At 42.9% G+C, this 144179-nt stretch overlaps 3 protein-coding genes across 9 annotated transcripts; 1 reads left to right on the top strand and 2 right to left on the bottom strand.

Moving 5' to 3' along the window:
- Window positions 1–2481: 2481 nt before the first annotated feature.
- On the bottom strand, window positions 2482–3328 carry LOC109696163 (small ribosomal subunit protein eS1-like). Its single transcript, XM_074061296.1, has one exon. The coding sequence runs from the start codon at window positions 3301–3303 to the stop codon at window positions 2524–2526; it is 780 nt and encodes a 259-aa protein (XP_073917397.1). The 5' UTR covers window positions 3304–3328; the 3' UTR covers window positions 2482–2523.
- Window positions 3329–35271: 31943 nt separating this feature from the next.
- Bicdl1 (BICD family like cargo adaptor 1) lies at window positions 35272–126822 on the top strand. Of its 6 annotated transcripts, none has more exons than XR_012443582.1 (11): window positions 35273–35761; window positions 42136–42351; window positions 99950–100066; window positions 102790–102936; window positions 108343–108522; window positions 109383–109601; window positions 110924–111067; window positions 115960–116090; window positions 120928–121048; window positions 121688–121796; window positions 123625–123760. XR_012443582.1 is itself a non-coding variant. In XM_074061363.1 (10 exons), the coding sequence occupies exons 1-10, from the start codon at window positions 35315–35317 to the stop codon at window positions 123627–123629; spliced, it is 1776 nt and encodes a 591-aa protein (XP_073917464.1). In that variant the 5' UTR covers window positions 35273–35314; the 3' UTR covers window positions 123630–123708. The 6 variants fall into 6 exon arrangements, 4 of the variants coding, with proteins under 4 accessions (XP_020034641.1, XP_073917465.1, XP_073917464.1 ...); XR_012443583.1 differs by lacking the exon at window positions 123625–123760 and adding an exon at window positions 123576–123601; XM_074061363.1 differs by lacking the exon at window positions 121688–121796 and having other exon boundaries at window positions 123576–123708.
- Rab35 (RAB35, member RAS oncogene family) lies at window positions 126316–143172 on the bottom strand. 2 transcript variants are annotated; one of them, XM_020179040.2, is made up of 6 exons: window positions 142968–143160; window positions 137664–137714; window positions 133795–133918; window positions 129463–129587; window positions 129255–129379; window positions 126316–127863 (listed from the first exon to the last, which is right to left on the bottom strand). In XM_020179040.2, the coding sequence occupies exons 1-6, from the start codon at window positions 143017–143019 to the stop codon at window positions 127735–127737; spliced, it is 606 nt and encodes a 201-aa protein (XP_020034629.1). In that variant the 5' UTR covers window positions 143020–143160; the 3' UTR covers window positions 126316–127734. The 2 variants fall into 2 exon arrangements, with proteins under 2 accessions (XP_020034629.1, XP_020034630.1); XM_020179041.2 differs by lacking the exon at window positions 129255–129379 and having other exon boundaries at window positions 142968–143172.
- Window positions 143173–144179: the final 1007 nt, after the last annotated feature.

Raw genomic sequence — 144179 nt, 5'->3', positions numbered from 1 at the left:
GAGAGCTGATATTCCCCACCTGCAACCACCTGGCCTACCAGTCATTTGAATTCCTTCCAGATATGACAATTGATTCAGGGTTGGATTGAGAAACACACAGCCTTATCCATAACTGAAACCAATGGTTTCCCATGGTGGCAAATCTTGAGAATATGAACCCAGGACACAGAACAAGCCAAGTCTTACCTCAGTTTCTCATAAGGCCATCTGCCCCCCTGCCTTCCCTTGAGTTGATCATGTTGACAGTGGCAAATTATCCTCTTGTGTGTTCTCTCAACCTGGTGCTTCCCTCTCCAGACCAGATGACATTGTTTTACCTCATCAACCCAGACATAAACTTTCCTCTTCACCATTTCCCCAAGAATTTTATGGGTTTGACCAAGCTGTGTTGATGACTTAGAGGATATTGGTAAGAGTCACAAGAAGGCTCCTGCCATCTCACCCATCTCCCTCTCTTCTTCTCCCTTTCTTCTCTTCTTACTGCCTTCTTCCCAGCTTCAGTTAACCCAGAATAAAGTACCACTTCATGCCTGCTAGAATAGCTCTAATTTAAATACACATGTGCACACACATACAAATGTTAACAAGGATACGGAGAAATTGGAATATTGCTGTTGTGAATGTAAAATGGTACCACCATTTTGGAACAGAGGCAGTTTCTGAAAGAGTTAAACATAGACTTACCACATGAGTTACTCAGCAATTCCACTCCTAGTTATAGACTCAAAGGAACTGAAAGCTAGGACTTGGAGGGATATGTGGATACCAATGTCTATTGCAGCATTTTCCATAGAAGCAAAAATGTAGAAACAATCCGAATGTCCATCATCCAATGACTGGGGCGTATCCATACATGGAATATTCTTTGACCATAAAAAAGGAAGTACTGATCCATGCTATAAATGGATGAAAGTTGAAAACATATGCTAAGTGAAAGAAGCCAGACACAAAAGGTCACAAATAGTATGGTTCCGTTTATTTTAAAAATGTCCAGAATAGACCAACTCATAGTGACAAAAAGTAGATTAATGGCTGCTAGGAGATGGGAGGGGAAGAATGGGAATGAGAGCTAATGGGTGCAGGAGTTTGTAGGTGAGGATGATGGAAACATTTTGGAATTAACATGGTGAATATACCAGAAACCACTGGATTGTACACCTTAAAAAACTAATTTTATAGTATGCAAACCATATCTCAATCAAAAACACATAACAGAAGTTCCAAACCATTCCTCTCTTCCTCCTGTACTAAGATCTACATGAACAAGAAGCTTCTTGAAAACACATTTATGAGTAATGCCTATCTGTTGAATTCCAAGAATTTGTCTTTCACAGGCTATAATGACTTTTAGTTTCTAGTTAGTGTTTTTATTAAGTAAAACTACTGTGTTTGCCACTTAAAGGAAAAATATTATAGACAAAGCCCCAGATACCTACATGCCTGAGACCTACCACTTAAACAATTTCTTTCTGATTCATGGGATGTAAAGCAGTCACTCAATTTCTAGCATCTGAGATTCCCTGGGAGCCCAGTTTCCAACATTGCTGGTAATTCCTGTCTCAATAGGGGTGTTATTAAGAACAGTTTCAAAGACACCTACAAGCGAAGATTAGGCTCAGAAACAGACTGCATTTGAATTGCCATTGGGTGTTCTCAGTTGCACATAGCCTGCTGGGTACACATTTTAAAACACTATCTCTAGAACTATCTTTAGTCCCTACCTCCCAGCTTGTGCTCATGAAAATAAATACATCCACATGATCAGAAAATCAAGGGCAACCTTGACCTTGAAACATATACGATCCATATATGTTGGTGGATTTCTAACTTGGGGGATCTATGGCAGTCTTCTTTGGATGGAGGTCCTGTAAGTCTCGTTGATTCATTTAATATGTATTTACCAAGTAGCTACTGTGCAGCAGGCACTCTTCTAGACACTGGGTTCAAGGAGGAAGGGGACAGAAAGGACTGTATCTCTTTATGTACCTCTGGTCATAGAGTCACTTATAAATGGTTGTTCTGGGTAACTTTGTGCTATGTGTCATTCTGTAGAGCAATAATAAAATGTCTTTGCTTGTGTTCAACACAATGTTAAGCACAGGTGAATAAGGCTGTGTTCCCAAAAGATCGTAGACTGGGGGAAAAGAGTTCAAACTAAAAGAAAAGTGTCAGACCTCATTAGTATTTATTTATAGCTTCTGTGTTCCAGAAAAGATTTAAGGCTGTAATGCAGCCTGGCCTCAAACTCATAATCCTCCACGTTAGCCACCTGAGTGCTGGGATTACAGGCATGTGCCCCATGCCTGCAGAATGAGTTTTTGTTTGTTCGTTTCTGTGGTGCTGGGGATGGAACTCAGGACCTTGCACATATTAGGCAAGCACTCTACTACTGAGCTACATTTCCAGCTGAGCCCACCATTTTATTAAAGGTTTTCACACCACACAAAAGGTCTTTGGATACAATCTTTTTTTTTTCCTTCACAAATAGGATGTTTTATCTGCCACTACTAAAAATCTGAACTTTTAGACAGATTCTTGGACTGGTGGTTCATAGCCATCAGCTCGTTCGACTTTAGCACCTGTCTCGTCACCTGTAGCTTTTCCAGAACTACTATCTTCACCATGAAGCTCCACGAGTTTTCCCAATTCAAACTTGGGCTTCTTGAGCATTTTTACTTTTCTGATGAAGACATCATGAAATGGATAAATAGACTGGCAAGCCTTTTCTATGTCTTTCCCAATGCTGTCTGGAATCAACTTATTAACCACTTCCTTCAGGTCATTTTTCTGCACCTCTCGGGTCATGATTTCCATCATCTTCTTCCGAATTTGGCGGACCTGCTGGTGCTGAGCGTAAGAGGTCTTGTGTTTTTTAGTAAAACCAACACAGAACAGACGAAGCAAATACCCATCGGTAGTCTTAACATCAACATGAGCTTCAATCATGGTCTGCCATTTTTTGACCACGGAACACATTTTGTCAGAGGTAAGATCCATGCCATGGAAGTTAGTCAGGCAGTTTTTGCCCTGAACATCCTCAGCAATTAGCTTGAATTTTCTAAATGCAACTTCATCGTTCTGCAGATCAGCAAGACTCACTTCAAACACACAACCCTTGAGGCCATCAGATGCAATTTTGGTTCCTTGAGTCCTCATGACGAGCGTCTTTCCAATGTTCCTTATATTGAACATGGCCGATGCTTTCACATCATACCAATCTTTCTTAGAAAATGGGTCAACCACTTTCTTCTTGGCCCCCTTTTTGCTTCCTTTTGTAAGGCGCTTGTTCTTGCCGACCGCCATGGTGCCACTCAGAGAGCCAAAAGGGTGGAAGAACCTGGATACAATCTAAAGCCTTGAACTGTCAATCTCTTGGTCCAAGCACCGTGTCTCACTTCCAAGGCTAGCGATTTAACTTCTTTAAAGAAATTTTTTCAATAATTTTTCCAATGGATGCATCATTGCTCTGACAGAAAGTGATGAAATTTAATTCCTCCTGGTCTGTTTACTAAGCATTTCTGCATGAAAAGAACTACAGTGAGGGCACTGGGAATCTTTAAAATAGCTGATGACCTTCCATTTTCATAGTATAACAGAAGTATCTATTCTCTGTGGCTGATTCACATTCAGAACATATATTTCATAATCAAATGTACAACCTAGGTATTAGTTCACATTTTAATATATGTAGTTAGAACCAGGTGCCAGTGGCTCATGCCTGTAATCTTAGCTCCTGAAATCAGGAGGATTGTGGCTCCAGGCCAGCTCTGGCAAAAAAAAAAAAAAGTGCATGAGATTCCCATCTCAATGGGGTGGACTGGGGAGTGGGGAAAAGCGACAGGAGGGGGAGGGAAAGCTGGGCCTGGTGACAAGCACCTGTCATCCCAGCTATTGGCAGGAAGCCTAAAACATACGGGGATCACAGAACTTGCTGGCCTGGGCAAAAAAATGAGACCCTATGTCCAAAATAACCAGAGTAAAAGGAGCTGGATACTTGGCTTAAGTGGTAGAGCACATGCCTCGCAAGCATGAGCACCACCAAAAAAAAGGAAAAGTGGTGAACAGAGTATTTCTAACCAATTTTTCCACATCGTAGCAAAAATAATTGTATAAAAGTTCACAGTAGTCATTAAAGAAGGTGTTTTTTTAAAATTAGGATCCACTTTGAATTAGATATTTTGACTAGAACAGCTGTGCCCAACAGAAATATGAGCCGCATCCATAATTAAATTAATTTAAATTTTCTAGTAGCCACAATGAAAAAAAGGCAAACAGGTGAAATTAACTTTAATAATATATTTGATTAAACAATATAACCAAAATATTCTCATTTCAACAAGTGGCCAATATAAAAAATGTTCAATGAGATATTTTGCATTTCTTTTTTGTACTAAGTCTTTGAAATGTAAGTGAGGACTTATAGCAGGACTGGGGTGTGGTTCAGTGGTACAGCACTTGCCTAATATGAGGGAGGCCCTAGGTTTAATCTTCAGCACCCCCAAAAGATAAAATAAAATAAAATTACTCATATAGCATATCTCAATTGGGATGTTAAATTTGAATAGAAAAAAATTCTGTTTAGATCTCATGAAACTTATGATGAAAAAGTAGGTTTGTTCATGCATGCATTCCAGACATGTTTGTTTCTTAATAACTTAGGCCTGGGCTAGCCTCAAATGGTGATCCTCCCACTCTCTGCCTCCTGATTACAGTTTATTTTTTAACCCTTTCTACTAAGGCTGATATTATTCAATGATAGCAGCTTCCAGAATATTAGGACACTTGGCCTAGAAATATCTCTTTTGTATTTTTGTATTTTCTCTCTCTTTTTTGGAGAGGGGAAAACTGGAGTTTGAACTCAGGACTTTGTACCTACCAAGCAGGCACTCACAAAGCAGCACTCTACCTCTTGAGTCACACACACCTCCAGCCCAATTAATTAACATGGAAATTAATTACATAATGCTGAGTAAGAGAAGTCAGACACCAAATGTCCATAATGTGTGAGTTCATTTTAATGAGGTACCCAGAACAGGTAAATCCCTACAGACAGAACATAGATTGGTGGTTGCCAGGAGCTGGGAGGAGAGGAGAATGGGTAGGAGCTATTTTAGGGAAATAAAAATATTTTAGAAATGAGGCAAGGTGGCTTACCACAGCATTGTGAATGTACTAAGTGTTATAGAATTGATCATTTAAAATTGTTAAATTTATACGTGAATATCACCATTCAGATCAATACATTTTAAATAAAATTTCAACTTCAAGTGGGGCGCAGGTGGCTCACGCCTGTCATCCTAGCTACTCAGGAGGCAGAGTTCAGGAGGATCATGGTTCAAAGCCAGCACCAAGCAAATAGCTCGTGAGACCTTATCTCGAAAAAACCCATCACAAAAGCAGGCTGGAGAAGTGGTTCAAACAGTAAAAGCGTCTTCCCAGCAAGCATAAGGTTCTGAGTTCAAACCCCAGTGCTGCCAAAATAATAATAATAATAAAATACAACTTCAGTACCTCGCTCACACTCTAGCCACGTGGAATCCAAGTGGTCAAGGGTACTCAGCTATGACATCATAAGACATGAGCATAGACCAGCAGCATATAGTGATTGGCTTTGGAATCATTTAACTCACTTTTGACTTCCGTGTCCTTCCCAAAAGCTCTCAAGTTCAAGTGTCCCACTTTATTTCAACACCACCTGGCAGCCACTCGTGTTGTGTTTCTATTTCACACGAGGTAGTCTTGAATTTGATCCCTACTGCTTTTGTCATGTTTTTGGGGGGACGGGCTGCTACGTGTGCTACCCTTTTGAGCATGCTGTCAACCAGTTTGTTGAAGGGTGGGTAGCATCCAGAAGCTTTTGGTCTTCCAAAGCTGACTTATAATGGCTTCCAGCCATCCTGGCCTCCAGGGATCACAAGGAAGCTGAGGAGGAAGTAGCTCCCAGAGTGCAGGCAATGTGCTGGTTGTAACACATATTATAGGAGTAGTTAAGAGGATCAGGTGTAAAACCATGGGAAACCCCAAGAATGATTCATAGGACTGGGGAGGATCTGATGAGCTCACCTGCTCCATCCCAGACAAAGAGCAATTTGCCTTTTTCTTTCAATGGGAGTTAAAACAATAGTGATTCATAACTTTTGTTTAATGAGTACACTGAATCATAGCTCTCAGGTGTCAAGTAACATGTCTCTAGGTCTTGTCAGAACCTCTCTTATTGGTTTCTTTTATTTATTTCTTGGCAGTACTGGGGTTTGAATTCAAAGCCCATTTGAGCCACATCCCTTTTTTGCTTTTTAATTATTTTTCAAATGGGATCTTGAATTTTTCTAGAGGCTGGCCTGAACTACAGTTCTATTTATACCTGCTGCATAGCTGAGATTACAAATGGGTACCACCATGCCTACTTTTATTGGTAGAAATGGGGTCTTGTTAACTTTTTACCCAGGTTAGCCTCTAATGGTAATCATCCCAATCTCTGCCTCCTGATTATAGTTTATTTTTTAAACCTCTCAACCAAGGCTGATATTATTCAATGATGGCTGCTTCCAGAATATCTACTTGGCCTAGAAATATCTCTTTTGAATTTTCTCTCTCTCTCTTTTTTGCGGAGGGGAAAACTGGAGTTTGAACTCAGGGCTTTGCAGACACTCACAAAGCAGCACTCTACCACTTTCGTCACACACATCTCCAATCTGTTTTGGTTTGACTTTTGAAGATGGGGGTCTAGTGAACTATTTCCCCTGGCTGGCCTTGAATTGCAATCCTCCTGCTCTCAGCCTTCCAAGTAGCTAGGATTACAGATGTGAGCTACTGGCATTCAGGTATGTAGTTTCTCATTTGTGATGGTTCTCAATATGAGTATTCCATTTATAGAATATCTGGTCTGTTTCTTCTTGCTGTTTTCCTTGTTGCCCGTCACTTTTACTTTTTCTTCTCTCCTTTATCGTATTTGAGAGAAGAAAACCATTCCATTGGTCAGTTTCTTTCTTGGCCAGTCAAGTACTGGATTCTCCCTTTCTAATACTGAGGTGATAGCTATCAGCATAAATCTATACCTCTCTTACTTTTTTATTTTGGTGAGACTGGGGTTTGAATTCAGGGCTTTATGGTTGCAAAACAGAAACTTTACTACTTGAGCTACAACTCCTGACCATTTTGCTCTGTTCATTTTGGAGATAGGGGTCTCAAGAACTATTTGCCTGGGCTGGCCTCAAATCTCCATCCTTCCAATCTTAGCCTTCCAAGTGCCAAGGATTTACAGGTGTGAGCTACTGGTGCCTGGCAATACATCTCTTATTTATAACACAGGCTTTGAGTAGTTTCTTTAAAAACAGCAACCACAGTAAAATACAAACCATGGTAGCACATTCAGTCCTGGTAATTACAAATGTAATGGTTTTTATACATGCTTCAGAAGACAGGACAACTGTTCCCCAAAGAGATGCTGTCATTCGAGCCTCTTTCAAGGTTAAACTTGTTTTGTTTGCAAACTTTTGACTGCAAGTAACAGAAATGTCCCATAGCTAAAAAAAGCACAAAAAAGGAGGGGAAGGAAAGGGTGAAGAGGAAGTTAACAGAAGGATGCAAGAGGTATTTTATGGAAGCAAAAAAAGCCGGGCATCTAAAATTTAGAGAGGGGGTAAAAACTGAGAATTCAGTAGCAGCTCTAAACCTTTTCCCCAGACCACCACCATTAATGCCACTTGTTCCAGGATTCTCAGTTAACTACGCATTTTGGATGAGGAATAATTTTTCAGATAGACAATGATTATGTCCAAATGGGCTATATTTATACTAAAGAGTTGTTCCTTATTGACCTGAAATTCAAAGTTAACTGGATGTCCTCTATTTTTGTTTTCTAAGTTTGGCAACTATACCCAGTATCTACTCTCCTTTTCAGTACTAGCAATTCCTGCTCCAAGAACGTTGGTCCAGGTAGGAACCACACATCCCTCCATTCTTTGTGCTAAGAGATGTCACGTGACTAGGTTCTCACCAATAGAATTCCAGCGGAAGTGAAGAAAGCCCCGCCCCCACCTTCCCAGCTTCCCACAGGTTGGAAAGCTGTTCCAGAGCTCATGAGCAGGCTGATACTCTGCAGAAGAGAAGCAACCGCCCAGGGAGTGAGTGGCAGAGCAACAACACAGAAGGAACCTGGGTCCCCGTGCAGCTTCATGAAGCAGAGCTGACCAGTCTTCCTAAACCAATGTTTATTTATGGACTAGAACACAAAACAGAAATTTCCAATTTGTTTAAGCCCCTTTATTTTGGGGACAGACTGTCACAGTAGCTTATTCATGAAATAAGAGTTGGCATTGCCGTTCTGACTCTGAAGAGCCTATGATTCCTGCCTACAATGTATTCATTTGGAAACGCAGCAGGAGCCATGTTTGTTCTGTTTGTTTTGTTTTGGTGGTACTAGGGTTTGAACGCAGTGCTTCACACTTGCTAGGCAGGTGCTTTTCCACTTGAGTCACTCCCCTAACCCTCCTTTTGTGATTTTTCTTAAGATAGTATCTCTCAAACTATTTGCTCAGAATGGCTTTGAACCACGATCCTCTTGATCCCTGCCTCCTAAGAAGCTAGGACTACAGATATAAGGCACCAGTGCTGAGCTAGGATCCAGTTTTGATAAACCAAAGAACAGTGAGTTATACTTTTTTTTTTTTTTTTTGGTGGTACTGGGGATTAACTCAGGGCCTACACCTTGAGCCACTCCACCAGCCCTTTTTTGTCTTGGGTGTTTTCCAGATAGGGTCTCGAGAACTATTTGCCTGTGCTGGCTTCAAACTGAGATCCTCCTGATCTCTGCCTCCTGAGTCACTAAGATGATAGGTGTGAGCCACCGGCACCCAGTCCCAAGTTGAACATTTTTATGTGAATTCCCAGGCGGCCTGGAAGCCTTTTGGGATTCCTCCCTTCCTTATTTCCATTAATACGCTTATGGTAATAGGAGACTTTCTGTTTCTTGGCATTAAAAACTCCCGAAACAAATTCTTCACTTCTGTCCTGCTCTTCTCACTTAGATGTGCCCTTTCTGACTTGCCCACCAAGCAGTGAGGTCAATTGGAGATCATTATCTGTCCATTGTGTGTTTTACCCCATAGACAGCATGGCATCCTCAGATAGAAGGTCCTCAAAAAATAGAGGATGGACGGAGGGAGTGAAGAATGGTTGGATAGATGGGTGCATGGTTGGGAGAAAACTGGATTGTAGTTTACAGGAGGAAAGGTTTCATGGAATCTGCTCCCCACACAAGATTTAAACTTCTACAGTCCTGACTCTGTTACTGTTGTTTTGTGTTGCTTTGTTTGTTTTTTGAGGTACCAGGGTTTGAACTCAGGACCTTGTGCTTGATAGACAAGTGCTCTACCACGTAGCCATGCCCCAGTGCTTTTGCTTTTAGGTTTTTGGTTGTTGTTGTTGTTTTCCAGATAAGGAAAACACTTACGCCTGGGCTGGCCTCATACCTTGATCTCTGCCTCCTGAGTAGCTGGGATTACAGCCAGAGCTACCATGCCAGGCATCCTACTTTGGTTTCATTTCCCAGTCTAGAGATGTGCCTCAGCAGAAGTGTTAAATCAGTGGGCTATGTCTGTAGGACCTTCTTTTTAAGTTTTCTCTACAATCTTGCAACCCTATTCCCAAGAATCTATAGGTTTGTTTCTATAGACATTTCCTGTACCATAATTTTTAAGAAATTCTTTTCCTGGGCCCTGTTGGTTAAAAAACAAAGCCTGAGCAAGGATTAAAGTGCTAACACTTTATTCAGGAGGTAAAAACCTGCAGAGGTGAGGAAAAAACAGAGAAAAAGAAGATAAAATGCAAAGCAGTATGGTTCATTTCCACACTGATCATTGATTTCAGTCATTCAACAGGAGATTGTTCAGCAGAATTTCTTGCTTGGCACACAGTCTTTTGCAGAAAGGTCACAAGGAGAAGCCACATCTAGGAATCGCCCATGAAGGAGAGAAAGGAAGGGGACTATATCTTTCTCTCTCACATCTCCTACTTCTCAGACATCAAGGATTCATCCTTTGGGAAAGTAACTCGCCCCACTTTCCAGTTGTGTAACTAACTTATCACCTCCCAGGCTGGAAAATTCCCACGTCAGGGCACACCATCAAGTCCAGAAAGTGGAGAGGCAACTCAGTGTGAATAGACTGCTGACCAACAGAGAAGAAGAATGTAGCTAATGGAATGTGGAAGGGTTTGTAAGATTGATGTCCAGTGCAATTTCTTTGCACTACTCATGCCCAATCATCCCCTTCCTTATTGGGCCACCATTGTGTCTGTAAGAACAAAGTTGCCCTCACTCTTTCTCAAAGATGGGAGGAACAAGTATGTTCCATTACAGAATCTATCTCTCAAGGAAATTATAGGTCACTGACTCCAGGAAGATTAAGACAAGTGGGTTAGTAAAAAGTAAGTTACAGTTTGTAGTATGCAGAATAAAGGGACCCTGAAAGATTTCCACGTTCTACTCCCTGGAACCTGTGAATACAGGAAGGTTTGCCTTCCATGGCAAAAGCAGTTTTGTGTATGTGATGAAGGTCTCAGAGTTTGAGAAAAAGAGATCCTGTATTATCCAGGTGGACCCAATGTAATCACACAAGTCTCTGAAATCAAAGAACTTTTCTGGCTGTGGTCAGGGAGAGATGGGATGACAGAAGGGTCAGAGTGATGCTTCATTGCTGGATTTGCAGATGGAGAAGGGGTCACCAGTCAAGGAATGTGGATAGCTTCTGGAAGTTCAGAAAGACAAGGAAACAAATACTCCACTGGACTCCATGAAAAGAAATATAGGTCTAGCCAGTTGCACAGTGGTGTTTGCCTATAGTTCCAGCTATTCAGGAGTACGAGGCAAGAGGATCTTTTGAGCCCAGGAACTCAGGACCAGCCTGGGTAACATAGTAAAATCCTGTCTCAAAAAAAAAAAAATCTTGTTAAGGTTGTTCTCTTAGTCAATTGTATGTTGCTATGACAAAATATCAGATTTGGTGATTATCATGGTGAGCATACCTACCTTCCAAAATACCTAATGCTTGACACTTTATAAGGAGGTTTATTTATAATTATTTATTTATTTTTATTCTTTTTTTTTCTTTTATTCATATGTGCATACAATGTTTGGGTCATTTCTCCTCCCTTCCCCCCACCCCTCTTAGCTCACAGTTCTGATGGCTGGAAGGTCCAAATAATATGACAGTGGTTTCTTGGCAAGGGCTTCTGGCTGTATCACAAGATGGCAGAGAAGTAGAAAGGAAACAGCCACTTGCAGAAGGGATCATAACATAAGACAAGAAGGAAGAGACCCAGGAGGGGTCAGGCTTGTTCTCTTTCTAATAACTCACCAGAAATCCAGTGAAAGAGACAATGCATTCCTGCTAGAAAAGCATTGAGCTTTCTGAAAGACCTAATCAGCTCCCACATCTAGGAATGGTTGAAAGGTTCCATCACCTTTCAACATCACCACACTGGGGACCAGGCCTTCAACACGTGAACCTAAGAGGGACAAAACATATCCAAATCATTATACCCTGCTTTCAATTCTTTCTAGATATATACTCAGATCTAGAATGTTCTTATTCAGGATGGAGCTATGTCTCATTGGCTTAAATACTTCTAGATCCAGATAGAAGTAAAAATGGGCTATTTATTGTCTCCTTAAGGAAGCTAATATGTTCACTCAGAACACCTTGGCTGGTCAGGTTGATGGACATTAAGCCTGGTTCATGATTAATTTTGAGCCAATGTGTGCAATCCAGTAGTTTATGGGGTTTTTCCACAAAAGGGAAGAAAACATCTGTAAAGGAAACTTCTCACATGCTGTGTGAACCTGCCTCACCTTTCGTTATCCTAGTCCCCAAGGTTAGTTAATCACAAACAGGACATTGAGAAAAGTCTCTACAATGAACAAATATAAGGCTAAGAAACAGGTGGGGTGGGGGAAGTTTGTTACTTCTAGCTGAGGGTATTGGTGGTGGCAAGGGGAACACAGGCTGGCAAGGGAGAGGGAAACACATGGCTGGGTGGGCAGTTTGGGCAGCTGAAAGCCAGGAATCATGGGATGCCATTTTGCTGGCCTAGTTGTGGAGTTAGGCTGAGCAGTAACCTGCAGTTTCAAACAGTAAAAATGAAAAGCGAGTTCTTTATGAATTTTTAAAAAGAGCTCAGTCTTCTTGTCTAAGACTTATAAATTAGGGCGAGCACAGATTCTTCAGGGCTTACTTCTTCTGTTTTTGTTAAGGCTAAACCTGATCAGCATGACTCAAACCAGAAGTTAAAATTGGCATCAGCTCTTTTGAGCTTCAGTTCACTGCAGGTAGTGAGCTACAGTGGGAAAGTGATCAAAGTCAAAACTCAGAAATCATTTTCCTATGGGAATTCTCAACTCAGAAATTCACCCACACAGAGCTGTGTACAAGTGGATAATTAATACGGAATACGCTAATAGCGAGATCATATGCGTGCTTCCTAAAATAAGCAGACCTCTACCTTGAGTGGTTGGGAAGAAAGCTAAAAAATAAACAACAAGGCTTCACACCTCAAACACTCTTTTATTATTTTTCCCTTTTTCAGTGCTGGGAATCGAACCCAAGGCCCGTGCACCCTACTACTGAGCCACATCACATTCAAAAGATTACTTTTTTGAAAAAATTAGCATATATTATTTGTATAAAATAATGGGCTTCATTGTAGCATTTCCATACATGCATATAATGTGCTTTGATATTCACCCCCATTGCCCTCTTGTCTCTCCTTCCACCTTCCCTAGGTTCCCTTTCTGTTCTCAGATAGTCTCCTCTGATTCCTTTGAGTGCATACCCAGAAGTAGTATAGCTGAATTACATGGAAGTACTATGTTTAGTTTTTTTGAGGAATCTCCATTCTTATTTCCATAGTGGATGGACTAATTTCCATTCCAACCAACAGTGTATATGGATTCTTTTCCCTCCTGAATCAGGATGATGATTGTCATTGAGATTGGGATGAAGTGAAATTTCAGTGTCATTTTGATTTGTATTTCCCTACTGATTAAAGTTTTTGGCCATGATTTCATGTATGTATTAGCCATTTGTACTTCTTTTAAGATGTGTCTATTCAGTTCATTTGTCTATTTGTTGATTGAATTATTCTTTTCATGTTCAATTTTTTTGAGCTCTTTATATATTCTGTATATTAATCTCCTATCAGATGAGTAGCTGGCAAAGATCTTCTCCCATTCTGTGGGCTGTCTCTTCACTCTGGTAATTGTTTCCTTTGCTGTGCAGAACCCTTTTACTTTGATGAAATCCTGTGTGTTGATTCCTGTTACCATTTCCTGAGCAGCTGGAGTCCTATTCAGAAAGTCCTCACCTGTGCCTATATCTTCAAGGGTTTTCCTTGAGTAGCTTCTGAGTTTCAGGTCTTCCATTAAGGTCTTGGTCCTTTTTTAGTTGACTTTTGTATAGGGTGAGAGACTAGCTCTAGTTTTTCAGTCTTCTGCATGTGGTCATACATGTTTAACAGTTTGTTAGAGTCTGTTTGTTTTCCGATGCATATTTTTGGCACCTTTGTTGAGAATCAGATGTTATAACCACATGGGTTTATTTCTGGTCCTTTATTCTACTCCATTGTTCTAAATGTCTGTTTTTGCACCAGTACCATGCTGTTTTGGGGGTACTAGGGTTCTAACTTAGGGTTCCTTACTTATTAGACAGGTGCATCCATAACATCCATGCCGTTTTTGTTCCTATGGTGCCAGTATAGTTTGGAATCAGATATTGTTGTAGCTCCAGTGTTGCTCTTTTTGTTCATTGTTTTGGCTATTCGGGGTCTTTTGTGCTTCCATATGAATTTTAGGATTGATTTTTCTATTCCTGTGAAGAATGTCAGTGAAATCTTGATGGCAATTGCGTTGAATCTGCAGATTGCTTTCAGTTAATATGGTCATTTTTTACAATATTAATTCTTCCAATCCATAAACATGAAAGGACTTTCCATTTCCTACCATCTTCAATTTATTTCTTCAGTTTTTATAGTTTTCTTTATACGGGTCTTTCACCTCTTTGGTTAGGTTTATTCCTAGATGTTTTATTTGTTTGTTTGGTTTGAGGTATGGGATTGCTTTCCTGATTTCTTTCTCAGCCTGTTTGTTAACTGTTACATAGTAGAGATACCATACTGATTTTGTATCCTGCTACTTTGTGAAAGTCTTAATCAGACTCCAGTGGAGTCTTTAGGGTCTCTTAAGAATAGGATCATATGTCTGCAAATAGGGATAATTTGACTTCTTCCTTTTCTGTTTATATCCCTTTTATTTCTTTCTCTTGCCTTATTGTTCTGGCTAAGAATTCAAGCACTAAATTGAATAAGGGTGGAGAAAGTAGACATCCTTGTTTCATCCCTGACTTCAGAGGAAATGCTATCAGTTTCGCTAACCCTCCACCACATTTAGTACAACGTTTGCTGTTTGTTATACATAACCTCTACTATATTGAGGTATGTTCTTTTTTTTTTTTTTTTTTTTGCAGTACTGGGGCTTGAACTCAGGACCTACACCTTGAACCACTCCACCAGCTTTTTTTTGTGATGGGTTTTTTCAAGATAGGATCTCTCAAACTATTTGCCCAGGCTGGCTTAGAACCACGATCCTCCTGATCTCTGCCTCCTGAGTAGCTAGGATTACAAGCGTGAGCCACTGGCTCTGGCTTGAGGTATGTTCTTTCAATTCCTAGTTTCTACAGGGCTTTTATCATAAAGAGATACAGACTTTTTCTGTATCTATTGAGATAATCATATGATTTGTCCTTGATTCTACTTAGGATGTTTATTGACTTACATATGTTGAACCATTCTTGCATCCCTGGAATGAAACCAACTTGATCTTGGTATATGATAATTTTAATGTGTTGTTGAATTCGGTTTGCAAGTATTTTATCACAAAGACTCATTTTTTAAAATAACAATTTGAAATCATCTAGATGACTATGCTGGAAACTCGTAAAGTTGGGTTCTGAAAGAACTGATGAACCTACAGTTCAATTTTTAGTTAGCCATAGTATGTCAAGGTTGCTAAAAGTGTCCTCTTGGGATAGCTATTTTTGTGAAGGTAGTTGTAATGTTTTCAGTTTCCTACCACAATTCTATACCTTAAATGATTTGCCTGTTGTTCGTTTCAACAAGATAAAGAAATTGGAAAAAAAAGAAAAAACACACTTTCTCAGAAACGTCTCTCCTTTAAACACAGGTATAGACACAAATTTAAAACCCACTCTCCTTGTTCCCTCTAGCAAAGATGGTAATTTTCAAAAGGAAATACCAGAAGCAAAGAGAAAAGTTGAAAAATACAGGTTTCTGAGTTTCTGATTCTGTAAGAATTTGCTAGCTTATTGAGGTAGCTGGTCCTAATCTACTATCCCACTCAAATAATTTACTCATTTAATTTTTCCACCCTTTTTTCTTTGGCTCCTATATTTGCACCTATCCAGAACAGTGTCCCAGTCCCCCACAACCTTCAAGGAAAATGAATGGAAGGCAATGAGGATGGTGTCCCAAACCTGTGTGAACAATGCATTCGTCACTCTTTTCCAGGTAGATACTACAAACTCAAAGGTTTGTTTCTTAGAGTCACAGTTTGTGGTCCAACCAAGTCTGGAATTTCTATTACCCAAAAACCTAATGAGTATCCACAACCCTGCCTGAGTGCTGCAGAGTCAACCTTAGTCTTAAAGTCAAAGTCCATTTGGATGAAAAGAAAAGCAATTTTTGCCTTTGATATAAAATTGTACCCTTCACTTTTCACTTTCAAAATTTCCCATAGCTGAAACAAGCGTGGATTTGTTTTTAGACATCTCAAATAAGCCCAGCTACCATAATAACCTAAGTGTTAAATTAAGTGCAAGAACCTAAATTAAGGCTATTGCTACCACAGATTAACATAAATGACCAATACAGCAGATGAGCTTATGCTGACACAGAATAAATTCTATTCTTATGGCTAATTATAGATGATAAGCTAATTTTTTTATCATTCATTCCCATTTGGATGTTCACCAGGACCACGCCCAGACAGTTCAATTTAAACCACACTCTAGCCTTCTTGCCAGTTGTTAAGAGTAATCCAGAGCCAGTAAAGTCAATAATTTAATCAAGTCCTTCAGTACAACTGGAACATAGCTGATCGCCACCTTCTGTAAAATAACAGGTGTGCTATTTCTTCTCTCAGGTGCAGTGGTCCTATTCACTCACATTGGCTTTGTTAAGTTCTAACTTACCGATTTGCTTAATCACATTTTTGAACTCTCTAAACCATCAACTAGTTTGGACATTGCATATTAACACATAATTAGAAAGTAGCAAAATGGAAGGTGACTGCTCTGGCTCTTTGGGGCCAGGGTTGGTTTTGCTGCAGAAGAAAATGATCTGTCCTAGGCTCTGATGAGTTTCATTTCATGTTTTGCTTTATTCCCCCCTCATCCCAGAATTACTTTGTCCTTAATATTCAGTGGCTCACCCACCTCTGAATCCCAAATTAGTCCCAGAATTTCCCCAGTCTCACCCAAACTCTTGTAGATTTTATAAAACCCCTTGAGATCAGGAAAAAGCAGAAGCTCAGCTGGATGTGGAGGTGGCACCTGCTACTTGAGCCCAGGAATTTGAGGCCACCCAGGGTAACCTAGTGAGACTGTCCAGAGATGAGAGAGAGAGAGTACCAGAGAGAAAGAGAGCACACCAGAGAGAGAGAGCCAGAGAGAGGGAGCAATAGAGCAGAAACTCTCCTTTTGTCATGGGTCCAGTGGAAAAAATATACCAAATAACACCAAACAGGGCTCATATGACCCAACAATTTTGCCCCTACTGGCCTCTCCAGATCAATTAAACATTACAGTTTGAGAGCATTCCTTTGGATGTGGGCAATCAATTTCCAGGAAGGGTAAAAAACATGCATGTGAAATCCATACTCATCACCAGTCATGACTGCATCAGCGTCAATAAACCTCTTGAACTGGTTATGGAATATCTGCTGGGTATGGGGATGCCAGAGCTTGGGGTGCTGGCTTTGTCTCACCTTTGTAGGAAATCCTGAGGGTACTTGGGAGCAGGAAGGGACACCAAAAGAAGAAGATAACTGATTCCTTCTGTGTCTGCTTGCACTCTTGAGAATAAATGTTATGCAGATTTCAACTGAGAAGAAGCCTATTGCTCTATGAGATCAAACTGTCTACCAAAAGACCTCAATTAGATAAGATTGCCTTGGAGATTTTCCCATAAATAACAAGATTCAATACTTATAGAGTGCTTATTATGTATCTGGCCCTGGTCTATGGTCTGAAGGCTTAAAAATCTGATTTTCCTAGCACATCAAGAATGAGTCCATGCTTTAGAATTGGATCCACATTAATTAGGGCTTACTAAGTCCAACGTTTAAAAACATGATCTAAATCATTAATTTATGATAAGAAATTTAAGCACTTGAAGACCAAAATGCTGATGTTGACAGGACCAAAAAACCTTCTCCCTTTGTGGGCAGAAAAGCCAAACTACAATCAGAACATAGCTTAAGGAGCATATAATTAGAACAAGGAGAGTTAGATGAATGATCTAAAAAAGTGTCTTTCAGCTTGGCTTTTTAGAATACACTCTATCCCTCTTGGGATGGCCTCACCCATGAGTCCATATACTGCAAGTCCATTGTTGAGCAGGGTTTTAATAGGACTCCCAGTATTTTCCTCTATCTGCTTCTTTTCCTATGCTTCCAAGTAAACCATCTCCCCATCTGATAGACATGTACTTTATGCATGAAGCCCTGAGTTCAATCCCCAGTTTCACCAATTTTTTTAAATTGTGTTAAACCCCATGGATTCAAACTGTGCTCTGGTTTAGGAGTGACTATATCTCTCTCTATTCTTATATGTTGTATATTTATTTTATAGCTCTCTTTCTTTTGTACCACCAAATTTATTTATAAGCTTCACAGAGCCTAGTATAGTCATTATACAAGGCCAGTCAGTCCTCAGTTGTCTTCTTACTTCTTCTGGTGTCCCTTCCTGTCTAAATAGGGAGAGTGAAGGAGCAAATGAACTCATCCTATTATCAGACGATTTAAAAATAGTTCTTCTGCCACTACAGAAAACAACATGGCACTTTTAAAGGATAGCTGTGCATAAAACACTCAAAATAGAATTACCATATGAGCCGGCAATTCCCCTTCTGGTTATATACTCAAAAAGACTGAAAGCAGGAATAGCTGTATACCCATGTTCATAGCTGCATTATTCATAATTGCCAAAAGGTGGAAGCAACCCAAATGAAGGATGAATGAATAAACAGAATTTGGTATAGATACAATGAAATATTATTTGGCCTTAAAAAAAAACACAAGGAAATTCTGACATATGCTATAAGATGGGTGAAACTCGAGGACATGATACTAAGTGGAATAAGCCAGTCACAAAAGGACAGATATTATATGATTCCACTTAAGTGAGGTCCCTCAGATTCCTAGGGACAGAAAGTAGAATGGTGCTTGCCAGGGACTGGGGAGAGAAGAAGGGAAAAGTTTTTTAATGAGCATAGAGTTTCAGTTTTGTGAGATGAAGAGTTGTGTGGGTGGACGGTGGTAGTGATGGTGATGGTTGTACAACAATGTGAATGCCTCTGAAAGGGGCATTTAAAATGGGTTAAGAGGGCAAACTATGTTATGTGCATTTTGCCACAACTGAAAAATGTAGCATGCTAACTTACATCTTGTGTTTTTAAACTTGAGCTGGTTGCACAAAGCCAATATATCAGCTCTTACATTTGTCCTCATTTTGTGCTTCAGTGGGTTTGGGAAGGGACAGAAGAAAATTATCAAGCAGAACAGTTTGGTTTTCAGCCACTCTGCCAGCCCTTTTTGTGTGTATTGGATATTTTTGAGATAAGGTCTCACGAACTATTTGCCCCAACTGACTTTGAAACCATGATCCTCCTGATATCTGCCTCCCAAGTAGCTAGGATTACAGGCGTGAGCCAATGGCACCCAACTGCTACAGTGGGTTTGTCCAGAGACTATTATATGGTATCACTGTATTGGATAAATCCTAGAATCGGGCAACACAGAACACAGCATTTCAAACAAATCCACAAACAATACTGTCACTATTTGCCACTTAAAAGGAAGAACTTTCAATCAAGAAAATAAATATAGCTATTCATGGTTGATAAAGCAATGTGACTTTGACAATTTTAACATACTGGGTTTTTTTTTTTTAGATCTGCAAGAAATAAATCTACTAGCTGAATACAGTTGAACAAAATCATTACAGGATTAGCAGTTTTCTGACCTACTTACTTAAAAAAGCTGCATCACTCAATTGAGACCCCAAGGAAATGCAGATTTATATCTTTGATGTATTTCTTGGTGTTTCTTCAATTAAATCAAATTATATAACCAGTTTTTTGAATCTTTGCCATTTCTTCTTTTAATTGAGTGATTTCATAAGTCTTCTTGAATGTAAACCTTTGCAAATTCTTGATTTCTTTAAATGCAAATGTATAAAAGCATGCACACAGCTTTCTCTGTTTTCTAAATCCATCAGGAAGGCCTGCTTCTCTCTCTAATCCCTTTCTTTATTAGACTGGGAGTGGGTGGGTGGAGTGGGACTTCAGGGAGGGAACTCCGGTGCAATTCGTTACAGCAGGGAGTCTGAGAAGATGGAGAAATGGTCCCTTCCCCTGTGTTGACACTGGAGAACTGTTTCTATCCCCACAGGCACAAAGCCAAGTTTGGCTCCCTCTGTTCTATGATGTGAGCTGTGGACAATCCAAGGTGAAACCAGTGAATATCCAGGTAGACCACACTCTCTTACACAAACATGGCCAAATGCAGCCACTGACGTACAAAGGTGAAGGGGCAAGTGCAAAGGAGGAGGTATTGTTTAGAACAGCCAGCATGTGAGGATAATAAAAAGCACATGTGCTTTTAATTTTATGCCACTGTACCTAGCAGCATCTCTCATCTCTGAATTCTAAAACACGTGTTGCATAATTTATGAGGTGTTTAATATACTGTTTAATATAATTTCAGTTCTGCCTATTTCTGTTCATGTTACCTAAACTTTATTAAATTATAAACTTTTTGAGGGCAAGGATCATGTATATCTTTATTCGTTCCACATAATATCCAGCACAATGGTTTCTGGATGATAAGTGTTCTGAATAAACGAAAAGGTTAATACAAAGCCATACATACCATTTTTATACAAAACAGAGCTGTTTTTGCTTTTGTCTGTTTGTTTTACTTTTTGTTTTTAACATCTTATTGAGTGAGCTGCTTTGCATGTGTTTTTCATGCCTTGTAAAATCTGTCAGGGTCCTACTGTATGGTAGGTACCGTGTAAGGCCACAGAATCCATCAGAGAATAAAATCATTTACATAGAAATGCCCATCACTAACTTGGCAGGGTTAGTCAGCTAGTAACAGGGGGAGCCTTCACTTGAAACCAGGGCTTACACTAAATGATCATACTTCAACGCTTCATTATATTTCCTATGGTGAGAGCTGTGTACAAGCCCTGACAAGACTCAGGAATGTCCAGTTTTGCCTCATTCTTCTATAAACACTCTTGGTACCCTCCCTGATTTTAGTGTCTTCTAAAATTTTCCAAAATCCTAATGTTCTCATATAATACTATGGGAGGTAAACCAATATCAACTTCTAATGGTTCCTTAATAAACACTGATTGGCCAAATGCTTTGATAAGAATATAAACCAATGGATTCCTTTAACTGGGGAACTTTATAAAATTAAATTGCCCTTAAATTTTTCTTTCTCTTACTCATTGTCAGGTATAAATTAAATTACCATTATTTGCGGTTGCATTATACAAACTATGTTCCCAAAATACTTAATATGCATATATAAGGGCCAGGCATAGTGGCTCATACCTATAATCCCAGCTACTTGGGAGATGGAGATCCAGAGGATCAAATTTTGAGGCCAGCACAGGCAAAAAGTAGGTGAGACCCTTATTTTGACAAACAAACTGTGCATGGTGGCATGAGCTTGTGGTCCCAGCTTGTGGGAGGCATAGGTGGGAGGTTTGCAGTCCAAGACTGGCCCAGGCAAGATGGAACCCTATCTGGAAAATAACAGAGCAAAAAGTGCTGAAGTTGTGGCTTAAGTGGTAGGATGCTTGCATGGGTACCTGAATTCAAACCCCAGTACTGTCAAAAAAAATATGCATACATATTCCACACCTACATATGTACCCCAGACACAAACACAGCTGTTCTCCACATAATGTAATTTAACCTTGACGCTTCAGAAAATAATGATTCTTTTGATCACAGGAAAACACCAAGAAACTTATGAAAGTCTTTTTAGTAAGAACAAGAAATATGGAAAAACAAACAACAAAATATGAAAAACAGATTAAAGACATTTTACCGATTTAATAGCAAGAGGTCTAGTTATTCAGGCAACTAAATGACTTACTACTTCTATAATCCACTTACTCTGAAATTGACAAAGAAAAATAAGGGGAAAAATGGGAGGAAATTCACTTAAAAAGCAGCGTTAGGATGAGCAGTATCAATAGATATAAATAATTCGTCTGCCAAGAGATTAAACCAGAATGTGATGCAGAAAGAACAAGATATAACAAATGTTTGGCAAACTCTTAAAATGAAATAAAACTAGGAAATGTTTTAAAATAGCTTCAGATGAATGATATATGTAGCAAAACACATCAACAATGTATTTCAGGCCAAGATCATTGAAAAGAAGCAGGAAAATGTGGACCCATAGAAAATTAAACCACAAATCTAACTGTGGGCCTTGGAAGAAACAAAAATAGCCAACTTGAGTGTAAAGCAGTCACTTTCTGATGAGTTTGGGCAATGCAGACAGCCAAGTCATTAGAAGAGGAAGGAAGAGGGCAGGGAGCAATTTAGTCGGTATTAGTTGAAATTCAGTCCAAAGGATTTTTTTATCCACTGTTGCCCCAGTTGGCCTTGAACCCCTGGATTCAAGGGATCCCTTCCTCAGCCTCCCATGTAAGTGGAACTACAGACAAGAGTCACTGCACTCAATCAGAAAGTCTTTTTTGTTTGCCTAAGTGCCATAAGCTCTATTAAGGTCTGGTTTTTCCTGAAGGAAGTTCCATTTAAAAGTAGCCAAGGAGCCAAGCGCTGCTCTATAATCCTAGCTACTCAAGAGGCAGAGATCAGGAGGATTGAGATTCGAAGCCAATCTCAGGCAAATAGTTTGCAAAAAAAGGGTTGGTGGAGTGGCTCAAGTGGTAAGAGCACCTGCCTAGCAAATGTGAGGACCTGAGTTCAAACCCCAGTACCACCAAAAAAAAAAAAAAGTAGGCAAAAGTAGTAACCCTGGGCTCACATTGTGGCCTCTCTTGAGAGCTTGTTTGGAGGTTCTAGCAGGGGAGCACAGCTACTCGTATACCCTTGACCGAAGAACGGTCCTCCTCTATTTGGATGGTCGTCCTCTTCTACCTGGCGCGTAGCTTCAGGAGGGACGCACATGGAGTGGTGAGGGAGGAAGGGGACACCCGCCTAGCCAGCCAGATCAGCCGAATCAACCCTGGTGGTCAATGGGGTGACAGATGTCGCAGCCAGATCGCCCTCACATCCTGTGGCCTCTCTTGAATAGAGTCCTGTATTAGTCAGCTTTTCACCACTATAACAAAACACCTGAGGTAAGTTTGTTTTGGTTCACAGTTTTGGAGGTTCTAGTTCATGGTCAAGTATTCCCCTTTGCTTTAGGCCTGTGGTGAGAGTGCAGGGTGTAGCAAAATTGATCACTTCCTAGACAGGAAACAAAAAGAGAGAGGGGGGTAACAGGGTTCCACAATTCCATTCAAGGGCTTGCCTCCAATCACCTAAAGATCTATCAGTAGGCTCCACCTCTTAAAGGGTCCATACCTCCCAATAACACCTCTTTAGAAACAGAAACTTTAGCATATGGGGCCTTTGGGGGACAGTCAAGATTGAAACTATAGCAAATCCATTTTTATCTTGTTCAGGCAAAAAACAAAAAACAAAAAAAACAAAACAACCCTCTATGATCAAGTTGTAGAAACCTGTCATTTTAAACCAGGGTTTCTCCACCTTGGCACTACTGACATTTGGGGCCAGAAAATGCTTTTGTGGGAGGCTGTCCTGTGCATTGTAAGATTTTTAGTAGCATCCCTGGCCTCTATCTAGCAAATGCCACACTTCCAGTTGTGACAACCAAAAAATATATCCAGATATTGTTTAATATTCCCAGGGACTGTGTAGAAGTGTGTGTGCACAATTACCCCCAGTTAAAAACCACTGGTTTAGAGGATAAAGGGATGATTGTTCAGTACAACCTCTTACCATACAGATGAGGTAACCAAAGCTCAGACCTGTAAAATGCCATGCTCAAACCTACACAGCCACATAATAGTAGATCTAACCCGGGAACTCCAGATTGTTATTCTCTCTCTCTCTCTTTTTCTTTTTTCCCATGGCACTGGGGTTTGAACTCAGGGCCTCGCACTTGCTAGGCAGGTGCTCTTACTGCTTGAGCCAGGTTGTTACTCTCAATAACTCCAACTTTAGTTATTTGCATACCACCATCATGATTTTTTCACGCCCAGCACCACCTGTATTTTTTTTTAATCTGAGTTGATACATTTAATTAACAGATTGCTGTATATTTTTTCCCTTTATTGGTATGATGGGTGGGGGTACACTGTGGCATTTACTTGGGTTCTTACAATGTATCAAATATATCATACATGAATTCACCCCCTCTACAGTTCTCTTTTATCCTCCTCCCTCCCGATTCCTGGAATAGTTTCAACAGGTATCATTTTTGCATTTACACACATATGCACACGTTTTTTGCACCATATTCACCCTCCTACCCCCTTTTGCCATCACCTCCCCCTCTCAAGACTGCCAGCCCTCCCCCCTGAGCAGGACTTATTCCACCTTCCTGTTCTCAATTTTGTAGAAGAAAAAAGAGAAAAGAGAAAACGAAAAACATGACATTTTAGCTTGATTGAGATAAAGGTAGCTACACAGGGAGTTTCCTTGTGACATATTCATGTATATATGTATTATAACCCCAACTGATTCATCTCCTCTAATTTTCTTCATTCTACTTTGGTCCCCCTCTTATAGTAGTTTTATTGGTTTAAGATTTCGGTATTCATCTATCAGACCTTTAAAGAAGAACTGATACCAACCCTCCTTAAACTGTTCCACGAAATAGAAAGGGAAGGAAAACTGCCAAACACATTTTATGAAGCCAGTATTACACTTATCCCAAAACCAGGCAAAGACACCTCCAAAAAGGAGAACTATAGGCCAATCTCCTTAATGAACATTGATGCAAAAATCCTCAACAAAATAATGGCAAACCGAATTTAGCAACACAACAAAAAGATTATTAACCACAACCAAGTAGGCTTCATCCCAGGGATGCAGGGGTGGTTCAACATATGAAAATCAATAAATGTAATAAACCACATTAACAGAAGCAAAGACAAAAACCACTTGATCATCTCAATAGATGCAGAAAAAGCCTTTGATAAGATCCAACATCATTTCATGATAAAAGCTCTAAGAAAGCTAGGAATAGAAGGAAAGTTCCTCAACATTATAAAAGCTATGTATGACAACCCTACAGCCAGCATTATACTTAACGGAGAAAAACTAAAACCATTCCCTCTAAAATCAGGAACCAGACAAGGATGCCCACTATCTCCACTCCTATTCAACAAAGTACTGGAATTCCTAGCCAGAGCAATTAGGCAAGAAGAAGGAATAAAAGGAATACAAATAGGTAAAGAAACTGTCAAAATATCCCTATTTGCAGACGACATGATCCTATACCTTAAAGACCCAAAAAACTCTATTCAGAAGCTTCTAGACATCATCAATAGCTATAGCAAGGTAGCAGGATATAAAATCAACATAGAAAAATCATAAGCATTTCTATACACTAACAATGAACAAACTGAAAAAGAATGTATGAAAACAATTCCATTTACAATAGCCTCAAACAAAATCAAATACCTAGGTGTAAACCTAACAAAAGATGTGAAAGACCTCTACAAGGAAAACTATACACTTCTGAAGAAAGAGATTGAGGAAGACTATAGAAAGTGGAGAGATCTCCCATGCTCATGGATTGGTAGAATCAACATAGTAAAAATGTCGATACTCCCAAAAGTAATCTACATGTTTAATGCAATTCCCATCAAAATTCCAATGACATTCATTAAAGAGATTGAAAAATCTACTGTGAAATTTATATGGAAACACAAGAGGCCACGAATAGCCAAGGCAATACTCAGTCAAAAGAACAATGCAGGAGGTATCACAATACCTGACTTCAAACTATATTACAAAGCAATAACAATAAAAACAGCATGGTACTGGCACAAAAACAGACATGAAGACCAATGGAACAGAATAGAGGATCCAGATATGAAGCCACACAACTATAACCAACTTGTCTTTGACAAAGGAGCTAAAAATATATGATGGAGAAAAAGCAGCCTCTTCAACAAAAACTACTGGGAAAACTGGTTAGCAGTCTGCAAAAAACTGAAACTAGATCCATGTATATCACCCTATACCAATATTAACTCAAAATGGATCAAGGATCTTAATATCAGACCCCAAACTCTAAAGTTGATACAGGAAAGAGTAGGAAATACTCTGGAGTTAGTAGGTATAGGTAAGAACTTTCTCAACGAAACCCCAGCAGCACAGCAACTAAGAGATAGCATAGATAAATGGGACCTCATAAAGCTAAAAAGCTTCTGTTCATCAAAAGAAATGGTCTCTAAACTGAAGAGAACACCCACAGAGTGGGAGAAAATATTTGCCAACTATACATCAGACAAAGGACTGATAACCAGAATATATAGGGAACTTAAAAAACTAAATTCTCCCAAAACTAATGAACCAATAAAGAAATGGGCAAGTGAACTAAACAGAACTTTCTCAAAAGAAGAAATTCAAATGGCCAGAAAACACATGAAAAAATGCTTACCATCTCTAGCAATAAAGGAAATGCAAATTAAAACCACACTAAGATTCCACCTCCCCCCTGTTAGAATAGCCATCATTAGCAACACCACCAACAACAGGTGTTGGCGAGGATGTGGGGGAAAAAGGAACCCTCTTACACTGTTGGTGGGGATGTAGACTAGTACAACCACTCTGGAAAAAAATTTGGAGGCTACTTAAAAAGCTAGACATCGATCTACCATTTGATCCAGCAATACCACTCTTGGGGATATACCCAAAAGACTGTGACACAGGTTACTCCAGAGGCACCTGCACACCCATGTTTATTGCGGCACTATTCACAATAGCCAAGTTATGGAAACAGCCAAGATGCCCCACCACTGACGAATGGATTAAGAAAATGTGGTATCTATACACATGGAATTCTATGCAGCCATGAAGAAGAACGAAATGTTATCATTCGCTGGTAAATGGGTGGAATTGGAGAACATCATTCTGAGTGAGGTTAGCCTGGCCCAAAAGACCAAAAATCGTATGTTCTCCCTCATATGTGGACATTAGATCAAGGGCAAACACAACAATGGGATTAGACTATGAGCACATGATAAAAGCGAGAGCACACAAGGGAGGGGTGAGGATAGGTAAGACACCTAAAAAATTAGCTAGCATTTATTGCCCTTAACGCAGAGAAACTAAAGCAGATACCTTAAAAGCAACTGAGGCCAATAGGAAAAGGGGAACAGGTACTAGAGAAAAGGTTAGATCAAAAAGAATTAACCTAGAAGGTGACACCCACGCACAGGAAATCAATGTGTGTCAATGCCCTGTATAGCTATCCTTATCTCAACCAGCAAAAACCCTTGTTCCCTCCTATTATTGCTTATACTCTCTCTACAACAAAATTAGAAATAAGGGCAAAATAATTTCTGCTGGGTATTGAGGGCGGGGGAAGGGGCGGAGTGGGTGGTAAGGGAGGGGGTGGGGGCAGGGGGGAGAAATGAACCAAGCCTTGTATGCACATATGAATAATAAAAGAAAAAAAAGATTTCTGTATTCATTCTTGTACAGAGAGTATATCAACCCTATTCAAGTTCTTAGTTTCCCTCCCCTCCCATATGTGACCTCCCCTTAGTGTGACCAGTGTTTTATCATATTGCTGCATTTGTATTAGGTCTATATTCCAGATTTGAGAGAGAACATGCAGCTTTTGGCCTTCTGAGTCTGGCCAACTTCAGTTAAGATGATGTTCTCCAGTTCCATCCATTTACCTGTGAATGAAATTTAATAAATTTATTTTTGAAAGGAAAGAGGTAGATAAGGAGGAAAAAAGGAAGAGTATACATTATCAAAGATCATAGCACTAGAGGGAAAGATTTGAGCTGCTAGTTTATGTAATTATTTATTTACCAAATACCAGCATTATAACTACCACGTGCCAGGCTCCATTCTAAGTGCTGTACATACATGAAATCTTTTTGTCATAAGAATAAACTTATTAGGTAAATACTCTTATTATTCACATTTTATAAATGAAGAAACTGACACATAGAGAATTCAAAGTCAACCAACTCATAAGTGGCAGAGTTGAGATTCTAGTCCAAGAAATCTGGCTCCCAGTAGCTGTGAAAATGATAAAATAAAAAATAATAAATAAATAAAAATAAATCTGGTTCCTGAATCATACCCTTAATCATTATGGGGAAGTCTGGAAATGTCCAACTAGAAAAGAGGAAAATGGATTTGGGGCTGAAAACAACAGTGGTCAGGAAATAATGGGCAGAGAAACAAGGCAGCTGGACCGGGGGCAGTGGGCAAATCCTTAAGGCAAAAGAGGTTGTATTGGCTTTCTGCCACTGTGACAAAATACCCGAGATAACCAAGTTGAAGGGAGGAAAGGTTTATTTTGGCTTACAGTTTTGGAGGTTTTCATCCCATAGTCAACTGGCCCTGTTGCTTTTGGGCCTGTGGAGAGGCAGCATTTTATGGTAGGAGTAAGTGGAGGAGAAGGCTGTCCACCTCATGGTGGCTAGGTAGAGAAAGAACACAAGGAGTTGCATTCCCAATACCTCCAAAGGCATGCCCCAGTCACTTAACTTCCTTCCAAAATACCATACCTCTTTTTGTGTTTGCTTTTGAGCGGGGGCTGTTTCTACCTCTTAAAGGTTTCACCACCTTTCAATAGTGCCATGGGCTAGGGATGAAACCTTTAGGTGGTACTTATCTAAACCATAGCAGAGTTCTCACCTGGAAGAGAAATTTGAGCAAGGATGTTGGTGGGAAGAAGCAGAAGCTGGGGGAGAAGGATTCAGGGACTCGCTATGTATCAGGCCAAGGACAAGGTGAGACTTTGACTCAACTTCCAGGTGGGAGAGGTCTCTTCCAACATCAGACACTGCAGGGTATCTGCTAAGCACTGATGCTGGTAAGCACCAGCTACTGAAGTCAATGTTTTCTCTCTAAAACTCAACTTGAGAACTGCCAGGAATGTATATATGTGTGTATATATATACATATATAACACATTTTGAAAAAAATGTTTGAGGCAAGTTATTTCTGCAAATACATAAGAACATTGGATAACATTTTAGGATTTTGGGAGACTTTTATGCTTCCACAACTAGTTCATAAATAAAATATCCAACTGGAAACACACACACACACACACACACACACACACACACACACACACACACACACATATACCAGTGCTCAATGAAAATGCCAAGCACAGAACTTCTTTACCATATATCTTGCCAACTTCTCATATTTCTTTAACACTTGGCTTTTTAAAAACAAATTTTCTGGGAAATGTTTTGTCTTTTACACTTTCCAGTTTTTACAGATCAAGATGCTAATAAAGATAAACAACTTAGAAATTTAGATGAGTGCTGTCACATTTGGAAATATCAGGATTTCTAAGGAGGAAAATTTCACATTTGACATTAGTGATGTAATGGTACTTCTGCAGAAATCCACCTATGGTATGTTAAGATGAGTCAAACTCAAGTTTATCAGACTATCTGGTACCAAATGAACAGTAATACAAATGTATTTTAACAGAATTTGTGAAGGATAAAAAGTGTAAGCCAGGTGTGGTGGTTCATGCCTATAATCCTAGCTACTCCAGAGGTGCAGGCAGGAGGATCATGGGTTTAAGGCCAACCTGGGCAAAGCTAGTGAGATCTTAAAAACAAATGAATTTTTGGTCTTTTGGGCCAGGCTAACCTCACTCAGAATGATGTTCTCCATTTCCATCCATTTACCAGAGAATGATAACATTTCGTTCTTTTTCATGGCTGCATAAAACTCCATTGTGTATAGATACCACATTTTCTTGATCCATTTGTCAGTGGTGGGGCATCTTGGCTGTTTCCATAACTTGGCTATTGTGAATAGTGCCGCAATAAACATGGGTGTGCAGGTGCCTCTGGAGTAACCTGTGTCACAGTCTTTTGGGTATATCCCCAAGAGTGGTATTGCTGGATCAAATGGTAGATTAATGTTTACCTTTTTAAGTAGCCTCCAAATTTTTTTCCAGAGTGGTTGTACTAGTTTACATTCCCACCAACAGTGTAAGAGGGTTCCGTTTTCCCCCACATCCTCACCAACACCTGTTGTTGGTGGTGTTGCTAGTGATGGCTATTTTAACAGGGGTGAGGTGGAATCTTAGTGTGGTTTTAATTTGCATTTCCTTTATGGCTAGAGATGGTGAGCATTTTTTCATGTGTTTTTTGGCCATTTGAATTTCTTCTTTTGAGAAAGTTCTGTTTAGTTTGCTTGCCCATTTCTTTATTGGTTCATTAGTTTTGGAAGAATTTAGTTTTTTAAGTTCCCTATATATTCTGGTTATCAGTCCTCATATGTGGACATTAGATTGAGGGCAAACACAACAAGGGGATTGGACTTTGAGCACATGATAAAAGCGAGAGCACACAAGGGAGGGGTGAGGATAGGTAAGACACCTAAAAAACTAGCTAGCATTTGTTGCCCTTAACGCAGAGAAACTAAAGCAGATACCTTAAAAGCAACTGAGGCCAATAGGAAAAGGGGACCAGGAACTAGAGAAAAGGTGAGATCAAAAAGAATTAACCTAGAAGGTAACACACACGCACAGGAAATTAATGTGAGTCAACTCCCTGTATTGCTATCCTTATCTCAGCCAGCAAAAACCCTTGTTCCTTCCTATTATTGCTTATACTCTCTCTTCAACAAAATTAGAGATAAGGGCAAAATAGTTTCTGCCGGGTATTGAGGGGGTGGGGGGGAGCGGGAGGGGGTGGAGTGGGTGGTAAGGGAGGGGGTGGGGGCAGGGGGGAGAAATGACCCAAGCATTGTATGCACATATGAATAATAAAACAATTTTAAAAAATGAAAACAAAAGGGCAGAGGGTATAGCTCAAGAGGTAGGACACTTGCCTAGCAAGCAGGGAGCCTTGTGTTCAATTCTCAGTAACCACCAAAAAGAAAAAAAGGGATAAAAATGTTAAGTGAGGCAATAGTATCTAAGAACAAGTGTCTTAGGATCAGACAAGCTGAAGACCCTCCTATAGTAACATAGGCATCACGGACTAGTATATTGCTGTTACATATTAGCATCGTAAGATTATCGTAAGGATTAAATGACACCATATCATATAAAGGGCTTGGAACATGGTGCCAAATATCTTTAAGCTGCTTTGTTTTAGCATAAATCAGAATAAACTAAACAATATATATCTTACAAGTCTGAGAGTTGTCCTTTGTTTGATGAGTTTTAAATCCTGGCACTAATTTCTATGGAGGCAGGTAACCTGTTCACTCCCATACCTCAAGTCTGACCAAATGGTCTTGAATGGTTCTAAATCAGAAGTTCTTAAAATGTGATACATCAATTCCTGCAAGTTCCAAAGAGTCTTTGGGGGACTACTCAAAACGATTTTTGTAATAATTGTAATGACACTAATTCTTATTTTATTGAGTAAGACTAATTTTATAATAAATGCCTAATACCACTTTGTTTTGATCTTTTTTTTTTTCCCTTTGGGTTTGAACTCAGGGCCTCACACTTGCTAGGCAGGCGCTCTACCACTTGAGCCACTCTGCCAGCCCTACTACTTTGTTTTCAACTGTGTTGTCATTTGCACGGATGGTACAAAAGCGGATGTGGATGACACTACTGATACCTCGGCATGACTAAAGACAGTAGTACTATGCTAATCAGGTTTCTGTTGCTATAACAAATACCTGAGATGATAACTCAATGGAGAGAGAGAAGAGATCAGGGTCTCACAATTCTTTTCAACAGCATACCCTAAATGACCTAAAGACTTCCCCCGAGGTCTCAGTACTGGGGCTTGAACTCAGGGCCTCATGCTGGCTAGGCAGGTGCTCTACCACTTGAGCCATGCCACCAGACCTGCTTTGTGTTGGGTTTTTTTGAGATAGTGTCTCATGAGCTCTTTGCCCAGGCTGGCTTCAAGTTATAATACTCCTGGTCTCTGCCTCCCAAGTAGTTAGGATTATAGGATTATATGAGCCACCAGGGCCCAGTGAGGCCTCATCTCTTAATGTTTCTACCACCTCCCAACACCATCATGCTGGGGATCAAACCTCTAACACACAGGTCTTTAGGAGACACTTAGGGTCCTAACCATAACAGGTGCCAAGTGTACGGGCAGCCATGTTCTTTATTCTTCACTTGCATGTGTTCATGGAAAGAAAAAGAAAAGCTAGCATCACTTAAGAATAACCCTGATGAAGCAGTACTTTTTATTAAATCTAGGTCCTTGAGCACACATCTTTTTTTTTTTTATATTCTATGTGATGAAATGGGAATTATCCATAAAGCACTTCTGCTGTATGATGATGGTCTTAGGTAAGGCACTTATACTATGCTTTGAGTTGTGAGCTAACCCAGCCATGTTTTTCATGGAATACCATTTTTACTTAAATGAATGAATGGCAACCTAGGGTACACAGATTTGGGTTATTTGACAGACATTTTCTCAAGAATTAATAAGTTAAGACATCACATCAAGGAAAACAATTGACAATGTCTGTTAGCTATGATAATATTCCACTTTTCTAGTGAAAATAAGAATGTTTACCTCATGAGCTTAACAGCTTTCTGATATTTAAAGACTTTTATGATGAGACAGTGATATTAATAAGTGTCATTGTTTTGATATTGTATAAAATGACATGTGGCAATATTTGGGAGCTTTGCATAACTCATTGTACTGGTATTTCCCAAATGACCAATGCATGCCATTAGAAAATCTATCATACGTAAGTAAAAGATTCATTTGAAGGGTAGATAGACCAATGGAGTTCCTAGAGATGGTTTTAAATTCCACACTGCAACTAGTTTTAAGAAACTGTCACTTGTCAGATGTTGGTTTAATATCAAAGAAAAATATCCACAATGATCTGAAAAGATTATCAAAATATTCTTTTTTTCTCAAGTACATATCTTTATGAGACAGATTTTATTCAAATATTTAAACCAAAATAAAATATCACTAAGTGAAGCAGACATAGTTTTCTGTTAAAGTAGACATTACAAAAATTTGAAAATGAAAAATAATGCTGTCCTTCTCATTAACTTTTTTAAAATTTGGGAATATACTATCATTATTACAAGGATATATTCTGATAACATACAATAGGTTTATTATGAGAATTTTAAATAAATTAAATATTTAAAATTGCTTTACCTTTTAATTTTTGATATGGCAAATATCAATATCTACATCTATACAAACTAAAGATTTTTGATGTTTTCAATAATTTTTAAGTGATTCTGAGACCAAAAAATTTAAGAACCATTATTCTAGTTAGTTTTCCACTCTTAATCTGGTCTCCTTTGGCCATTTACAGGATGATAGGGCTTAAGACCAAACCTACAGTAAGAAATGATCATTTACCAGTTAGGTAGGCAGTGGAACATTGGTTGGAAATTCAAGAGTTAACACCCAAATAGTTCATTGTCACAGTAACAGCTAAGTCTAACATATCAGGACCACAGAGCTCAAGGGTAGCAAGCCAGTCTTTTTTAGAAAGATAGGATGCCTGTTTGCATGGACTAAAAACAAGTAGCTGACACATCTTTTGATTAGGAATCCTGTTAGTTCTCCATATGCGTGCCTCTGTATAGATTAGGGAGTAATTTGTCCTTTTGTGATTCAAACAAGACAAAAGGGAGCTGCAACTGGATCTCACCAGGGCCCACAATTTCTGGTCAAGGGAGATCACAATCAAAAGTGTTAGAACAATGTACTGCTTAAATGATACCATGACCAAGAGTAGACATTTAGCTCTAAGACTGATGTGGCAACTCCTTAATTGTCTGTTTCCTTTCCAAAGCCAGCGCTGGAGCTCAGGACCCTTTGGGTTCTTGCCTTTAGTCTGAGGGTAGATTGTGATATCTGAATATGGTTTAGACTCTGTATTTAATATGGGATAAGAACCAGAGGAAACATTTCAGCTTCTTAATGTCCTAAAACTTCCATCTCACTAGGATGAAAAGAGTCAAAGTATGCTCTAACTAAAAAATGGGTTGTCATCCAACAGGAAAAGAAAAGAAGGAATTGTTTCTGAAAATAGGAGACGCAAAGCATCACCAAAGAGGTCAAAGTTAGAACCGAATGAAAGCCACCCATTAGACCCTTCAGTCCTTCTTTTGATCACTTCAAGAAGCTTTCCATCTATATTGATCATCTTCTATATTGATCCATCTTGGTCATAAATTACCACTTAACTTTCCTCAAGACTGGTCCATTACTGTGAATCCTGCAGTCAGCCTGTCTGGACCTGAATCTTAGGCCTGAGTTTCCTTCTCTGTAAAATGGGAAGAGTGACAGCACTTACTTTATAACGTCTTGGTGAAGATTAACATAACGTATAAAAGCCGTCCAGGACACGACACACACTAAGTGCCAAATAAGCGGTAGTTGTTATCGGTAAGATTCTTTGCTTCGTATTCCCATCTGTGACCTGTTTGGTTTTTTTCTTTCTGGTTTTTGCACATTAAACCCTTTCTGGCTGTTGATGGAAGCATCTGGTCCTTCATATCCCTGAGTCATCATCATTAAGATGCCGGGCTCCCCAAGTCATCCCTCCTCCTTCTGCTCTCTAGGGCTCCCTCTCCTGACTGCTTAGCCCTCGTGAGGGCCCAGACCTAAATTCCGTGACAACGAATCTCTCGGGGTTTGGCTACCTGTCTTACAGGAATGTCCCCGTCTCTTTGGCCCACAGACCAGCTAAGAAACGGAGACAAAACAGCCCTGAAGGACTCAGCCTCACCCCGGCCCCAAGTAGGATCAAGGCTGGGGGCGGGGCCACGCCCGGAGTGCAGAACGAGGCTGGGGGCGGGGCTACACGCCGAGGTGAGCGTGCTGGGGGCGGAGCCACACTAAAGGTGGAAGCGAGGCTGTGGGCGGAGCCTCGCTGGGAAAGGGGCTCCAGGCCAGAGTGGGGTGGGGGGGACGGGATCCACTCGGGACGCGCCAGGCACTCCGCGGGCGGCGCGCGCAGCCCGACCCCCGGCTGAGAGGCATCGCAGGGGTTAAGGCGACCGGCGCCACCTGGGAGTCGCTGAGGAGACTCGCGCTCTGGCGAATCCCGCACGGACGCAGCGAACAGGTGCCCGCGCGCGTCAAGCGCCGGCAAGGGGCGGGGAGAGGGGCGCGGCCGGAAGCTCCGGGCGGGGTGCGGCCGGCCGGGTGAGCAAGAGCAGAGCCGGCAAGGCAGGAAGGAGCTCCTGGGCTGCGCGGCGCGCAATGTGGAGCCGTCGCTTCGGCCCCTGCAGCAGCCGCCGCCGTCGCTGCTGCTGCTGCCGGGGCTGCCGCCGAGCCGAGGGACATGGAGCGCGGCTGCAGAGAGCGGCCGCCGCCAGCAGTAGCAGCAGCGAGCATCGCAGCGACAGCGGAGCGCAGTCCGCCCCGTAAGGCGCTGCCCGGCCGACGGCGGCAGCAGCAGCAGCAGCAACAGGGCGGCTGAAAACCCGGCGGCGGCGCAGCAGCAGCGCTCTTCTTCGCAACCTCTCCTCCCGCTTCGCGCCCTCTTAGCCTTCCCTTCCGCACCCCCTCTTCTCTTCCTCCTCCTCCTCCCCCAAGCGCGCGCGAGCAGCTGAGCCCGGGGGCGGGGGCGCGTGCCGCCGGCGCGGGGGAGGAGCGGGCCGGCGCGCGCCGCGCCCGGGGCTCGCGGGGACCCGGGGGGCGCGTGCCGCGGCGCGAGGCAGAAGCGCGGGGCGGCGCGGCGGGGCCCCTCCCCCCTGCAGCCTGGCGCGCGCCGGCCGGGCCGCACCGCGCCGCTGCGGGCTCCGCGCCTGCGGGCCATGTCCACCTTCTGCCTGGGCTTGGCCGGCCTCGCTTCAGCACCTGCGGAGCCGGACAGCGCCTGCTGCATGGAGCTGCCCGCCGCGGCCGAGGACGCAGTCCGGAGTCCCGTCGCCACCACCGCAGCTGCCGCCGCCGCCCTCATCTCCTTCCCCGGGGGTCCCGGGGACCTGGAACTGGCGCTAGAGGAGGAGCTGGCGCTGTTGGCGGCCGGGGAGCGGCCGTCCGACCCCGGGGAGCATTCTCAGGCCGAGCCCGGGCCTCTAGCCGAGGGGGCTGGACCGCAGTCGCCGCCGATCCAAGACCCCGAGCTGCTGTCGGTGATCCGGCAGAAGGAGAAGGATTTGGTGTTGGCGGCCCGGCTGGGCAAGGCGCTGCTGGAGAGGAACCAGGACATGAGCCGGCAGTACGAGCAGATGCACAAGGAGCTGACCGACAAGCTGGAGGTGAGGACCTCCTTCCCAGGATGGGTGGGCAGCAGGGGGCAGCCCAGGCATATCCCCTTATCCCTGGGTAGTTGGGGAATCACTGCCTCCCCTTCCTCTTCCGTGCTCACCCTGCCTCGAAGAAGATCATCTGGAATGAGAGGGAGGATGGAGAGTTGCTGATCCAGGCATAATTGAACCCACCCTGCTCACAGCTATGGGTCCGTGCACGGCTCCCGCTCCTGTGGCCGTTCTATATATGTACTGTACATAGCATCTAAAATAGAGCTTACAGTATGACTAATTTATACAGCGCTGAGGCGACGTCTGCACACACACAAATGAGAAACTCGGGAAGCATTCAAAATATGCCCCAGGTTTTCAGGGAAGTAGTTAATCTCTAATCAGGGTGTTAGCCTTACAGCTTTCCAGTTTTGGCATTAGGGCCTCTGGATGCCCTTGTCTTAACTCCCTGGCAGCTCAGAGTTGTGGGAAACAAGTGCTCCTAAAGGAGCTTTATATAGCTTTCAAATACTCAGGGATTAGGAAATGTGGTTCCATTGCAGAAATCAGGCGAGGCAGGGCTCAACATGTGATCGCTGGTAGTGATTTAATTTGGGCCTGGGTAGTGAGGTGTGTTTAAGCAGCACTTTTCTGTGTTTGGGGTTTCAGGCTTGCAGTTGGATGCCAGATGCAACCTGAGAGAACCTTATTGCTTAAACAATAGTTATAAATTCCTTTTAAAGTATCCGTAATATTTCTACCAATTTCCTGGACTTTCAGAGTTATGTCTGTTTTTTATCTTAACTACAAAGTGCCTTGAATGCAGTACAGAATGCTAACATTCGTAAAAAGTTGCAAGAAGAAAACGGTGGGGGGAGAAAGTATTTATGGCAGTGGAGACAAACTTACCCTTTTCTGCCTCTGCATCTATTATTGTTCCCTGGTTTGGCTGCGACCAGGTCTTTTCATTCTTAGTTATGAGAAAATAGTACAGACCTGAATAAGGTCTGAAATTAACCCTGGTTGGTTTCCATATCCCTGCTATTGATTGGACAGTCAGAATGTGAATTCAGAAACATTTCTGTAATAAGATTTAAGTGCGTCTGTAGTCCAGCAACATATCAAAAGTAAAATCAAGGGACAAAAGGAAACCAGTAAGTGCACCGTAGTTCAGTTGGCCTGCTAACTAGGTCTGCCAGTAGATGAACCCCTGAGATACGTCTCTCAAAAGTCGTCTGTGAAACCTATGCACAGACTGCCAAAAAGTAACCCAATGAATTGAATTGTTTAATTTTCACTTGAAGTGAAAAGTTCTAGACCTCTACTCCAAGTAGAGGGCCAGAAATAAAGGGTGGCTTTTTTTTCCCTAAAGAGATTTGATTACATGACTCTGTAAAGAAGTACTACTGTAGAGATTTATACTTGTGATTTGAAATTCCTTCAGTGAGGGACTTGATTGAAGAGACAGGTAACTTGAAAGAAACGTATCAGTTTGATTAGTGGTAGATTTCACAGTAACCCTGAGTGTGCAGTTACACATCCTGGTTTCCATGTGGAGCCTTTATACATTTCTTCGACAAAGGAAAAAGATTTCAGAATTCCACTGTAACAAAAAGGGTTGTATTGTAAAGAATTACCTTTGACATTTCATAATTGACTTAATGGGCAATAATAAAATAACTGAAGGCTCTTTATTATTTAAGGTCTTCGCTCCTCTGCAAGTCAGCATGTGAACTCTGGTGTTAAATTAATTTTTAAATTTTGGAGGTTGGTTGATAGTACTGAGAATGTACTTAACCTTACTGACTTATACACTTAAAAATGGATAATTAATGAAAATTATATTTTATCTATACTCTATCACAATTTAAAAACTAACTTTAAATTTTTAAAAGCTAATGCTGGTTCTAGAAATTTTTCTAAGTTTTTTTTTTTGGTTTTTTGTTTTTTTTTTTTTGAGATGGGGTCTGACTGTGTTGCCTATGTTGATCTTGAGCTCCTTGGACTCCTAGCTTAAAAAATGTTGCCATTAGTTGCTTTTATTTGTGGGACTGGGGTTTGAACCTCAGGGCTTACACCTTGAGCCAGTCCGCCAGCCCTCTTTTGTGTTGGGTATTTTCAACATAGGGTCTCTTGAACTGTTGGCCCAGGCTGGCTTTGAACCATGATCCTCCTGAGTAGGTAGAATTACAGGCATGAGCCACCAGCACCTGGCTGCTTGTTAATTTTTTTGTGTGTGGTTCTCGGGATCCAACCCAGGACGTCATGCAAGTACTCCACTACTGACCTACACCCTCAAGTCCTTAATTCTTTTAGTGTTAATATGAGAGCAGCAAACCTGATTTACACTGGGACTATTTCATTTGATACCTGAAAGTGAGTTTTTTCCACAACATATTTTTTTGTGCAACCTAGATTTTAGAATGTTTATTAGGACAAAGTACTTTCTAAAGTTTAACACAATGACTGTATTTTTTCAATTAAATATTTGGGAGTAGAATGTCTTTGCTTTAAGGAGGATTTATTATTTTTCAAAAGTGTCAGACATTGGAATCGAACACATTTTCTCACAATTTGGTTGGAAAGATAAGTTTGGGTTCTGGGCGTGGTGGCTTCATAAGCCTAGCTACTCAGGAGGCTGAGGCAGTAGGATACTAAGTTGAGGCTAACCTGAGTAACCTAAGTGAGACCTGTCTCAAAAAAAAAAAGTCTTAGAATGGGTAGCCCCACTATTAAATTAGATTGGTTTTATTTTAGACCCATCTATTTGTTCCTGTATTACTTCAGAATTGGCATCTTTCCAACTTTAGGACAAACAAGCCATTTTCAAGTTCTTTTCTACCTACTTATGAGTTGGTATTGAGTCTCCCAGTCTGTGTGTCAAACTCAGGATTTTCTTTTGTGATTTGGAAGATAAAAGTTCTTGATCTTACACTGTTCTCTCACTAAAGGCATACTAATGGTTTAAAGGTTAGCATAGAAGTTTTATATCTGTACATCTCTCAGGGTTAAAGTGAAAATTCAACTTTATTAGGAAAAATTTAATGTTTTGGCCATTTTTCCTCACCTTGAATTAACTACATTACATTTTATTGTTCATTCACTGAATCAGATTTTCATATACTTAAAGTTCTAAAGGCTTTTTTGTTTCTTTTGCATATATAATTAGCCCTTTTGATCTAGTCAAGTTCTTTAATTTTTTCCCAGAATATGAAATAAGATACTAACTTGCATTTTGTTTTATTGTTGTCTAGGATTACCTTTTTCCCATTATGGCAGAAAGTAGATTATTTCTAACTGCAGAGGTAGTCTCTTCCCTGAATTACATTTTTTTTCCCTTTCCCTAAGCCAATTCTGAGAATCACTACCAAATTTAGAGGTGCAGATGCAGGGGTCCTGATTTGCATTCAGTGGTTGGTCCTCTGAGAGAACAGTGCTTTTCCATTGCATTTTCCAAGAACCATGTCCTGGACTTAGGAGAACAATGTCACTTTCTTTTCCATTCTGTTTTTTTTTTCCAGTTATCCATTTGGGTAAAGATCTGTTTTATCAGGCTAATGATACTAATTTTTGTGTTTTTGGAGTTTTAAGTAGACTCTTTCAGAATGGTTGGTTTTAGATTTACAGGAAAGTTGGGAAAATGGTACGATTTTCATAAACCTTGCATTCAGTTTTCTCTTATTATTAGCATTTTAGTCTGATACATTTGCCATGATTAATGAACCATCACCAACTGAAGTCTCTTTACCGAATGTCTTTTTCTGTTCCAAGATCCCATCCAGGATCCCACATTACATTTATTTTTTATGCTTCTTAAGATTCCTCTTAACTGTGACAGTTTCTGAGACTTTCCTTGTTTTGATGACCTTGACAATTTTGATACTAAGTTTTAAAAATACCATGCAACTCTGGAAAACAAGGGAGACATAGGCAAAACCTGACCTGCCTAGAGTTTTCTTGGTTAATTTAACACTTAAATGCAAAGAATTCTAGGAGGATTCTTTCTTGGAATAGACCAAAGACTAAATTGTGTCTCTTCATTAATAGGTAAGTCTAATTTTGTCAAAGAGTAGGGAAACCTGAAATAGGGAGTTTGTCCCCTTGTTAAAGAAATGCAAGTCCAGATTAGACTGATCAGTACCACCTGTCCTCAGCCCAGCTCCCCATGTGGATTGGATTGTTTTAGTTGCTTGGTTGGGCTGTTCACTAGCAGCTGTTTGCTGAGTATTTTTAAGTCTCTCTGTTCTTTTAGAACACAAGCCTAATTTATCTGGCCTCTCAGTAACACTGTGATTACTGAGTTCTTGCTGTTGCCTTCTGCTCAGTCTTTTTCATTTTGGAAAAATTCAATAAAACCAAGTATTACAGTTTTAGGATTGCAATTAGCATTTGTTTATGTATTCTATCCTTATGAAGTTTCTCTTAAAGCATTCTCATTTTGGAAGTTTAGCAATACCAGTGGAGCATGGAGCAAAACATTTTCCTTGTCATTCTTTTTCCCTCTTGCACCAAACTGTGACAGTATAATGTTTAAATGTCAAGTTATGTGACTTTCTCAGCAGATACACTAGAATGCCTATAACTAAATGAGTGGTCCCTGTAAAGTGGTCAACTTGGAGGTTTTCAATGAAAACTGCTTTTGCTAATGTGGTCACAGTTTTAATTTTGGATTGCTGGTGTTATCTTTTGGCATATTCTTTGTTTTAAAATTTATTTTATTAGTGTATATTAATTGTACAAAAGAATGGTTTTCATTATGACATTTTTGTAAAGTACTTTGATCATATTCATCCTCTCATTACTTTTTCTTGGCAGTTTTTTTTTGGCAGTATTAAGGTTTTGAACTCGGCCTCATGCTTGCTAGGCAGACACTTAAGCCATGCCTTCAGGCTCTTTTTTTGAGAGGGCTTTAGTTACTTTACAGAAGGGCTTGCCTTTTTGCCTGGGGCCTAGCCTTGGACTGGATCCTTATATCTGTGCCTCCCCAGTATTATATGATGCACCGCCATTCTTGGTTTATTGGTTGAGATGGAGTCTTGCTGACTTTTTGCCTGGGCTGACCTCAAACCATGATCCTCTGGATGTCTGCGTCCTGAGTAGCTGGAATTATTATATACCACCACACTCAGCCCTGGCATGATCTTTTGACTGCTCTCAGTCATGATAAATTTTCATCTTTTGGAGGTAAATTTGACTTTCAGAAACATTTGCAAGTCAGAGCAAAGGAAGGGGAATATGGAAGGACAAAATGAGATTCTAATTTTTAAACATGCCTCAGATGTGAAGTAATGGAAGTGATTTTCTTGCATGATGAGAAGCTGGCTCTAAAAAAAAAAACACATTCCAAAAAATATTTTGAAAAGAGAGAACGTCAATCAAACAAGAATGTTGCTTCCCAAGAAGAGATGACTGCTGAGTGCTGGGAAGAGCCACATAATTTCTGATAGAAACATTTAATGTGTTCTCCCTGGGCAGGAGATACTAGACGTGGGAATCCACTTGAAATTTAGCAAATTGTCTAATCCACTGGTGAACCATATATTTAAATCACTAAAAATGAGTTCCATAACCAAAATACACTCTTTTAAGAAGGTTTCTTTTGGAACCATTTACTATGCATGGCTTAATATCAGACTCTTGAATTAAATCACAAGGTTTTCAGAAATGGAAAGAACCCCAGAGATCCTTTAGGTTAACCATCTCTTCTTACAAATGAGGCAGCAAATGCAGTTAAATGACTAGTTCAGTGTCAGAACTAGTAAATGTCAGAACCAGGATTTATGTCAAGTCACTTGACTATTTAGAGTTCTGAATCACAGTTTAATAAATATTTATTGCTAGATACAGCACTGAATTTCAAAAATCACTGAAGTTTGGCTCCAAGCCTACTTTTAATTATGGTCTATTAACATTGCATACTTATTTCTGGCCCATTCATCCACTCTTGAGTGCTTACTAGGGGACAGGCACTTTCTTGGGGACATGGTGATAAGCAGTGCAGACATAGTCCTTGTCTTTATAGGGTTTCCATTCTAGTGGGAGATAATGATAGAAGTAATAAAGTGTGTGTGACAAATTTAATAAAAGTATATAGATGGTTTGAAGTAGCAGCTCAATAAAGGATTGCTTTGAATTGAAGGAAATAAAAATACCCTTTTGCTTTTGTAAGATAAACACTAATGGCCTCTTTTCAGAGGCAAGTATGTTTTCTTTGTGAAATCAACTGCTTCCTTGCTCTGGAAGAAACAAGTATTTTTGTAGCTGTGAGTTGAGCAACTTGCTCTATGTGGCATGTGACTGGGAAAAAGAAAAGTTAGTAGAGTGTGAAAAGAGAAAAAAACAAAAGACTCTGGGATATTTCAGCTCTTCAACCTTGTTCACATTTCACCCAGCACTTAGAACAAGAGAAACACGAACTGAGAAGACGATTTGAGAACCGAGAAGGGGAATGGGAAGGGCGAGTGTCAGAGCTGGAGAGCGATGTGAAACAGCTACAGGATGAGTTGGAGAGGCAGCAAGTCCATCTGCGGGAAGCAGATCGAGAAAAAACACGGGTTGTCCAGGAATTGTCAGAACAGAACCAAAGGTTATTGGATCAACTCAGCAGGGTGAGTCGTAAGTTAAGAATGTATGGTGTAAAAATTAAAAGTTGAAATGGAGCTTCTATGTGATGCCAGTCATGTATATGATAAGAGCCATTCTGATTTTTGATGCCTTTGTTTTTCATATCAACAAGTATCATCCATCTATAAGAACTTCTAGGAGTTGTGAGCCAAGACCCATGTTTGTGATTAACCAGCTGTAAGACTTTGACACGCTCTTAACTTGGGAGTGTTCTCATTTTTAAAATGAAGGACCTGTGTTAATGATTTCTGATGTTTCTTATACCTCTCAAAGTCTGTGATTCCTTTACCTGGAGAAAGTCTATTATCACTGGTAAAATTATGTTAATTCAAATAGTTAAAATATAAAAAGGGGCTGGCTGTCTTTTTTTTTTTTTTAGCTCAAGGCCTCACTTTACCTCTTGAGCCACTCAACCAGCTGTTTTGTGTTGGGTATTTTTGAGTTAGGGTCTCTTGAAGTCTTTGCCGAGGCTGGTTTAGAACTGTGATCCTCCCAGTTTCTGCCTCCTGAGTAGCTAGGATTACAGGTGTGAGCCTGGCTAAAAGGTGTTGTCTTTTATACTGAAAAATAGGAAAAATTTGTAGGGCAAATAATTTTCATTGATGTTGTATTTGTCAAAGTACATTATGAAAGGAGATATTGCATCTATATTTTTATTTTTTAAGGTTTTTTATATCAAGTAAAAATTCTTTACTTGTACCTTTATAGCATAGTGTCATGAAAGTTAATTAACTAAACAAAGTCAAGACTTTGCAATGGCAAAAAAGGAGGAAGAGGGCTTATTGGATAGAAACCTAATTTAAATATAGAATATACCTTTTTAAGAAATTCAGGAGTGTAATTAATGCCTTGAGTCTGTAAATCCACCTTTTGAAAATTAAGACTTGGATTTGTGCCAGGCATTGTAGTGCACATCTATATCCTGGCACTTGGGAGGCTATCCTGGCACTTGGGAGGCTGACGTAGAAGAGGATTGTGAGTTTGAAGCCAGCTTTGGTTAATTAGTGAGATCCTACACCAAAACACCAAAAGAAGAAAGAAAGAAATACCCTGAATTTACTGGATTTACTACTTGTACCTCAATCCTTGTGTGTTAAAAATAAAACCAGACAAAAAAGAGCTGCTGATTCCTAAGCACTGCCTGCTCCTTGTGGTTAGTGTTCATGCATTGTTCCTATAGAATGGCTTGGCCAGGACAGCATATGGTGAATTCCTCAGTCTTCCACCAATTTGATGGGTGACACTGTATGAAGTTATTTCACTCATTTGTGTCACAGGTGCTTCCCTTTGGTTGTGCCCCACCAAGGAACTGTGAAATAAATGCTGTCAGTGGGGAAGGGAAAAGAAAGGGTGAAAGAGAAAGAAAATGATGCCTAATAACTTGGAAAATAGCAAGTTGCAGGACAATATCAAAATGTTTGTGAAGGTGAGGATCCTGGTGGTAGGTAGAGCTGAAAGTCCTACCTGCAGATTCCTTGTCTAGAGAATGCCATCATCATCATTTGAGTAGCTGGAGCAAGAGCCGGACAATTCCAGAAGTCAGTTCACAGGGCTGGCTCAGTAGCTGAATCAGTTTTAAAACCTTTTCCAGCAACTGGGAAGGGAATCTCTATCCGTGTAAAAATTTTATGGGTTGTTTGAGTCTCTTCATTCATTATTCATGAAAGATTAACCAGAGAGATCTGGCCAGGTTGATTTATTTGTTCAAAAAATACTAATTTTAATGCAACTCTAAGCCAAGTGTTTCCTATGGAGATACAGAATGAATGCAGCAAATCAGAACAATCAAAAGGGAAATTATGATTTCTTGGGGGCCAAACTCATGTTGCAAAGACAGACTCAACTCTGCTACTTTGTAATCTGGAGAAAGGTAAGTGACCAAGATGAATGAAGGAAGAAAACAAATGGTAACATGACGCATGAAACCACAGAGCTTGGAATTGATTCTCCTTCTCATTAACTGGGTGACCTTTTTTATGCCTCAGTTTCCTGTGTTTGAAATGGGGGTGTAAAAATTTGTGTCAGGGGCTGGGATGTAGCTCAGTGGTACAGCACTTGCCTGGCATGTGCGAGGCTCTGGGTTCAATCCCAGCACCAAAAAAGAAAAGACAAAAAAAAAAAAATTTGTGCCATGTACAAGTACTGTTGAAATGCAAATGGGGTAAAGCATTAAGCAGCATATGGAAGAAAGAATTCATGTTGGTGTTGATGGTTATTTACTAAGGCAATATCTTTATAGTTGTCTCCTTGCCTAATTTCACTATAGAAAATTCTGATAAACTGCTCCCAAAAGAATGTAGGAAGATGACATTTCCTGTAGCTCTAGATTCTCATTACCCTCTCTGGCCTTGAATATAGGCCCTTGGTGGTTTTGTGGCTTTTTTTCACTTTCTCTTCTGAAGCAGGACAAGTCCCTGGAGTTTCCATCAGCAGCAAGTTTAGATTGCATTTTATTATCATTTTATTAACTGGGTATTCAGGAACTAGAGGAGTTAAGTACTTTGAAGTGAATTAAGATTCTCTTAGTACAAGAAAACAGCCAGCAGAAGTAGTAGAAGGCATGCTTTTTTTGTAATATAATAGTGTGCTTTTACAAGCATGTAATGTATAATATCTAAAATGGATTGGAATATTCCTGTGGTATTTTTGTCCTAAATATTTTTACATTTATTTTCTTTGGCTGCCATGATTCCAAGGTTCTTAATAAAAAACAAAAAACAAAAACCTTAGTTGAGGTGTAATTCACACACCATAAAATTTCCATTTTAAATGTATAAAATTCAGTGATTCTTACCATATTTACAGAATTGTGCAGTCATCACCACTGTCTAACTAGAGGACATTTCATCTCCACCAAAAGGAACTCTGAACTCATTAGCAGTCACTCTTCATTCCTTATAACCTCAAATTCCCATGCCCTAACCACAACCACTGGCAACCACTAATCCACTATCTGTCTCTGTGGATTTGCCTGTTTTAGACATTTCATGTAAATGAGATCATACCATACGGCCTTTGTGCATGACTTCTTTCTCTTCGCATCATGTTTGCAAGGTTCATTCATGTTGTAGCTTGTATCGATACTTCATCTCATGTTATGGTTGAAGAATATTCCATTGTATGTGTATAATGTATTTTGTTTATTTGCTCACTAGCTATGGACATTTGAATAGTTTTCTATTTTTTGGTTAATGTGAATGACGCTGCCATGAACATTCATGTATACATTTTTGTGTGACCATGGTTCTTTTTAGCTCTAAAATAGGATGCTATGAGCAAATATATCCCATGAATTTCTGGATACTCATTACGATAAAGAAAAGGATTGATATCCTCATTTTATATCTGGGAAAACTTCAGGGACAGAAAGATAGTCTTTCAATTCAAGACTGATTAGATTTTCTATGCCTCCATTTCAGACTTCTAAGGCAGTAATTAAGATTATACTTTGAAACCACATAGCTCTGGGACCGATCATCAGCCCTGTCGTTTATTAACGGGGCAAATATAGGAAAGTTACTTTACTTTTAGTTTCTTCCTATGTACAATGGAAATGACCGTTTTATTATTATCAAGTAGTGTTATGAGAACTGAATGAGATAATGTGTGTAAGGCTTAAGTCTGGCATAGTAAGTGCTTAATAAGTGGTAACCATCATTATGCTTATTACGTCCTCATTACATAGATGAGATTTCTGCATCCAGTCAAACCTTGCTTCTCTTAACAGCAGAAGAATCTGAGGTGTAAAAGCAAAAAGTTATTGTATTTAAAAATTCATGTATTTTGCATTTTAACACATAACTGATCTGTGGGGTGTTGTGGTGGTGGTGGTCGTGGTGACAGGGTCTTACTATGTAGCCTAAACTAGCGTCAAACTCATTATGTAGTCCAGAGGCCAGCCTCAAGCTCCTAATCCTCCTGTCTCAGCCTCCCAAGTGCTGGAATTACCCATGTGAACCACCATGCCCAGCTCCATCTGCTTGTCTTAATGTGTCAGTGTATACAATGTTTAGTTTAGTAGTTAGAAATATTTGTGTAAAATTGAACCTCCTAGGAATTGAATCTGTTTATTGTATGATAACTAGTATCCCTAGGACATTGCTGTGTATATCCTGGGATTTCCTTTCTTCCCAGTTTATTTGCTCATTTGGACAAAATTCCACTTAAGTTCTTTTCCAGTTCTTAAGAATCTGTGTCACTTTTTGAAACTCAGGCTGACATATTTGAGGAAAATGCAATTCACTTTTTAAATTAAAGTAGCAGTGGCATTGACAATAGAGTTTGATAGGACCTGGATTCTCACTGTATCAAAAGCAGAAAGTCCAGTGGGAATTGCTATCAAGAAGAGAAGAAAGACATGGGCCATGCTTGTTGCTTAAGGTGAGTATCTCAGAGGTTGAAGTGGAGGATTTGTGGAAATCCTCCTGATACGTTAATGTGTCAGCTTCCAGAGATTTTCTCCCAAATAACAATAGTGAAGGTATGATTTCTAGTCAGTGTTGATGAGTCCTAAAGTGGTTGCTCATTGATTTAATCTGCCACACCTAAATAATACTGTTTAGGCATCATGGTAAATTTATAGAGCCTACTTGTACAGCTGAAAACCAAAGTGGTGTTTTGAATGTTCTAGAAAGAGTCTTGGACTGGTGGAGTGGCTCAGAGGTAAGAGCACCTGCCTAGAAAGTCTTGTTCCTAATAGTATGAGATCAGTAATGGCAGGCTTCTTGTTTTGTCTTTTTAGTCTTCAAAAACAGTTGGAGTAAGATATTACTTTCAAAATGAATCTCAGTAGTGTTAGAAACTTCAGTAAGAGGTAAAGGAAGGCATTCTCACAGTTTTTGCTAATAAAATACTATTCATACAGTCTTGCTAACATTAGGGGCAGACTTGAACACCTGTTGATAAAAGAATGGAAAAACCAATTGATTTCTTCTGGAGAATGAAATTTAAAATTGCTTAAGGACTTCAGAGATTTTCCTCTCCTAAAATGCATAGTTTTAGCCAGGCACTGGTGGCTCCCACCTATAATCCTGCCAGGAGGCAGAGATCAGGAGGATTGTGGTTCAAAGCCAGCTGGGCAAATAGTTCTCTCAAGAGCCTATCTCGAAAAAACCCTTCACAAAAAAGGGCTGGTGGAGTGGCTCAATGTGAAGGCCCTGAGTTCAAGCCCCAGTACTACAAACAAACAAACATAGTTTTAGAGTTTGTAGAAACTGACTAAGACATTTTCTTACACTTTTTCCTGTAGCTCTCTACATAATGTATCAGTTACATCATTGTTTTTCCTTCCTCCTATGTCTTACCAACTGTGAAACCATGTTCTAGTCCTGTTTTCTTTACTAGAGTTAGGGTGTTCATTCCTTACCAAACTGGATATATACAGTTTCAGTGACTCTACATTATGATGTAGATTTCCTTTGTTTAAAAAATCATTAAAAAAAAATTAAAAAATAAAAAATCATGACGTATTTCTAACATATAGAAAACTGCAGAGAATAATATCCAGCTTTCAAAAAAATCTTAATATTTTGGTTCTGTTTAGTTCAGATCATCTAGTTATTTTATTTTGCAGTGCTGGGGATGGAACCTAGGACCTGGTGCATGTGCTGTGCCTGGCTCAGGTTCAGGTTCAGATACTTCTTAATAAACTTGTTATTAGGATCTATTCATTCTACAGGGGGATTCACAATGACAATTCCAATTAGACTTCTATTGTACATTATTTACATTGTCTCTCTCCCTCAACTCCCTCCCCTCCCCACCCCACTTAAAGTAATTGCAGGGGGTTATATATGAAGTTCATCTGCCATATACTGTCACCTTAATCTCTTTCCTCCACCCTCCCCTCTCCCACTAGTCCCCTCCCCAGCATCAGATATTTTTGAAGGGTTAAAATATTATTTGTACATTTGAAACTGTCTCATTTCTGTCCACCTATCCTGAGTTGGCTTCCTTCTATTCATGTTTTTATTCTTATGGTACATGCATGTATCTCTATGTGTACGTGTATCTTGTTATAGCTACATACACATCATTACACTGTGATTTTTCCATGTTTCAGATATTAAATAAGTGGTAGCACATTGTACAAATGATTCTACAAGTCATTCTTTTTACTCAGTATGTTTTTGGACTTTACTCATGTTGATAAATGTAGTTCCAGTTAATTTATGTTAACTGTTACTTAGTATTTCATTTTGCAAATGTAGTAAAATATATTTGTTTTCTTTGGAGTGTAAACATTTAACTTGCTTCTAGGTTTCCTATTATTATAAGCTCTCCTGTGATGAATGATCCTTGTATCTTTTCTTCTTGTGCACATATATTTGAATTACTCTGGGGATAAACTTAGAAGAGGAATTGGTGAGTCCAGGAGTAAACACATCTTCAACTTGATGAGATACTGCTGAATTCTTCTAAGTGGTGGTGGTGTAGATTTACATTCTTAACCAGCAGTTTGTGCGAGAGCCAGTGTGTTCGGTTCTTCACATCTTCACCTACACTTCATTATCATCAGATTTAAAAAATTGTCACCAATCTCATGTGTGTGAGATGAAATTTTTGTTTTAATTTCTATTTCATGAATTACTAATGAGATTGAGCATCTTTTTATTTATGCTTATTGTGAATTGGCTGGTTATATTCTTTACCTATTTTATTGGTATGTAATACCATACTTGATGCTATTATAGTTTCTTTTTTTACGGAGTCATTTATTAAAAACAAAAGCATATACTTTTAATGAAGTCAAGTTTATCAGTTGTTTCTTCTCTGATTTTGTGTTTTGCTTAATCCTTTCCTCTTGGTTATAAAACTATCTTTCCATGTTCATTATAAAAACTTAGATTTTTATGTTTAAATATTTATCTGAAATTAATTTTTTAGTACAATATAAGATAGGAACTCAGCATGTTTTCTACATGGAATATTATCTCAACACTATTTCCTCAGTGATTCCTAGTGTTGTACGGATTTTTCTTTTAATGAAAAAAATCCTCACGTATACTTTCTGGTTTTTTTAAAGACAGTTTTGCTGTGAAGCCCCAGACTGGCCTGGAGCTGACTATATAGTCCTGGCTGGCCTCAGATTCTCCATCCTCCTGCCTCAGCCTTATGAGTACTGGGATATCAGGCCTTTGCAACCACACCCAGCTCTAACATTTATTCTTGCTTGACAAACCAGGATAACGTTAAAAAATTAAGACAATTTTTAACAATTAAAAAAGAAAAGGGATTTTTTTTTTCAATTTAGAAGATTACAGAATATTGTATTAGTTTGCTAAGACTGCCGTAACAAAGTACCACAGACTGGGTTAAATAACAGAAACTTTTTTCTCCCAGTTCTGGAGGCTGGAAGTCCAAAATCAAGGTATATTAGGGTTAGTTCCTTCTGAGGGCTGGGAGAGAGAGATGAATCTGTTTTAGGCTTGTCTCCTTGGCTTGCATATGGCTATATTCTCTGTGTCTCTTTGCATTGTTTTCCTTCTGTCTCTGTTTCAAATTTCCTCTCCTTATAAGAGTACCGGTTATACTGGATTGGGGCCCACCTTAAAGATCTTATTTTAATTTGCTTACTTTTTAAAGATCCTATCTCCAAATCAGGTCACATCCTGAGATAGTGGGATTTGGACTTCAAATATAAATCAGGGGAGAAGGACATAATCCAACCCTTACCAAGAACCATTTGGGGGTATTTTTTCCCGACAGGTACAACTCTTAGATCCTAGTCAGTGCTGTCTGTGGGAGGTGTTCATGGTAATACCACTTTCCCTGAGGGTTCCATACACTCAGTATCATTTGTATACCAAATACACATGCCTACAACCATATGACCAAAGAGTGCAGTGGACAGTGGAGAGACATTTAGAACCCTTACTGGTATTTTTAAAAAGTCCAGATCTACCTCTGATTACTCTCGTATACTAACTAACCTACATTTTGTACCTTGAGTAAAACTGAAAATTTTTTTATCATTAATCCTATATTCAGCAAATATTTATTGAGCAAGCACAAGTAGTACAGTGGAGAACATAAAACTTCTGTCTTATAAAGCCAGTCGGAAGAAATATAAATACTAAACAAATCCATAGATTGTGGTAGGTGCTATGAAGGGTGATTTATGGAAGTGACTAAAGGAAGGGAAAATGGGTAGGGAAGATGTCTCTGAGATCACATCTGAGATGAGACCTGAGGGTGAGGAGACAGCCATGAAAGAGCCAAGGGAACAGTGTTCTTGGATAAATGCTGTTAGATTGTAAACTCTTTGAGAGCTGTCTTATTTATTGTTGTAAAAAGGTATCTACCAAAGTGGGCAGTTAATAAAAGACTTTTTTTTATTTTTATTTTTTGTAGTGGTGGTGGTTAGGCCTGAGTCCCATAATCCTAGCTACTCAGAAGGCAGAGATTATAAGTATCACAGTTCGAGGCCAGCTCTGGCAAATAGTTCTTGAGACCCTATCTCAAAAATACACAACACAAAAATGGGCTGGTTGAGTGGCTCAAGTAGTGTGCCTGCTTAGAAAGTGTGAGACTGAATAAACCCCAGTGCTGCCAAAAAATAAAATAATTAAATGTTTAGAACTACACTTTTCTGAAAAATATACTACCCTTCCATACAGACTGTAGAAGACCACTGTTGACTATTTCATACTATCACAGAGAGTATATATGCTGCTTGAAAACAAGTGGCCAACTGTGTCATGAATGTCAGTTCTTTGGCAGGCAAGCTATAGATAATGGTGACTCACTTGCCTAGAGAGCTAGTGTTGTCTTGATAGACACTCCTGGGTTTGCATAAAAACCCAGTTTGTCATGAATTGAGAAGAGTGACCACAGATAAGAATGGACAGAGCCTTTGTGAATTTGACTTAAAGCCTACAAGTGCCTTTGTGTTTTATAGCCCTGTGTTTCAGTGGTCTGTAGGTTGGCCAGTTTCTGAGCTGCTGGCTTGTAGCTGCTTCACCTTGCTGATGGATCTGGAAATGAGCATTTAAGCTTTTACAAAAAAACCCAAACAAACAAAAAAACTGTCTCATGAGAGGGTTGACCATTATTTGGGTTGGCTATCATGGCTTATCCTTCTACCTGGGAACATACACTCTGGACAAAAGAACTCCCTGTCTCTAACTGTATGTTATCTTCTCTGTTCTTACAGTGGTCTATAATTTGGAGAAGGCAGCCAGAGGTTCTTTGAAGAGGTGAATAGTGATTGCTTCTGAGCAGAGCCTCATTAAAGATGTATAGTTGCTCCCTGTCAACCCTTACGGCTTCTTCCCAGAGTACAACTCTTAAGAATTTAACTTAAAATGATTATTTTTTCCTCTTGTTTAGGTATTATGTTATGTTCTTTTTGCTCTTGTTCTCCCCCTCCCCCATCCCTCTTTGTGCCTCTTCAGTTTCTCACACCTACATCTCATCATGCACCTGATCACTTTGGTAATCAGGCTTTGGGTGTTTTCATCTTAATTGTGCCAAAGCTGTATTTGGGGCAATTAAAAAAAAAAAAGTGCTGTTTCAAAGGCTGAGTGAAGCCAAAAAGGGCTATCGCTATGGAATTGAGATAGGGAAGGGGTAAAAAACCTTCAGCAGGAAGTTAGGCCTAGGTCTAAGGCCAGAAGAAACCAAAGCCTGCATTTTAAACTAGAGGACTTAGGTGAAGAAGAGATAGGTGAGGAATTGTCTGAGATCAGTGATGGAGAGATTGAAATAAAGAAAGATCCATTGTAGTTCAAGTAAAGCCAGACAGTTTGAAATTCATGTCTTTGAGAGCTTGGCATTCAGGGGTGTTCTTTTTGTAAACTTTGTCTGACTAGGCTTCTTAAGGAGCTAAGCTTTACTGAATAACCCTTCGTGGATACTCAGAAATTCTAATTTTACTTCTGTTTCAAGTCTCAGGTTTTTGTTTTTTGTTTGTGTTTTTTTTGCAGTGTTAGGAATCAAACTCAGAGTAGGTTTTTTTATGGTACTGGGATTTGAACTCAGGGCCTAGTGCTTGCTATAAGCCACACTCCCAGCCCTTTTTGCTTTATTTTTTGACTAGGGTATTGCATTTATGACAGGGTGAACCTGGACTATGATCCTCCTACTTATGCTTCCTGTGTACATAGAATAATAGGCTGGTACCACTGCATCCTGCTAGTAATTGAGACAGGGTCTCATAGAGTTTTTTTACCCAGGTTGGCCTCAAATGGCAATCCTCCAGCCTCGCAAGTAGCCATGATTGTAGGGGTGAGCCACTGGCACATGGCTTTAGGGTAGGTTTTTAAGTTTAAAAAAAAAAAAAAAAAGGACTAGGGACGTAGCTCAGTGGCATAGCACTTGTCTTATACTGACAATGCCCTGAGTTTGATCCACAATATCCCCCAAAAAGAAAAAAAAGTCTTCATATTTTTTTCAGATGGCTAAAAGATCTTATGTTCACTGTAAAAATTCAAATGTTTGATACCTACCATGACCATTTCCTAAAGAACATGACAATTTGGTGTTATTTTTCCATATATGATACACATGTACACATTCATACATGATTTTTCTTTTTCTTCTTTGATTTTTTTTTTTTTTGCAGTACTTAGTGATCAAACTCAGGGTCTTGTACATGCTACACAACTGTTCTGCCTCCAAGCTACATTCCCAACCTACATGCTTGCTTTTCTATTTATTTTTACCTTTTTAAACAAAATGATTTTGTTTCATTTACTAGACTAGAGCTTTTTGGTGTTTGTATGTAGTATTCCATATAATATATATGGGTGTAGTCAGTGTAGCCGTTTGCTATGAGGAACATGTGTATTGGTTACAGTGATTTCGTGTTACTAACGTCCTTGCACATTTTGCACTCTTATGCAAACGTTTCTCTGGGATAGATTCCTGAAGATGAATAGCTAGGTCAAAGGGTATGTACACCGAAATGTTTTAATAGCTATTATATTGTCCTCCAAGAATGTCAATAAATAGTCTGTACTCTCCTATGCTTATTAAGACTGCAAAATATACCATTCTACATGTATAAGTACTGTAACTCTAATGAAAATTGAGGTAATTATCACAAAATTCAGGAAGATTGCTACCTGGGGAATGTGTACATGATGCAAGGATTCAGAAATTCTAGTTTCGCTTCTTGGGGAGGAGGATTTTGGAAAGCTGGCAATGTTCTACTTCTTGACCTTTGTCGCAGTTACAAGAGTGTGTGCTTTGTAATTTTTTTTGTTAAAAGAAAATACATGCTTTATATATTTATCTTTATATGTGTTATATTTCACAAAGGAAAAAAGAATCAAGATGGGTTTGGTGGCACATGCCTGTTATACCAACACTTGGGAGGCTAAAATAGGATCCCAACTTCCAGACTAGCCTGAACTACATAGCAAAAGAAAAATCAGTCATCTGTTCAACAAATGTTTATAATACACACCTACTGTGTATGTACTGTTCTGGGTAACAGGGCTATTGCAGAGAACAGGGTAAATTCCCTGTCCTAAAATAATGCAGGAAGTTCACAGTTAAGAAGGAAATACACAAATAATGCAAATCAGGTAGTGATAAATGCTTATGAACAAACTAAACCAAGAAAGAGGGAGAAAGTGGTAGCTGTAGAACTTAGTTTTTGATAGATTGTCAGGAAGGAGCTTTTGGGCAGGTGTAGTTTGAGCAGGATGAAAGGGGAGAGTGTGCCATGCAAAGAGAACCCCACGTAAAAGAGTGACTAGAAGGAGCGCCAGTGTGACTGATGTGAACCTGACAGGAGATGAGGCTAGTGGTCGGCGCTCGGGTCTTGCCAGCCGCGTTAGGAAGTTGGGATTTTATTTGGAGTGCTGGAAAGCCAAGTGATGTGTTTTGGGCAGTGGAGCGTTATGAGCTGGTTTGTGGTGCTATTGAAGGATTACTCTAGCTTCTGTGGGGAGTGCATCATAGAGACGGAGGGTGGAAGTGTGCAGATCTTCAGAAAAACAGCTCTGCAACTGGGTAGTGGATGGAAGCTTTATCATGGTTGTGAGACGGGTTATATTGGATAGGGCTTGACAGTAAGCCAACAAGACTTGCTAATGGAATAAATAGGTGTGGGAAGAGGGATGAAAGAAAGAATAATCACAGATGACTTAGTAGCCAGGCACAGTGGCACACGTCTGTAATCCCAGCACTAGGGAGGCTGAAGCAAGAGAATTGAGAGTTTAAGGCAAGCCGGGGCTGCTGACCCCATCTGAAAAAAAAAAAGATTCCTAGGTTTTTGTCTCAGTCTGTTTTTGTCTATTAATCTGTTTAATAGTGACATCATTAATTTGAGAGACCAAAGGCTGGAGGAGGAGGAGCGGGGTAGGCTGGAGTATAAAACCAAATCGTTCTTGTTGGACTGTTTTGTGCTGCCCTTTAAAGGAATAATGAAAATTTTGTTGTATTTAGGCCATCTCAGGATGCATCTGTGCTTTCTCAGGACGTGAAACTTCTAATTCCTTCCATTGGTTTGTCACCCAACAGTTTACTCAGAGTAACTGAAGCTATATTCAGACCAGAGTCCCCCTCTTCCACCTCCAGTGCCCTCTGTTCTTTCTCTGTTGTCCCCAAACCTTCCCTATCCCCACACTCAGCTCCTAGAAGGACCATTCTTCTGGGTTCCTGTTTATAAGGTAAGATGTGTAGGAGGAAGTTGATAAAAACATGCTTTGTCTGTTTCCTGCCTGCTTGGGGTGGCACTCCTTGATCTGCCACTGCTGTCTCACCTCCACACTCCCACACAAAGAATACCAATTGCACCCTGGCTAAAGCTAATCTTCCCTGAAAAGACTAATTTTCCTCTTAAGAATAAACAACTCATTTTTGGTTACCAGCTTTGCAATTTCCTTTAAGGAAAATTTTCCCAGGTTCCCTTTAAGCCCCAGGGCTAAAGGCTTTAACAGTAACTGTGTCATGGTGACTCTGCCTCTATTAGATGATTCACAGCTGTCCTTGCTCCTGGAACATTTTATAGTGAATAGACAGCAGGTCATCAGAAGTAGTGTCCGTGACTTGAATGGGTTCCTTTTGAGATGGGGGATTATATTGTTTATTTTTAAAAGTTTGCTTAACAGGTGACATGGTGTTATAGAAAATAGACATGGCAATTTTTGGTCAACTTTCAGTCAGCCTATCCTTGAAAGTCTAGCTTAGTGATACAACACTTGCCTACTATGCTTGAGGCTCTGGGTACAAAACAAACAAACCCCAAGAAGAAGATCATCTCAAGTGAAGTTAGCCAGGTTCAGAAAACCAAAGGCCACATGTATTTTCTTTTATGTGGGATATAGATTGAATACAAATATAAGCAAATATTATCAAAAACAGGTCACAGTATGGGAAGGTCACATATGGGGGAGGGAAGATAAAAGAAGAAAGTTAAGGTGAATAGAGTTGATGTACTTCCTATAAAAGGATGAATATAGAATTTTTAAACCTGTTGAAATCACCAAAATCATCCTTTTTCACTAAGGAGAAAAATAGAAGGAATGAACCAATTTGGGTTATAATACATATATATATGGAAATGTCACAGTGAAACTCCCTGTATAAGCTATCTTGAACAAACAAAAATGCCATTTTTTTTCTTTTTCAAAAACAGAATAGGAAGGCAAAACAGGTCCTGTCTGGGGGTGTTGATACCAGTGGGGGGGCAGAATATAAGGAAAGGGTTGGAGGAGTGTGAATATGGTGGAAATAGTATGTACACATGATGTAAATGTAAACATGAGACCTGTTGAAACTGTCCCAGGAATGGGGAGACAGGGATAAAGGAGAATGATGGAGGGGTGAATTCAACTATGATATATTATAAAAATTGTATAAATGTCATAATGTATCCTCAGTACAACAATCATAAACAAAAGAATCACTGTGAAAAAACCCCAAGATTATTTTTCAACCAAATAATGGTAATTTAAATTTCCAAAAGGTGTTCACATGTGGCCTCCTTTGCTCTCATTACCACCTATTGAACTGTAGCTGTGGCTCAAGTGGGTAGAGCACTTGCCTAGCAAGTGCAAAGCCCCAAGTCCAAACCCCATTTTTTAAAAAAAAAAAGGATGGGGTGGGCAGTCTTAGTACCACCTGAAATGGAAGAAGTGGTCATCATTCTCTATTTGGCAGATAAGGAGCCTGAGAATCAGAAGCTTAGTGGCACTTGCCCAAGGCCTTGCACTGGTTATAGGCTAACCACTGGTTTGAAGGTTGGTTTTGTACATTTTTAGGGATGGGTAGTTGGTCAGAAAGAAAACATTTCTTTATATGTGTTTCTGTCTCACTGGTTCCATTAATTTATTTTTAGGTGATAATTATTGAGTGATGTTGGTATGGATATTCCTTAACTTCCAAATCACTAGATCAAATGAATACAAAAGTTTGGGATTCAGTTTTAGCCCCTTCTGTCTATTAAGAGTGCTACTAAAGCTGTGCATTGAAAAGATCACTTCTGCTAAAACAGAATGGGGGTGTTTGCATATTGGAGCTCCTTGATGAAGACAGAGTTCTAGCATTTCCAGATTGGTGCTATTGCTAATTAGTAGGTTAAACACATTAGGGTGGCACTTGCTTATTCTTTTAATTTATGTGTGTTTTTATTGGTAGAATCTTGTGATTATGTAAGCCTGTTATTAATTATTTGCCCAGGGAGAGACATGCCTTAACTGAGTTTTCAGTTTGGTTGTATTGGATACAGCTGGATTGAGTTCTGATTTTCTTTTTCAAAGGAAGAGAGTCTCAGGAGTCTCAGGTTCTTCCACATTGTCTAAATTTTTGAGGTTTCAAAGCTCAAGTATCTGGTGAATTCCTGTAAGGATAGATTATTATGCTGCTAGTTTGACTTAATGGAGTGACATTTTGCCTTTTTGATATCAAAATCTGGATTCCCTCCGTCCCTGTAGACATCTTAGTGTATTGTATCCAAGAGGTCAAAATAGAACTAAATGAGCTGCCCTTGCTGGTCAAGAGGAGCTCCCAGATTTTGTATCTGGCATTTGGGTTGATGTGGCAGGAAGTTTGGAGTTTAGAGGCAGAGAAAAATAAAAAATACTGGCAGCAAATTAGGAACTGCTTCCTATGCCTTCCAGCCCCTGGTTCTGGTAGCTAACATTGTTGCTTTGAAAAATATCTTTGTTCAGTGAATCAACATAATCAGCAGAACAGCAGGTGATGCTTTGACACTGATCCTCTTCTCTATTTCTCTTCATTAGACAATAATCCAGTTCTTGTAAAGAGAACATCTAGGCTATCTGGATCAATGGTTTGTAAAATGTTCTGCACACTTGATTGTTTGGGTTTTTTTTTTAATTTTTAAATTTGTAACACTTTGAAGAAACATTACCAAAACAGACATCATACACCCTGGTGAGATAGATGCCACCTGTCCATTTAATTCATGAGAGACCTCCAGGGTCTTGTGACTTGTGCTGCCAGCTGAACTTGCTTGTATGACAACACTGGCCTACAGTCTCTCTCATAATTGTAAGGTAGGTATGTAGAAACAACTTGCATTTGTAACTACTTCATTGGGTGAATTTTCCAAAAAATCCTTTCAATATTAAAACCAACATTAAATCTACGAATATCAATTCTAAGACTACCACTATCATCCTTATCCTCCAGATGCTTTCTTTGTTTTCCAAGCCTGAGGATTGAATTCAGGACCTAGAGTTTGCTAGGCAAGTGCTCTACCACTTAAGCTATACACCCCAGTCCTTTCTGCTTATTTATTTATTTATTTATTTATTTATTCCAAATAGGGTCTCATGCTTTTGCTCAGACTACCTCCTCCTCCTGAGTAGTTGGGACTAAAGGTGTGAGCCACCATTGTCAGCCCTCAAATTGTTTTGACAAGATTTCATTGTTTTTATTGAGTTAATAAATTTTAGATATTAAATATTTAACATTAAGGTTGCTTTATCTCTTCTGGGTTTTGTTGTTTTCATGGTGTTGGGGAGCAAACTCAGGTCCTTGCACATGTTAGGCTATGTTTTATCTCAGAGCTGTATCTCTAGCCCAGTCTGTTGTGTTTATTGAAGGCATCTCATCAGATTTCCTATGGAAAGGGCTGAGCTGCCAACAAGAAAATCCCACATAACTTGCAAAACCATTGGCTTAGATCAGTGGTTCTCAGGGGCCACAGGTCTCCAAAAGGTAGCCCGGGAATGGTTTCAGTGAAGACCCTGAAGGGAACTTGCTCCCCTCCTCATTTCCATTACACCCTGAGCATTTTTATGTTTTACATATGGAAGTTCTGCTTAATATTTTATTTGGGGAAAAGGTAGTTTTTCAGCTGTGTGTTAAAGATGATTTGCAAATCGCTAATCGATTACTAGTTAAGGAAGCTGAGCCTCAGGGAAGTTAAGTGACTTGCAGAAGTCTGCAATTCCCAGTCCTTTGGTACTTCCATTGAGGCTCTTATTTGCTCAACAGATAAATTAAACCATCTCTTTGGGAGTAAATAATAACTGATTAAGAAGAAAGAAAAGGGTGTTCATTATTTGTAGAGGAGTAACCCTAGTTAGGATTTTTCAGTTAATAATGACATTGCTGTAACAAATATATTCCCAAGTCTTAGTAGCTTAACAAAGGAGTTGGAACTGGTATTCCTGATTGTTGAGCAGCTCTCAATTCAGGCAGTGAATCAGTGATCCTGCCATCTTGCCACTCTGCCATCCTAACAAGTAACTGACTTCCAAGATCAGAACAGAAGGGGAAAAGCCTAGAAGATTTCTGTGGACCGTGCCTAGAAAAGGTGCATATCTCTTCCACTCCTTTTCTGGTTAGTATGGGCAGAGGCCAAAGTCAGTTACAAGACAGGCTGGGAAATGCAGGCCAGGTTTGTGTCCAGGAGAAGAAGAAATGTTGGGGGGTGGAAAGAGTTTTAAAAGCCTCCCTTATTATAGTAAAAAGGGTTGTGAACTTTTCTGGGCTTGAGTTTTCTGAAGGGTTTGGATTGCTGGACTGCTAAGGGTAACTTGTTGGTATCCTAACAGGTCCCCTTTTTTGAATTCAGCCTCACGCTTGCTAGGCAGGTGCTATTACCTCTTGAGCCACTTCACCAGCCAATCACCTTTTTAAGTACACATTCTCTATCCCAAATAGAGAAGTTTTGGAGTCTTTTTATATTCAGTGACTGTAATATTCACAGAGTTGGGTAAATTCCTTTGAAGTTGATCCAGAATCCCCAAAATTTAAAAAAAAAATAATAGATTATCTTTCAGATTGCGTTGGGATGGGTAGACCTACATTCATGTTTGTTAGGGTAACACCATTACGAGGGACAAACTCTAAGACCTCAATGACTTTTACATAAGAGAAGTATATTTTTCACTTTTGTAAAGTATCCCTATTCAAATATAAAGGAAAAAAATAGCATCATGTTTTTACAGAAAGAATTAGCCTGGAAAACAGGAGGCCTGCATTCTAATCCATGCTGTGTCACTAGCTTCCTCACTTTGAATAAATCCTCATCCTGGGTCTCAGTTGCTCTGTTGGTGAAATCAGGAGATTGAGCTAGATGGTTGGTTCCTTCCCTCTCTAAATTCCACTTGTGTGATCTCTCTGAACAGAGGTTCTTAAGAGGACACTCTTATGGGATAAGGTACATTACGAGTCTGAAAGCTTTATAATGCTGCCTTCTTTGCATGCAGAATATATTCCTCCTCCTCTAAGTCCACGATGGTTTCACTTCCTCTCCATATCAAGAGATAGAGGTTGAGATTATTGGTGGCCTGACAAAATTTATCTTCCATTCTAGTCTTTACATACAAGGTAGTTTCCCTCCATACCATTGACGGTATCGGGAGTGAGGAGGTGTTTATGTGCTTTTCCTTTGTAAAATTAAGCATCACAGTAGTAGGGTTATATGAGGTTGACATTTTCCAGCTCTAAGTCAGATTTTCCACATTGCCCTCATATGATTAGTTGCCTTCAGGGCTGCGTGCTTGTCATTTACAGAACTGGAAGAATTCCCCCTACACACCTCTTGTCATCAGTTGCTAGGATGCAGCTTTTTGACATCGTCCTAGTCTGGTGATGTTGCTATGGATACCAGTTATTCCTTCTTTGACACTTTCTGGTCATGCTCAGAGTTGGCAAGACACAACTCTGATGTCAGAACTGTTGTAGTATATCTTTGATTTTACATTAATGATACCAGCAGATATCAATTCCATGTGTTATAATCTGATGTAAATTAAAGACATGCAGTAGAAATTGAATCCTCCACTTAGGACCTATATTCTATTACTCTACAGAAATAAAAGTAATAGGTCATAGAATATGAATGTGAGATTTGCTGTACTGTGTCCAGCTCATGGTTCCCACAAATCAGCATCCCAGCTCCTATGCTGGGGCTGAACATGAAATAATCATTTTCATTGATATTGGGAATACATTCTATCAAACTCTTAATTTATTCAAATGATAAAGCATATGGTCTAACGTTTATTGTCATTTAATACCCCACGTGGTTGTTTGTTTCCTGGTAGGTTTTAGATAACCTGAAGGCAGAACCTGTCTTTAACTGGTTTTTTAGCTTAATAGTGCTTTGTACCACACAAAGCACGAGTCCAGAAAAGGCTTAGAGATTTGCTCTGAAGACTGAAAGAGCAGGTAATTATTATTTTGACTACAGATTTCTAGCATCATGTATTAAGGTGAGAAGGTGAGAACCCTTTGGTATTACAGTTGTTGAAGGATGAGGTTGACACATGTATCTAGTGTAACCCTTTGATCTCAGTTGATGAAAACTGAGGCCTAAGAGGATGTGACTCATCTAAGGTCAGAGAGCCAGTGAGCCCATGGTTAATGCAAGTGTGTTGTAGAAAATCTTTGTAAAAAGCAGTAACAATAGTTCTGTTTACTGAAGCAATAGTGTTTTGTTTTACACAGGGTGTTTAAGTCTGGTAGACAGACGTGTTATTGAAGAGGAGCTCAATGTTTAACAGGAACTCTTCGAAGAGCATAACAGTTATTACTTCAAGTCAACTCACAGCCTTGCCATCTACTTCAATATTTGACTTATTCCTCAAAAACCAAATTGAAATTGAGCATAGCATAGGATTGAAGCCAGTCTTTTAAAATTAACATCCTGTCTGAAAAACTGGCAGAATTTGAATTTAAAAGTCTTTCTTTTCTTATGATGGCACTTGCTTAAAGCGAAAGGAATTTATTTACCAAAAAAGAATCCTTTTGTTTGAAAAACACACACAATGAAATGTGTTTTCTGAAACACAGCCTGCTAAAGGTGTTAGTTACAGATTTTAATAGTCCGTGGGAGAGACAGACAAATCTGTCAGGGAAGGTGACAAAGCAGAAACCCTGGAGAGGATGAGGATGGTGATTCAAGGTGAACCTCCCTCTCACCAGAACCAGAGAATTGAAGTCTTTCCCCTCTTTTTCCTTTCTCTGCCACACCCCTTGTTGAAATTTTCTTAACTTTATGCTCAACCCTCCCCACCTTCCAAACATATCTCCCTGCCTCTAAGCTCTGCTTTTCTTTTTTTCCCATTGTCAAATAAGTTCTTGGAAGCCTAGAGCTGTTGTCTTTTCAGAACAAAAATGTCCTTTGCCACCTGGACCTAGCACTCATTTCCAGCCCTGACTTCCACTACCACCATATTTGTGTCTTATGCTTCAACCAAATTTGCCTATTTCCTAAGAATGCCCCATGCTTTCTCAGCTCACATTGTCTCCCCATTGCTACCTGTTGGGATTTCCCCAGGTGTAGAGCCAAGCTTAGTTGCCATTTCCTTCATGAAGCTTTTGCTGTTCTTCTCCCGCCAATTTTGTTTCTCCTTTCAGTGTACGCCAAGAGAGCTTTTTAGTACCTTTCCTTTGTTCTTTACATTCTGACTTTCACATTCAAAATCAGCACCTCCCACAGGCAGAGGACTGAGCACCTTGTCTGAAAGCTTAGTATGTGTTACAACTAGACTCAGACTCATGTAGTTCTGTGGTTCAAGTGACAGAAATTTTGGCCATTTACTAAAAGGCTTACCCACCCAGAGAGTTAATGTTTCACTTCCTTAAATACATATTCTTGTTGAATACCTCCACCACTGTCTAGATCACTGGTCCCCAGTCTTTCAACATTAGAACCGCACCTAATTCAAAGACCTTCCATAACGTTTTGAAACAGCCTTATTGATGTATAATTTACAGTTTATAAAATTTATCCATTCAGTTATTTTATAGCAAATATATAAAGTGCAACCATCACCAGAATCCACTTTTAAATCATTTCCCATCACCCCAAAAGCTCCCTCATATCCTCCTTTAGTCAAACCTCACTCCTGTTCCCACCCAACCTCACAGGCAAACATGAATGCTTTCTGTCAGTACTGACTTCTCTTTTCTGTGTAGTTCATGGAACTGGAATCACAGTATTTACTTTTGTGTCTGGCTTCTTAGCATGTTTGTGAGCTTCACTCATGTTGTAACCCTTAACAGCTCCTTTTTTATGGATGAATAGTATTCCATTGTGTGGATATACTGCATTTTGTTTATCCATTAACAGTTAGTGAATTATTATTATTATTATTTTTGAATAATGCTGCTGTGAACATTTATGTACAAGTCTTTATGTGGACATATGTTTTCATCTCTCTTGGGTAGATACCTAGGAGTATAATTGATGAATGGCATGTCTATAACTTTTAAAGACACTGCCAAACTGATTTTCAAAGAAGTTTGTACCATTTTACATTCCAACCAATAGTCCATGAAGATTCTAATTTCTGCACAAGAGAATTCCATATTTTTTTTTCAAAATTGTGTGCAATAACTGTCATGTTAGTACCAGCAGATAAAAAAAATCAAAATGAGATATTATTAGGGAATTAAACATCTGGCTGATCTCATAGGCAAATAATTAACAGAGATTTGGCATTATAATATTAGTGTTCAGCAATTAAATGATGCTACCCATTATTTTAATGGCAATATCCCTTCATTTTAGTGATTGTAAAAATATCACTATTTTTAGACTAATTATAGTCTGTAATCTATCAACATATTGTGATCAGTCCACAGTACTTTGTTTATATCTTTTTTGAGACAGGATCTCATTATGTAGCCCAGACTGACCTCAAACTTGAGATTCTTTTGTCTCAGCCTCCCATGTGGTGGACTTATAGGTCTCTAGAGTACTTTGTATGCACTCAGAGCAACTTGGTATCTTCAAAGGATCTACCATTTGTAAATTAGGAGCCACTGATCCAAATTATTTAGGAATAAATGTAAGCTATGTTATGTCTTTTTATGCATCATCTATAAAACTACCTTGTAGTTTTTACCTACCTTGTAAAGTTCTTTGAAGACTAAATAAAAGCATGTCAAACTTTTACCCTAATTGAGTTGCTCAATTAGTGACTGCTCTTACTTGTAGGAAACAGTGGAATTTAGTAGAAAGTGTACTGGTGGAGGAACCATAAAGGTGAGAATTCTAACTCACCTGAATCAGATTAGATTAATAGTCTCTTCTTAAACTTTCCTTGGAACGAAGACTGTATGGATACTGTTTCCATGTTTAATTCTTGTGGACTTCAGATTGCTGTTTGTACCTATTTGTTTTCTTTGGTTTCATCTTTTTTAGGTAGGAACCTTCTCTCAATCCCTAGTCTATCATAGTCACTCCTATATGCTAAAGCTGTAACTCTCATCCTTAATAATAGCTCATTAGAATTACCTGAACAACTGTTGGGCCAGATATTGATGCCTGGGTTCCACCCCCAGAGATGTGATATAACTGCTCTGAGATGGACCTGGGCACCAGATTTTCTAAAACCAGGTGATTATAAAATGTGTAGCCAAGGATGAGTTTCTATTCTAATTCGAAGCCAAGATTGGCAACAGCTGTTCCTGCCTAATTTAGTGTCAGCAACTGATGTTACAAGCGCCAGTCCTTCCTTGGTTAGGAACAAAATGAACTCTCTCAGATTCCTTGTTAGATTGACTTCAAGCCACTGAAGTACCATCTTGGATAAGCCTCTCTTCCACCTCAGTAGCACGGTCAGTGTCTGGAAAGGAGGTTATGTGGAATGAAAGCAAAAACCTTAAACCTTGTCGAAGTCAGGGCATAGTCTATCCAATCACTTTTTCTAGGAGGCAGTATGGTAGAGTGAAGTGGATGCAGGTTTGGGCACTAGATAAATCTGAATTTATTTTGGCTTAGCTGATTACTGCTTCTGTTGGTTGAGATTTAAAGAGCTTGAAATTTCACATTTTTCTCATCTGAAAAAAAGGATCTTAAAAAAGCAGAAGAGTCATTTCTGTACTAGAGTTACAGACTATATATAAAGTCCTTAGTATTGGTTTTAGTAAATAGTAACTGTATTTGTACTACTCATGTTGTATCTCACCAACCCGGTACTATTGCCTGGGGTCTGTGAAGTTAGAGATTGTGTTTTAGACTCATTTCTATCTCCAGTGCCAATCATAGTGTCCTGAGCTCAGAGAATTTAATTAAAAAACATCTGGCTGATCTCATAGGTAAATAACAGAGATTTGGCATTATAATATTAGTGTTCAGCAATTAAATGATGCTACACATTATTTTAATGGCAGTATCCCTTCATTTTTTAGGAGATTCATGGTCAAAGTCATGCAGTATCCTAACAATCCAAAGACCAAAATAGTAACACCTTACTGTTTACCAAGAGATGCTTCAGTAGTCACAAGGATTACGTAAGCAAGGGAATGAGTGTGAGTGACAGCTGGGAAGAATACCCAGGAAAATAATGAGACAGCTCAAAACAGATTAGGAGTCGGGTGTTGGGGGCACTGAGGCAGATCTTAAGTTTGAGGCTAGCCTGTGACACAGCGAGACCCTGTGTCAAAAGAGAGAGAGAGAGAGATCAGGATAGACAGGCAAGCCACCATCAGAACATAGAAGGGCACCTAGTCATATGTTTCTCTCACTCTACCTCAGAGGACCTAGAAGTAATGAAATACTAGTAGTATTGAGTGCCCTAGTTCTAGATTATAATTTCTAAATGTCATTCCTCAGTTAAAGGAACCAAGGCTCCTTGGAGAAATAACTAATTCCAGGTTTGAAATGGGAACTTAATAGGATGAGCCTTAGATATTATGTGTGCCAGAAGCAAGAAGGCTCTCCAAGTTGAATGGAATAATTATTCCTCAATTTAAAACAAACTGATGGAATTGTGTCAAGAGGACACAGAAGCCAGTTTGAAGTGAGTAGCTGGCCAAAGATAGGACAGTTAGAGCAACTGGTTGCAAATTGATTTGGACACATGAATGTAGAAAAATCCAAGAGTTCATACTAACAAAAGAGAAAGCCCTCCACCACCATTGTCAGCATGAAAAATTACTATGGCTGAATATGTAGCACAATGGTAGAGAGCTCGCCTAGTGCATAAACAACCTCAAACACAACTTCTTGCTCTGTAAATATTGATAAAAGAAAATGATTGTTTTTCCATGATCAATTTTTTAAAAAGGTAACCAAAGGGCTGGGATGTAGCTCGGTGGTACAGCGCTTGCCTAGCATGCGTGAGACCCTGGGTTCGATCCCAGCGCCAAAAAAGACAAAAAAAAAAAAAAAAAAAAAAAAAAAAAAAAAAAAAAAAAGGTAACCAAATAACTATTAAGCAATGAGGATAATTTCTTCTTTACCCAAGAATGCCAGAGAGTCTTTATATAGTAAGGTTATCTAGGACAACCATGTCACCACCTAAGAAAAAAACTGATTCAGGCAAAAATCTTTTAAAGATGATAAAACCATTAGGTGAAAGGTAGGTGGGGAACTGGACAGCACCTCTATAAATTACTTGGTGACTGTTAGGAGGGAAACACAGATTTGTAACAGAGGGACCACTTTATCACAGCGCCCTATCCTGCACCAGGCATAGTGGGACAATCAGGCAGTAAGTGTGTGCCTCTTGGGATGCAGTATGAGATAGGCAGCATTCTCTGTGGCATGCTTGTGAAAGTGTTTAAGCTGACTCTTTCATGGCCTTAGGTTGGCTTCTAGTTTACAGAATGTAGGGGTTACAGCAAACTGTAGCCCCATCTAAAACCCAGCCCAAGGCCTATCCTTGTATGACCCTTGAGCTGAGTGGTTTTTACATTTTTACAGAATTGCTTAAAAAATACAGTAAACCAAAAGACAAGAATATGTTACAGAGGTAGTATATGTAGTATATGGCCCACAAAGCCCGAATGGCTACTTTCTGTGTGTTCCCAGAAAGTTTTTATTTTGTTTTAGTTTGTGTTTGTTTTTGTCTTTTCAGTCCTGAGGATTGAACACAGAACTTCTCACATGCTAGACAAGTTCCCTACCACTGAGCTTCATTGCCTGGCCACTCATAGAAGGTTTGTCAATCCCTGTGTTAGAAGAACAAGTTCTTTGACTTAACAGGAAGCACATAGACAAATCTAACCAGAAAATAGCCTTAACATTTTAGGCTATGGCACCCGGAGCAGGAACTGAAGCAGAGCCCAGGGGAATACCCTGAGTTGACATGAAACTGTTGAGTCCAGGGAAACCAAAGCAACCAGAGTGCATAGAGTACCAGAAAGAGACAGAGAAGCCCAGAGGTATACAGGTCTCCTGAGTATTCAGCAGATACTGATAAACAAAAGCCTGTGAGCAGAGGCTCAAAGGGAAAGGGTGTTGCCCAGTGTTCACACAGCAGTAACAAGTGCTTGTTGGTATCAGCCAAATAGGAAGATTTTATGATTTGTGGGGCATTACATATTATACCTGGGAAGGTCTTGCCTTAATTGTAGGGAATAATTAGCATAGAATGAGCACTCCTAGACTTACCTAATAAATCCTAAAAGCAACATTCAAATGATCAAACGGTGTTGGAGTTAACTTACCAGTATTTCATAACAGAGACCAAGAAAAACATCGGCACTTCACAAGGTAAAATTCACAATGTCCAGCATCCAATCAAAGATTACCAGCATACAAAGAGACAGGAAAACATGATCCATGATAAGGAGTATAATCAGTTTGTTGAAACTAACCCTTCTATGATTAGCATAGAAGACCACTTTGTATGCTTCAAAGTTAAGTAGAGACATAGAACACATACAACACCCACATCAAACTATATGAAAACTACAGTGTTCAAGATGAAAAATGCACTGGCTGGTATTAATGCAGACTAAACATTTCAGAAGAAAAGATTAGTGAACTCAAATGCAAAAATTATCTACAGTGAAGCACAGAAAAAAGGAAAGAAAGCATCACTGGGTGATATCAAGTGGTCCAATACCTGTGTTTGGAGCCGCCGAAGAGAAGGGGAAACAAATGTTTGAAGAAATACTAGCCGAAAAAAATACCTAAACTTGATGAAAAGCATAATCCTAGATCCAAGAAGTTCCTTGAACCCCAAGTACAAAAAACTTGAAGAAAAGTCTTATCAATTTACTACTTCTCAGCTTCAATGCACCCTTCAGTGTATGCTCTAAAATAAAATAATTCCTCTAAGTTACAATATTAATCTTTCTTAGTACAGTGTTGGAAGAACATTGTAGGAGACAGAGGCTCCTGTTTTCTGTCATTACTGGCACAGGCTGGGGTCAGAGGGTGGGTGTGAGGACATCTAAGCAGCCTGCCTCAGAGTTTGGTCCCTTTGCAGCTTTGTCCGCTCTCTCAGCCTATAAACGAGAGCCCCCACATGACCCTAAAGGCTTCCTGCCCCACTGTTACAGTCCCCACTGGCTATCATTCATTGATCTGCTTTCTGCCTGTGCTTTCAATGTGTGCAGTTTATTTTACATGAATCAATGAACCTATTTTTAAAATATTTTAAAAATAAAATACAGTAGTACACAGAATTTGAATACTCACTAGTTATCAAATATTAAGATATTTAAAAATTCTAAGATATACTAAGATTAAAAATTCTAAATTTTTTATAGATGTGACATACTATGTAAACCATTTCCTTTTTTACACACCTTTTTTATGAAGGGAGTTTCCAGGTAAAGTATTTTTGTAGACATCCACAAGTCTAGTTTATCAATTGATTTGAAATTCACATGGAAATTGTATGAATATGCATTTGTAGAGATGAATATTCTCCTGTCTGTGACCTAAAATTCTTTAGAGCCAGGCATGGTGGTGCACGCCAGCACATGGGAGGCAGAGGCAGGAGAATCATGAGTTTGAGGTCAACCTGGACTACATAAGAGTTTTTGAGGCCAGCCTGTGCTACTTAGTGAGACTATGTCTCAAAAAATAATAATAATAAAATAAGCTTTCTTTAGAAAAATTGACAAAGAAAATAGCATAAAACATTAACATTTAATAGTTGTAGATGCTGGGCATGCAAGCATTCACATTGTATTTTTTCTATTTTTCTGTAGGCTTAAATTTTTTTCCTATCACAATTTTAATGAATTCAAAAGAAAATAATGTTACTTAGAATAATGAGTTCAAATCTAGATACATAAAGAACATGGAAAATAACAGAAGGCAGGTTAGATCAACAAGAGCTTGTCATCTTGAGAAAAAGGGCAAACATAGTAGAAGATAAATTTCAAGACCTGTAACAAGGAAATATGTGAGTAAATGAGGCAAAGAGCTGTTTGGTCCACAGGGTTTTATGGGTTCCTCTGGAAGGAGGGACCTGTCACAGATGCAGCACTTGTTAACATGGAAGACGAGGAGGAGTTGACTGTCTGCCTTGTGTCCTTGCTGTCTCTGTGGATGTGCTCCAGTGACCTGCTGGCATTGCTATGCCACCCCTGTGCTATGGCATAACAAAGACCTGAGACCAACAGAGAGTGAAGGGTTTCTTCCCACATCCAACTTTGTAGGAGTTGGTATCAAACAGAGGTGGGAATTCCATGGGGAAACTGGGATCATATAAATAATAGGAATGACTGGCTATTCCAGTGTTTGAAATGAGAATGATGGTGCAATCTCAGATCACTCTGAAATGTTGAACTCTCATGCTCTTCCCCTTGAGGTACCACTTTTGACCTGGAAATACTTAGTAAGAACATTTTTGTGCTTTATAATTTGTTTTAATATATTATCTCATTTGAGACAACTATATTATTAGATCTTACTATCCCTTCTTTTCAGAAAAAAAAAATGAATTAAGCGTTACTATCCTAGGTTTTGCTTTGTTTTTTTTTAGACAGGGTTTTACTATGTATCCGAGGCTGGCCTTAAACTCTTGATCCTCCTGCTCCAGGCTTCAGAGTGCAGGGTTGAAGTTGGGCACTATTGTGCCTGGCTTATCCCAGTTCTAAAGATAAGGCAACTGAGTCCTGGAGACATTGATCAGTGGGGTCCCGCCCAAACTATAATCTTGTCACTTTCTGTGTTTATCGTGGCTGTTTTCCCTCACATTTCTTTGAGATCTTTAAAACTCCAATTTGCACTCCCTAGGTGTTGTTAAAATTAAGACTTTCCTTGCAGAGCTACTTAAACTCCAGAATTTTCTCTTGGGTAAGAATGGAAGTGTCCAAAATACCTCTGGTCCCCACAGGACTAGTTTAACTATTTTCATCCTAGACAGAGGCTAATATCCTTTAACACCACTATTCCTAATTAACAGATTTCTTTATTCTTAACTTGCAATTATAGTACAAGATAAAAGAATAGCAAGATTCAGGTGCAGAAGCACTAAAATGTTGATTGTCATCTTCCTAAATGGGCTTTTTTCTTTTTGGACAGTACTGAGCTTGAACTCAGGGCCTCATGCTTGCTAGGCTTGTGCTCTATCACTTGAGCCACGTCACCAGCCTTTTTTTGTGTTGGATTTTTCCAAGATGGGAACTGTTTGCCTCGGACTGGCTTTGAACTGTGATCCTCCTGTCTCTGCCTCCTGAGTAGCTAGGATTACAGGCGTGAGCCACCAGCATCCAGCCTAAATGGGCATTTTTAAGGAAGAGTTTTAATTGAGGCAGCAGTGGATATTAATCTCAATCTGCTTTACTACATACACTTAGTGATGTAAAGACTCAAAATTCATCTAGAAAATTACTTTGTGGATTTTTTTTCTGCTTTTTTTTTTTTTGTTCTTTTTCTGGAAATTGGCTGCTTTGAAGGCTAGCCTTAAGTGGCTTTGTTTTTCTCAAATGTCTGATCATCAGGGTCATGACTGTCAGTCTAGTCAAGGATCTGGAACTGGAATGTAGCTCTCCCGTTATCTGAAACTACATGCATATTAGAAATAGCAGTTTGGCAGAGTCTCTTTGCAAATCTCATTTTCACTAGAGTTTTCATTAATAAAATATCTTTAATGTTATATCTTGCCATCTACCTCTCAGAATCCTCTGTTTCACTGACTTTTACAAAGGTCAGTTATCAAGGCTGAGTGGTGGCACACATCTTGTAATTCCAGTACTTGAGAGGCTGAAGCAAGAGAGTGGCAAATTTGAGGCCAGTCTAGGATACATAATGACACCCTATCTCAAAAAAAACAAATCAAACAACCCAAAGTCCTACTGTTAATCACCTATCTAAGAACTGCCCCCAACAAAGAGATGAATATTAAAAATTAATAAGAAAACCTTTATGAAGTAGGAAGCAGTGGGTCAGAACTGTCCAGAAACCTAGCTATTTAGGCAAAGTCTGTAGGTAACAGGGAGTTAAGTTGAAGGGTAGCCAGCTAACTTAGGAAAAAGCAGGCTGGAAAAAGAATGGTTGAGGTGGTTGGGATCCAGGAAGACTGTGAGGAGGCTCTTCCACCAGAAGCCTGGTGAGCACAGGGCTTTGAGAACCGTGGCTTGCAGTCAGGAACTCTAAATAAGGCATACAAGGGTTCACCTATTAAGATCACCAGAGGTACACACAGAATGTATTGTGGTGCTCCCAAGGAAGCATTCTTCTGTGTGTTCTGAGTTGCATAGCTGTAATTTTCCCTAACGGTTAGCACCATTTTTTCCCTTTGGTAGATCGGACAAAGATCTCTATAGACCACAGCCTGTGACTTCGTAATTATTATAACTAAGTGTTCTTTTTATTTTTAACTTGGTTATCCTCCATGGACCCTGAATTGAAATGTAGATCTATTTTGGAATTTTCAAGTGTTTACAGCAGCTTTCTTCAAAGTGTGCCCCATCAATATTAAGAAATTATCTCAGAATAAAAAGGTTCTGTGGTTTAGTGACTCCAGGAATCATTTAATATTTTTAATATTCTCTCCCTCTCTTAGAGATTTGCAGTATATAGTAATATACTAGAAGCTTTTTCTTGACCCAGGCTTTTTTTTTTTTTAAGTGGTACTGGGGTTTGAACTCAGAGTCTTGTGCTTGCTAGGCAGGTGCTCTACCTCTTGGGCTGTGCCTTCAGCTCTCTTTTGCTCTGATTATTTTTGAGAGAGGGTTTTGGTTTTTTTTTTTTTTTTTGCCCACACTGGCCTGGGCCATGATCTTCCTGATCTCAGCCTCTCATGTAGCTGGAATGATAGGCACTTTTCTCAGTACCCAGCTATTTTGGTTGAGATGAGGTCTTACCAACTTTTTGCCAGGGTTACCCTTGAACTGCAATCCTCTCAAGTAGCTAGGATTACAGGCTTTCTTCCAGCTTTATTGACATATAACTGACATGAAAACTAAGTTGATATAGTTGTATATTGTAAAATGATTACTATAATCAAAATAACATACTTGTCGCCACACTTAGTTGACCACATATGTGTGTGAGAGAAACAGAGAGATACAGGAAGGAGGACACTTAAAACGCTCTTAGCAATTTTCAGATAAACAGTATTGTATTGTTTACTGTATTTCTTAGCTCTAGAAACAGAACACACTTCTGGAATAATAGATAAATACCAAGTGGACCAGGCTTGAAAGTAGGTGATATATATAGATTATCAAAGTGGCCTCATGATTTAGAGGAAAGTTCGAATCCTCATTGAAGGAATAAATAAACCCAAGAAAGAGAGTAATAATGACAGTCTGCGGTATTCGCCTGTAGAGGTGAGTGGATCTGTGAAGGGGACAGGCTGTGTCCCTCGGAGTTAGCACGATGATGAGGATACTTCACGTTTGGTGTATGTGCTAAGATTTATACAATTTGCATTTGGGTAAAAAGGCAAATATTTTTTACAAAAGAGGAACCTTAACTTAAATGACTTGCCTGAGGTCACATGGCATGACTGGATGTAGTAAGGCTGGTATATCGGGGTTCTGAGCTTTGGCCTCCTAGTCCAGGACTTAACGCCCATCACATCTGTGCTGAGGGCTTCTTTCATAGAAGCGTACATGCGCCGTCCTCTCTTTTCTCTGACCAGTACTTCTAGTTGCATTTGCACCCTGAGTTCTTTCTTGTGTTTGCTACTTCTGAGAACCAGTGAACAGTGAGCATGGTGTGGATATAGCAGCCTCATTTGTCTCTAGGCTTCAGTTTTGGTCTAGAGGGTCAGTGTGTTTGGACTTAAATGTACTTCAAATTTCTTTCATACATCATGCTTCCAGACGTGAATTTAACCTTTCATGGTTTTGGTTTTCATAAATTCAGCAGATATTTGTTGAAGACTACCAACTACAGGTAAGGCACCAAGCTATATGTCTTTTCCTCAATATTTTATTTTGAAAATATTCAAACAAGCCTGGTATGGTGGCACCCATCTGTAATCCCAGCACTCAGGAACCTGAGGCAGGAGAATCTGGGGTTCAAGGCCAACCTGAGCTCTAAGTAGGGAGACCTTGTTTCCTACCCCCCCAAAAAATACAGATATACAGAAAACTTTAAAGAATTATTCTGTGAACATATATCCATTCCCTTCATTTTACAGATAATATGTTACTTTATTATTTTTGTCACACATCTATATTCAGCATTTCAAAGTAAGTTGAGGACATCAGTACACTCCTAAATACTTCATGACGTATTTTATTAACTTGAGTCTAGCATTTTTTTTAGTTTCCTTTTTGCTTATGTGCCAGGTATAAAACAGGTGCTTATCATATGTCTATTGATTGTGAGAGCAAGAAGATTTGGGCTTGTACATTTATGAAAGAGGTAGGACCCTGTCAAGTTTGAAAAGGCCATTTCATGTCTTCTGTCTTGACAACCTCAAAATGAAATTCCTTCCTCTGTATCTTCTCTTCACCCCATTACATGAACACAGGACCCCACACATACCTATGTTAGAACATTCCATTCTCAGAGGCAAAACATTCCATTCTGAGAAGCCAGGAAGAAACAGTCTTTTAGGAAAATGAGACCAAAATAAGTTGATGCTCTTCTTCCTAGTATTAATAAGTTTGGGTTAGTTTTGGAATCATGAACAATGACAGAAACAAGGAGCAGCTGGCTAGCACAAAAGGTAGATACAAAAAATATCTCATAGTCTAGCTAAGCTGTCATTCGTGCAGCCCTGTCACTTTCAACTTACGGTTTAAAAAAATTAAGCTTCTGCCTGCCCCTGTTTTACCCATTTTCCAAGGTCAGCTGATATCAGGAGGAGAATAACAGCAGAGCTGGGTGGTGCCTCACACCCATAATCCCAGCTCTTCAGGAGGATCACACTTAGAGGCCAGCCTGACAAAAAGTTAGCAAGATCCCCGACTCACCCTACCAGCTGAGCCTAGTAGTGGGCATAGGTAGGAGGATCACGGTCCATGACTGGCCTGGGCAGAAACTTGAGACCCTATCTGAAAAATAACTAAAGCAAAACATAAAAGGGAGGGTGGGGGACCTTGGGAAATGACTCAGGTTGTCGAGCATCCGCCTAGCAAGCATGAGGCCCTCAATTCAAACCCCAGTCCCACCAAAAAATAAAAACAGCAGAAAAGGTATTGTGTGCTTTCTCTATACTATGCACTCTGCCAAATGCTTTTCTCCTTTGATCCTCATGCCAGCCTTGTGGTTTGCAACCTTCTCCTGTTTCTTCAAAGTGAAATAAAGGAACTTCAGAGATGCTAAATGTATTACCTAACATCACACACACGCCACACAGAAGCAGTGACTGAGGTGGAATTCAAATCCAAGTCAGCTGTTCCTAAAACCCTGCTTCTAAACACTGACTAAACTAGTTACCTAAATAAAGCTCTGAGCAATGCCCCATGCTGAAATCTTTTTTTATAAACCTTATTACAACTGTGTAACATACAGAAGGCACTGTAAAACTTAAATGTACATACTAACAAAGTGTTAAGATTAAAAAAGCAAATGTCCATGTAACCACTCCCCCTCAGGTCAGGAAACAAAATTTGTCAGCCCTAGAGAAGCCCCTCCATGAGCTCTTGCCCTCCACACACTGGAGCTCCTGCCCTGACCTGCTGTAGCCATTCCTTTCGTTGTTTTATAGTGGTCTGTCCTGATAAGTATGAATACATAAAAAAAAAATGCCATTTTTGTTTTCCCTCTTCTGGAATTTTATATAGATGGAATCATACCATACAAATTATTTTGTGTCTTTTATTTAACATTTGTTTCTACAATTCATCCATATACACATAGCTTAGTTAATTCATTTGCTTTGGTGTGTTATATTCCACTGTGAATGTTGGCAACATATGTTCTATTTTACTGGTGATAGTTGTTTATAGGTTGTAGCTGTTAACAAATACTGCTACTATAAACTTAAGTACACATTTCTGTCGGTTATATACCCAGGGAATGACTGGGTACATAAATCTTCTGATTATTCCCGAGGATAGATTCCCAGCGTAAAATTAATAGATCATCCTCCATGGAGGATGACTTTGGGACCTCTGAATTTACTCCATGAGTAAGATAGCCTTTATCTAGCTAGTTTAACACTTTATGCTGCAGTATACACTGGATACATTTGTCACTTTGTTCAGCTTGAGGAAACAAGCTGTAGAATCAATAAGCAATTTGCACATACTAGAAGCATTAGTCTTATTTTTCTGTGAATTCCATCTGGAAATATAGTTCATGTTGCCTGAGGTCCATTCTTTTAGGTTAATGAAGTAATTCTGGCTGATTGGCTAAAAAACTACTGGGGTGAATCTGTGCACAGAAATATACATATACATATATATACATATATATGTATGTATATCAAAGTTTACTGTGATCAAATGTAATGAAGTGATCCTGCATGCTTTGCTGGAGGGTTCACTTCCAGGACTTAAGTTCTAGCAGTTGAACACTTTAGTGAATGTGTTGTTGATTTTACTTTAGCTTCCCAGCTCCCAAGAATTTTCAAGCTTCTACAATTGCAGTTCATTAGTATTCTCCATTAGGACAGTCTGATAAGACATGGAAGTTGACTGGCAGAAAGGAAGCAGAGATAAGATTAAATAGAATAGTGCTTAGCAGTGAGACAGCACTTCACACCTGAAAGCCTTCACAGACATTAACTAACCAGTTTGCCAATGCCTTGGATAAGTAGGAAATGGGTTTTCATTTTGTATTTAATAGCTGAGAAAATGAGATAGGCTTTTAATCTCTTAACTCTTCCTGAGAAGTTGATGTTCACTTGCAAACAACTTTATTTAAAATCGTGAAGACATTCTTTGTAGCCTGGTTTACATAATACATTTCTACCTTGTAACTGAATTTGTTTTAGTGAACTCATTCGTTGACCTCCCATATTTCTCAGAAAACAGCTCAGTGAATGTCAAAGCTTACAGGTTTCATTTCCAGAAGGAGTGAGCTGCTCCAGCTCTCTCATCATCCTCAGAGTAACAGGAAAACAGATGTCAGCTTAGAATAGGAAGCAGTATCTCATTGCCATAAAGGGTAATCTGGCAGTAGGTACATCATTTGGCCATGGTTTTTTTTTTTTTTTTTTTTTTTCCATTTTTCTTTTATTATTCATATGTGCATACAAGGCTTGGTTCATTTCTCCCCCCTGCCCCAACCCCCTCCCTTACCACCCACTCCGCCCCCTCCCGCTCCCCCCCCCAATATCCAGCAGAAACTATTTTGCCCTTATCTCTAATTTTGTTGTAGAGAGAGTATAAGCAATAATAGGAAGGAACAAGGGGTTTTGCTGGTTGAGATAAGGATAGCTATACAGGGCATTGACTCACATTGATTTCCTGTGCGTGGGTGTTACCTTCTAGGTTAATTCTTTTTGATCTAACCTTTTCTCTAGTACCTGTTCCCCTTTTCCTATTGGCCTCAGTTGCTTTAAGGTATCTGCTTTAGTTTCTCTGCGTTAAGGGCAACAAATGCTAGCTAGTTTTTTAGGTGTCTTACCTATCCTCACCCCTTACTTGTGTGCTCTCGCTTTTATCATGTGCTCATAGTCCAATCCCCTTGTTGTGTTTTGGCCATGGTTTTGAAGGCTTGAGGAAACAGAGGCCAGATTGCTTCCACACACTGCTCATGTTCACCTGTGAGCCGGGAGCAATTAGGTGTAAATTCCAATGACAGGCGATCCCTACCAGTGGTTCTTAACCTGTTTCCATCAAGACACATGCTCACAATGCTTGGCATATCCAGAGGGCTTGCTGTAACCAAACCATTTCCCCCATACTGGAGAAAACAGTGAGTGAGCATTATCAATTTATCCTTTGTGAATTTTTTTTTGAAGTAAGAGATTTACTTCATTATGTGATCAATAATGACAAATGACAGTGACTTACAACGTACCTCACAGCTGATCATGACCAAGCTCCAATATGTTCATAGGTAGAAATTAATATAAATGTAATATTTTTTATTTTTAAAATAGTACATGGACATTGTTAAAAGTCTTTTAGTGCATTTGAGTTATTTTTCTTTTCCTTTGGCAGTACTGGGATTTGAACTCACATCCTCAATGCTTGCTAGGCAAGTGTTCTACCACTTGAGCCACTCTGCCAGCCCATTTTGTGTTAGTTTATTTTGAGTTGGAGTCTTGCTTTATACTAGACTAACGCAGGTCTCGGTCCTCCTATTTGTGCTTTCCCACGTAGGTAGGATGACAGGTGCATGCCACTGTTCAGTCATTGGTTGAGATGGTGTCTCACAACCTTTTTTCCCCAGGCTGGTCTTGAATCATGATCCTCCTGATCAGCACCTCCAGAGTAGCTAAGATTATAGGCTGGAGCTACTATGCCCTACCACATTTAGTTCTTAAGCCAAAAAAGAGAATAGCAGTCTCCCCTTCCTATCTGCTCACATTTTGTGTAGGTTTTTTTTTTTTTTCATTGTCGATTTTCTTTAAATCACTTTTGTCAACTGACTGTTGGGAGCTTTCTGAATACTGGTGAGGTCACAGGATACTTTCCTTTGAAGAGCCTACAGATTGTTGATGATAAGGCTTATTTGGGGGAAATAACTTACCATATTGGGAAAGTCACTAAATAGTGGGTTAATAATACCTGTTGTTTAATAATTACTGTGTGAATTTAATGAAGTATTTTATAACATCTAGAGAGCCAAGCAAACACTATTGTTAGATGCTTCTCCATGAAGGCCATTTTTAGAAATGTGAATTGAGGGACACAAGCAAGAACTGAGAGCTGGAATTTACTAGCAAAGACTTTATGGGAGATGTAGGATTTAAAGGGAAGAAGCTCCAACTTGGGTTCCAAGCCATCAGTAGTGTAAGAATAAGGAATGGCTAGAATCCTGTTTGGTGGAGGAGCCTGGGCCCTCCTCATCCTCTTCTACTTTTAGGCAGCCTCACCGACCTTTTATTCCCCCATACTATTGTATTGCCTCCCCAGTGACTTCACAGAAAATATTCTGTGCCCAGTGGTAAAACTCTGTATAGCTAATCCTTACTAACATTACTCCTGTTTCCATGGCAGCCATCAGACCATGTATAAGCTATGTGAGGCAAGATGTAAGAAGTATTTGCCTCGATAAATGCCCAATTTTACTAGTAGAACATCCAACTGGGAGATTACCAAGCTACTTAGCTGCTGTATCCACAATTTAACCTCTGCTTTTCCTTATGTCTATGATCGAGCATTTAGTAGGAAATACCTTTCTTAGTAAAAAATCTTACCATGGACTTTTTTCTGTAAGAAATAGCATTATGCCTGAATTTTGTTTGAACAGGTTCTACAAAAAGGACATAACAAGGTAAATCTGATTTTAAAAAAAAAAGGTTTTATATCTAATATGTGTAGAGTCTTGTAACTATTGATAAGTAATTAGGGGCAAAGGTAAAAAATTAGAATGATTAATCTTCAGTGCATTTTATTCAAACTATAAGGAAGATTTAAAGATAAAATTCTTAGCTGGGTAAGGTGGATCACTTCTTTAATCCTAGCTGTTTGGGAGACGATCAGGAGAATCTCAGTTTAAGGCAAGCCTGGGTACAAAGTTTGTGATACCCCATCTCAGCCAGTGAAAACTGGGTCTGATGGTACACACCTGTTCTCCCATCTATGTAGGAAGCATAAATATGAGGATCGTGGTACTGGCTAGCCTGCAGATAAACACGAGACTCTATTCAAAAAATAACTAAAAGCAAAAAGGGCTGGGGCCGTGGCTGAAGTGGTAGAGCACCTGCCTAGCAAGTTCAAGGCCCTGAGTTCAAACCCAAGTAACACACACACACACACACACAGACAAAATTCTTAATATTTAAAAATGAAAAATTCCTATAGAAAACTGAATCTACTATGTGATAGGGATTTGTTTTGCTCCCTGTTATAGACAACCTTAAGTTGAAAATAAGTTTCATATAAACCCATTTTCCCTATGTTCAGCAAATGTGTCTGCTATGGACCTGACATAGTTCTGAGTACTAGGTGTGGCAGCAAATATAACAAAGACCCTGACCTTTCAGAGCTTACATCAGGGACAAAGAGAGAGACATTGACTAACAAAGAACTTTCTATCAGTTGTGGTAAGTGGCATAGAGAAAAATCTAACAGGAAGAGAAAAGAGATTGACACAGGTAAGAGTAGGGTAAAATCTTCATCCATTTTCTGTTGCTGCAACAAAATACTAGACTGGATGATGGCTCAGAATTCTGGAGGTTAGGGAGTCCAAGACCATGGTGTTAACGTCTGGTGAGGACCTTGGTGTATCATAACATGGTGGATGGTGTCCCATGGTGAGACAGGGCAACCATGCTAGCTTGGGTCTTCCTCTTATAAAGTCATTGTGCCATCATGGGAGCCCCAAACTCATGACCTCATCCAATTCTAATTACCTCACAAAGGCCCCTTCAAAAACTATCAACATGTGAATCTGGGGATTAAATTCTCAACACTTGAACTTTTGGGGACACATTCAGATCATAGCAAGAAAGGAGGCCTCTGATAAGGTGACATTTGAGAAGAGCCCTGAGTAAAGTGAGGGAACAGGCCTTGAAAAAACTGAGGGAAGAGAGTTCCAGGCAAAGGGAGGCAGATACACAGATGTGCTGAAAGTGTTTCATAGGGCTGAGGACAGCAGAATGGCTGGTGTAAGTGGAACAGAGAATTCGGTGCATAAAAAAGATCAGAGACAAGGCTGGAGTGGGGAATTTTGCCAAAGGCTACAGTCATGATAAGGACTTAACTGTATTATTTTATTCTGAGCGTGATAGCTTCTAGAGGGTTTTGAGCAATGACATGATCTGACTTGGGTTTTTGGAAGAAGCTCTACTTCATGGAGAATAGGCTGTCAGAGGACAAGGATGGAAGTGGGGAGACCAGTTAGGTGGTTACGCAGTCAGCAGTCTTAAGTGGGCAACAGTGTCGGCTGGAACTCAGGTGGGAGAGTGGGGGCAGGGAAAAGTGTAGATTACTCCATAAATACTCACAGCATACTTCTATGCCAGGCAATATTCTAACAGCTTTATAAATAATAAGCTCACTTCATTCTCATAACAGTCCTCTGAGGTGAATTTCAAAGGTCAGGTCCAGATGATTTGCAGGTGGTTTTGGATATGGTGTCCGAGGGGAGAAAAAGCAATCAAGGATGGTTTAGAATGAAGTGGGCTCTGCTAGAAGGGAAGACTTGAGGACTAGTTTGAATGAAGGCTCCAGGAGTCAGGAGTTGAGGTTTTGGACATGCTGAGTTTGTGATGCATATTAGCTGGCCATACGGGTCTGTTGAGTAGGGATTTAGATAGAGGAGCTTGAGTCAGAGGAGATCTCAAAACATTCAGGAAGAAGTGCTAACCTGGTGTCAGCTTTTGCTGCTAAACCTGACTAGAAGTCAACCTGAGAGCAGTCTTTTCCCATGGGCCATCGGGTCACACTTGCATTAATGCCAACATTTACTAGGGAGTGACCTAGTAAATGACTGACTAGCTTCAGTTTCTTTGTCTATAAAATGGGGTTAACTGTACTCGTTCCATAGGTTGTTATGATGAAATGAACACTTGGCATGGTGGTGGAGGCCTGTCATCCCAGCACCCGGGAGGTGGAGGCTGGAGGATGGAAAGTTTGGTGAAAGTTTGGGCTACCCTGTCTAAAATCTGAAGCAAAAAATAAAATGTGGTAACATGTATGTTATAGTGTAGTGCTTGGACACAGAAAGTGCCTAATAAATTTTGTTATCCTGGGGCTTGGATGTAGCTCGGTGGCACAGTGCTTGCCTAGCATACGCGAGGCCGTGGGTTCAATCCCAGCACCAAAAAAAATAAATTTTGTTATCCTCCATTTCCTCAGGTTTAATTTGTTGTATTCAACCCAAACAGAACATGAGTTTCTGTTCTAGTATGAAAGAAATCTGAATTTACAACCTGTTCTCCTATATATGTTTTGGGGGTTGCCTAATAAATGTCAAGCTCCAGAAAGATTGCAGGCTAGGCATAGTGATGCACACCTTGGTTCTAGCTACTTGGAAGGCTGTGGCAAGAGGATTACTTGATCCTAGGAATTGAAGACCAATCTGGGCAAAATAGTGGCACTCTGTCTCAAAAAAATAAAAGGACTGGGGATGTAGCTCATTGGTAGAATGCTTGCCTAACAGGCTTGAGGCCCTGGGTTCCATCCCAGTACTGCCCCACCTAAAAGAACTTCAATTCCATCTCCTGTCAAATGGCAGTGACCTTATAAAAGAAAGACTTTAGTGAAGTTTTTAGAGGGCACAGGAAAAGAAGTTGTAGGTACAGAGTATTAAAGATTCCACATGCAAAAGCAGAGTGAGGGTGTAGGTAGAAACACCCAGCAACAAATCCACAGATTAGTCATTGGTAATTTACATCAAGGCCTGAGAAAATCTGCTTGAGCCATGGTGCTGACCTATAGAGGAAATATCTTTTACTGGGGATGGGCCATTTAAATTAAAGAGAACGATCTCATTAATTTCCTGGCAGTCTTGCTGGAACCTTGCTAAAGGGATACTTCTGGAGCTGGCTCAATCCTAAAATAGAAAATAGAAACCCTAAATTTCTATTTCACAGTCATAGCTAGACTGTCATGGAAAGGACTCACTTAGGGTGCTCAGATTTTATCTCACACAGTAAACATTAGAGCACCTACTGTGTGCCTTGCATGTTATTAGGGAAACAGATAAATTGGATACATAATTCCTACCCATATGTCCTTCACAGCCTCAGAAAAAAACAAACATGTAAACAAACAAAAGAGAGTGCTGTAATAACGTACTGCAGGACTAAAAATAATGTAGTCATTTTACCCTTGGAGATTATAAAGTCACCTCTAAACTGAACTGTTAAGGTCAAGAATTTATCAGGTGAAAATTTGGGGGAAACATTCCAAAAATGAGCATACCATAAGTATAGTCATAGAATGTGGCACTTCGGAGAAAAAGTCATAATTTGATTTAATAGTCCTGTATTTATGGTGGTGAGAAAAAGAAATTGACCATCAGTTTAGAGAGCAATTTTCTCCTAACCTATCTTCTAGCTGTAAACGAGTATTTAACCTTCTAACCACCTTTTTTAGGTCTAGTTAGATCTCCTGGTGAAAGCATTAAAAAAAAACTAGAGTTTCTTTCCTTACTAGGATTAGACTTGACAGTTGTTTTCTGAGGGCATCCTGAATGTGTCCTGTGACATCACTGGCCTTCCAGTAAAAGCCTCCTGCATGTGTGCCTGCCCATTCCTGTCACTCCCCTACCTGAAAGTTTGCTCAGTAGATGTAATCACTGTCTGACCTTCCTGCTTATTATGAAAAGGTTCTCAGTTTCTTTCCCAAGCATCTCCATGCAATCTCCTTTTGAAATCAAACAGTTCACAATCCAGGAAGCCCACAGTAGTCAGGATATTTTCAATACTGAGAGACCATGCAGTACTTCATTCTTTCTTTCCCCCTAGACATTTTAAGGTTCCTCTGTTATGACTGCCACATTCATGGATGAGAGTGCCTGAATCCCTGCAGTTCTGCTTCACTTAGAGTTGTCATTCTTTCCATCCTCTGTTAGTCCCTATGCCACATTTTCATAGGCTCTTTTCTTCAGTCTCTTTAAGTTCTACCCTCATTTAATCAAGGTTAGGCTTGTCTGTGGTTTATAGTAATTCTGAAGATGAAGAAAATAGCAATAACAACAGCTAACACATACAGTACCTTCTGTTTACCAGTTCTCAGCACTCTCTATGTATTACTTCATTTGCACAACCTTCAGAGGTAGGTACTACTTTATCCTCATTTTACAGGTGAAGAAACTAAGGCACAGAGATCTAAGCAATTTTCCTGAAGTCACACAGTACAGAAACTGGTAGAGAAGAAAGATTATATTCTTTTAAGATCTCATGTTCAGAAGATTGTTTTCCCAAAAGAGCTGTATCTTATTCATCTCTTTATCCTTAATTCAAAGCATAGTAAGTATGCATTTCATCCATATTGGAATTAGTGCAAAGAGCCAGGCCATCAAGTTAACAGAGGATTGTTTCATTTGGTCAAAAAATTAAGTGTGAATCAAATGCTTGTGTATACAGTGTATTGGAATATCTGGGGCCTACTTTAATATATAAGTCCTCAGAGAACATTTAAAAATAAAATTAAAAATACTTATGGTTGCTGAAATTTTTATTAACTAGCAGTAGGGATCTGACACTGAATAATGGTCCTCTTTCAGAAACGAAAGTAGATTAGCATTTTGTCCTTTTTTCTTTTTCAGTTAAAGCTTGTGCTGCTGGAACTACTGATCTTTGAAGCTGAGGGATTATGCTAGTGATAGTCAAAGGATGATCATAACAAAACTGTTACTGTGCTCTGATTTTAAAGTTAGCTCAAATAAAACAAAATTAGACATGGCCCCTGTCTAGGGGCGTATATCTTCTAAATGTCAATGTGGCTTTTACACATACTGCCTCTAAACAGACTGCCACTGTGCATCGACTTTATCAGGCATTCCCTCACATGAGTAATAACGTTGTTAGTGGCATCAGACTTTCCTCATTCTAGGAGATGGATTTTTGGCATCCTTGAAAAGCATCCAGTATATGGCTATTTGTTTTTGACAAATAATAGGGAATGAGATAAAATCCACTGAAGTAGGGGTGAGTGCTATCTAGCTCTGTGTTCTTGGGCGGTTAAATTTACCTCTCCGTCTCCCCTCCCCCCATTTTTAGCATAGTTTCAGTAGGTCTCATGTTTCCATTTTCATACATGAGTACATAATATTCACCCTCCTACAACCTTTCCTTGTATCCTCCCTCTACCACTGTTATCACCCCCTAAACAGGACCTGTTTTATCTTCCTGTCTTCCGTTTTTGAAAAAAGAGATTTTTAAGTTACCTATAAAAGGAGTTTCATTATGACATTCCATGTGTATATGTGTTGTATCCCAAATTGGTTCATTACCTCCATTTTTCCTCTTTCTACTTTAGTCCTCTTCTTATGGTGATTTCAACAGGTTTAAAAATTCTATATTCATTCTTATATAGAAAATACATCATCCATATTCACCTTCTTTACTTCCTCCTTTTACCCTCTCCCTCCCATTAGTGCCCTCCTCTTAGTGTCCTGTTTTTCATTCTTGTCCTTCATTGTTTAGGTGTCTGCTCATTGCTCAATGGGATTTTTGTCTTGGGATTATACCTGTGTATGCATTATGCTTAAATCAAAATAACCCCCCTCCATTGCACTTCCTGCCCTTTTCCCCCCCTCTCCTGTATTGTTTAGCAGTTTTCAACATGTTTCCTTTTGTCTTCTTCCTACACAGATGTCATGGGTGATGTACTTCATTATTACTCACTTTCTTTCCTTCCTCCTGGCTTGGTCTCCTTTACCAGTCCCATTTTTAGATACATATTCTGTATATATTTCTATATATATAATATTGCTTGCCGGGTGCAGGTGGCTCACGCCTGTAATACTAGCTACTCGGGACACAGAGATCAGGAGGATTGCGGTTTGAAGCCAGCCCGGGCTGAAGGGCTATATAGCTATATATATATATATTCACAAATATAGGGCTGGTGGAGTGGTTCCAGATTAAAGAACCTGAGTTCAAGCCCCAGTACCTCAAAAAATATGTATATATAAATTGTACTTGTATTGAGCCTATATGAGAGAAAGCATGTGGCCTTTGACTTTCTGAACCTGGCCAGCTTCACTTAAGATGATCTCCAGTACTGTCCATTTATCTGCAAACAAAATTTCGTTCTTCTTTATGGCTGGATAAAATTCCATTGTATATAAATACCACATTTTCCTAATCAGTTGTCGGGTATCTTGGCTACTTCCATAGCTTGGCTATAGTGAGTAGTGCTGCAATAAACATGGGTATGCAACTGTCTTTATTGTAACCTGACTTACATTCCTTCAGGTATATCCCTAGGAGTGGTATTGCTGTATCATAAGACAGCTCTAATTTTAGTTTTTTGAGGAGCCTCCATACCGTTTTCCATAGTGGTTGTACTAATTTACATTCCCACCAACAGTGTATGAGGGTTCCTTTTTCCCTGCGTTGTTGCCAACATCTGTTGCTGTTTGTATTCTTTATGATAGCCATTTTGACAGAAGTGAGGTGGAATCTTAACATGGTTTTGACTGCATTTCTTTTATGGCCAGGGATGTTGAACATTTCTTCATGTGTTTTGGGGCCATTTGGACTTCTTCCTTTGAAAAAGCTCTGTTCATTCGCCCATTTCTTCAGGTCATTTATTTTGGGGGAGTTTAGTTTTTTAAGCTCACTGTATATTCTGGTTATTAATCCTTCGTCAAATGTATAGCTGGTTGAAGATTTTCTCCCATTCGAGTTCTATTTAGGAAGTTATTGGCTATGTCTATAAGTTCCAGTGTATTCCCTGCTCTTTCCTACAGTAGCTTCAAAGTTTCAGGTCTTATATTAGGTTCCTTAATCCACTTTGAGTTGATACTTGTACAGGGTGAAGACATGGATCTAGTTTGTTTTCTGCATGCAGATATTCTGTTTTCCCAGCAACATTTGTTGAAGAGGCTGTCCATGTTTTGGACTCCTTTGTCAAAAATCAGGTGGGCATAGCAGCGTGGATTCATATCTGGGTCTTCTGTTCCATTGCTCTTCATGTCTGTTTTTGTCCTATCATTTATTAAGTTCTTCAGCTCCAAGGTTTCTGACCTTCTTTTTCTTAAGTGAGCTCTGTCTCTTTGCTGAATTTCTAGTTCCATTGAATTTCCTGGTGCCTGCATTGTTTCCTTAAAATCATTCTTTTGAATTCTGTGTCAGGAAATTTGTTATTTCCTTTTCTTGGCAGTATTAGAGTTTGAACTCAAGGCCTCTTGCCTCCTAGGCAGGCACTCTACACTTGAGCCACTCTGCCAGCCCATATTTCCTTTTCTTTAGGGTCTATTACCAGAGTTACTGTGTTTCTTTAGAGGCATTTATGTTGTTCCATAAAGGTGGGTCTTGAACTTGTAGGCTCAAGCAATCCTCTCACCTTGGCCTCCCAAGTAGCACTACCATACTTGGTTGGCAGTGTTGTGTTACCTTGTTTTCTCATGCTTCTTGCATCTCTACATTGGTATTTGCACACCTGGTGAGTCCATTGCCTCTACCAGTTTTATAGAATGACTTTTGTCCTAAAAGACTTTCTGTTGGAGATGTGTGTTTGGGTATTGGTTGGATAGGCTGTGTTGGCTTTGGTTCCATGTGGGCACTTTAGCATAGTGTCCATGTAAGGTTCTTCAGTTGTAATAAGTATTGGCAACATCTGTGAGTGTCTCAATGGCCTAGGCTGCAGGGGTTGTAAGATTGCACCACCAGCTTGGATGCAACTCCCTTAGTCAGGGTAGATTTGCTGGCAGATCTGGGCACAGTGTACCCAGATGCTGGTGTGGGGCACTTCTCAGTTTCCATGGGTCATGTGAGAGTAAGGTCTCCCCAGTGGGCAAGGGTAGGTGGAGTGCATCTTCTTAACCCAGTAGTGGAGGGGCTGGGCTGCACCATTGGGCCCATTCAGAAGTCTGTCAGTATCATAAAGGCTGAATGGCTGACTTTGCAGAGCCTCTGGTCATTCACTTCTCAGGGGGTCTTCTAACTGCTTCCTAGAGCCTAAGGTGGGTGGGTGGGGTTTACTTCTCAAAGCCTTACTGTGCTGAGCTTATAAGAATGGGCTGTCACCTGCTCTTGAGGCCACAGGAGGATAGACCAGGCCACGGATTGCTTCCTGGGGATCTCAGAAGGTCAAGCATTCTGGAAAGGCTGTTAAGCTGCTTCTCGGACTGTGGGAAGGTGGCTAGGCCTCTGGATGGTTCACAGAGTTGAGTCTCCAGAGACACTGGGGCAGATGACCAGCTGCTTCACAGGTCCTCCTGACAAATGGAGTCTCAAGATCACTCATGCAGCAAGAGTCTAGGAGGAGGTGGGTACAGTGTGGCTTAGACTCTTTTTCTGGGGCAGTGCAGTGATGTGGTAACTCAGTAGCTCTCCTAACTGTGCTTAGAACTTGAGAGGGCCATAGGGCTTTCCAGCAGTAAATTGTCTCAGATATCTATGGCATCATGAGTGGAGACTGCCAGATACTTCCTACTTGCTCTTTTTCCACCCAGCAAAGTCCCTCTTGGTTCAGAGTTGACTTTGAGGAAAGGAGCAGCAGATGCTGTGTGCTTACTTCCCTCCTTTGTAAGGCTAAGTGTGTCCTGTGTTTCACCATCTCAGCTACATCCCTGCTGCACCCTTATGCTCTGCCTCACACCCTCTGGTAATATGACTGTTGTGGATTTTTCTTTGTTTTTGGATGGAAGCATGTCAGGCACCTCTAGTCACAAGAAAAATAATTTTTCAAAAGTAAAAAATCATTCAGAATCTCATCCTCCAGAGATAATCACTGATCACATTCTGATGAACAGCCTTCTAGGGATTCTTTTTATGCATGCATACACATAAATAAATGTATTTACATAATGTCAACTAAATGGAACCAAATATGCCATTTTTACTTTTTTTGTTTTTTCTTTTTGTGGTGCTGGGGATCAAACCCAGGGCTTCACTAGGCAAATGGCCTACCACTGAGCTACGTCCCAGCCCTCCCATTTTTATCCTACACTGTTAACATCTTCCCATATCAATATGGGTAGATATGTAGAGCATTCCATTGCACTGATACATGGTTTTTAACCCAGTCTACCACTAGTGAACATTTAGATTGCTTCCTTTTTTTATAGCTACAAACAGTGCTGCAGTGGATGTTCCTGGACATAAATCTTGGGTGTAGTGTAAGTTTCTTCTGCCTGAATCACGTGCGTGAACTATAGAAGTATGAACAAAGTGTGCACCAGACAACAACCACTGTCACATAACAGCATGAATGTGCAAGAACCAGTAGCTCCACATGGATTAGATGGGCACTTGTGCCTTCACAGACACTGAATTTTGGATTGTTCACAAAACAGATACTAGAGTTGGGCGAGTGGCTCAAGTGGTAGAGTGCCTCTGCCTAGCAAGCACAAGGCCATGAGTTCAAACCCATTACCACTGGGGAAAAAAAAAGGGGATAATTAGTAAACATGGAAATAAGATGAAAAGCTTAAGTAAGATGAAGCTCTGTTATGTTAAAATCTCACATTTTTCACTCAAATTATTGTATGTTTGTCTCTTTGGTTTGGTAGTGAAGTTGTGCTTTGCAAGGTCTGGGGAATGCTGCATATTACAAAAGTAAATATGAAACTTAAAAGGAAAACTGGCTTTCTAATAGGAAAACACAGGCCAGATATAGCCTCATGCCTGTAATCCCAGCTTCTCAGGAGGTGGAGATTAGGAAGATCATGGTTAGAGACCAGCCCAGGCAAAAAGTTAGTGAGAATCCCCCATCTCAACCAATAAGCTTGGGATGCTGGTGTGTGCCTGTGATGCCAGCTACTCAGGAGGCAGTAGGTAGGAGGACCATGATCTGAGGCCAGCTCCAGGCAAAACTATGACATTCTACCTGAAAAATAAAGCCCAAAAAAGGGCTAGGGGCATGGCTCAAGTGGAAGAATGCCTGCCTAGCAAGTGTGAGGCCTTAAGTTGAAACCCCAGTACCACCAGAGAGAAAGAGAAAGAGCACACAAGCATGCACCATTCGGTCTACAAATATGTATTGAGTACCAGTGATATGCTAAATAGTCCTAGGTGCTGGAATTCAAAGTCTAGGAGGAGAGAAGTTAAAATAGTAAAATAAATTTCAAGCTTGTTAAAACCCAGGAGGCAAGAGCAGGGAAAGAAAACATTTTCCTTTAAATATTGCAAGCATTGTGACTCCGCTAAACCCAAAGAGGATTTGTTTGTGGTTTTATTTTTTTATTTTTTCTCTTCCTTAGTCTTTCTCTTTCGTAAATGGCTGTTAAAGTGATGTGTTCTTGTTTCCTTTGACTAGTTTTTCTACCCTTCCCTGTCTCTCCCTCAGATGGCATCTGATTTGTTTGCTATCCGTCACTTTCTCTATGGCCTCAGCACATTCATGCTGTTACGTGACAGTGGTTGTGGTCTGGTGCACATCTTGTTCATACTTCTGTAGCTCACACACATGACTCAGGCAGACAAAACTTACACTACACCCAAGACTTAGCTTCCTCATCTGCATTATGAGGGTTAAATAACTGATTTTTATATATGAAGGTACAGTGACATCTTAGAATCTGAGACAGACCCAGATCCCCTTCCTCCCTATCGTATCCCAGTCCTATGGAGAACCTGGCCATTCACTGAACTGTTTGTTGGCATTTATTTCAAATTTGGGGTCTGGGTGCCTAATTTCCTGTTTTGGAGATTTTTTCTTGTTTTTTCCTTCTGTAGTTACCTACAATACATTTAGACATGGTTCTTTTAATTTCTCAAGGACAATACCAATCACCCTTGAAGGATCCTGTGTTTAGTTCAGATCAGACTTCTGAGACTACCCATGGGACAGGTGCCATGCTAGCCACTGGGAATACAGAAGTGAACTAGACACACATTCTACTTTAAAAGCTGAACCTGTGGGGAAAGAGGAGCATAAACAGGTGACTGAAATTAGATGTATTCTGTGCTCTGTGGAGGCACATGCCTGGGGAGGAGCACACTCTGGAGAGCTTCCTGGAGGAGGTGGTGCTCCAGATAAGTCTAGAAGGAATCCAGTGGAAACATGGGAAGAACCAGTGTCCAGGGATAAAGAAGTGCAGGCTTGGTTGAGGACCAGCCTTGGGAGGTCCTTTGTGTCTGGTTAACAGGGAGCCATAGGAAAACTTCAGCAAGAAAATACCTTTTCATATTTACTGGGGGGATTTTGTTTGGGGATAGAGGGTTGAGGTACTGGGGTTTGAACTCAGGACTTGATGCTCACTAGGCAGGCACTTTATCATTTGCCATGCCTGCAACGCTTTTTGTTTTAGTTGTTTTTCAGACAGGGTCTCACACTTTTTGTCCAGGCTGATCTGGACTGAAATCCTCCTACCTATGCCTCTCAAGTAGCTGGAATTATAAGTATGCACTGCCATGCCCAGTTTTTTGTTGAGATGGGGGTCCTGTCAACTTTTTGTCTGGGCTGCCCTCAAACTGTGATCCTTCTGATGTCCACCTCCTCAGCAGCTGCAGTTAGTTATAAGTCACTACCATATTTACATTTTTATATGTATTTTTATTTTAGGAAGAGCTGCTAATGTGGGCTCTGTTCACATTAAGCAAATCACATCTTTGGAGTGGTAATCTTCATTCCTTCTGTCTGTTTTTCCAGGTCATGTCTTAGTCTTCCATGTACTGTAGTTTCTTTATGATGTAGCTATGTGTGGGTTTGTTTATTACGCTTGGGATTTGTTGAGCATCTTGAGTTTGTGAGTTGGTGTCTTTCACAGGTGGGACATTGTCAGCCAGTAACTTGTCACTTACTGCCTGTATCCCTTGCTCTGCCCATCTAGAATGGCAGCTTAAACTTGTGGGGAACATTATAGCATAACTCATCTGTTTTATCTGTCTCCACTGTAATCTGGGTAATTCCTCTGACTAGTCTTCTAGTGTGTTAATTTTCTCTACAGCTGTCTCAGGTGTTCTTAAACTCTGTTGTTATAAGAAACTATAAGGTCTTTTTTTGAAAGTAGATTATGCCATTTTACACTTCCAACAATGTATGAGAATTCCAGTTGTACCCCATTGCTGGTATTTTCTTGGTGTTTTTAATTGTATTGTTCTTACAAGTGTGTGGTGTTAATCTCGTGTGGTTTGTTGGTTTTTGCAGTACTGGTTATTGAACCCTGGTTATTGAACCCAGGGCCTCTACTTGAGCTGTGCCGCAGTCCTCTTGTTGTGGTTTTAATTTATATTTCCCTGGTGACTAATGATGTGCAATACTTTTTCACATGGTTATGGGACATTCTTACATCTTCCTTAGTGAAGAATCTGTTCAGATCTTTTGTTGATTTTCAAATAACATTATTGAATTAGAATTTTTCAATATATTCTGGATAGAAGTCAGACATATGCGTTGCAGGTATTTTCTCCTCCTCTGGGCCTTACTGATTCATTTTTTTCAGTGATACTTTCTGATGTTTAGAAGTCTTTAATTTTTGGATTTTCTATTATTTCTCATTTTTTGATGTCTTGGATCCTTTTCAAATCTAGTAGGTCATACTTCATGCTTTCCTAATTCCTAGCTATTTTAAAACTTGTATTTCTCTCAATGTGAGTCAATGCCCTGTATAGCTATCCTATCTCAACCAGCAAAAACCCTTGTTCCTTCCTATTATTGCTTATACTCTCTCTACAACAAAATTAGAAATAAGGGCAAAATAGTTTCTGCTGGGTATTGAGGGAGGGGGAGAGGGAGGGGGCAGAGTGGGTGGTAAGGGAGGGGGTGGGGGCAGGGGGGAGAAATGAACCAAGCCTTGTATGCACATATGAATAATAAAAGAAAAATGAAAAAAAAAACTTGTATTTCTCTAAGCATAATCAGCACAGTTTTATGATCTGTATCTGAAGCTCTCAGGATCTGAAGTCCTTAATGGATCTGCTTCTGCTGGTTCTGGCTCATGAGCCCTTGTTTCTATGAGTACATGTTTGCTTTAGTTTTTCTTTTTTTTAGCTATAAAATGTTTATTTTATTGGAAAATTATTTATGAGATTACTTGATTTGGGGGTTAAAGGTATCATCCTCCAGAAAGGATTTGTGTTTTCCTCTGCCAGGTGTCTAGGGGGCACAACCAATCTAGAATTAAAAAAAAAAAAAGACTTGTAGAAACAAAGCAGAGAGTATCATATTCACCCAGCTGTCTCTAATGTTAACATCTTAGTATTCACGGCACAGTTATCAAAACCAGGAAATTTACACTGAGGCTCTAAACTAATCTATGTGCATACTGGAACTTTGCCAATTTTCCCACAAATGTTCTTTTTCTGGTCCAGGATCCAATCTAGGCTACCATATTGAATCTAGCTCCCATATCGCATGTAGCTGTCATATTTCCTTTCTCTCTGCTGACAGTTCTTCATTGATTTTTGGTTTTCTTGAACTTGATACTTTTGAAGAGCATTGATCTTTTTTTTTTTTTTTTGTAGATATCCCCTCTATTTAGGTTTGTGTCACGATTTGTGACAATTAGATTGAGGTTATGCACTTTTGCCAAGAATAGCACAGAAGTTGCTGAGTGGCTCTTGCCTATAATCCTAGCTCCTCAGGAGGTAGAGATCAGGAGAATTGCAGTTCAAAGTCAGCCCGGGCAAATAGTTGCAAGACCCCATCTCAAAAATGCCTATCACAGAAAGGGCTGGCTCAAGGTGAAGGCCCTGAGTTCAAGCCCCACTACCGCAAAAAAAAAAAAAACACAGAAGTGCAGCTGTATCCTCTGAGTACATCACACTGAGGACCCAGTGTTGCTGTATTTTACTGGTGGTGTTAACTTTGATCACTTGGTTAATGTGTCTTCCAGGCCTCCCCACTGTAAAATTATTGTTTTTCCCTTTGTAATTAGTAAATCTTATGGGTAAATGCTTTGGGGCTGTGTAAGTAGCCTGTTTCTCACCAGACTTTCGACCAGTGGTTTAGCATTTCCCCACTGTTTGCTGGTGTGATGGTTCTTACTGTGATGCTTGCATCGTGATTATGTTCAGTTTCCATCCTTCCTTCAACAGGCATTCACCAGAATTCTTTTGTAAGAGAGAGCTGCTCTCTTCCCCCATTTGTGTATTTATTTAATCACTTATCAGTGTGGACTCATGAATATTTATCTTATCCCACGTGTCATAATCTATTACTATCATCATTTTTTGGTCAAATGATCCCCGTCTTAGCCATTGAGAGCTCCTTCAGGCTGACTCCTGTGTCACTTCATGGTACCACCATTGTTTTTTTGGGTTTGTTTTTTTTTTTTAACACTTCCTTACTTTCTAGTTCACAAGATAGTCCAAGTGCATTTCCTATTTTTTCTGTCCCAACCCTGGAACCAGCCATTTCTCCTAGTAGCCTTGGTTCATGTATAAAGAGAGCGATATTTAGAAACCTAGTACCAAGATCGGAGTACTAGGTATTCCTTTTGCTACTAGAGTGTCACTGCTTTATGCCCTTCAGAGGACAGAGCTAAGAAATAAGTGTATGTATATTAATATGTTAATAAACACATCTATATTAATTTCTCAGTCTGAATTTCCTGATTTTTCAAGATTTTACTGTTAAAAACTTTCAGTTTTGATTATGGGTGGAATGGGTCTGTTGATAACATACTACAGGATAAAGCTTCCCTTTTGCTGTCTCGATTATTTACAATAATAAAAATGATAGCTATTTACTGAATGATAAATAAATGCAAAAATATATAATAGTTTTCTGTTCTGACTAGGTTTGAAAATGCAAATTCCTTGCAAAAGCTTTGCAAAAAAAAAGCTTTTCAAAAATAAAGCTCAGAAGTGAAGTTTGTCGTGTATTTTATTTTCCTTAGTGTTTGAAGACAGTAAGATTTTCAGCAATACTTTTGGAAAGAAAAGGCTTCATTTCCAGTAATGCAGTAGGCTTTGTGGACTGACGGTCCTAATGCTAGATAAATGGAAAAAGACTTCTTACAAGCATCAAAGAGCTGACAAGAAAGTAACAGAACCATGGCAATCTTTCACATGTGCAAATAATTACAACTAAGGGATCATAAACAGTAACAATAAACCTAGCTGCATTATGAATAACAACCACACTTGAAGGGGGTGGAGAAGAAAATAATAGCTGGAAAAGTCTTTTGACTGTGAATGGTAAGGTTTCAAGAGAAAAGGAACTGCACTCAGATACTGCATAGTCACTAAGTTTTTCTCAGGAGTATGGATTAGCAAATCTGAAACTACTGTTGGGTATTTGCTAAGACCCAAGTAGGTAAATTGAGGATCATGAGAATCTGGTTTTTGTCTTACAGGAAAAAGAAGTCACAGTTAAGAAAAGAAAGAAGGTTAGAAAGAACCCTGTAGGATTGGATTAGAATTAGAGTTAAAAGCATGAACTTGTGTGATTTTTTTATTTCTGTCATATATGCATATATACAGATAGACTTTTGGTTAATTGGATTTTCTAGTTAAGCAAAGAAACCCATATTTGGTTCGAATTAGTGTGGATTTTCTCAAGTGTATATTTGTCTGCCTTTCTGACACAATAAGGTTGTCCAGTCCATTTCTACACAGGTAAATTCTACCACCACACGATGACCAGAAATGTTCATCAGTGCATTATAGTGGCAAAATATGGGAAGATGCTAGATGCTTAATAGTAATGGAGTGGTAAAGGAAGTTATGACCCATCTTTTTTTGTTTTGTTTTATTTTTTTATTTTATTTTATTTTATTATTTTATTATTCATATGTGCATACAAGACTTGGTCATTTCTCCCCCCTGCCCCCACCCCCTCCCTTACCACCCACTCCGCCCCCTCCCTCTGCCCCCCACCCCCTCAATACCCAGCAGGAACTATTTTGCCCTTATCTCTAATTTTGTTGAAGAGAGAGTATAGGCAATAATAGGAAGGAACAAGGGTTTTTGCTGGTTGAGATAAGGATAGCTATACAGGGAGTTGACTCACATTAATTTCCTGTGCGTGTGTGTTACCTTCTAGGTTAATTCTTTTTGATCTAAGCTTTTCTCTAGTTCCTGATCCCCTTTTCCTATTGGCCTCAGTTGCTTTTAAGGTATCTGCTTTAGTTTCTCTGCGTTAAGGGCAACAAATGCTAGCTAATTTTTTAGGTGTCTTGCCTATCCTCACCCCTCCCTTGTGTGCTAAAGCTTTTATCATGTGATCAAAGTCCAATCCCCTTGTTGTGTTTGCCCTGATCTAATATGACCCATCTTTCTAATGGAATATTACATTAAAGTATTATCCTAGAGCAACAATTCTCAGTCACAACACAAGTACCGATGTTTTTAAATAATTCACTCTTTGTCTGAAATTAGAGTAAATTAAAGGGTTTTACCCTAGTATCTCTCTCAGCTTACTAAGCCTTTTGAGGTGGAGAAAAGGTACATGGTACTAGACACTCAGTCTCAAGTTTGAGCAACTACTATAGAGGCTGCAGATCTGGGTGGAAACCCTAATACCAATGGGCCCTTGGAAATGGGACTTGCCTCAGTTTCCTCAGCAATAATGGCCAACTCTAGCTTCCTACTTCTTTGTGTTAGTATGAAGATTAAATGAGATAGTAAATGTGGACTACTTAGAACAGGATAGAGCACATAATAGATGCTCAGATGTGAATCATTGCAGTAGCTGTCATCAGCATCCTCATTATCACTCACTGCCACCCCTAAGGTGCCCGTTGTCGATCATGCCCTGAAAGAAGGCAGATGGAGATTCTCTCTCAGGCAGAGTACAAATGGGTACATCTTTCCTATGAGAATTTCTGAGTTAAGTGACTGGGTTTTTTCCATGTTAACAAATAAGTGGATGAATGCTCATGTATAACTAATGCAATTTTCTTTCTTCCATTTAACAAGAAAATATATAGTTAACAGTTGTGCTTTGGCCAGTTTAAACAAACCACTTTAAACTAAATGAGAAATGTTCATATATTACTAAATGTGTCAATAAGAAAATTAATCATGGAACAGATCTGTTCATTGGGGAGGAAGTAACTGTTGTAGGTGGTTCTCCGACCAAATCGGGGAGAAGGAAAACACTGTTAGTTTCCTCAACTTGAGGATTCTTTTTTTTTTCATGAGTAGAAATTATTTAATGATACATTCTATTATCAGAAATGTGGATTTCTTTTACCTAAATAATGTAGCCTTGTTACAAAAATTTGCAAAGTGGAAATAAGAGGATTTTTTTTTCTTTTGGCAGTACTGAGACTTGAACTCAGGGCCTTATGGTTGCTAGGCAGGCGCTTTTATCACTTGAGCTACTCCACCAGCCCGTCTCTGTGTGTGTGTGTGTGTGTGTGTGTGTGAGAGAGAGAGAGAGAGAGAGAGAGAGAGAGAGAGAGAGAGAGAGAGAGAGAGAGAGAGAGAGAGAGATGGCATTTTTCAAGATAGAGTCTCCTGAATTATTTGTCTGGGACTGGCTTAGAACCACAGTCCTCCTGATCTCTGCCTCCTGAGTAGCTAGGATCATAGGTGTAAGCCACTGGCACAGGCAAGAGAATTCTTAATAGTAACCCAATAAGTGTTAAACTCAGAGTTCTGTGACAGAAGTAGAGCTATTTCTCAGATGTCTTTTTTTTTTTTATCAACCACTGTGTATGCAATGATAGATAACTTTTTGAAGATATTAGAGATAAGCAGATTAAAAGATTTTTATAATATACTGTGTGGTGGCACATTACTGAGATGTAGGCATATTTGTGCTGCTGCCAGAAGTATAAATTGATGCAGCAGGTATTTTGGAGAACAGTTTTGTAAAACCCATGGAAATGAATATGCATGTCCTTTTACCTAGTGATTCCACTCTTATGGGAATTTATCCACTTACGGGAATTCTCCCACAAGCACAAAGATGGGTGAACAAAGGTGGTTTTTGCAACAGTGTTTACAATGGAAAAAAAATTGAAGAACTGTAAATGCTCATCATTAGAGACTAGTTAAATTAAAATCATATAACTAAATACTAGGTAACTGTTAAAAAGAATAAGGTTGGGATGGGGGAGGAAGAAGAACAATGGAGGAGATAAATCTAGCTAAGATACATTGTAAGCGCATAATGTAAATATCACAGTATATCCCTCTGTACAGCTATTATATGCTAATAACAAAAGAGTAAGGTTGATCTACATATTGACATTGAAAGATGCTAAAATATATGTATTTTAAAGGTAAGTTTTTAAGGTAGCATTTTAAATACATGGGTTTTATTATAGTTTCTTTTGTTTAAAAAGAAAAGGACAACAGTTGATCCTTAAATCTTTCAATATTTCCTACAGCTGACCAAAATTTCTGGCAGTGTAGTTTTTCTTTATTACTCTAAACTTCAGTGACTGAGCTCAACCCTGCTCTGTCCTAAATTGGAAATGGGGAAATGGAGTGTCGCTTAAGAGTTGCCCTTTTGAATTAACAGGTAAAGGAGGAATTAGTTTATAATCTTGGAAAGAGAGACTCAAAGAGGTTAGATGGCTTGTTTAATTTACACACACGTGGCAACACAGGAGTACTAACCTGGGTTGTTTGGCTGTTCACTTTTTTCTTACCAGTGGGGCCCTGCAGAGACTGCTGTTGCCTGGTTCACTCTCCCACATAAAGAACTCAGGGATACTCAGAGTTCACTCTTGAGCTCATGCTTCCTTTCTGCTTCCTGATACACCAGAATATTCAAGTAAATGTACACTTAAGAGGTTATATGTGCAGCCATAGCTAATATTCAGTCTGTTAGTCAAATCTAGAGATTGATTCCATCTCTGAAAAAAAGGAAAATAATTTACTTACAGACAAAAGATTGGCCCCCTTCCTGGGAGTGGCTGTGATGTGGCCAAAGAGCAAGGCATTGCTACCTCCTTGTCTGCAAAATGAGGCCCGTGGTTCCTGCCTGTGAAGGCTGTTGGAGACTCAAATGAGAAATGTAGGTTAAAAGTAAGCTGTATATCCCTGGCTTCATCTGAGGAGTCACACGTGGGAAGGAAACATTACAACTTAGTGGTCAAGAGCTGGGGCTCTGGAGTCAAACTTCCTGGTAAGAAACGACAAAGCTCTGTTTCTAGGAAGATCACTTTGCCAAGAGCCACTCTCCAGGAGCATTTCTCATACCAGCTGGGCTGCATGTATAGACCAAGTGCATCTCTGTGGCTTTGTTGATTTGAGATTCATGTCAAGGAGGTGAAGCCAGAGATAACATTAGCTACCTGAGTTACCCAGTGCTTTGCAAATCTATGTTTGAAATTCCAAGTCTACCAAATTCAGTATAAACAGTCAAACTGTAGTATATGAGAGAATTTTCCTGATGGGCCCTCCATTTCATAAAAAAAAAAAAAGAATTTGAGCAGAGTCTTAAATAAAATTGCATAGTATTTAAAAAGAAGAAAAGAAAGAGGACTGGAGGCATGGCTTAAGTGATAGACACCTGCCTAGCAAACACAAGACCCTGAGTTCAAACGTCAGTCTACTGCCACCAAAAAAAAACATGTAAATTGTGGTTTCTGTAGTGAGCAATGGAAATAGAAGAAGCTGTTTCAAAGCACAAGTCAGGATTTTAGTTCCAGTCTGAGAATGAGAAGCCCAGAGTTTACCTCCTGGTGTTAATACTTACTGAGATCTTGGGCAGGCTCCTTCACCTCCTGCATATATTCCTCATTAGTAAATTAGAGGTGACAAGTGAAATAATGCTTTGGAAGTATTTAGCACAGTTCTTGACACATACTAAGCACTCAGTAATTTTTTTTTTTTTGGTGACCCTGGGGTTTGAATTCAGGACCTCACACTTGCTAGACAGATGTCCTACCATCTGCCTAGCAGATCGAGTGCTCTTCCTACTTACACCTCCCTCATAGCTGGGATTACAGGTGTGCGCCACCATGGCTGACTTTTGGGTGAGAGTAACTAGCTAACATATTTTTGGGGTTTGTTCTTTTGTTTGTTTTTTTTTTTTTTTGGCAGTACTGAGGTTTGAACTCAGAACCTTGTGCTTGCTAGGCAGGCACTCTACTACTTGAGCCACACCTCCAGCCCCCAGCTAATGTGTTTTTGTTGTTGTTTTGTTGGGGTTTTTTTTTTTTTTCTTTTTGCTGTACTGGGGCTTGATCTCAGGGCCTTTACCTTGAGCCACTCCACCATCCCTATTTTTATGAAAGATTTTTTGAGTTAGGGTCTCACAGAACTATTTCCCCAGGCTGACTTCGAACCACAATCACAATCCTCCTGATTTCTGCCTCCTGAGTAGCTAGGATTATAGGTGAGAACCACTGGCACCTGGCTGCTAACATGTTTTTAAATAATTAGGAAACAAGCTAGTGGTGACTGAATTTAAATTTAGAATATAAAGGAAAAAAGATGGTTTGGTTTTATTTTGTTGTTTTGTGTGCTTTGTAATTTATTATTTAAAACAAAACTATAAGGGCCAGGCATTTGGGGTGCAGGTGGCTCAGATTCATAAGCAGTTAGACAGCATTTGTTTAATCTGTGGGATAAACAACAACCAGAAACGACAGATGATTATAAAATACTTGAAGATTTTAAAAAGTACAGCATTTGTGACCATTATGGAGAGAGCCTCATCAAACAGCTAGCCAACCATTTCAGCATTATCGCTCTCCACCTCCTAATGGTTAGTTGTCCCTAACCATTCCAGTACATGGTGATCTTCTTCCAAGAACCCATAAAGCTTACTGAGCCCGTGTGGCCTCAGAGCACTGAAGCAGTTTCTTAGCTTGTCCTGTGACCCTTTGCTCTGTATGCAGAGCTGCCTGTGGAGGGTTGGGGTAGGCCCTCAGAAGGAGGCTTGGAGTGCAAAGTGGGACTTGAGAAGAAACAGATGGGGAGGAGAAGAAGCACCTCAGTCAGCCCTCCCTGGAGAGTTACACATTGCAGAGACGTCCTTGAGAAACAAATGGTCAAAATTTTTAACAGACATGACAGAATTGCTCATGTTGAGTAGAAGTGAGAAATAAAGATAGAAACGATTTGTCTGAATGCAGCAGAGGAAATTAATGGGAGAAATAAAGGAGTTCCTAAGGCAGGAGGTTAGACCACCCATCTTACTCATTTATTCATGTAAAATAATGAGACTTTGTCTTAATCTAGTAGACATTTGTAGACATTTGCTGAGCTTCTGCTATGTACAGAATAATGCTAATAATAACTAACATTTGAGAGCTTACTGTTAGTTCCTCCAGTCAGTGAAGTGCCCTCAGACCTAGGCAGAGCTGAGGTGCGGATGTGTCCCAGGTGGGAAACTAGCATCTCACCGTGAACTCCTAGGAAAAGCAGAGAGAGATGCTTGAGAAATGGAAGGCAGAAGTCTTAACCAACTTCCTTTCCACACCACCTGGATCAATTCAAAAGGTCTCCTCTATTGCAGGCATCGGAAGTCGAGAGACAGCTCTCCATGCAGGTCCATGCCCTCAGAGAAGACTTTCGGGAGAAAAATTCGTCAACCAACCAGCACATCATCCGGCTTGAGAGCCTTCAGGCTGAGGTGAGGCTCCTGTGTGGCCGTGCTTGGAGGTGGAAGGGCTAGACCTGGAGGCTCTGCACTGAGTCTTTGGATAAGGAGCCATCTGAGCTGGGAAACAAAACCCTGTTCTATATAAAAGGGACTAAAACCTCAAAAGAGACATTTCTGTGAGAGACTAAATGAGGAACACTTGATCCTTGCTCCTGGGTCTAGAAAAATCAAAAGCATTTTACTCAATATGTCAATCATGTCAGTCCCTGCAAAAAAAAAAGAATGCTGAGGAAGGGCATCTTCCCTTTCTGCAGTCTTCTTAGGTCCAGTTCAGCCCACCTTGATTGATAAGTCTGCTGTTACTCTCATCTATGAAATGAGCGCAGTAGAAGTTTTCTACTTCAGTGGGCCTCTGTGAAGTTTTGGTGGGTTAACACAGGGAGAGCACTTTGTGTGATACCTTGGACATGGCAGTGCTACTGAAAGTACATGAGAGCATGGCACTGGGGAGAACAGAAAGTAGCACATGAGTGACAGTACTGTAAGCATCCAGCTGTGAGGTGAGGAGAGGACAAGAGTCATACTACCAGCCAAAACAGATATCCTCCAGGGGGAGACTTCCATCTAATCCACTCCTAAGGGCCCCTTCTCCCCTTTGGCTAAGACAAACTTTGAGAAATATTCTAGGGCCAGACAGAAAGCACCCCCTCTTTGTCTGAGGCTAAGGAATGAGCCATTGTGGTCAGACCAGAGAAGCCCCACAGCTGCTCCCCTGCTTCATAAATGACCTAAGGATGTTTCTCCTAAAATCTGTCAATATCTTCTCTTTTCTTCTGCCTCCCATTCCCTTCCTTCCTCCTTTCCCTTGGAATTCCTACTGGTATTGAGCAGCAGGTTCTTGAAGTAAGTAGAGTTTGTTGCGGTGGGGTTCGGCATGCCTATCTGTGACATTTGTGTGCATGATTTGCCATTCAACTGCCCCTGCCAGGCTCTATCTAACTCTGAGTTGCCTGTCTTCCTCTTTCCCTACCATCTACTTTCTCTAGGCCCTTGCAAGCAAGGTCATTCCTGAAGATTTATTGTCAGATCTGGTCACAAGGTTCAGGGTGTATAGGGTGGGATAATGGAGTTGCAGTTTAATGTCAAATCTTGCTTTCATCTGGAAACACCCCTACTTTCAAAGATTAAGCTGTGAAATTGTTGATTTCATATGTTACCTTATGTAACTCTGGACTCCTAAAGTTTCTTTATTGGTTGGTAGCATGTGAGAATAGTGCTACCTTGTTACTTCACTGAGTGAAATTTGGGGAATATAGATAATCCATGGGAAGGATTTAAAGGGCAGAGGGTGTTTAAATGAAAATGAACTGGAGTGAGAATTCCCCTCACGTGGGTAACTGCTTCATTGTGGGGAATAGTGGGCCCATTCACAAAAGACCTGCTCCTTTTGGTCCCTTGCCAAGGTGCGCACTTGAGAGACAGCATCTCTTTGTTTGGGCAGACACCTGATCTCTCTGGACAGAGGCCACATAAGTTTTCCCAGCACGGTAACCTATCTGATTGATTGGTGGCCAGGGAAGATGGGTGCCTGTGAGCAGAACTCCTGGTGCGGAGAATGAAAATAGCCAAGAGGCAGAAGGACTGCCCTCTTGTGAATCTCAGAGGACCTAGAACGAGTCAGACTCTCATTTCAAAATCTCCCCTGAAAAAGTGCTGAGGTTGGTTCCCAGAACTTACCTGAGGAAGAGCACGAAGTCATCGTTCTCCAGGCTAGACCACAGAGCCTGGGGAACATCTTGACCATGTCAGGAAAGTATGTATAGGCACACAGCTGGATGAGAAATCAATACAGCAGGAACTAATGAATGGGAGAAGCAAGGGGGACCTATAGGACCCCAAAAGTTCACCCAAGAGAGCCCCTGACTAGGGTGGTACTTTCCCTGGCTTTGGGGAGTTCTGGCTTAACTTGCTCCCTGAAAACCTGGAGGCCAGAAGAGACTGGGCATCTCTTTCCTCTGCTTCCTCCCTGACAGTGAAGAGAGTAGACAGACAAGGAAATGCCTGTATATTGACATTAACTAGGTGTTGAGTGCACACAGGTCAGCCTCTCCCATAAAAGAGCATTTTCTAAACACATACTCAGGTACAAGTTGCTTTGAATGCAGTCTGTTATTCACATGGTCCCTGCCCCACTCCTTCCCAGGCTGATGTAGGCACTACTCTGCCTTCTGTACTCTGCTAGCTCCTCCATTAACTGGGGCTCTGGGTCTAAGCTGTGATCAGCAGCACCAGAGGGTCCAGCTATGGGGAGAGGATGGAGGCAAACCTGAGCGTGAAAATACAGTGCCTCCAGGAATTGCATGGGCACCTTCTGGTGCTCGTGACTTGAAAAAGGAATATGGCAGGTCAGGTTCCACTCCTGCCAGTGGTGGGGTTGGGGTAAGGCTGAGGGCAGGTGAGGTGGAGCTGTCTTATCTCTGGAATTTCCAGAATATTAACCAACCCTTCCTCTGCCTGGCAGCCCACATTCCAGTTTCTCTATGGCTGACTCCCACTGCTTTTCAGAGAACTTTTTAAGTGGAAAGGGCCTTTCTCTTCAGCCTGAGATTGCACTGCTCTTCTCTCTGACGTGGAAGGCCCAAGTCCCTGGACACGACACTCAGAGATATGTGCATTCGTGTTTAGGACTAGTCCCTCTTCTAATACAGCCAGATGTGACTCCACACTACCCCTCTGGCTCTCCACCCTTTCAGATCAAGATGTTGTCAGATCGGAAACGAGAACTGGAGCATCGTCTCAGCGCCACCTTAGAGGAGAATGACCTGCTGCAAGGGACCGTGGAGGAGCTGCAGGACCGGGTGCTGATCCTGGAGAGGCAGGGCCATGACAAAGACCTGCAGGTACAGAGCAGAGACATTGTCCTTCAGGACTAAGTCCAGACAATAAGAACACTTAGCCAGAAAGGAAGGACTGGGTAGCCACCCACCTCCACAGGGTCAGTCAGGAGTAGGTGATGCCAAGGTCTCACTATGGACCTGTCATGATTTCCCTGGCCACCCACTAATATGCCCAAAGCCAGGGAAACACATGGCTTCCCAGAGGCCATCCCTCCCATGGGTTCTGGAGCGGTTTTACACAGTTCTTTCTGGTCTATCAACATGACTGGAACACCAGGAATATAATGGTGGCCTCCTGGAGTTTGTAAAATCTGCTAGATTCAGAGGCAGCCTATGACTCTGCTCAGCTCACAAAGCTATCCACTGCTGCTTGCTCGACAGAGGAATGTAGGTGGCTGGCATGAGGTAAAAACCAAAAATCTGCCCACCAAATCCAGCAAGACACATTCTTCCTCATTCTTCCCATTGCCAGAGGCACAGACTAGGCACCTCTTTGTGAGCCTGGTTAGTCTTTTTCCTCCCTAAAAGAAATTGCTCTTCAGCCATATTTGTCCTCACTTGGAAACTGCCACCAGGCCTCACCTGAATTCCCAAGCTTACACTTGACAAGAAACAACCTCTGAAACAGAAAGATAATTACTCCCTGGCTCCCCGGAAATAAGACTCAGGTTTGCTACCCAAGTGCTTTGCTGGGTTGGCCTAGGCCTAGAAAATAGAAAGGCATTGCTTCCCTCTGAATGTGACAGAGTGTGCACTGGATTGCAGCACTGTTGTTTGGGGAAGGTGGTCGGCTAGGTTATACTTGAGTGCCCAGTGTGTCCCTGCCCCAAAACCAGGCCACAGAAGGCCCCACTGGGCCTGTAAGCTGTTTAGAAGCCCTGGAATATGGGCTGAGGAGACAGTGTCTTAGGCTAATGTCATTGTGACTGATACCATCAGCTCAGGTGCCATGTAAGCAGTGCCCCATCTGTGTCTTAAGGGACAGTTAGCAGATTTTTCTCCCTCTGTTTTTTTGTACTTTGAGCTGTTAACTTTGCAGTAGGTCCTCAGCAAACGTCAAATAGAGAATGGGTGGGACTGGGGTGTGGCTCAGTGGTAGAGCACTTGCCTAGCTTGCACAGGCCCTGGTTTCTATCTCCAGCAGCACAAAGTGAGAGTGAGAGAGACAGAAAGGGAGAATGATACTGGCTAAAGCCTCAGCAGTTTTGAAATGGAAAGGAGTTTGCTCATTTTTCAAGGTTGATGATAATAGCAAAGAACACTGTATGCTTCTCTATAGGAGATGGACTGCTTTCCCATACCTTATAAAGCTGAGGCTTAGAGAAAACGAATCACTTATCCCAAGTCATGTACTAAGTCTTTGGTAGATTTGAGACTAGAACCCCCCCACCTGATTTACCTGTTGCTCACTTGTCCCTGCAAAATCGGCATTTAATCAGCATTTAGGTACCCCATCAAGCACTCTCCTTAGAGTTAGTTACTGAGATAGAATATGGAGAGAAAAAAGTAGTACAGAAAAATGGAGAAAGGGCCTCTGCCAAGAGAAACTTTGTTTAGGATGAATTCACAAATGAAAAGTTCTTATTTCAGGTCTGTTATTGGAGACCTAGAGTTGTGAAAAAAGAGCCAGGACCAGTACGGACCACCATGGACTAACTAGTGCAGTAGACTCTGGCAGCAGTAAGCCTAGATCAGAGACTGGCGGAATGGCTCAAGTGGTAAGAGTAGAGTGCCTGCCTAGCAAGCGTGAGGTCACAAGTTCAAACCCCAGTACCGCAAAAAATAATAATAATCCCAGGTCAGGCCCAATGCACAATCCTTACCCCCTGCACAGTCTTCTGACTGGCCTACAAGGGCCTCCAGCAAGTCAGATGGTTCCCTAATGGTGCGTGAAGATCACATTTATGGGTTAAATTCTCACCTCTCCTAACTCTGTGACTATTTCTGTCTGCACCTTCTGCTCATGTGAAACTCTCCTTAAGCTGCCCCTTGTTACTAGTGACCTTCACAAAGCTTTGCCTGCTGCTGAAAAGACTGTACTGACACAGAAGTAAAAATTCCAGCTGACTCAGCAGATTGGTAAAGTGTCAAGCCAGTGGCCTTAGAATGTATTTAATCCCATGGTTTAATCCCTCAAAGAGTGGGGGTAGAGAATAAGGCTGAGCAGGCAAGGGAAAGGCCTGCCACCACCAGGGAGCCCCCTTTGATCAGTTTCACTGTATGACTGGAGTCCTGTCAAAAACAGATTCTTTTTTTTTTTTTTGGAGGTACTGGAGTTTGAACTCACTAGGCAGGCACTCTCCCATGTGAGGCATGCCTCCAGCCTCCAAAACAGATTTTTAAGTCACTAATCAAATTCATATTTTTTGTTTCGGAATCTTTTGGTTTTTGGCAGTACTGGGGTTTGAACTCAGGGCCCTTATGCTTGCTAGGCAGGCACTCTACCACTTGAGCCACTCCAGCAGTCTTTTTTTCAGGCCTCAAAATCAGGATTAAAAATTAATTTATCAAGCACCCAGTCTATATTAAGCATTTTGCTAAACTCTTAATATTTAATAAAGGAAATTGATACTGTCCCTCCATGGGCCACTTAGCTGCCCTGCTTCATACTCAGCCAGGCATCTTATACATGTGCACAGGTCCTGGCCCCAAGGAGTGGGCGGATTTCATTAGCAAAACATAGGGTGATCCAGGAAGTAGGTGTCCTGAGGTCTAGACTTTGCTCTGACGTTGACCATGTACCATTAGACAAATCCCATATCATCACACCATCTCAACCCTTCAAATGTCAGGTGAGGAGAGCGCCCCTACTTCCACGCACATGAGTATTGGGAGCTTAAACTTCATATGTCATACAAACCCAAAGCAGTTAGTGCCAACCCTGTTTCATACCTAAAAATGTACTTAATGTTGTCTTTGTCATACAAAGGATGCTATTTTTTATTTTAGATGATTCTTATAGGTAATAAACTCTTCCCTGGTTTGATTTTTCTACACATCTATCCAGGTGATGAATCAAGTCACTGTCTAAAGAGTGAGGCCCCTCCTGGCCTTTTGTTCTCTTGCTGTTATAATTAATTAGGCACCTTTGAGTGTGCATGAGTAATTGAACTAATTTTGTCCAGTGCATAAGAACTTGTACTTGTCTGTGTGTGACTTCTCCTGCTGAGATATATGTGGAGTTGCCTAGAAAATAATTGTAAAGCATTTTGCCAATTTAATATGCTGCTTGTAATTGTACCAAATGCTTCCTAGGAATGTCTCTCTTTTACCCCCTGTAGTCCTGATTTTATTTTTCTTTCTAAGTGTCCTCAGAATGGGCTGGAGGAATTCCCACTAGACCAGCAGGTGTTGTTGATCCAGGGAACCATACAGTGCAGGAGGGCCAGTTCCTTTTTCATCTCTGAGCAGTCAGGCTCTAAGCCTTTCCTAGTTAGGGCTCATCCAGGCCTCTAGTGTCATTAGCCAACAGTTTCCTGGCATTTACAGATGAAGGTGAGGCTCTGCCAGGCAGCTTCCTCCACTCACAAGAGCTAGGGCTCTACTGCCAGCCACCTCAGTCTCTTCATTTCCGCAGGAGCCACAAGCCAGTTTGGCCAAGAGTCTGAGGAAGACAGTTCCTTCTCTTGCCTGGAACAGAGGTGACCCCAGAAATGTTCTTTTATAAAAAGATAAATTTATTTTTTTTATTATTTTTTTTAGCTTTCTATTTTTTTATATTTCAAATCTTTATCACCATCAACAACACAAGAATAGCAAACTTCAGTATGTTCTTTTTGAAGAGACAAACGGATATGTGTTTAACACAGCTTCAATGATTATTTTATGTTCATCAAGAACAATTTCAAAAGATAAATTTAAATCCCAGGAAATGTTTTCCCTATTCCACATCCCAGGGGAAAAAAAAGAAAAACAACTTTTTTTTTTTTTTTCATGGTACTGGGGATCGAATCCTGGATCTCATGCATGCTAGGCAAATACTCAACCTCTGAGCTACATCTCAATCCCCCAAAAAATCTTTTAAGGTGGAGGGAGGTAGTCCACAAACAGGAGGAGTAGGAAATACTGTCCCTTACAGGTGTGACTTATGGCCATGTGCCTGGCAACTGGCAGACTACTGACAACTCTGCTGTGTTAGAAGCAAGTCAGTGATGGAGGGCACAAAGAAAAGAGGGCATTTAGCAGTGGTAATTGGTGGTCTTTATGTGCAGCAGTGTGATCTCACCAAAGAGGTACACTGTCGTGTACTACACATGGAAGGAGCCTTAGAGAATGCAGAGGGGTGAAGTAATGGCAGTGAGAGGGAAGGAAGAGCCCTGCCATGAGTTATGACCCCTGTGTTGCTGGTCCCTCCCTTCTGTGAGCCTCAGTTCTGTCTTCAGGAACCTGAGATAGTTGGGCTTACTGATTCCTGTGGCCCTACCAGCTCTAAAAATATGTGGAATTATGTGAAAATCTATGTGATCATTTAACAAACAAAAACTCTTAAGGGGACAGCTGAGTGAATTTTTATAAGTACATATGCATGTGCAACACCTCACCCATCAAGATAGCATTACTAGCACCCACAAGTAGTACCATCCTACAGTCCAACTTCCACTTTTTCCATCTCAGTAAAATTTAAGAATGTTTTATGAGCAAAATTACATTAATTATACACTTTTTATGTCTGGAATGGAGGTAGGGAGGAGGGAAGGAGGAAAAAAAAACTTTAAGCTGGACATGGTGGTACCCAGCTGTAATCACAGCTGTTGGGAGGCTAAGGTAAGGAGGACTGTTAGTCCGAGGCCAGCCAGGGGTCCATAGCAAGACCCTGTCTCAAAAATAGAGAAAGAAAAGACCTTTTAAAAATATATAACCTTTGTGCTATAATATCTAAAAAATTTAACTATATTCTTACTATTGTCAAAAACCTCAGTGATTGTTCAGATTTTCAATTGTCATCTCATAAATTTTTAATACTTTTTTTTTTGAGTCAAGATTAAAAGTAGTACAGACCTATACATTGCAGTTGGTTGATATATCTCTTGAGTCTGTTTTAATTTCTGGGTTCTTCCTGTATCTTGTTTTTCTTAAAATATATTTGAAAAGGAGTTATTTGTCATGTAGAATTTCCCAGATCTGAGTCTTGCTAACCACATCCCTGATGTAGTCTGCTGCGTTCCTTCCACCTCTGTGTTTCCCTGTGAGTTGATGGCAGGTCTAGCAGGTGGTCAGGTCCCTGGCACTGTTACTGTTTGATTTGGGTGAGCCTCCTAGCCTTTTCTCTCCCTGACAGCTGCACCAAAGCCAGCTGGAAGCTCCAGGAGGTTCCCTGTGAGTTGATGGCAGGTCTAGCAGGTGGTCAGGTCCCTGGCACTGTTACTGTTTGATTTGGGTGAGCCTCCTAGCCTTTTCTCTCCCTGACAGCTGCACCAAAGCCAGCTGGAGCTCCAGGAGGTGCGACTGTCCTATCGGCAGCTGCAGGTGAAGGTGGAGGAGCTCACTGAGGAGAGGAGCCTGCAGCGTTCGGCCGCCACCAGTACCTCCCTGCTGTCCGAGATTGAGCAGAGTATGGAAGCCGAGGAGCTGGAGCAGGAGAGAGAGCAGGTGCTGATGTCCCTGCTGCCCCGGAGGGCAGGTGTCCTGGTGTTCTTAGCCCATCCCTTCCTCCTCAGGACTCCACTGATACCTGGCAAGGGCTATGGCCCTATCTGAATTTCCATACCCACTGTCTGATGCCACACAAAGCAGACCCTGAAGGAAAGGCTTCCATTACCCTAGGCTTCCATCACCCACCTGTCTTGTCCATTGAGACCTTGAGCAGAGCCGCCAGAGCACAGTTTCCTGTGTGGTCTTGCCTGGGCCAATGATGAGGAAATAATCCACCTCACTCCTTGGGCAGTGGCAGAGTTCTAGAACATTCACAATCCATCCTCTCAGCTTCTTTTCTTACTTCCCCTAACTACTCATTCCCCTAACCATTTCCTGACTCCAGTCAACAAAAGTGAACATGTAGCCGGGCACCAGTGGCTCACACCTGTAATTCTAGCTACTCAGGAGGCAGAGATCAGGAGGATCGCAGTTTGAAGCCAGTCCAGGCAAATAGTTTGTGAGACTGTATCTCAAAAAAACCCTTCACAAAAAAATAGGGATGGTGGAGTGGCTCAAAGTGAAGGCCCCTGAGTTCAAACCCCAGTACTGCAAACAAAACAAAACAAAACACTGAACATGTATGTAATAACAAATGGGAGGGGCTGGAGAGCAGAGAAAATGAGAATCAGGAGTCTGGGTGATGTGCAGGGCTCAAAGTACTATTATTTCCTGAGGCAATGATATTAAAAAACAAAACAAAAGCCCCTATTCCTAGAACTGGGTTGTTGGATACCTATATTTTGAATTTGGCTATTAGACAGAGATGGCCAGGTCCTTACTAGAGTCCGTAATGATGAATAACACTTGTGACCCAGCTGAGACTGCAGCTCTGGGAAGCCTACTGCCAGGTTCGCTATCTCTGCTCACACCTTCGAGGAAATGACAGTGCCGACTCAGCTGTGTCCACAGACTCCTCCATGGACGAGTCTTCAGAAACCTCATCTGCCAAGGATGTGCCAGCTGGCAGCCTACGCACTGCCCTTAATGAGCTCAAGAGACTGATACAAAGCATCGTGGACGGCATGGAGCCCACGGTAAGGGTCAGTCTGAGAAGCAGCTAACCTGCAAGTTTGGGCCAGTGGGCAGTCGCATCCCAGTGCAGAAGGTGAAATAAACCTTGAATTGGAGCCTTACCAACTACCTGCCAGAGTTCCTTCTGAGTATTTGTTCATTTTTTTTGAAAGCACTGAGAACTGATGATCAGGCAGAGAAGCTGAGTACTAGGGAAGAGAGGCTCCAAGGTCACCCTCCTGCGGTCAGCAGGGTACAAACAAAGTCCTTTTCTCCACATAGTTAGGTTCAGACATAAGTTCAAGGGCTTTTCTTGGAAACTTTGAATAGAGAGATTTGTATCCAGGTGAAAACTATGTTACTATTCTGCAGACCTTTGGTCCTAGTATAGGGGTGAGTTAGGAGTAAGTAAACTTATTAAAGATCTAAGCTTCTGGAGTAGAGTTGTGGCTCAAGTGGTAAGATGTTTGTTTTGCATATGTGAAGTCCTGAGTTCAAGGCCCAATAAATAACCTAAGCTTTTGCCAAAAGAAGCACAGAAAGCTGAAAAGAGGTGAATGTCAAGGGCCTCCTAGAATTCCAGATGTGAGCCAGATGCTGGGGACTCACACCTGTAATGGGCGGCGGAGGTCAGGAGGATCAAGTTCAAGGCCAGCCCAGGCAAGTAGTTCAAAAGACCCTATCTCGAAAATACCCAACATAAAAAAGGGCTGGCAGAGTGGTTCAAGTGGTAGAGCATCTGCCTTACAAGCGTGAGGCCCTGAGTTCAAACCCCAGTACCACCAAAAAAAGAAAAAGCTGTGACTTCCTGTTGGGGAAAGAATGCTTCCCTGATATCCTGGGCAGACTGGCATTCCTATAGCTCTGTGGCAGATTTCTTCCTGGCTTTACTCTCTATCCATGCACCCAGCTTTGGGGCAATTACTTTCTCCTCAGATTTCATCCTCCTACAGAGTGGTTGTGTCTTTCTGCCCATATTGGATGAAGTAAAGCAAAGGGTGATTGCTGTCTGACCAGGGTTTGTTAATTTGTTAAATGTACTGTAGTACAAGGCCAGATCAGTGTAAGAGAACACAGCTGTCAGAGCGCAGCACTTACACAGCTTCCTCTCGTCAAAGCCAGAAACAAAAATAAATATCTAGCTATCGTGGCAGGCTGAAATTGAGCTCAAGAATCTCCCTAACTCTTTCTTCCCCTCTTTGTCTCACCCTCTCTTCTTTTCCTCCCTTCATTTTCTCTTCATCTCCCTTACTTTCTGTCCCCATTCTCTTCCTCATCTCCTCTCCATCTCCCCCACTATCCATCCTGCTGTTCCCCATCTTTGGCTGGCTCTTTCTTCTCTTAGAGCTCCCGGAGAATCGATGATGACTCCTTAGAAGAACAGATCAGGCAGACCAGTGAGGACTCAAGAGCTCTGAGGGAGCTCATGGAGGGAGAGAGGGGTAAACTGAGGCAAAGCCTAGAAGAGCTGCAGCGACTCCACAGTCAGGTGAGCACCCCATCTTCAGCCTAGTGCAGGGAGGGTGTGTGTCTCCCCCGCTCACTCCCACTTCTGTGAAGGTCAGCTTTCCTCCACCAGCTCTTCAGGGGACCATGACCTGAAGTTAAGGTAAGCAGAGTGTCTTCAAAAGGAGAAACCAGTCCTCATTCAGCCTAAAGTGAAATTGGCAGGGACAAGAATAGCTGATCCCCTGTTTCCTGCAGTGACATGTCTGTAGAGCCAAAAATTAGGCTGATTGGTAGATTCTGGCAGCTGAAAGCTACAGCTCCCAGGCTACTCTAGGATGTTTTCCTAGCAGCTCCTGGGCAAGGGGGTTGGCAAGACAAGGAACAGTTAATCTTTACAGGGCGTTCCTGCTCAGCACCATCACCTCCATGAGCCTGTTTTTCAGCTTTAGGGAACTTACTGCAGCCCTTTCTGTTCCCTTTCCTGTTTGATCATGATTCCATCTCTCTTGCCAGTGCTGGAGAAGGACATCTACATTGTGATCTGAAAGCTGTTCAAAAGATTTAAAAACAGCCCTGCCCAAAAAGGAGCTTCTAAAATCTACCCTGGGGGATGGATAGAAGTTCTCCCTGTTGACCACACTCATGTGCAATTAAACCCACCCCTCTCCTGGTCCACAGCCACTCATCCTTTCCTGCTGATGATATTTCTTTGGGGTGAAGTTGAAGACTGGCATTTGCTTCCATCAGTTTTTGTTACATTTAAGATACCTTTATAGAAATAAACTCCTACCTTTTGAGGGGATATCATTCTGGTAGTCTTTCTAATATCTTCTTGGAAGATATGGGCAGGCCCACCTACAGCAGTCACTATTTCCTATGATGGGCCAGAGAGCAAGGATGAAAAGATGCTTGCTTAGAGCTGTGGGCTTGCTTCTCTGGGAAGTGGGCTGGGCAGCCAAAAAGTGCTCTGGCCTCAACTCTTAAGATCTTCGGATGGTCTTTTAGCCCGGTACCAACCTGGAGGAATGAAATGCAAGAGAAAGCCGGGTGCCAGTGGCTCACACCTGTAATCCTAGCTACTTAGGAGGCAGAGATCAGGAGGATCACAGTTCAAAGTCATTCCAGGCAAATAGTTTGCGAGAGCCTATCTCGGAAATACCCAACACAAAAAATGGCTGGTGGAGTGACTCAAGTGGTAGAGCACCTGCCTAGCAAGGGTAAGGCCCTAAATTCAAACCCCAGTACTGCCACAAAAAATAATAAATTTAAGTAAATAAATAAAATGCAAGAGAAAGTTAGAACTAAAAGTTCTTTGAGGAGTGTAGCACAGTAGTGGAATACTTGACTAACATCTGTATGACCCTGGGTTTGATTTTTAACACTGAAAAAAAGAGAAATGTTTAAAAATTATTTGAGTTTATAATGTATTTTATTTATCTGAAGTCAGGATCTTGCCTACACTGGCCTTTAGCTCCTGGGCTCAAATGATCCCCCTGCCTCATCTTCCTGAGTAGCTGGGATGGCAGGCATACACCAGGGTGCTGGGCTTTATTGTAAATAAGCACTTGCTTTTCAGCTCTTTGATATTGACTGGTTTTTTGTTTCATTTTATTTTTTATTTTGCTTCTCAGAATTATACTAGAAGTTCACCAGAGGGCATTATTTCATTTGGAAATACAGTCAGTATATATAGGTTGCTTAGGGCCTGAGGTAGGAAGCTACCTCCACAAGGCAAGTTGCCTTAGAATCTCAGCAGATAACAGGTTTCAGTCAGTTTCTGTGGCTCCCTTTCATAGAGCTTAGCAGGAAGAGTTTGCTACTCATGTCCCACATGGAGTAGAATTGGACTTCTCCTGCAGCTCATTCCAACAGAATGTTCAAAGCAGAAACTTCTCAGCCATACTGCATGGCCCAGAACTGCCCTGTGGAAGTCACACCATACCCAGGCAGGGGTGGGGTGCAGATGGAGTTCCAGAATGACCCTGTAATATGCAACCAAAACAGCAAGCATGATGTTCCTTGTGCAGGGCTGGTTTATCATCTCCACATACCCACTATGTGCCTGCATTGTGCTAGATCCTCAGAGGCATATGATGGCTTCCAGAGCCCCTGTACTCCAGGACCTCAGTGTCATGAGGGCATTCAGAGCCATCTCTGTACCCTCTGTGGGCAGGGACAAGACATGGTTAGCTGGGAACAAGTTCAAGCAAACAAGGTCTGAGCCCACTAACTTATTTCCTTCCTCTCCTGGAAATAAGGCCAGAGGTCAGGGGTAGGCCTGAAAAGTGAGTAGCCTGCTTCACCCACCCCTCAGAAACTACCCAGACTTTTTAATAAACAAGCCCAACTTTAATTTGATCGGTTTGAGGCAAAATCCACAGACCAAATGATTTATCCATGGCTCACTACATTCACACCTCACCTTCCAGTCAAACATACCCCAAACCCTGTGAGGACAAGTGCAAGGTTCCACCCACCTTTCTCTCCTAAAGCATCTAGCTCAGGCCTTGCCTAGCATAGGCACCCAAATAATTGTTAAACAAAAGAGCAAATAATGCCCTAGATAGATGGCTTCAGGGTTTTGTTTTGTTTTTTTAAACTAGGACTTCTTCCTTAGTATAGACAAGCCATATCCAGTCTCCTGAGAGCTAGCAGACCTCACTTTGGTAGGAGAGGAAAAGGGAGTGGAGTCTACAACGACACCCTGGGCCTGCACCCTGCCCTTGAGGTTATGTAACTCTGTTGGTCCTTAGAACTACTTGGTGGAGCAGGAATGGTTTTTTGTTTTTTTGTTTTTCCTGATTTTTATGGATAGTATGTGGTTTGGAAAAGGAAATTTTCCCTTCTGAGGCAGGTATCTGTTGGGCTCTAGCTTGTCCAGGTTTTGTAGGCCAAAGTAAAAGTTCTGCAGTTCTATCTGGAGCATATTAAATGCTGACTTTTCCTGCCTGATATGTCTGTCCCTGTCTGTTACCTGTCTGTCCCTTACTCAACTGTTTTGAGGCCACATTAGGGCCCATCTGGTATGAGGAGGTCTGGCTGTCTTTGCCAAGTGCTTTTCTGGGTCTCTAGTTCTGGCAACCAGGCTATAGAACCTGCTGATGCCTAGAGTGAGGCTAGGCCTCTCCCCTGGCACTTCATCTGCCTCAGGGCTAGTCACATGTACAAGCCATGACCTTTGCAAATATTCCAGACCACTTCCCAAAGCTTGACACCCTCCTGACCCAAGCTGTCCCCAACCAGGAAGACTGTGGCTCTCGACTGTCAGAACAGAGCAGCAGTCCCTGGAGTTCCTTATCAGACTCTAAAGAGTGCAAAATCCATGGTCCATTGGGCAACAGATTGCCCTTCAATCCCTCCTGGTCCTGTGTCCCCTCTGAATCCCCCCAGAGTGGCTGCCCCGGGGCTGACAGTTTTGGTTTCTTGTCTGGGGAACTTGAACGTCAGTCCGGTCTGGGACCTTTGCTCAGTTTCTGTCTGTCTGAAGATGATTAGACCTGGGACATGGAAAGCCAAGGAATATGCTGAAAGGTGATATGTGTCCTCTTGCAGGAAGAAGGCAGATCCGTGTGAATGGATCCTCCCTTGGAAAAATGTTAATGTGTGTGTAATGTTTAAAAAGAGGGTGTGGTCAAGCATCCCAGCTCATGTCTGATCTTATCAACCTAGAAGAAAGGGCTCCCACCCTTCCATTGCTTAACAGATGTTTACTGAAAGCTCTGCCAGGCAGAGTTTCTGCTTGCAGACAGTAGAACTTGGCTCTGCATAACTGAAGCAGAAATCAGATGCATTAGAATGAAGTCTGAACACCTACAGAACCAACAGCAAGAAAAGTGGGACATCTCCCAAACAGGAAGAGTCTGGTTCTGCTGTTGTCAAGAACTGCAGGCTAGGAAAGGAGGAGCAACTGGCAAGTACAGGTCACATACCCACGCCACAGGTGCAAAGGAAATAAAATGAGTACCTGTCCCCCTTTTGCTTCCTTCGTGGGAGCATGCCTTGCCTCCCACCAGTACTCATGCAAGCAGGAATGTCCCCCAAAATAGGGCAAAGTTTTGGGTGATAACCACCCCTAAATGGCTGTGTTAGTGCATTAAGAGTTTGGTGATTAAGTACCAGTAAGGCTCTTGTGTGCACAGATGGCTGTGACACACTTCTTGCCATCCCAGAGACCATGTTATACATGAGGTTATTAGGTTGTGGGGTGGGTCACTAGAGAGGCACTTCATTGCCAAATGACGGCTTCCAAGTTAAGTGTGAGGACTGAGTAGGCTGTGGTACCATTCACTGAGGAATGAATTACAGGAAAGGTGACAGGTTTGAAGTAAGAGATGAAAACATCAGTTAGGTATCTAAATTCCATGTGGCTTTGAAAACTGAGGAAGAACCAGGTTGTACCAAGTGCCGTTGGAGATGGGAGCTAGGTCCAGGTCTCAGGCTTTGGAGCCATCCAAGGCCTTACTGATAGCAGTGTCCCACATGGAAGATGGAGACCCTACCCCAAAAATGTGCTCCAGAGGCCTGATGGAGTTTTTGAAACATTTTTATTAGTATATATTATTCGTACAGGGGGTTTCATTGTGGCAGCCTGATGCATTTGTATAATGTACTCTTGCATTAACTCCCTGGGAGTACCTTGTAATCGAATGATGATGTGATGTGCTGAGTACCGAAGGGAGTACAGATCTAGCCCCCTGGCTGCAGGTCTTAGGTCGAACTTCCCCTGAGTGCCCTTGTCACTGAGCTGCAGGGTAGTGTGTGGCATCCATTCTTAGGAAAGAAGGGTCCTCTCTTGGAGCAGGGCAGCAGTGAGATGCTACCAGCCTGTTCCTACACATATGTGGGCTCACCTGGTGCTTCTGGATGCCTCTTTTCCCCTCACCCAGGCCAGCAGCAGTGGTGTCACATTCATTGTCTTTGGTCTCCTGTTAGGTGACATTGCTGAGTGTGGAGATGACTACACTGAAGGAAGAGAGGGACCGACTCAGAGTGACATCTGAGGACAAGGAGCCAAAGGAACAGCTTCAGAAGGCCATCAGGGACCGGGATGAGGCCATTGCAAAGTGAGTAGGGATGGTTTGCTTCATTTATTTTTAAAATAAAATGGATGTATAAGTTCAATTTTAAATATCATACAGAACAATACAAAACGGTTGGTTTCCCTGCTCCCCATTTTCACCCCCAGTTCCAGGTAGACACTCCTTTTGTCAGATCTTTTTTCTATAAATACACAGTGCATGTGTATTTATAATATAGCTTGTGGTTTTTAAAAAAATCAGTAGAATGATACTGTACATGTGTTTTTTTTTTCATTTATATCTTTCCAATTTCATTAGTAAGTTTCTTTTTTACTTTGTTATGGACATTTTCAAGCATTCATAAAAGTGAAAATAATAATAATAATCCCTGTATACCTACCTCTTGGCTTTAACACTGATGTGACCTGAGTCACATCAGTCATCTGTATCCCACCCACTTTTTTCCAGTGATTGTATTGCAAGAAATCACATAATTTCTAAGAACTGTTTTTTAATAACATCTAATATCCAGGCAGTGTTTGGATTTCCCCAATTGTCCCATGAATGTCATTTTATCATCAATTAGAATTCAGCTCCAAAATCCACATATTTTTTGTAGTGAAAGAGATAATAAAGTTTATTAGGAAAAGAATACACTTTCAGTAGACTGAATGAAAGCAGGTCATCTCTGCAGAGAGGATGAGAATGACATTTATTTTTATCATGGCACCAGTTTTTATTGAGGTGGAAGGACCTGGAGCATTGCCTTCCCTAATACCAGCCCATGAGGCTGAAGTTCAGGATTAAGAGTGGAGGAGGCCTACACATTTCCGAAGAACAGAGTATATAATTGGGTCCACCTGGCCCTTAAGTATGGTTTACAGGCCCGGGTCCTCCTTGCTAAAGATTTATTGTTCAGGAAGTATGTTGATCCACCTTAGGGTGGGTGACTCAAAAACATCCGGTGACATTGAATGACCTTGGTGGGCTATTTTGATCTTAACAGGTGGGTGGTTTTTTTTTTTTTCTAGGAAACTTTGAATCCTCCATTCTTTTCTTTGCATATCCTCATCACTTGTGACTAAGTGTTACCTAACTTTCCCCTCTCAAAAATCTTTTAGGAAATGGGAAGTCAAAGTCAGTCTGTGGCTACTTTCTGCTGGTATGGGGAGTAAGCCTAGGTCAGGAATCTCTTGTCCTAGATCTCTGTTGATGGGGACAGCTGGGATCCTCTGAAGATTGTAGTTGTTTTTTAGGAGGAGGAGCCATGCTTAGAGTCCAATAGTTTTAGCCCTTGAGCTATGTCATTTGTAGTTTCATAGCCTGGAGATGAGAGGAAACAAACTTGGTTAAACAGTATAAGGTTTAATATGGAGCATTTGGGTTTCCTGGAGCTGTAGAAATAGCAGGTGATAGAAAGGCAAGGATGCAAATTCTTTTCAGATAGACAGACACAGGCATCAGGTAATCATACTTATGAACCCCTTTTCAACCTGTCAGCTTTATTCTAAGTCTACATACTCAACTTAATGGATGTGCCCTGAGAGTCTGTAACATTTACCCCTCTGTTCTTTTTCATCTTGCAGTTAGTTATTGAAGAAACAGAATCATGTCTCATAGTTTTTCTACATTCTGTATTTGATTTCATCCCATAGTGTCATTTAAGAATTTTGTCTTTCTCCTATGTTTCTGATAAGCCAGGTTATTTGTAGAGTACTTTTTTTGTAGTTTGTTTTTGTTGGTTTTTTTTTTTTTTTTTTTTTTTGGTGGGGGCTATTTTTGGTTTTGACAGTTTTGGGGTTTGAACTCAGGGCTTTGTGCTTGCTAGGCAGTCACTCTACTACTTGAGCCAAGCCTCTAGCCCTGGGTTTTAACAGAGATGAAATGTATAAGTATATTGTTTTACATTTAAATACTTTTGAAATGCATAGGCAAAAATCCTATTTCCATAGTCCTCATCTCCCTATAAGTTATTTCTTCATCAAGCCCCCAGTCATTCCTCTTCACTGAGTGAGGAGATAAAAGTTACCAAAACTGTGTTTGCTTTCAGGACACTTACAACCCAGTAAGAGCAACATTTGTACATCACTATCCTGTCTACAAAAGCTGACATCCTTGATTTCTCCCACACGTAGTAAGAAAGGGTTTTTTGGTGGGACTGGGGCTAGAGATATTTACTCCCAGTTTTGCAGTTAAGCAGAGATTTCTCTCTCTCTCTCTCTCTCTCTCTCTCTCTCTCAATAGCTCCACCCTCAGGTCTCCTGACCCTGTTGTCCTGACATTCTTTCCCCTTGGCTGCATTGCTGCTTGTCAGGAAGGTGAAATGAGCTGGATTTCCAAATGAGATACCTATATACCTTTTTAAAAAACAACAGGACAGTCCAGGCTCCAGTGCTCACTGCTGTAATCCTAGCTACTCAGGAGGCAGAGATCAGGAGGATCACAGTTCAAAAGGTAGCCCCAGCAAATAGTGCTTGAGACCATATCTTGAAAAATCTCCAGCACAAAACAGGGCTGATGGAGTGGTTCACCCGTGGTAGAGCGACTGCCTAGCAGCACAAGGCCATGGGTTCAAATCCCAATGCTGCCCCCCCTGAAAAAAAGAAAAAGAACCTAGCTTTGCCACCTAGGCGAGAGGAGAGACAACCAAATCTACATGATTTGAAGCCCTATAATGGATGTCCTTCCCTGTTACTAAGGGAGGCCCAAGTTAACAGTCCCCCTCCCCAGGGAGAACTCTGCAGTGGGAGCTCAGTCTCTCAACCCCTGGGGAAGGGGTTGTTACAGGTGGGGGAGGGGCGTTATCTCCAGGGAGATAGTTCTTTTTCTGTTCCTTGGAAATGGAAGTCTTGATATAGGAGAATTGAGATGACAGACCAAGGACTCAGTTAAAAGGGAAAACACATTTACTCACACTTGTGTAAGACTTCAGAATTTACCATGTAAATCATGTCTGTGACCTGATTCTCAAAGCTGGCTGACCATTAGAATCATCTGGGGGAACTCCCCAAGTCCTGAACAATTCTGCCTGAATGGCTGGGGTTAGGGCACCTCTTTACCTGGTGTTAATTTGTATTCAGGGGCGAGAATAAGGAAAGCTACCTAACAGTCATCACCTTGCAGGTGAAAGGCCCTCACTAAAGTAAATCCGAGACTAGCAAAATCTGCCTTACAAAACAGAGTCGGGTACTAGTGGCTGCATTTAAATAAGAATTCCAGCCCTTGAAAATACTTTTTTTTTTAATGTTATTAATATATTGCTCCGCAACTTCTGTAGCAGGGCCTTGGCAGTGTGGGGTTCTTGAATGACAAGCAGACAGAGGCTTCAGTCACTGCAGGTGGGGAGGGCAGGAGACCCAGGCGAGCTGTTCATTGCGCCACCTGTCTGCGGACGCCGGGAAGCTCGTGAGGCTGCAGCTGCTACCCGGCGCCTGGGGTTCCGGGACTGTGGGGCAGGCCGGCGTCCATGGCAACCAACACCACGCGAGGGTATCAGCCATCCCCGCCAGCCAATGGTAGCGAGCATGACGGAGGCAGCCTGCGGCATGTGAGCCCCATGCCCATTGGACAGGCTCGGTCCTATCACTGTGGCCCGCAGCCGCAGTGGGCAGGGCTAGCATGGGCACAGCCTTATGGAGCCGCCTCTAGGGAAGGCGGTAGGGCTGATCTGAGTCCCACTGGGGTGTGGGGTAGGTGACTAATGGCTCCGTAAACAGCAGGCCAGAGAGGAAGTGGTGGTCACAGGCTGGGGAGGAGGGGTGGCTGAGCATTTTGCAAATGGGACCCACTGTTCCAGGGCCAAAGCGGGCGGCCTCTGCAGACGGATCCTCAGGCCGTGTGCAAGGAGAGCCTGTTCCTTGCTTTGTTGCTTCAAGTGGTTGACGTGGCAAGGGCTACATGCACGTTTGAGCATCCTTCACGGGCAACCCGTGAGGCCTCTGCAGAGGCCTCGCAGTCCCTCCCGCTTTTTCTTCCCATCCCCATGACCCTCCCTCATTCATTTTCTTTTGTATTTAATAGCTCTAACTTAAGAATGTTGAGCAAAGTGAACAAAGTAATACATGAAACATGTAAAACGTGAGAATGCAAAAGTATGTGAGGAGAGTTAGCCATCAATGACATCAGCCAGGCATAACCGGCTAGATTTCTGTGGATTGTCCTTCAGCACACAGGCAGTTTTTAGTTTACAAAACTCTGTCTTGTTTTCTGCTTTTCTCCCCTAAGCATCGTGATGAGCTGTTAGTAAATCGTGCATGGCTTTTACTGGTGCCCACAGCCTCTCATGCAGGTTTCGTTTTTATTTCACCAGTCCCCATTAATGGAAACTAGGGATAGCTAGACCATGATGATCTCTGTGTGAATTTCTTTGCACACATCTGAATTGAAGGAGCAGTTCCTTTAGGTGAGGGAGTAGCTGGTCAAATAGAGTCCCTACCCCTACCAGGAGGGCAAGGTCCCCACCCTGCAAAAGATAGAGTAACTCCTTTGTGCCATGTGACCCTTTGGTCCCTCTGGGCTCCTGTCTTCATTTAAGCGTTGCCCACTTTGATCTGGCAGAGTGGCTTAAGTGGTGGAGCACCTGCCTAGCTAGCTCAAGGCCCCAAGTTTAGCCCCCAGTGCCACCAAAAAAGTGCCACTTTTAACCTGATCCTCCGTCAGGATGAGGAATGGTCCCTTCCCCTACAGGGTGATTATGAAAGTTGAGAGAACATACACGAAGGCACATGGCAGACTGACCCCTGCAAGCAACATAGTTACAGTGACTCAGGCATTTGGGGTGAGAACCCATTTCTTTACCTTGGGGACTCCAGGTCCCTCAGGTACAAAACCAGATGATTATGACACCGGGCATCCACTCTCACCCTGGCTCATCTGCTTTCAGGAAGAACGCTGTGGAGCTGGAACTCGCCAAGTGCAAGATGGACATGATGTCTCTCAACAGCCAACTGCTGGATGCCATTCAGCAGAAACTGAACCTCTCGCAGCAGCTTGAGGCTTGGCAGGTAAGCAAGAGCCCTGGGACCAGGGCAAGGGACGCGCCAGGATTCGTCTCCAGCAGTCTGCGAGAACTTGCCCAGTCTTCACCTGGAGAAGTCAGTCCTTGGGGATGGTGCCTCAGGTGCTCTCAAGCATGGCAAAGCCTAGGCTGCTGCTGTCTGGGGCTGTAGTGACCTCCACACTTGGAGTGGGGCCTTCCTTCAGCTGGTCATCATGGCTTGATTTAAACTAGAGTGAGAAACAGCTGTTAACACGAGGTCCGTGTGACAGAATGAAAACTCACAGCTGGATGCAGTTCAGCAGCCCTGGAGCAGCTGCTACCCTTCCCTTTCTCAAAGGCCTGCAACTTCCTTTTTCCAAAGAGCACTATGCTGGCACAGGCCCTGGGGAAAATGAGTCAGCATGGCCATCGCTAGGACCACTGTTTTCAGGGCCCAGTGCAGCTTCCTAAAGCTGTGCTAGCTTTTCATTGAGGAGCTTGAGGTAGGCCAGTGTCAGGACATGACAGTAGCCATTAGTGTCTCTGGGCCGGGTCAGCAGTGGCTGCCACTCTAGGGACCCATGGGGCTGGCAGCCGAGCCGTGGCCTCACCAGCACACTGGCCCCGGCTCACCACACTGCTCTCTCTTCTCTCCTGGTTGCAGTTTGCTTCCTCGGGGCTTTTCACTATCTGGCTCCTTTGGTTTCTGATCTAGTGGCCTTTCTCAGCTCCCGTACCAACAGCTCTAGTCGTACACCCCTCCTGCCTTTGAGGTGAGACTGTGACTGCATCCCACCCGCCCTCTTCTCACTGCCATCACCGCCCTCCCCCTCCTCCCGTCATGGCCCACCATCATCTCTGTGCAGTGTGACATGCCATCGAGTCCTGACCCGCCTCCATCACGGCCAAGTCTACTAAGCTTCTCAGCAGGTGCCCAGCTCTGACAGGCTGACCCTGGTTTCTTCAGGGATTTTTTTTTTTTTTGTGACCCTGGTTTCTTAATGCCACCTTTTCATGACAACAGTAGTAGTCATGGGATTATGAGAGCATGTGCACATGTCTGTAGAGTTCTAAAGTGGTAATGGTTCATGGGATTACCTTGATGCGTTTGGTTTCTTTCTAAAAGTCCAGCACGCAATGAATGTGCCAGAGAAAACACTGGCAGCTTTGAGAGGACTTTTTCTGAAGGGCCCTTTAACATGGCTCTGTTTCTCTAACAACACAGATCCTGTTGAGACACCTTAGGTGCAGGCCAGTGTGCCGAGGACTCCACACTAGAACCTTAGAAATGGGGGCAATGCACTGACACAGACCTGACGCGATGTCACGTGAGGGGCGTGTGGAGAGGGGCTGGGCGGGAAAGGAGAAGGGGTGAGGAGGAGAGGAGCCGGGGGAAGGAGGAGTATGCTGGAGGATGGGGAAGGCAGGGCTGCCAGTCATGAGCACGGGTTGGTGAGGTCCATATTCACCACCACCTGGTGATCGCTGGAAGTCCCTTTGTTTCACCTAAAACCTGCAAAAACATTTGATGACACCTACAGAGGAAACTTGACTCAGACAGAGGTGCCAGACAGTGACCTGGCCATCCCAACTTCTGGCCTGCATTGCTTGAGTGACTGAGCCCCTCTGGAGCTGGGCCTAGGGTTTAGCTTGTCACCAGGACTCACTGCTGGCTTCAAGACTGAGAGTTGAGAGGCGCTTGTTACGTTTACTCCTGGTGGTAATTGCTCAGGACCACTGGTATTTGGAGCCAGTAGTTTTTAAGCTTTGTTAGTGGCAGAGCCCCTTGTGAGAGAGAATCTGACCCAGAGTCAGAATCTAGCAACTAGCCTGGAAAGAGTGCAGCTGCTCTGTCCAGAAGGCCCTCTGTGGAGCAAAGGCCACTGTTGTGGAAGACAGGTCAAGGGGCACATTTTCTAGGCAGCCAGCTAATTGGAGGGGGAGAAGTTCTTACCCAGAGAAGAAGCAACCAAAATGGGCCTGAGTTTGCAAGATAGTGTCCTTAAAGACAGTGGTGTCCAAGGCCTCTGCCCCAGCAGAAGCCTGGCTGGGTGGGATGAGGGCAGCTCCCAGACACACGGGGCTGCCCATGGTGCACAGGCATTAGTGGCGCAGGCTAGAAATAATCTGAAGTGGGAAAGCAGGGCAGAAGCAGCCCCCTGAAGCCAAGCTGAGAGCTGGCAATCTGAGGTCACCTTGGGCCTTCTGAGGGTGAGAGCAGCGTCCAGACAGCTAACAGCTACTGGGACCAGGAGGGAGGACAGAGCTGGTCACAGGCAAAGCAGAGTGCTGGTGTAGGGGCTGCATTGCTACCTGGGCCTTGTAGGGACAGAGCATCTGCGGGGTCAGCTGGGGGGAGAGTGGAGTTGGGGAGGTGACAAGAAGCCAGCTCAAGCCCTGAGACTGGAGCACCGCAGAGCTGTGTGTGACCCAGCATGGTGTCTGCACTCAGCTTTGTGGGTCCAGCAGCCCCAGCTGCAGCTGCTTGCTTATCTCATCCTTCATCCTCATCTCATGTCCTCCTGACAGTGGTCCTCCCTGTCCACCCACAGGGCCAGGCAAGAGCTGCCACTCATCCCCACCCACTCTCCCCTCCTGCAGGATGACATGCACCGGGTCATTGACCGGCAGCTGATGGACACGCACCTGAAGGAACGGAGCCAGCCTGCTGCTGCCTTCTCCCGCGGCCATAGCACAGGGCGGGTGCGTGAGCCCAGCACCACAGAAGGCAGACGGCTCTTCTCCTTCTTCAGGAAGATTTAAGTTGGGAGAAGTTGGGCCACCAAGGACGGGGTGGGGGCTGGCAGCAGCTGAAAAGTTGCTGTTAGCGAGAGCTTCCTCTGTGGCTAGGGATGGGACAGCCACACTACTCACACCCTGGGACCCAGTTGGTCCCCAAGAGCCTGTTCCTTTTTGTCAGTGTGGATGGAGGCTAAAGTGGTGGGGGTACCTGCTTTAACCTCTCTCTAAAGGCTGCTCTCAACAGGGACAGGCGGAAACCCTGTCCCTACTGCCCGGCCACACCCGAGCCTAGGCTTCTCCAAGACCCATTGCTGGGCAGGGCTAGGCTACCTCCCAGAGTGGCCCCTCAGTTGTGCTGTGCCGCTCAGACCCAGCTGATCACAGCCCACCCCACAGGCTCTGTGGCCACCTGTTTTAGATGACGGGGAACAAAAGAAGTGGAGGCCCCTCCTCTGCATGCTCAGAAGGCCTGAGCCTTTATTCCTGCCCCAACCCTGGCCCAGTGAGTGAGGGGAGGCCCTCCTCACCCATGTGCATGCACCTGTGCTGGAGCCCCTCCCCGGCAGGAGGCCCAGCCTGCTGCTGCAGGGCCTCAGGTGTATGCGAGCTCGGCTGAGGCCAGCCTGAGCCCCAGGGAGAAGGAAAGAGCCGGCCTCCCTTGCCTCCTCCAGTGCAGTCCTTACACCCTGGCGAGGCCAGGGCCAGGCAGCCTGTTCTCACTGGTCCTCTGCAGGCCTTAGCCATCCAGCCCGGTCCCCTTTGTGGGGCCAGGGCTGAGAGGGCTTGTCTCCCTCCCACAGCCCCTCCCACCTCAAATACAACTTCCTGGCCCAGCCCAGCAAGTCTAGGCCCTGTAATGGCCTTAGAGGGGCCTGGTCAGCCGCCCTCACGTTGAAGGCCTCGTGGGTGCCACAGGGTGGATGGGACGAGGCTGTGGGAGCCCCCAGATACTGCCCACCAGGCCTGCGAGGACAAGGCCTGTAGCCTGCTGCTTCTGCTCCTTCCACAGCAGCCACCTCACAGTCTCTGCGGAGGCCCCAACTCAGAGGCTGCGCGGGCCCAGCCTGCAGCTGCTTACCACTGATTCAGCCTCCCACCCTCATGGGGAAAAGCACAGCAGGGATGAGCGGACAGAATGTATCTATAGATATGTACATACCACAGTGCTGTAATTTTGTATGTAGCAACCATGTAAATACATGTATGGATTTTATAATATACATATATAAATCTATAAAGGCATATTTTTAGAAAAACAGTGCACCACTGCTTCTTTTGAAAATAGTCTGAATGAGAATAAAATTAATTTCTACAGCATTTCCTGCCTCAGTCCCCGGGTGTGTGGAGCGGTTTGGTCCACAAGTGCCTTATGTCAGAACTGCCACTAGCTGCTGCCTTTTTCAAGGTGGCAGCCGTGGGGTCCGCACCTGGGAGGCCAGCTCATGGGTTGGACCAGGAAGGAGAACCCCTCCTGCGGGGCAGCGGCATCCTGCCCTGCACCCCTCCCATCAGCCCCGGGCTCCTTGCCAGTCCTGCAGTGTGCAGACTACAAAGTGCGCCTGCCAGCACTGCTCCCCGAGCTGAGAGCTGGGCCCTGGAGCTTGGCAGGACCTTACAGCCAGAAAGAAATGGCTCCAGGCAAGCTTCCACTGCGTCCTTCCGGCATGAGAATAGACATGGAGCTTCCCCTGGCATCTTCCCACGCGTGCTCCCAGCCAGTGCCTCAACCTGGAGGGGAAACGCCACCCTACAACCATAGAGAAAATGAACTTGGCTTCTCAAAGTGTCCCAGGGCCTCAAAAGGCACCTGTGCAGGACGTAGGCCAAGAGCAAGCAAGAGCTGGACCCAAGGGTGGGAAGAAGCCAGGCCCATCCACAGCAGAGCTGGAGGGAGAGCAAACGGAACCTGGAAGGAAATTTGGCAGCTTGAACCTTTATTTTTAGTATTATTTTTTTAAAAAGCAGAATTAGAAACTTTCAATACAGAAATAATCCTAACAAACCATTTAAAAGTTTTGTTGACAGGAATTTCACATCAAGTCCAACAGGACATTGGTCTAGCCCTGAGTCCCCCCCCACCACCACCCACAACCCCGTTCATGCGTGTAACACTCAGTGAGACAGGCACACTGTCGTCACCAAAATCACCCCAACACCTGGGCCTGGATGTCCAGGTACCAAAGCCACCTAGGCTTCTAGTCTGGGCTCAAAGCTCCCAGGATCACCCTCTTATTGCTTAAATTGGCAAGCAGTCTCACCTGGCTTCCTGAGTGCTCAGAGGCAAGTGTGACAGCTCCACCAGCCAGAGGCTGTGCCTGCACATCCCCACAGGCCCCTGGTCAGCCAGGACGGTCCTGAGGTCGGAGACTCCCAATTCTGCACCCAGCTTTCCAGACCAGATGGGGCTGTCTTCTAGTCAGCCCTGCAGCGCCCTCCGTGGCGTCTGCCTTCCCAGGCCCACAGCTCCCTGAACCCAGCCTGCAGCGCCAAAGCCAAGGCCTTTCACACAGAACCCCAGCTTCTGACAGTTTGGACAAGTGGAGAGACAGGTGAGAAGAAACCCCCAGTTTTTATTGATTAAAAACCCATCCACAGTGTTAACATGGAAAATCTGCAGTGATCTGTGATTGTCCGATCAGGGCTGTGCCTGGAAATTGCCTAGGACATGAGATCTAATAAAACACGTCATGGTGTCGAGATCAATTCTTCCCAGGTTACGTGATCCTTTAGGGGAAACGGGAATGAAGTGTCCTGGGAGGGAGGGGCAGTAATCAAATGCAGATGACTCCGGTATTCCTCCAGGGGACTGGGGTGGGTCAAAACTGGCTTCCCCACCCCCTGCCATTTCTTCCCACATGCTAAGAGATCCTCCAACCACCTCTGTACTACAACAGCTACTGGTGATCTGAGGTGCCCACCCCACCAGAGGTGCCTGGTGCTGCACTGCAGACTCAGACCCCCAGCAGGAGACCCTGGACTCACATGGACAAGGGTGCAAGGACCCTTCTTCCCAAGAAAGGCCAAGAAAGAGCCCAGCCCCTAAGTGACAGGAATCTACTCATTTTGCTAAAAACACTGGATCCAAAGTGGAATGGTCACAGCTTTTGCTGCTGGGTCAATCAAACCTCAAGGAAAGAAAATAACTGTGAGGAACTTAATTCATCGGATTTGGCTTCATCTCTTTATCTGTTAAAATGATGCTCCTATGCCCCCCTTGCAAGCCCATCTCTGCACACCCCTACCTTTCTGCTGAAACAAACAAGAGGCCACAGCTCCCTGGGTTTGCAACAGGCGTGTAGAAGCAAGACAAGAGACCTGTGTGCCAAAGGTCAGGACTGATTTCCTTTGTGGAACCAAGGCCTGGGGCCGGCCGAGGCTGCGGCCTGCTTCAAGGCCAGGTTTCCCCAGCTCCCGGAGCAGCTGTAGGGGCAGAAGGATGAGCTGGCACAGGCCATGGAGAGGGGTCAGAGCCTGCATGCGAGGACAGCCTGCAGGAGAGAATGAGCAACATGGAGCCCACTCCACAGGCCCAGGCCAGCCAGAGGTGCAGCTTGAACTTGAGGCTGTCTCCTCCCTGGGGATGCTGCTGGCGGCGAGATGGGACAGGAGTGCCGGGGAGGGTCTGTTGCAGCAGGTTGGCATTATGGAGGCAAAAGCCAGAGCGGGACGAGGGTGTGCAGCTGGTTAAAGCAATATACACTATGTACAACTGGTTAATCAGTCCGCTCGGCTGGCAGCGTCCTCGCCAGGTCCAGGCGCCTTGGCAGGGAGGAGGGCACCAGTGGGGAAGGGCAGGCTCGTCCAACACCTTCTTGGCACTCGAGGGGGTAGGGAGAGGAAGTGCCGATGGCGCCTCCCGATACAAAAACGTGGAGAGAATTCTTTAAATAACGGCACAAAACTGAGACTGTCCCCCGAGGAGCTCGGGCTGGGAGGGCCACAGTGCAGTCTCTGCAAGGGGTGGGGACCTTAGCAGCAGCGTTTCTTTCGTTTACTGTTCTTCGTGAGCTTCACCACGTCGTTCTGTTGTTGTTGCTGCTGTTTTGCCAAGTTGTCTTTCTTTGCTCGGAGAACCAGCTCTGTGATGCAGTTGAACATCTGGAGAGAAAGCATGGCAAGGTGACCTCAAACCTAGTGGGCCACCTCCCCAGACCCAGCTTTCTGTTCCCACGTGTGAACTGTTTTGTACATTTGTCCTCAAAGCCCCTTTTTAGTTTGAGACAGGCTCACTACGTAGCCCAGGCTGCCTCAAACCATGATCCTCCTGTCTCAGCCTCCCAAGTGACAGGTGTGCACCACCATGCCTGGCCCTCAAAACTATTTCTAGGAGGAGGTGGTGAGTTATTTTACTTAAAAGTCAAAAAGGAACAATAGCAAAGACCCATGACTTACGTGGACTTGGGGAAGTCAATCTCTCAAGGATTTTCCTGTCTGTTTTTGTTTGTGGTGCAGGGGTTTGAACTCAGGGCTTCACACTTGTAAGTCAGCGGCTCTTCTGCTTGAAACCATGCCTCTAACCCCTCCAGTCTTTTTTCGATAGAGAAGAAGAACCCCCCTCTTCAGCTGGAACCTTCTGACAAGACTGATAAACATGGCCTGCTTTGCTCGGAGGCATGAGAGGAACTACAGCCTGCCTGCCCCGTGTCATCACTGCTCACAGGCCAAACGTCCTGCCTAGAACCTTTCCCCAGCCACCTGATGTCTTTGTGGTACAAGGACCTAGTGAGCTGCATCTACCAAGCCACCGTCCTCTCCTCTACTCTTCCAGAGGCAGAGAGCAGCATCCATGCAGAAGGGAGCAAAAAGTGTAAAAAGGCACTATCTATAAGTGTGAACTTGAACCCAGTACCTAAAACTATCAACTCACTTCCCGTAACCCTCACTGCTCAGAGACCACCACTCTCCCTGACCTGCAGATGAGCAAATTAAGCCCAGAAGGGCAAGTCTAGGCCTTAGGTCCTGACTTTCCTGGGGCCCTGGGCTCCTCACACAGGAAAGGGCACGACTCCTCTTACGGCTGGCAAGCGGGTCAGGCTGGGCTTGTGGCAAAAGCTCCGGCTTTTCTCTCCCTGTGTCAGAGACGCTTCCTAGCTGACATACCACACACAAAGAGGAGGCAGCTCAGGTGGAGGCTGTGCTGGTGTGCAGGGCTGGGCATCCCCAGGAGAATCTTGGCAGCTCACAGCAGGTACCCACCTGAGCTCTGGAGGCCCAAGGGAAAGCCAGAGCAGGAAGAGGTGACAGTGGTGGGACCAGGGGAGGGCCAGCAAGGCAGATGCTTTGGTGGGACAGACCTAAGTTTGACTCCATCTCTTACTAGTTGTGTGGCATTACTAAAGCTATCAAGCACTTGAACCTCCGTTTCCCTACTGGAAACGTGGGGATAATGGTATCTACCTCAGAGAGTCTCTTTAAAGGGCTGACGAAATGCATGGCACACGCAGGCCAGTAGAAGAAAGGAGGGCACCTCGCTGCGCCCACGGCCTCACCTCTTCCACATTGACGTTCTCCTTGGCACTGGTCTCAAACAGCTGGATTCCCATCTGCCCGGCAAATTTGTAAGCATCTTCCGTCTCCACCACCTTCCGCTCGGGGTCATCGTTCTTATTGCCCACTTAAAGGCAAAGCACAGTGAGCTAGCCCTGCAAGGGCACCAATGCCACCCTCCCACTGCCCCACCCTGGGGTCCAGCCTCACCTAATATTCGGCACACATCATCACAGTTCTGGTTGATTTCATGCAGCCACCGCTTGACGTTGACAAAGGACTCGGCACTGGTGACATCATAAACCACAATGACCCCGTGGGTCCCCCGGTAATACCTGTAAGGCAGGGTGTGTGTCAGGGCTTTGGCCCAAACAAAAGCAGCTGCTTCCCCAGGGCCTGCCTGCCTGCCCACAGCAGGAGAGCAGCTGAGGAAGATTTGAGGACAGCCACACTCCTGTGCCTTGGCCACCGTGTTCCAGCCACACCTGGCCAGCAGGACAGGTGGCTCCAGCAGCACTGGTTCCTCACGCGTGTCCCCAGGGCACCAGCAGAGAAGGGGTCCCAAAGTGGCAGACCAAGTCTAAGGAGTCACCCCAGGTGATTCAGAGTCTGTCACCAGTCGGAACTTGTTTGAAGTTCTCATTTTTAGAACACAGGCAATTTTTATGTTTGACAGCATGTTATCACTACCCTCGCTTAAACATTCAAAAAAATTTTCTCTCCTCAAATCCGATTTAGAAAAATGGCATTCTAAGAAGCAAAACCCTAGCAAAGTGCATCCCCTCCCTAGGAGCAGGCGGCCGCTCCCTTCTTGTTCCTCTAGGATCATGGTGCCAGTAGCAAGGACAGTACGGAGGCTGGAGGCTGGAGGCTGTGTGGGCCTCCAGGATGGCTGGAGGAGGCACCCAGCTACACCACCATCCAAACCTGCAGACCCCAAGCCAGCTAGAAGTTCTGGAAGCTGGAAGGAAGGAGGTTGTCAGCATTCCTCTCCACACACCCGGTACCCAGAGTAGCGGACTGCGTCCCCACTCAGTTCAGGGGCAGGTGAGGGACAGCCAGCCCAGGAAGAACAGGATGGCAGGGGCTTTGCTTCCCTGAGCCCCTTCACAGGACCCCTGCCCTGCACTACAGAACCCCAGTGCCATCCCTTGTAGCCTGCTCCCCAAAGATGCAGATTCTCAATCAGGGGCTTCTCAAAACACCCAGGATGCAAACCTGAGGAGACGGGCTGCCACTCCCACCCCTGGCTCCCACCTGCCCTGCCCAGAAAGCAGCTTCTTTGGAGCCCCAGCTCTACAATGGCACAGAGCACCACAGACTAAGCCAGGGTCAGCGACCAGGTGGTGAGAATAGCTCCGTTGTCATCTGCCTGTGTGCCAGCTCTCTGGCCACCTCTTCACTTTAAAGGCCCATCTAAGGACAAAGGTCAACACCTGGCTCCATCTCTAAAAGACTGTGGACCTTGGGAAGGTCTCGCTTTCACCTTGCCATGCCTCAGTTTCCCTAACCACAGAACAAGGATGCTCATACTTATCTCTTGGGGTGGCTGCGAGGAATGGAGGAAATAACAGGCACCCCAAGTGCTGGGCGTTCTTTATTATCATTATTAGTGTCCCTTCCATGACAAGCTGGAGTCCCAGACAGAGGTGGCAGGAAACCGAGAAGCAGCAGGGCAGGGCAACCCTGGAGGCCACAGAGTGAGATGAGAGGAGCTGCTGCTGTGCTTGGGCTTTGCCCATGTCTCCCCCCTCGCAGACACATGGTCATCTCCCAGGGCTCTTTCTGCCCATAGCCTTGCTCCAGGCCTGCAACACTCCTCAGCTATGGTGAAGCCAAACAATTCTACCCATCTCGGCTCTGCCTGGGAACCAGCCCCAGCCTTCACCCTCTGGCAGCTGCTACTGGAGCACCAGCTCATCACCCATCTCTGAGGAGGATGTCCCCTGCTAGCAGAAATGGTACCCCCTGCCCCCCGCCAGCACAAAGCCTCAGAACCTCCACCTGTGCTGGGCCAGGGCAGGGGCTTCATCTGAGCGAAGCTCTGGCCGGCCAGCACTGGTGCTTCAGGCTTCCCACTCGACCTGTGCTCCAGGTCAGGAGACAGTGCAAGCACTCCATATCCACTACCTCATATTTATCTTCACAACAACGCAGTCCGACGGAAACCACCATGGTCATTTTGCCAGTGGGAACACTGAGTCTGAGAGTGGAGTGACTGGCTGGAAGTTCTAGTGCCCAGATCTAAGTAACTCCCTGACCTAGTGCCAAAGCTTCCTGTTCTCATCACTTCTCCCTCTTCCTTTTACTCTACACCTTCCTCCCACCGCCACCCTCAGGTCAGCAGACCTCAGCTGCCCATGGAGAGAGAGCAAGGCTGGAGAGGGACAGCTGCTCTCTCATCAGGCTGCTTGTGCTTTCTCTTTCAATGGAGTGGATCAGAAAAGGCCAGCTTCTCAGCATGGGCTGCCCCATCCCCAAACTCGCAACTGCCCCAGCACTCCCTCCTTCACCAGCAACAAGTCTCTCCCTCTTCAGGCCCTCACAGTGCCTCCTGCCTCAGGAGGGGCCAAGAGACTCTAAAATGGGGCTGCCCCTGGCCTCCCCAGACAGACAGGGAGGACAGCAGTGGAGGCCAAGTAAGTGCCCACGGGCCACCAGCATGCAGATCACCGTTTCTCAAGCATCCTGGAGAAGAGAGACATGGCCCCCAGGCTGCTGAGCAACGCCCAATCTCCCGCACATAATGAAGGAGCCATTCCGCCCCACCCAGTCCTGAAAGGGGCGACTCTTGATGACCGGGGAGTGGTTGAGCCTCTCCTACAGATAAGGCCTGACACCCCAGTCCCACTTGGGACCTGCCCCAAGTATATCCTGTGGACACAGGCCTATTGTCTCAACCGCCCTGAACCCCCAAACTGGTTTCACCCTTCAGGAGGGAGGCACTAAAGGAGGCTATCCACCCCAGGCTCAGGGTGTGAGGTGGCAGGGGACAGGACCAGGGCCTGGGTAGAAATCCAAGCTTTAGACCTCAGTTCTGCTCTAGGCTAAGCACGCAAGCGATGCCATTTTTTCCTCTCTGGGCCTGTTCATAAGACTTCTTACTGAGATTAAGTGAAATAAAGTAGGTGGTGTCTTTAGTGACAGTCCCAGCCCAGATTGAGGACATAGGATCAGTGCCCAGACCTGCCAACCCCAAACCAATACAAGGAGCTCTTGCTCAATCCTGTAGGCTCCAGGTTGCCTGAAGCTCTCCATGTCAGTCCTGCTTCAAGGAGTTCTCTCTCACACCAACCAGGACACACAGGACCTGAGAGACCTTGCTCAAAGTCATCATAGAGCATTGTGCTAGGAAGTCTTGGGCCATGGCACTTGTGCTCACCACAGGGCTGACAGCGACAGTCCTTCCTGCCCAGTGCAGCCCACATGCTCCTCCCTACCTGGCCAATAGCTATGCTCCCCCCACCACCGTGAGGCCACCTCAGCCCTCACACTCCCACCCTCAGGATGGGCACTCTGCTTTGACACTAAGGGAGGACAACAGGGGTCTCTGGCTTGGGGACTTGCTCACATGCCTTCCTGAGTTCTCCAAGAGGAACTGCTCTGCAAGAAGTTCCAGGAGGTGCTCACAGGCCAGACGCCACCCTCACTCTACACCCACTGCATGCTCTGCCATCACTGGGAGCAGCCCCTTCTCAGAAGTGCCCTCATCTATAAGATGGGGTCACAGCAGCACGGAGTACAGACAGCGGTAGGAGTTCACCAAGATGACCCATGCAAAACCCAAAGCAGGACCTGGACACAGGCCCTAGCATACAAGCAAATCCTAAAATAAAGCCTCTGGGAAAAAAGCACAGAGAGTTTAGGCAACTTGCCTGAGGACACACCGAAGAACAGACATTTAAATTCCAAGCTGTCTCCCTTCAAACCCTATTCTCTCCTATAATCCATCCATTAACAACCCAAGAACCCAAACTCAGAGCTGAAGCTGGGCTTCCTTTTGTTTGCAGCTGAGAGCCACAAAGGCTCTCCCATAGCAAAGGAGGACATCATGATGGGCAATGGGTTCCCCTCTCTACAGTTTGGGAGAGGTAAAGGAAGGACTTCCCACATACCCAGGCCTCCCAAGACACAGCCACCTCCAAGAGGTCAGAGAGGGTGACCCACTCTGTGACCCACACAGAGCTGACACCCACCAAGAGGAACTGCCTGGTTCAGAGGTACCTGGGACCGGCACTTCACAGCCACCTGGTGAGGCACGCTGCTGCTCTTGCCAATTTCAGGTAAACGCTGCCAGCCCAAGGGGAGGGCATGTGGTCGCTATCCTGCCACACACCAGAATCAGGGTGTCAGCCACTGTCACCCACCTAACTCCTGCAGCAGCCACAGCAGGCCACACCACCTCCTCTGGCATCTTCAGGAAGAGGAAGGGTAGCCAACACCACCCACTGAGGCCAGCACGCACTCACTTCCCCATGAGCAACACTGTCACCCAACTTTGAGCATGCAAACACACAAGGCAAGGCGTTCGGCTGGACTCACGTGGAGGTGATGGTGCGGAAGCGCTCCTGCCCCGCCGTGTCCCAGATCTGCAGCTTCACTTTCTCCCCATTGATCTCCACTGTCCGAATCTTGAAATCCACTCCGATTGTGGTGATGTAGCTGCCTGCATGCATGGGAGCCATCAGCAAGGGCCTGCAGGGAGCCTGCACTGGGTGGACCTCTGAACTTCATGACTCCACCCCATCTACCCTCTGTCCCCAACATAGCCAAGGCCCCAGGCACAAAGCCTGAACAAGGAGCCCTGATAGAGCTCACAATGGAAGTGAGGCAGGACACAATGACGTAAACTGAAAAAGATGACAATTTCAGAGTGATAAATGCTACAAAGGATGTGACTGGAGGAAGAGGGATAGGCTCTACTAGAATGGTCACAGTGGGGACGTGTCAACTGTGACTTGAGAATGGGACAGGCCTATGATGCACTCTGGGTTTCCTCCCCCCACTCTATTCTTTTTAAAAAATTTAAGGCAGCTGGCACCTAACTACTCAGGAGGCTGAGATCAGGACTGCAGTTCAAGGCCAGCCCAAGCAAAAAATTCTTGAGACCTTCCCCCCATCTCAACCAACAGCTGGGTGTGGTGGCACGTGCCTTTTGTCCCAAGCTAAGAAGGAGGCTGAGACTGAGAGGATTGCATTTCTAGGCCAGCTGGGGCATAAGTTTGGAAGATCCCCACCTCAATGGAAAAGCCAGGAGTGGTGACATATGCCTGTTGTCCCAGTGACGGGCGAGATTGGCCCAGGCAAAAAGCAAGACTATCTCCACAACAGCCAGAGCAAAAAAGTAAAGGAAGCGTGGCTCAAGCAGTAGAGCACCTGCCTAGCAAGCATGAAGCCCTAAATGCAAACCACAGTATCACCAAAAAATAGAAATTAAAAATTTAGGGAGTGGCTCAAGTGGTAGAGCACCCGCCTAGCAAGCACAAAGTCCTGAGTTCAATCCTTAGTATGACAAAAAATAAATAAAAATAAAATTTTTTAAAATGACTCACAAAATTGATTTCCTAACATACAAACTGAGCTGGACCTGAAAGCACTGCACAAGGCTGAAAAGACAGTAGCAAAATAGCAGAATAGCAGTGGTTCACATGGGCTTATGTGAGGACAAGCCCAATTTGTGCCGTTTTTGAGAATTTGGACAGTCTCTTGTGTGTGTTGGGGAGGCACAGAGTTTTCACCAGGGACAGGAGCTGCATTTTAAACAACTCTTGGGGCATCTGTGTAGAAGGTGGGTTTGAGGAGACCGGCCAGTGCAACAGTCTAGTCCAGGCTTATAAACACCTACCGAATGGAGCACAGGGTCTCACTGCATTTGGAGCTTTCACACACCATTGTTCAGGAGACACACACACATGACCATGTGAAGTGTGGCAACTGTGTGGGAAAGGTCAAAATGCAGGGTGAGATGGCGATCAAGGTAGACTTGGAGTGGGGTGGGGAGTCACATTTGGGCCTAGCTTGAAAGAGTAAGAAAGATTACCAAACTTTGGGTAGGAGGGGAGAGGCATCCCACACAGAGGAAAGCAGCTGAGGCCAAAGTTCACCCAGAACACATCCAGAGACCAAGCCAGCACCTGGTGCCCATCCAGGGGCCCAGCACCTCGAATTTAGGCACTTAACAAACGGCTGATGGTTGAATGAATGAATATGTGAGCGAGCAGTATGAGGAAGAAGGCTAGAAATAGCTTATGAAAACCAGTGGTTCTCAATCAGGGATGATTTTGTTCCCCCAGGAGACATTTAGCATAGTCTGGAGACACCTTTGGTTGTCACAGTGCTACTGGCATCTACTAGGTAGAGGTAGCCCAGGGATGCTACTTGACACCCTTCAACACACAGGACAGCCTCACAACACAGAATTCCAGGGCTCAAAGCGTCAATAGTCGGAAACAGAGAAGCCCTGCTATGACCTCTGCTCAGGACAGAGAGGGCCACTGAGGGTGGTTTTGGTTTTGGTTTGTGGTGTTAGGGCTTGAACTCAGGGCCTACATCTTGAGCCACTCTGCCAGTGATGAATTTTTCGAGACAGAGTCTTATGAACTATTTGCCTGGGCTGGCTCTGAATTGCAATTCTCCTGATCTCAGCCCCCTGAGTAGCTAGGATTTCAGGCGTGAGCCACAGGCACCCAGCTCCATCAAGGTTTTTAAACAAAAGAAAAGTAGATGGCTGCCAAATGCACTTAGCAGTGTGGGGCAGGGTGGGTAGGAGCTTCTGCAAAGCTTCCATTGGGAACCAACAGTGAGCTAAGACACCAGTAATCAACATTACAGAGACTGCAAATCACAGTCCTAGCAGTGGAGAGCTGATGGGTCAAGGAGTTACAGGAGCATTAAAAAGGAAGTGTGTGTGAGGTGCAAGGGAGGGAAGAAGTGGACCAGGTGCTGGTGGCTCACACCTATAATCCTAGATACTTGAGAGGCTGAGATTAGCAGGCTGTAGGTTTGAGGCCAGCCTAGGAAAATAGTTCGTGAGACCTCCCATCTCCAAAAAATAGCCAATAAATAAACAAACCAACCAATCAGAGCAAAATGAACTGGAGGTGTGGCTCAAGCAGTAGTGTGCCTGCTTTGCTAGTATGAAGTCCTGAATTCAAATCCCAGTCCCACCAAAAAAAAAAAAGTGGAGTGGGATGTTTTCCAGCATAAGTACAGGCTGCCCAGTAGCTGTCATTCTTGCACAGAAGTTACAGTAACAACAAACAACTGGTGTTTGTTGAGCAATTACTTGATTCCAGGCACTATCTCAGGTGATCCTACAACAACCCATGTCAGAGGGACAATGGTGATTCCTACTTTACAAATGAGCAGAGGCTTAGTCACTCCTTCAAGGTCACACAGAGAAGCCAGCTCTTTCCAATACCATTGGTGCTACTGAGCAGTTGCTGGGGGCAGGAAGGGGTGAAACCACTTCTCCATTGACAGGCATTCTCCATGTAACCTCTTCCTAAGTGTAGTTTGCCCCGCCCCCCCACCTCAGAGGGAATTCCCCACAAGATAATCACACTTCAGTCCCCAATCAGAGATGCTGATGTAATGAACACTTATTTAACAAAGGAAATCTCCTTGACCTCACCAATGATCAGGGAAATACGAATGTAAACAAGGCAGCACTTTCTGCCTCAGCTTTGCAAAAGTGAAGTGCTCATCAGAGCTTTCAACCCTTCAGTGGGAGTGTAAATTACCTCACCTTCTTTGAAAGGTAAGCTGACAGTGCTGAGGAAGTTTAAATGTCCCAGACCCTGTGACCCAGTAACCCCACTTCTACAGAACCACGTGTACAAGAATAAACACACAAAGCATCGCAGAAGCAGCCAGAAGCCACACACATAACAAGAATTCTGTTACTGAATGCTACATCCACATGCAGCACAGTGAACACAGTCACAAGAAAGAGCCAGGGAGGTCTGTGGCTAACAGGGCGGAAGCAAGACCCTTGGCAGACAGAGGAAGCCAAGTTTCTGAACAGCAGGTGGAGTGACAAAAAGAGGAAAGATACACCCACACTGAACAGAGGCTCCCAGGGCAGCAGAGGGCTGGGTGCAGGGACGATTTTTCACATTGACATCTTCCTGTTGGAAGTGTCACACAGGCATGTACTATCTAATAATATTTTAAAAAATTTTTTTTAATGTTGGGCACAAGGAGACCCTGGCTAGAGAAATGAGGAGCAGCAGAAGAGCGTTTTGAACAAGATGGGTTGAGGCAGAATAGAGGCTTCTGACCTAAGCCTCCCATCCTCCTCTGGTAATCAGAATGAAAAAGTTCCCTAAATTGGGCAAAAGCTGGTGTGTTCTGGAGCCCGGGGAGGGGATTTCAAAACCAAAACACCCCAGCACCCAAGGAGGACTCACCTGAGAACGTGTTGTCTGCAAACCGTAACAGTAAGCTGCTCTTGCCCACACCTGCAGGAGAGAACGCAGAGATGAGCAGGTAGTGAGTAGTCCTCCCTTCAGCCCGTCCTTCCTCCAGGAGATACTGCCATAAACTCAGCAAGGCCAGAGCTCTTCTCAAGGCTGTGTCCTGTCTCCCAACCTGCCACACATCAAGCACATCTCTTCCACTCAATCCCTGACCTTTTCCTTCATCCATGTGTAACAGAAGCTGCTCTCAAATCCCCTGGGGAGATGACAGGAGGGACCTGTGCCCAAGCCTCTGTGCTGAGGGCTGCCCCAACAGCTTGGAGGGAGATACCAGACAACAGAGGCAGGCAAGAGAAAAGCCAACCAGGTGAGCCCACCCCCTGCCCTGTGCATCTACAGTGTGGCCCTAGAGAACTGCATGCCACAGCTTCAGTTTGGGAGTAGCCCCAAACAAGGAATTGGAGAGTTGGAAAGCACCTTGATTTCACCAGGGCTATTCTGCAGGTGAGGAAACTGAGGCCCACAGAACTAGAACCACTGTCAGCCATCTTCCTGCAGCTGAGGGAGTGCCAGCTGAGTGGGTGGGGCCAAGGAGTCTCCAGAACACCTATCAGGCCACCAGCCCATGTATTATGCTCAGACCACTGCACTTGCCACAGCAGCTCCTTGCTGTTTATTCCACAAAAGGTGGAATCCTTGTGAACTTCGCCTCTCCCTGACCTCAACACATAGCAGCTATGGCTGCCAAGTGCACCTGCCCCACCCCTGATCTCCACCACCCGTAAGTCCAGCTGAGTCAAGTGACCTCAGAGGGAAATGATTAACGATGCATTGAGTTCTGTCTGCATGGTGGGCACTTCGATGCTTCCAGAATTCCAAATCCATCTCAGATGAGGAAGGTGCAGCTTCCGAGAAGCTGAACAGCTGACTTCAGGTGTTTCCACGGGAGGTGGTGGAGCCAAGATCCAAATCCAGGGCTCTCAACAACTCCCAATACCTACTCCTGGGGAGTCTCCTTGCACCTGTGCCAGACGGGGGCTGAAGCAACCCCATGAGGCTTCTACATCTCACTCCTGTTAGATTTTCAATGGAAATGCAGTCAAATGCCCTCAAACTATGTGCAATTTTTGAGCATCTGTGCCCATTGTGGGAGAAGCCCACAGCTTAATCTGATTTTCAAAGACACCACCTCCACACCAAGTAACCAATGCTGCAAACCACGGCTGCAGACTGAGCCCAGCTGTGTGTCTCTTAACCTAACCTCGGACATCCTCCCTGGGCAGTCCTCTCAGGATCTCTGGAGACTTCTCTAAGTGAGCAAGATGCCCAGAACTTACTCCCCTGAATACACCAAGGTTCTACCTTCCCAAGGACATGCTGGGGATGAGGCCCTCTGCAGGAGACAGGTGCTGTGCCCAGGGCACCTGTTACTCAGCCTGTGCCACTTCCTCATTGCTCTGCCGTGAGGCTTCCTGCTAAGCCCAAGGAGAGCCCAAGTTCTGAGCTGGGTCCTCAGCCTCTGCCTGAAGCCAGCACCCCACTGGCCCTGTTGCATCCTTGCTTCCTCCTGGTGGCTTCTGGGTCCTGCTTATTCAGCTAAAAACTCCTGTCTAAGTCCCTCCAGGACTCACTCACCCTGTGCATTCACAGTGCTGTGAGCTGGGCCCTGCACTTAGTAGGCGCCAATGAAATACTCCTTATGAATTGATGGCTGAATAAATGCCCAGCTCACTGACAGCTATGCTATCTAATGCTATTACTGCAGCATTAACAGGAGCCAAAGCAGTGGCTTTCAAACTTTATTGAGGGGAGGAAACAGCAGAATCCTTTTTTAAAATTAAATTTTATTTAAATCTCATATAACAGACAAGGAGGAAGTGCTGTTTGTAATGACACAGCAGTGTCCCCTCCATTTATCCCAGGCTCCTCTGCAGAGCAGCAGAAAACCACTAGGCTGCACAAAGACGAGTTGCCACATGGTCTGCTGTCATGGGCCTGACACCAACTTCTAACATTGCTCTCCCTCGAGAGGAACAGAAACCTCTGAGATCCACCATCTCCCATTATCCCTGCTACCAGTCGCCTTATAGCACTGGTCACGGAAGCAAAGGGAAGCAAAGCTTCCCTATAACCACATGGCTACATCCAGCATAAAAGCCTGCCACTCCAGCCCTACTATCTCCAACGCTGCAAAGAGCACAGGCCCCAGGCTCTCCTGGCAGCCAGAAGACACCACACTGAGCCACCACCACACTGCCCTTCCCCATGTGCTGCCTCTGGTCCTCACCATGCCAGCCACACAAAACCTTCCCCTGGCTCTGCTTCTCCCTTGGGCCACACACCCCTCACTCCTCTTTGCTTCAGTTTCAGTCTGTTGCAGACACAAGTAAACTGGTCTCAATTTTTATTTTTTTTATTTTTATTTTTTTGGTGGTACTGGGGGTTGAACTCAGGGCCTCCACTCGAGCCACTCTGCCAGCCCTTTTTGCACTGTTTTTTTTGGGGATAGGGTGTCGCTTTATGCCTGGCCAGCCTGGACCAGTATCCTGCTATTCATGCTTTCCTTCATAGCTGGGATAACAGACACGCACCACCATGCCCAGCCATGGGCTGAGATGAGGTCTCTTGAGCTTTTTGTCCCAGCTGGCCCCAAACCATGATCCTCTCAATCTCTGCCTCCTAAGCAGCTAGGATTATAGGTCAAGCCATCGCTCCTGGTCACAAATGGTCTCAATTTTAATTCTATCTCATCGACTACCTCATTGTGCAACCTCAGACAAGACACCTTCCCCCCACCTTCTCCCGCAGCCTCAGTTTACTCAACTGTAAATGATGGACTTTACAAGGTCTCTAATGGCCACTCTAGCCTTCAGGAATGGATTGCAGATGAATGTGGTTACAAATCAAGAGACAATGTCAAAAGAGCATAAGAGAAAGTGCAGAACCTCAGGCATAAAGAAGAAATGCAAAAGCCAAAGGAATATATTCCAGAAGCGTGTACAATGTGACAGAGTGGGAAGAGAACTCCAGATTTATAGGACACTAACATTCATTGAAGGCCTACTGCTTGCCAGCCCAATGCCAGCTGCTCTCAGCATAGATGTACACTAACTCCTGGCTTTGCGTCTAACAAGCCAGTCACCTCCTCTGAGCCTTAGTTTCCTTATTTGACAAACTGCATAAGCAATGGGTGAAAATCAGATGAGAGAGTGCTGTGAAATCATTTGATATACCTTAAGGAGGCACACACACAAGGGGCTGGAAAGCAGGGGAGTGATGAGGTCAGGTTCCCTGCTCAGCTGCAAAGCTTAGTTTAAACTCCCATGGCTACCATCTCCCACTCTCCTAAAAGTATCAGCTCACTCTTGGGAGAAATCTAACAGCAAAGCATCTATCTCCTCTCCAAAACTCAGGTCTCCATGCTCAGACTAAACTAAGAAACAGAGCACATAAATCGTGACCCAAGGAGTCTTCTCCCACACCTGACTTCTGAGTGAAAAATCAATAAAAAATGCGGAATGCACTGTGAGAAAGCAGGCCAAAACCATCCCCTGGATTTCGTGAGGGACAAAAACCAACAAACGGCATTTTCTTGCTGAGTTTAGGCCTTTCATTTTTGGATATCAACACACAGGCCCAAGGTGTCTTGCAGAAGAATAAAGTCAGCTAGCTCACTTTAACTCCAAAGGAGAAAAATCATCCTAGTGCCTGCCGCTCCAAACCAAGGCCACAGCAGAAAGCAAATTCTGAGAAGGCATAATCTCAGGACTTTGAGGGATAACAAAGGCCACATCCAAGTGAAAGACTACACACCTTCCCTGATTTTTTTCATCCAAACCACAACCAATCAATCCTCCACCTAACTCCTGCTCCAACCACAGTTACTCTTCCAACTTATTGGTTAGCTCTTTACCCTTTACATCTCCTCACCACCTGCAACCACCGAATCCTCAGCCACCTTCCACCTGATCCAAACCACCAACCACATCTCAATCCAACTTCACAAGTGAAACCAAAAACTACCCACCTCCATCCAACACTCCTACATCCTGGGTCTCACTCACAAGGGCTTTGGTCCTTAACAATTCATGGGCTCTACCACCAATCTGGCCACTGTCTTCCAGTCACATGACCCTCTCCCCCACATTCAGCTCAGGTCTGGTCTATAAATTTAGCTGCTCCCAAGCCTCCTTCCTGGATATCATATAATCCCAGTACCTCAGTTATGCTCCCATAAACCTTCTGGGGCCTGCCTTCCTGACCTCTTGGTCACCCCATAAACCTGCTCACCTGCCATACTCCAAACACCTCTAAAACCCTCCATCCTTTGTCACAAACCAGTCTGTCTTTTGTAAGGACAGGTGATGTTCATTCATTCACCAAATACATATTAAGCACTTCCTGGGTGCCAGGCACTGTTCTATGAACAGGAGATGGTGCAGCGATCTGAGCTAGGAGCCTCAAGGAGTGTGTATATATAGCCAAAACACTTTTATAATATTGGCTGAGCCACCTGTAACACCCCTCTGGAATATGGTAGGCCAATAGCAAACACTGACCACAGGCTGTGGGCCAGGCACTGTTCCCAACACTATGTGTGTACTATCCTCATTGAATACTCACATCAGCCTTATGAGAAGGACCTACTATTATTCCATTTTACAGATGAGCAAACTAAACCATGCAGAGATTTCGTAATTCTGCAGGACCGTGGGGAAGCGCTTTCCCTTCCTTACCACATTTAAACTCACAGCACGTTCTGGGAATATCCCCGTTTTACAGAGGAGTGAGTCTTACAAACAGTACTGATGATGACAATGGTGAACATTTACTTAGGGCTTACTTTACTCTAGGTCAGGCTCTAAGCAACTTGCCCACTTGATCTCCCACTACCCAGCGAGGCAAGTCCCCACTTCTCAGATGCAGGAACTGAGGCTCAGAAAGGTGAAGCAACTTGCCCAAGGTCACAGAGTGAAGCAGCTAGTAGTCCCAGGACTCGAACCTAGGTCTCTACAACTCGGAGATCGCGCGACTGGACCAAGGTCACTCACACGTGAGGCAGGCGCGGGGAGTGGACCCCGAGTGCTCGGCCCCTCTGCTCCGCAGCCCGGAGTCCTGACTTCCCCTCGGCGCGGCCCGGAGCCCCTCGGCGCCAACCCCGCGGCCCGGTCCGCCGGGCAGCCCCGCCCGCCCGCCTCCCGCCCCGCGCGGGCCGGCACCTCCCCGCCCGCCCTGAGGCCCCCGCGGGCCGCGCCCGGCAGGGCCCGCGCCGCCTCCGACCGCTGCGGCCCTCACCGCTGTCGCCGATGATGAGCAGCTTGAAGAGGTGGTCGTAGTCCCGGGCCATGGCGGGCGGGGGCGGTGCGCGCGGGCGGGCGGGGTCGGTACTGGCCTCGCGATCCGCAGCTCCCTCCGGGCTGCTCCGGCAGCGGCGGTTCCACTTCCCGAACAAACAGCCGGAACTGACAGAAACACCTCCCTCCGCTCCCCCTCCTCCTCCTCCTCCTCCTCCTCCTCAGCAGCAGCCGCCGCCGCCGGTGCCACCGCCTCCCTTCTTCCCGCCCCGCCCCACTACTGCGCAGGCGCAGCGCCTGGAGCCGCCTCTGCGCAGGCGCAACCCCAGGCGGCCGCGCCCTCCTCGCGTACGCACCATGCGCACGCGCCCTGGCAAAGCCCCGGCTGGCGCGGGCCAGTCTTCCTCGCGTCTGCTGGGCGGGGGTTCCCTACTGCTGCTGCCCGCTGTCCTGAGGGCCTGTGGAACTGAACCACTGTCCAGTTGTAACTGAAAGAAGCCGAGGGTGCCTGAGGAACCCCCTCCGTGGACGTTCTCGATCCCTCATCTTCAGACCCGCACTTGCCGGAGAGGAAATGACAGGCTCGCTGCACCGGGGGGCGGGGCTCACGCTGAGCCCCATGTTTCGGGAGTCGGAGTCTCGGACGCAGCCGGCGGACCTGCGAGGCGGTGGAAGGCGCCGGCTCTCCGCCCCCTTGCTGTGTCTACGCCGCCTTGCGGTGCTGACTCGGGGTCCCCCACCCCTATCCCCGTGTCCTGGGCCTGGGGATCCACAGGACAGGAGTCGCCTGCTGGCGTTAGCTGTTAAAGACTGGCCTTGAGGTCGACGCCGGTTAAAACCACATCCCAGGTCTGAGACCCGTGGAGCCCGAGTGGTGACCTAGGTTCGATGGGCAGGGTAGTTCCAGATTCTGACCCCGTCCAGCTGTGACCCAGGGAGGAAGACGCAGCCTGGACACGGAAAGGGGCCGCTCCCTCGGGTCCCGTTGCACTCCACCTACAGGTGCACACCTCAAAATCGTGAGGTCAGGGAGGCGCCGGGCGCCGGAAGTTGAGCGGTACCTAGTTTCGCCCCAACCCCAGGTTTTTCAGTTTTAGAGTGAGTTCCTACCAGCGCTACCGTTTAGATCTGAACGCGTGCTCACGTAGAGCTGCAGAGATTAAGTTCCCTTTCACCTGTTTCTTACAACCCTGCCCCTTTCCAGTCAAGCACC

This window comes from Castor canadensis, chromosome 18 (genome assembly GCF_047511655.1).
Source record: "Castor canadensis chromosome 18, mCasCan1.hap1v2, whole genome shotgun sequence".
Taxonomy (NCBI): domain Eukaryota; kingdom Metazoa; phylum Chordata; class Mammalia; order Rodentia; family Castoridae; genus Castor; species Castor canadensis.
The sequence above is the reverse complement of the archived record's forward strand: the minus strand, read 5'-3'. Positions and strand labels throughout refer to the sequence as shown.

Coding starts and splice junctions, on each gene's coding strand:
- Rab35 (XM_020179040.2), bottom strand. CDS start 143,019: ATGGCCCGGGACTACGACCACCTCTTCAAGCTGCTCATCATCGGCGAC. Junction 133,919..137,663: donor TGCAGACAACACGTTCTCAG/GTGAGTCCTCCT, acceptor CCATGCATGCAG/GCAGCTACATCACCACAATC. Junction 129,588..133,794: donor TTCCGCACCATCACCTCCAC/GTGAGTCCAGCC, acceptor CCTGCCTTACAG/GTATTACCGGGGGACCCACG.
- LOC109696163 (XM_074061296.1), bottom strand. CDS start 3,303: ATGGCGGTCGGCAAGAACAAGCGCCTTACAAAAGGAAGCAAAAAGGGG.
- Bicdl1 (XM_074061362.1), top strand. CDS start 35,315: ATGTCCACCTTCTGCCTGGGCTTGGCCGGCCTCGCTTCAGCACCTGCG. Junction 100,067..102,789: donor TTGAGAGCCTTCAGGCTGAG/GTGAGGCTCCTG, acceptor CCACCCTTTCAG/ATCAAGATGTTGTCAGATCG. Junction 121,049..123,624: donor AGCAGCTTGAGGCTTGGCAG/GTAAGCAAGAGC, acceptor CCCCTCCTGCAG/GATGACATGCACCGGGTCAT.